This window comes from Schistocerca gregaria, chromosome 5 (assembly GCF_023897955.1).
Source record: "Schistocerca gregaria isolate iqSchGreg1 chromosome 5, iqSchGreg1.2, whole genome shotgun sequence".
In the NCBI taxonomy this organism is placed as follows: Eukaryota; Metazoa; Arthropoda; class Insecta; order Orthoptera; family Acrididae; genus Schistocerca; species Schistocerca gregaria.
Window position 1 is genome coordinate 573574302 of NC_064924.1, and position 144179 is coordinate 573718480.

Sequence of the window (144179 nt, forward strand, 5' to 3'; positions counted from 1 at the left end):
AACCAGGTTTTAAATTGTGAGACATTTACAGGGGCAGGTGTGGACTCTGACTACAATCTATTGGTTATGAACTGTAGATTAAAACTGAAGACTCTGCAAAAAGGTGGGAATTTAAAGAGATGGGACCTAGATAAACTGACTAAAGCAGAGTTTGTACAGAGTTTCAGGGAGAGCATAAGGGAACAATTGACAGGAATGGGGGAAAGAAATACAGTAGAAGAAGAATGGGTAGCTCTGAGGGATGATGTAGTGAAGGCATCAGAGGATCAAGTAGGTAAAAAGACGAGAGATAGTAGAAATCCTTGGACAACAGAAGAAATATTGAATTTAATTGATGAAAGGAGAAAATATAAAAACGCAGTAAATGAAGCAGGCAAAAGGGAATACAAACGTCTCAAAAATGAGATCGACAGGAAGTGCAAAATGGCTAAGCAGGGATGGCTAGAGGACAAATGTAAGGGTGTAGAGGCTTATCTCACTAGGCGTAAGATAGATACTGCCTACAGGAAAATTAAAGAGACCTTTGGAGAAAACAGAGCCACTTGTATGAATGTCAAGAACTCAGATGGAAACCCAGTTCTAAGCAAAGAAGGGAAAGCAGAAAGGTGGAAGGAGTATATAGAGGGTCTATACAAGGGCGATGTACTTGAGGACAATATTATGGAAATTGAAGAGAATGTAGATGAAGATGAAATGGGAGATACGATACTGCGTGAAGAGTTTGACAGAGCACTGAAAGACCTGAGACGAAACAAGGCCCCCGGAGTAGACAACATTTCATTGGAACTACTGACGCCCTTGGGAGAGCCAGTCCTGACAAAACTCTACCATCTGGTGAGCAAGATGTATGGGACAGGCGAAATACCCTCAGACTTCAAGAAGAATATAATATTTCCAATCCCAAAGAAAGCAGGTGTTGACAGATGTGAAAATTACCGAATTATCAGTTTAATAAGTCACTGCTGCAAAATACTAACGCGAATTCTTTACAGACAAATGGAAAAACTGGTAGAAGCCGACCTCGGGGAAGATCAGTTTGGATTCCGCAGAAATGTTGGAACACGTGAGGCAAAACTGACCCTACGACTTATCTTAGAAAATAGATTAAGGAAAGGCAAACCTACATTTCTAGCATTTGTAGACATAGAGAAAGTTTTTGACAATGTTGACTGGAATACTCTGTTTCTAGTTCTGAAGGTTGCAGGGGTAAAATACAGGAACAGAAACCAGATGGAAGTTATAAGAGTCGAGGGGCTTGAAAGGGAAGCAGCAGTAGGGAAGGGAGTGAGACAGGGTTGCAGCCTGTGCCCGATGTTATTCAATCTGTATATTGAACAAGCAGTAAAGGAAACAAAAGAAACATTCGGAGTAGGCATTAAAGTCCATGGAGAAGAAATAAAAACGTTGAGGTTGGCCAATGACATTGTAATTCTGTCAGAGACAGCAAAGGACTTGGAAGAGCAGTTGAACGGAATGGACAGTGTCTTGAAAGGAGGATATAAGGTGAACACCAACAAAAGCAAAACAAGGATAACGGAATGTAGTCGAATTAAGACGGGTATTGCTGAGGGAATTAGATTAGGAAATGAGATGCTTAATGTAGTAAAGGAGTTTTGCTATTTGTGAGCAAAATAACTGATGATGGTCGAAGAAGAGAGGATATAAAATGTAGACTGGCAATGGCAAGGAAAGCGTTTCTGAAGAAGAGAAGTTTGTTAACATCTGGTATAGATTTAAGTGTCAGGAAGTCGTTCCTGAAAGTATTTGTATGGAATGTGGCCATGTATGGAAGTGAAACATGGTCGATAAATAGTCTGGACAAGAAGAGAATAGAAGCTATCGAAATGTAGTGCTACAGAAGAATGCTGCAGATTAGATGGTTAGATCACATAACTAATGAGGAGGTATTGAATAGAATTGGGGAGAGGAGGAGTCTGTGGCACAACTTGACAAGAAGAAGGAACCGGTTGACAGGACATGTTCTGAGGCATCAAGGGATCACAAATTTAGCATTGGGGAGCAGCGAGGAGGGCAAAAATCGTAGAGGGAGACCAAGAGATGAATACACTAAGCAGATTCAGAAGGATGTAGGTTGCAGTAAGTACTGGGAGATGAAGAAGCTTGCACAGGATAGAGTAGAATGGAGAGCTGCATCAAACCAGTCTCAGGACTGAAGACAACAACAACAACAATACGTCAGTAAAGACTGCTGGAATTTTTCTCGAGGTAACGTCTATGTTATTTTTCTCAAGCCCAGCTGGTGCATATGGCAGCCTGCAGTGTGTGTCATTGTCTGTTACCTTTGTTGTCGCACGTCGTTACTGGGATTTGGAGATCTAACTGCTACAAATTTACCCTGCCGAGAGGGCCCTGCCCTGTTTGAATCGCGCCAGTTTTGATGTCATTCAGGTCTGTCGTTATGTTGGTAGTTTCCATAGTTTCTTTTTTGTCGGTCATGATGTGTAGAATTTCTCCAGGAATCGTAACTGCGCAGAGGACCATTGCGTCTGAAGTTATTCTGTCTCCCTTGATAACAATTATTTTGGTTCCCATATTGTCTGTTTCTATGGTTGTCTCTGTCACATTCTTTACTATGGAAATGCGATCTTTCTCTGTAATTATTTTTAGTCTGCCAACGGTTGTCACACAGATTGTGTCTGTTTTGGTCACGATTTGCGTTGTATGAATAGCCTTGTCGTGTCCAGTTATTATTTCTTTTGTCGCGGAATTGTGACAGATGTGACCTGTAATTGTTGTGTTCTTGTTTTCGTGGCCACCGATTGTCAGTGACAATTTCCAATTCTTGTAACAGTCCCTGAAAAACTTCAATATCGTCTTTGCAACGCCCTGCCAAAATAAAATGTCGTAAATGTTCAGGCTATTTGATTAAGCAAATGCGGGTATGTTCTAAGGATCTGTATGGGTTTGACTGGTACTGATTCTTGTACAACATGTCTCCAAAATATTTCACAAGACTGGAAAATTCAGATTGTTCGAAATGTTACATCATTATGATGCTATGTTTTACTCGGTCTAGTGTAGCTTGTGATTAATATGCTGAGAGGAAGGCATGATAAAATTCTCCTTCACTGTGACAATCGTCAATGACCGATCGCATTCTTACAGCTAGTTCATTCTCTAAGTAGCCATACATAAATTCTAATCTGTGCTCTAATGACCAGTTGGGAGGAAAACAATGAGAGGATTGATGAAGCCACGTTTGTGGATGAATGTCGTGGCCAGAGTTCTTAAATGTTTTGAATTTACGTGTAGTAATGAACAGCTTATAGTGAAACTCATCGTGTTTGCGAGTCGCATATCGGTCACTGTTATGTTGTGTCAGCGGTTCCATCTCAAAATTCGGTGCACCTTGACAATTTCTTTCATAATTTCTGAAATGCCCTGTGTTATTATTTTGTGGCTTTTCCGTATTTTTAAGTCCGTCTTCTCGTGTTGGAGCGCGAGTGTCCTCTGAAATATATAATTCTTGTATTACCTGTGTCAACTGATCTTGTACTTCCCGGATTTCTCTTTTGTACTGTTGTACAATAGTACTTTTGTACTATTGATATGATTTTGATTTTCATTAAATTTTTTAATTTGTTCATACTCTTCCTTGTCAGTGAAGGCTACAGGGCTTGTATCATTCAGATCATCCTCTACATTTGTAGATTAGTTAGTGAACTGATCCGAAAGTTCGGCTACTTTCTCCTATGGTGAACTGATTTCCTCAGTGTGTTTTTCTGAACCAAGTTTCAGAGTGTCCATTTGTGTTGAAAACGTATCTTCTGTGTCCTTTAAGTTTTTCTGAGTTTTTGCAAGTTGCGTAACCGAATCGGTAGGTGCAACTGAGTTAATTTTAGCTTGCACGGTATCGTAATTTTCATGAACAATAGTTTGCAGTTCCTTTATGGCTGCTTCGTGAATCTGTAATGCATTTTCATGACACAAAAAAATAGGTTGTACATGCTCACAAATTTGTGTTTTACGTCATTAAAGGCTTTTTGACATTTTGGTTTAAGTAACTCAGCAGTTAAACCTTCACGTGTTTGTTCAAGTGTGGTGTCTAACTTTTGAAGCTGTTTAACTTTTGAAGCTGTTGCTGCGTTTGTCTCTGGTGTTGTTCCATCGTGTCTAACTTTTGAAGTTTTTTATCCCATTTGTTGCATTAATTGTAATAAGAATGCACTGGTGTCTAAAACATGTTCCTCATTGCTATTCGGCAGTGCATTTGAACCGGCAATATTCGCATTTTGAAAAGCAGAAAATGTGTCTTGACTTATTTGAGAAAAAGCTGAGGACGCAAAACCTGAATCTACAGTATTTGCAAGTTGTGTCCTGTCATTTCGGAATCCTGAGGCGAGATGCTGCCGACCGATCGATCGATAATGCTTCCCTGTTCGCTAATTGTTTCACTGTCTACATCATTATTTGCAGCCCACTCCATTTCCCTATGCACGATTACCAAATTACTACTTTGAATGTCTGTTAATTCATTACACAGTGGTGCTGATAAGCTACGCTTGTCGTCACTATCATTTCTCAATTTACTTTGGAGCCTAGTGTTACGTTTTTCACACGTCATAATTATCACGTTTTTCACACGATAACAAGAAAAGCACAATTTGAAGAGCAAAAATATGAAAACACACTAACATAGCACTGAAAATAATATCTAGTTAATTGCAAGCACAGCTGCGAAATACTTGGTGCAAATCTACATGCATGCCATAACTGTTTTACTGTACAACAATGAAAAACTACAACTACAAAAGAGATTCTCTCTACAATTATGCACTAGCAATAAACAATAATTACACTAATTACATAAACTACAAGAATAGCGTCAGAAGATTCCATTGAGGTATCCTCGGCTAAGGGTCGACATATGAAACCTCCTCTTACAGAAATTTATTAATTACTGTGCTGAAAAACCCCTTACGTTATTTGATTTTCAAACAGCTGAGCTCAACTGAACGTACTCTGACATTTCTCTCTTTACTTATTCTTATCAACACTAAACTGACACACAACATTTTTTTTTCGCGCAACGCAATCTGACTTTCAATAATCCCTACAAAAGAATGGCCGTAACTGACAGTAACCTATACCTTTCACGAATCACTTACCTCACAAAAATCTTCGTTACTCGAACTACTACACTACAGTGAGCGCCAATACTGCCAGCTAAATAAAGGATTCTAACTACTGAAGGCACTAACAACTGATAAGCGTAGTTAGCAAATGAAAGATTTTGATAGAGAACAAACAATATATTTACGTTAGTAGCGTCCAAAAGTCCATGACATCCAGTCTTACAAATTTCGTTTTTCTGACGGACACACGTCGAGATCGTCCGCTCTCAAAACTCTGCCATCTCTCTTCCCACATCCACCACTGCTGGCGGCTCATCTACAACTGCGCAACGCTACGTGCTGTTCACATCCAATTGCCCAACACTACAATAGCAAATATTCCAACAATGCAAACCAGCGACAGACTGCACACAGCACAGTCAGTAATTTTCATACAGAGCGCTACGTGGTGTTACCAACATAAAAACCTAAACAGCCTTCTTAGAGATGTTACGGTTCATCAAGTCCCTCAAAAATATTCGATTTTTGTACTACTTGATTTGAAAAATTGACGGGCAGATTATACCAGCCAATAAAACACCAATAAAATGGAGGACCTTTTTGACACAAGTCAACATCTGCAAACACAAATTTTGAGGAGTCACATTTTTTGGAATATTTTGAACAGTGTATATTGCTAATGTCCAACAAAATTTTATTTCATATTTGAACCTCAGGTATATAACACAACTGTGGAAAAACATTTCTGTGAGCTTTCCAATGCAAGTAAAATGTATGTAAATATCATGATTTTTTTCCAAAACTAAGCCTCTACAGATTACGTACTTCATAGCTGTATACTATTAATTTATTTTAACCTACTGAACAAGTAATAATTTAATAAATTGGTTCATTAAGGTACTATTTATTATTTTCGTTGTCACGTTCATCGCAACCCTCTAGGGCCTTATCCTAGAGCTCTCGCGCTTGCTCTGATGATGTATCATAAAGTCTTTAGTTACTTTACACTGTCAGCTTTTCCGACACTCATGTGGTTCCTAGGCTTTACTATGGCTGCTTGATCTCTGTCCTTCAAACTATCTGTGTTAGTTCTCTTGACTTAAACAATGATCGTATCTTTCTTGAGGAATTTTGAATCGTAGCTTCATTTATTAAACTGTTAGCAATAATCTTGAAATTGTGTAAATGCCAGTCCTTGTCCAGAGCAATACATGTACCATTGTTGCTCAGAACATATGACAGTGTAATGGTAAGGCTGTTGTTTCAAGTTTTCTCAATTTCTTTTTCATTATGTCAAGTACTATACCAGAGGGCATTAACTGTGACCCCTGGTTGCTAAGTAGTGAACTACTTTGGCGAAAAATAAATGTTTGCTACAAGTAGCAGATGTCAACGTTTGGCAAGACTGGTTTTTTTCTGTGTCAAACTTTGAAAAATTTCTCAGTTTTGTGCGCAATATTAAACAGGAAATAGTAAGTTTTCATAAAATAGGTTTTTTGTAATCGATTCTTCTGATTTAAAAATACACGAATACATGTATAATTCATTTTTCTGTCCGTCCCCGGTAGCTGAATGGTCAGCGTGACAGACTGTTAAACTTAAGGGCCTGGGTTCGATTCCCGGCTGGATCCGAGATTTTCTCCGCACAAGGACTGGGTGTTGTGCTGTCATCACATCATCATTTCATCCCCATCGACCGCAAGTTGCAGAAGTGGCGTCGTCGAAAGACTTGCACCAGGCAGCGGTCTACCCGACGGGAGGCCCTCGTCAGACGCCATTATTATTATTACTCATTTTTCTAAATTTTGTGGTTGTTAAGTTTTATGATAACGGTCCTCAAGCTATTACTATACTTTACGATGACGACACCATAATAATGCACTGTCACAGACGGTCAGAATATTACGTTTGTGCACATAAGGCATAACAGAACACTTCGGGATGGCCGCGGTGGTCTAGCGGTTCTAGGCGCGCAGTCCGGAATCGCGCGACTGCTTCGGTCGCAGGTTAGAATCCTGCCTCGGGCATGGATGTGCGTGATGTCCTTAGGTTAGTTAGGTTTAAGTAGTTCTAAGTTCTAGGGGACTGATGACCACAGATGTTAAGTCCCATAGTGCTCAGAGCCATTTGAACCATTTTTAGAACACTTCGAGTGTAAACGCACTACAATGTAAACTGCAACATTCTTTGCATGTAGGCGCCATTATTAGCCTCACTGCAAACAGTAGCCTATGATAATTGATACGAAATATCGGATTGTCTAACGATTCTTTTATTCACTTGTTGAGGTAGTACAGTGTCCAACACATACCCAACAAAAAGTATATAAGTGCAGTATGAAGAAACACTGAATTGATGAGTCGTTTTGAAAGTAAAATCGTGTGGAAAACTGTCGGAGATGTGTAATTTTAAGATATAAGCGTATCAGTAACCTCCGTGTGAGGCTGTTTACGAAGGAAAGATGGAAATGTCTTAAAACCGAACGGCATCAAGAAAAAGAACTGAAGTGGGTCAGTGATTGGGTAAGGGCTATCAGTTGAGCGTTGACGCATGCAAATGGTAGCGTATTGCTCATAAACAGAGGAACGACCCACTGATGTTTTTGTAAACTACTGTCGATAAGTTTTTGGAAAGGTGACATCTTTAAAATACATAGGAATATACGTCTGGACTGAACTAAACTGGAACAACCAAAAAGAAGTATAACAGGAAAAATAGAAGCCAGACTGAAATTAATTTCCAAGTTAACAAGATAGGGCACCAATCGATAGCAATAGCTGGCGGAAGTGGTCGAGCGGTTCTAGGCGCTACAGTCTGGAACAGCGCGACCGCTATGGTCGCAGGTTCCAATCCTGCCTCGGGCATGGATGTGTGTGACGTCCTTAGGTTAGTTAGGATCGAGTAGTTCTAAGTTCTAGGGGACTGATGACCTCAGCAGTTAAGTCCCATAGTGCTCAGAGCCATTTGAACCATTTGATAGGGATAACAGAAGTAGTGTGAGGTGTGGATGTAGAGATGGATATACGGAAGCCGAAATATTCAACTGCACGGTGAACCTTTTGCAGCAATGTACAGTGAGTGACAGAATTCGTGAAATCTCTCACCTTTTCATTATACTGAGCTGTATAGCTATACTGTCTATTATGCAGCATAACATGCAAGGAGACGAAGCGCCTCCAACATTTAGACAGTGTCGGACACTATACCGCTGTTGATTAATTTATCTCTTACGTTTACCTGATGTGTTCAATAAACTTATCTCCTGACACATTACTCATCAGCTCTTGTTTAAGTAATAAGTTGGTAGACAGATAAATAGGCCAGAACCAAAAGGACAAATAGACATGGACATTAGACACCTCACTCTTTACATCACTATGGAATAAACTGAAAAATTTGTGCATCGGTAAGGAAAACAAATTTAGATGAAATGAGGTTGATGAAATAAAGCAAACATTTCGAGTTGAAACCTAAACAATATGTTCCTTAAGTATTCGAATCTCAAGTCGACCCCACACAGCTAACTCTGAGTCACGACAGTACTCAGTTTGGTAACAAGAAGTCACGGTGGGGCTGTACGCAAACTGACCCTATCATTATTGCAATTTCGGTGCAATGTAGAATGCAGTCTTACGTTGTAACACACTTATACCATTACTGGAAAACTGGCTTTGCCTTGGTACCACCGAAATATTTTGATAAAGATCACCAGTCTCACCTAGCCCCTCTAGGTGAGAATAGACAAGGCATCAGTTGTACTCGTATACCACCGTCATCTCTGTAGCAGTCGGATTACCTCGAGGTAAGTTCCAAATCTATGCTTCGGAACTATTTATAAGGTTTGAAATACTTATTAATTTTGCAAAAAATTCCATTGTTCTTCTTGATCAACAAAAAATACCGATATAATCGATGTCACATAATTATATGACGACAAAATGTACAAAAACGATCTAATTGCCTGCTGGCTTCAGTCTGGAGTTCTTCGGCCGACGTTTGTTTGTTGATTTTCCTAACGTTCCGCCAGCACGAGTGGCTGGCATTGTCAAAGCTTCACCCTCCGTTGCTGGTGGTGAAGTGGAATTGATCTCGTGACAGCAGGTTATGTACTTGGCGGGCCAGCGTCGAAGGGCGTTTATACGTGGTCATTTCCGGTGCGGTTCTCCTCTTGTTACCCACAACGGTCGATCGCTGCAGCACGGGAATCCAGGATCTGTCCACCTTCAGGCTTGCTTGTGTCTTGTTGAAACTATTCTACTGTTTCTGTGTTTCAATAGCTTCTCTGAACAAACGGGCGTGATGCCCCTCTCTGCAGGCAGAACTTCAGTGTCGGCCTCAGACAGCGCGTGCCCTGCCACGGCTGATTTCTTCGCGCACCTCAACCTGCAATGCCGCTTATGTTATGTGATTCTAATGTAGATCTATTGTCCAGTCATTCCAACATAAATTTTCTTAGATGTGCTTGGTATGCGTATATTCACGACCTTGCAAGAGGGTCCCATTTCTCCTTTGCCGATCTGAGACACTCTTTGATCTTCTTTTTCGGTTTATAAGTAGTCTTTATGCCGTGTCTGCGCACTATGCTACCGATTCTATCAATCACTCTGGGAATGTATGGCAAAATGGTCGAGTCCGATATTTCTGTTTCGTATACATCTCTTCGCACAGCGCTTGTAACACTTCTTATGTAACTCGTGAAGCACCCATTGCTTTCCATGTGTTGCATATCGCATTTGAGGTGCTCCGCTCACACATTCATCTTGCTAGCGTTAAGAGCGTATGAATCATGCCTCTTTTCTGGCTCGGCTGGTGGTTTGATAGTTCGTGCAGGTATCGGTCCGCGTGCGTTGGTTTTCGATACACGCTGTGTCCCAGGTTTTCACCATCCCTTGTGACTAGCACATTTAGAAACGGTAGCTGTTTGTCCTTTTCTACTTACATAGTAAATTTTATGTTGGGATGGAGGCTGTTCAAGTTTTTAGGAAGTCGGCGAGCTGTTCTTCACCATGGCTCCACACAACGAAGGTATCACCGACGTTTCTGTACCACAGTGCCTGTGCTTCGAAATGTTCCGTGAAGAAGTTGGCCACCACTGGACTAAGAGGATTACCCATCGTGACGCCTTCCAGCTGTTCGTAGATCCGACGCAGCGGATCATAAGAAACACAAATCGGTTAACCAAGGCGTCTTCTATCTCGGCGGACATACAGAGCAACTTGCACAACTCAGAAGCTCTTCCACTTCGGCTGAATAGGTTACTAAAGATTCATTAACAACGATTGTTAACGCTCCTGACGCACCGACGTATAAGCTGGCAAAACGCTTGGCCCCTCCGCTCTAGCTACACGTCAGGAAGACTGACACATACATACAGGACTCAGGACATTTCATTGAGAAGCTGAAGAAACTAAAACTTGGATCAAACGACATCCTGGTCAGATTTGATGTTGTTTCTTCGTTTGCTAGAGTACCACGCAGTGACTCTCTGGAGCACATCGCTTCCATTTTCCCGTGAGACATCACCAAGCTCTTTCGTGCATGTCTCACCACGACCTATTTCACGTGGAATGTCAACTTCTACGAACAGCTGGAAGGCGTCGTCATGGGTATTCCTATTAGTCCAGTGGAGGCCAGCTTCTTCATGGAACATTTCGAAACACAGGCACTGTACTGGGCACCTTGTAGATCCAAGGTGTGGTAGAGATATGTTCTTGATATCTTCGTTGTGTGGAACTATGGTCAGGAACAGCTCGGTGACTTCCTAAAAACTTGAAGAGCTTCCATGCTAACATAAAATTTACCACATATGCAGAAAAGGACAAACAGCTACACTTTCTAGATGTGCTGGTCACAAGGGATGGTGGAATTCTGTGACACAGCGTGTATCGAAAAGCAACACACGCGGGCCGGTACCTGAACAAACTGTCAAATCACTACTAGAGCCAGAAAAGAAGTATGGGCTCTGCCCCTGCTAGCTGAATGGTCAGCGCGACGGAATGTCATATCTACCGGCCAGGGTTCGATTCCCGCCTGGATCTAAAAATTTTCTCCGCTGAAGGACTCTGTGTTGTGTTGTCCTTATCATCATCATTTCATCCCCATCGACACGCAAGTCGCCGAAGTGGCGTCAACTCGAAAGACTTGCGCAAGGTGAACGGTTTACCCGACGGAGGCCCTAGCCACACGGCATTTCCATTCCCAGAGCGTCCATACGGACAGAATCGGCCGTATATTGCGGGGAGACACGGTGTAAACACTTTCGCTCTGTGAAGTCGATCACACAGTAAAATTCGCCGATACATAAGTCCCGTCTGAAGGGAAGAGCTGTCATATCTGCTTGTTTAGGGAAACTATAGCAAACCCCAAAAATAGGAATAGCTTCAACAAGAAAGACGAAATGCTCAAGGTGAACGGATCCTGGATTCCCGTGCTGCGCCGAACGACCGTTGCGTTTTGCAAGAGGAGAACCGCACCCGAAATGACGACGGAAAAGCCCTCGGGCGTTGGCGCGCTGGGTGCATATAATCTGCGGCACGAGCTCAGCTCCAGTCCACCACAAGCAATGGAGGGTGAAACTTTGACAATGCCAGCTACTCGTGCGGAAGAAACGTCACAAAAATCTACAAGAAGACGTTGACCGAAGAACTCGAGACAAAAAAAAAAAAAAAAACAAAAAACAGGCAATTTGTCAACAAGTGGCCTTTGCAGTAACGGCATTAGAATGGATTTAAAAACGGAAGGCGAAATTTGAATACCGATTCGCCTAGTATAGCGCCATGCGCACGAACTGAAGTAATAGCATTGAAAGTTTGATTCATATTGGGTGTTTACGCATAAGAGAAAATAGTTGTCGCTTTATTTTCACCCGTCTTTTACCAAGCGAAGTTTCGACTATGTCAGAGATCAATCTCTGGAGGTTCCCCTAGTAAGATATAGTTTCAGAAAAGTGGTGATACAACTCAGTGCCCACATTTGCACATCAGAAATATTTCTCTGCCAATCCTACAGATCCCAAAAGTATATCTTGTGAATATTATATACTATCCAAATTAATCATAACAGAACTGCCATAATGATATTTGGCTTGTTAAAATAAGATTAAACTCAACTGATTCTGTAGCAACTGACGCTTCACTTCCTGTGATTTGTGGATTTTTTTTTAATTCGTAATTGTTGACACTCTTCTTGAAACTACAACGCTGCTGAGTATTTCGATGAAATAGTAAGGTGCTAGTTGGTCGTTGCACCGTACTGGGACTAGGATGACAATAGTATAAGGCGTTTTGCAGCTTAATAGTGGAGATCAGAGAACGGCCATACATATTTGTCCTTCTGGTTTTGTCGTATTTATCTGAATATCAACCTATTACTTAAATGGGAGCTGATTACCATTTGTATCAGAGGAGGAGTTAATGTGGACAAGATCTATACAGAAGGCGGTCTTAATCTTTTCCAATAGTCTCGAAGATAAAATGAAATTATTACAGTTACATTATCCATTGATTCTGAGTCAGACACAAGTACTGCAGTATTTAATATCTGTTTTAGAACTACGCTTCGGCTATTCCCATCGAATACGATGGACTAGAGGTGTCAACTAGAGTGGAAAAATTGGGAAATAAACTACGTGGTAAATGAGCCAACCGTGAGGCACTGCAAAAAAAAGGCTGTCCCACATTACCTAGGTAAAGTGTTCACCTTACTTTGGTTCCCCTGTATCTAAAGTTGTTTGAAAATTTAAAGTTCATTCATCAGGCTCTTTTACTGACAAGGCATTACCACGAGCCGTATTGTAATCCTTACAAGCAGACGATACTTTCCGTCCCTCCCCTTTTTGTGGAGTAAATGACAGTTTTATTGAAGATTGACAAACGTGTGACATTACTGTTGGCACTTTTTTTCCTTTGTTTCATATTCTCAAGCGCTTCTCCTTTCACGTTATCGGAAGCTGGTATCAAACTTAACACTGCAATCAAATACTCGTTTAATTTTCTTCGCAGATGTTGAGTGCTATATTTAGGTCACTGCAAAAGATTTCCGTGCACTGTTCACTTATCTGATTTGAAACTGAATGTTATACGCAGTTCATGAAATTTCTTTGTGGATGTTCACATTTTGTAATCAGTGTTCTGTTATGTTATCATTTATGTTTTTACGTGTTAGTAGTAATCCCAATGAAAGTACTCATAAGAAAAAGTGTTTTAAGGAATGTAATATAAAAATGAATGTTACTTATTCACAATGTTAACAGCATCTGGTGATGCGGAAAAAGCTTCCACTGAATGAGTTTTCTTTAGTATGGAATTCATTTTAAGGCAGAGAAATGAAAATAACTATGACAGCTACTGAAGAGGAGAGACGCCCTAATAATTTCCCCTATTCTTTATTTATGGTATACCAGTTGGATTTGGAGCATCTGGATATTATTTGTAACTACGCTGTAGACACAAATCATTGTTAGAGGAATGTGAATAAAACTCGTTGGCCTATATTTTAGGTATTCCTGAAGGGGCTGGAACTTGGGAAAATCCACCCCTCTGTCCGAGACTGAAACCGGTAACTCGAGAGACGAGTCTGTTGACCTGATCGTTAGACCACCGCGACCCACTTTTGACGTATTAAAGTATAAATAAGAAACTTTTATAGGGCTTCAAGTTAACTATTATGTTCTTTTTCTCTTTCTACATCTACGTCATTTTTCATCCTTTCGTGACACAAAAAGGGGGGGGGGGGGGTAGGACGTCAAACGGGCCGACTTGGAGCAGGACAGTCACCGCAGGACATTTTAATTTCTAATGTATATACTTTTACAAATAAATTCATAAAACTTTGTCACCCTGACCAGGAAGGATTGAGGACTCACACTCATCGCAGTGGAAGTTCAAAAACGTAGTAAAATACCTTTTTTTTTACATGTGAAATTTCATCATTTTTTTCGCTTATTACTGACTGCATTTGTTGCTGTAGGTACTCTTTTCTTCCTGAGTAAGAGAGATACTTCGATGAATCTTTCATAGCGTACAAACAGTAGTTACAGGTGTATGAAACTCTAGAATTTTCCAAATCTATTAAAAACTGTGGAAAAATTGAGATAATTAACTATAAAACTTGAGTTTTTTCTAAATATGAAGTTTAAAATGTAACGGTTCATTCATTTTTTCATAAATTAAATGACTTCTATAGTTTCATACACCTGTAACTATGGTTTGTATGCTGTACAAAAGTCATCGAAGAATCTCTCTTACTCAGGAAGAAATGTGTACCTATAGCAAGAAATGCAGCCAGTAGTAAGTGAAAAAAAATTATGAAATTTCACATGTAAAAAAAAGTGTTTTGTTACGTTTTTGAGCTTCCACTGCTATGAGTATGAATCCTGAATCCTTCCTGGTCATGCTGTTAAAGTTTTATGAATTCATTTGTAAAAGTACACACAGTGGTAATTAAAATGTCCTATGGTGTCTCTCCTGCTCCAAGTCGATACGTTTGACGTCCTACCCCCTTAAGGAAACGATCGATATCTGGCATTTGTGTTGATGGCGAAAGAGTCATAGTTCAAAAAGCTAAGGCGTTGCAGTGTATACACACAGTCTCGTACTTGACAGTGAGGTACTCTCATGGCCAGCAAGATCTCAAGATCTGTCGCTGACAGGTCACGTGGGTGTCAGTGCCAGTAACAACAATCTGACGGACCAGTTGCAACAGGTGTAGGTCAGGTTACCTTAGGATAGTATACAAAGGCCTTAGGATACCCTTCCCAACCAAATTAGTGCTCGCAACCGGGTTGAAGGAGGTGCAACGTCACAATGATAAGTGGGTTCATACTGCCAAGTTCTTTGTAAATTTCACTTGATTTCGTAATCAATGAAATAACGTCATATAGTCTCTCAACCCGCAAACCCGCAAAGTTTCATTGTGCTCCTTCCCTCCTTTCCGGATGCTTTAGTTTTTTTTTTTATTTTTTTTTTTTTTTTGAGCTCCGTAGATTCAGGCACAGATCACTTCTTACTGACTATGAGCACGTCGAAAACAATGAAGCTTGAACACGGAGAAAATTTTACACGTAGGTCTCACCGTGAAAAACTATGAAGCCGCAATAGTGAGCATAATTACAAAAAGAGCTATGTTCGATTATTTTCATGTATGCCTAGTTTCAAAAGAGGACAGAAGAACAGGTAGAAACACACAGTAGCAGATGTTAGCTGCTCGAAAGTAATAAGTCACCATGCGGCAATTTTAGGTGGGACACGGCCATTCAGTCAGGAAGGATTTTCTGCCTCTGTGCACAACGGCTCTTTTCATCGCCCTGTGCACTAGTCATGTCTTAGGTGTTATCAGTTGATAAGGAAACAGCACTGCGATTAGGCTTTGTAATTTTTTATGTTTATGTGGTGTGCATACTGTAAGACCTTCGGTACACACACTATCAGATTATTTGACCTGTTGCTCTAACTAAGTAGACGAGTGTCAGCAATATGTCTCGTGGTCTCATTGTGGCGTGTTTATCTTCTGCCGTTAGGTCAGACGATAGAAATGGCACTTGCATGCTTAGAGTAGCAGATTGATAGTGACCAACTTTAAGCAGATCTTGATTAATTTTCACGCACATTTATTAAAATAATAAAAAGCATAGACATTACGTGACTTGATTCTGGATGCTGTTTACAACTGACAATCTGAAGTTCCTTTGGTCTTGGTACGTTAATCTTATTCTCACATATCTCTGATACTTGACAAAGTGTCTATACATTTATCTGCATGGCTATGTGCAGGAATATGGTAATCTTATTAGGTGCAGACTGAAACTTGACTACAGACTAATGCAGACTGGTAAAGACTGGTGAAGACAAATGCAGACTGACTATTCGGAGGTCTTTACACTCGTTATAATACCTCGCGTGTTCAGGTATCACTGCACGAGTGTGATCCACGAGGAGAAAATGTTCTACGTTATCAGCAATCTCATTGGCTACGTTACATATTAATACGCGGATCGGCGGAAGCAGAATTTGGTCCGTCTGTACGGCAGCGCCATCTCGTAGTGCGGAGAAGGACGAGCGCTCTCCTGCATTGTTGTACTTAGGGAGGCGTGCTCTAGTGGGAAAGTTGTGTACGCGCTGACAACACGGATCGATGTACACAACAGTTTACTAAACGTGAAGTTTCGAAATCAAATGTCAATTTTGAGGTAACGGGCGAGTTGTGGCGGCCAGAAAATATTATACGTTCGGAGTTGGCGTGGCCACGCGGGCTACTCGGCAAGCAGGAGTCCGTCAACGACGGCGTGCTGCCGTGCGATAGCCGGAGCAAGAGGGGTAGCCCCAGCGCGTGGTCCAGGCCAACTGTGTGGCTGGGAATTCCATGTTGACGCTGTGTCGTGGAAGGTGCTTTGTGTCGGTGAAGGATATTTGTATGCCAAGAGCGCCAAGGATGGCGGACTTTGTGAAACCATAATGGCAGACATTTCACAGTTCATGTAGAAACTAATAATAGCCAGAGGAATCATGGTACTTGAAAGAGAAGCATGTACAATACTAATATCTGCACAACGATTATGATTGTGTAATCAGATTTTCAATATCTTTATTACACTACTGGCCATTAAAATTGCTACACCTCTAAGATGACGTGCTACAGACGCGAAATTTAACCAACAGCAAGGATATGCTGTAATATGCAAATGATTAGCTGTTCAGAACATTCACACAAAGTTGGCGGCGGTAGCGACACCTACAATGTGCTGACATAAGGAAAGTTTCCAACCGATTTCTCATACACAAACAGCAGTTGACTGGCGTTGCTTGGTGAAACGTTGTTGTGATGCCTCGTGTAAGGAGGAGAAATGCGTACCATCACGTTTCCGGGTTTGATAAAGGTCGGATTGTAGCCTATCGCAAATTGCGGTTTATCGTATCGCGACATTGCTGCTCGCGTTGGTCGAGGTCCAATGACTGTTAGCACAATATGGAATCGGTGGGTTCAGGAAGGTAATACGGAACGCCGTGCTGGATCCCAATGGCATCGTATCACTATCAGTTGAGATGACAGGCATCTTATCCGCATGGCTGTAACAGATCGTGCAACCACGTCTCGATCCCTAGTCAACAGATGGGGACGTTTTCAAGACAACAACCATCTGCACGAACAGTTCGACGACGTGAGCAGCAGCATGGACCATCAACTCGGAGATCATTCCTGCGGTTACCCTTGACGCTACATCACAGACAGGAACGCTTGCGATGGTGTACTCAACGACGAACCTAGGTTCACGAATGGCAAAATGTCAATTTTTCGGATGAATCCAGTTTCTGTTTACAGCATCATGATGGGTGCATCCGTGTTTGGTGACATCGCAGTGAACACACATTAGAAGCGTGTATTCGTCATCGCCATACTGACGTATCACCTGGTGTGATGGTATGGGGTGCTACTGGTTACACATCTCGGTCACCTCTTGTGCGCATTGACTGCACTTTGAACAGTGAACGTTACGTTTAAGATGTGTTAGAACCCGTGGCTCTACCCTTCATCCGATCCCAGTGAAACCCTACATTTCAGCAGGACAATGCACGACTGCAAGTTGCAGGTCCCGTACGGTCCTTTCTGGATACAGAAAATGTTCGACTGCTGCCCTGGCCACCACATTCTCCAGATCTCTAACCAATTCAAAACATCTGGTCAATGATGCCCGAGTAACTGGCTCATCACAATACGCCAGTCACTACTCTTCATGAACTGTGGTATCGTGTTGAAGCTGCATGGTCAGCTGTACTTGTACACGCCATCCAAGCGTGAAAATGTAATCACATGTCAGTTCTAGTATAGTATATTTGTCCAATGAATACCCTTTTATCATGTGCATCTCTTCTTGGTTTAGCAATTTTAATGGCCAGTAGTGTAGTATAAAGTTACAGCCAGCAACAAATTTCCAAAATCTAAACGGTTGATCCGATTTTGTCAGACGATGTGTCTTTAGAAAGCTGTTAGTGTAAACCTAAATGAATTAAATTCATGTAACTTGAATAGTACATGAATTGTTGGAGGTCAAAGTCGCCAGTTACTATTGACAACATCAGGCCGTAAGTACTCCACAGTTACACAAAAAAGAGTTAGCAGCATGCTTATAAATATAGTTATTCCTCTATGTCTTTGTTTATATTCGATATATACTATTCATGAAGAAACTGGTTAAATATTTACTGTGTTTTAAAAGCACAGAGACACTAGGCTACTGGCCTACCTTTTGTTTCTATTCCTTTGATATATGTGTATTTCGTTTGTTTATGTATTTAGTAATACGAGTCAGAACGTGTTTGTGGTCCAGCCATAGGAATATTTATTTAATTTCAAGTTATTTAAATGTAAATCGAATATTTCGTATGCAGGGTGTTTGTTACAAAAAGGTATGGCCAAACTTTCAGGAAACATTCTTCACACACAAAGAAAGAAAATATGTTACGTTGACATGTGTCCGGAAATGCTTTCTTTCCATTTTAGAGTTCATTTTATTACTTCTCTTCAAAACAAAGTAATCATGGAATGGAAACACACAGAAACAGAACGTACCAGCGTGACTTAAAACACTTTGTTACAGGAAATGTTCAAAATGTCCTCCGCTGGTGAGGATACATGCATCCACCCTCCGTCGCACGGAATCCCTGATGCCTGATGCAGCCCTGGAGAATGGCGTATTGTATCACAGCCGTCCACCATACGAGCACGAAGAGTCTCTACATTTGGTACCGGGGTTGCTTAGACAAGAGCTTTCAAATGCCCCCATAAATGCAAGTCAAGAGGGTTGAGGGCAGGAGAGCGTGGGGGCCATGGAATTGGTCCGCCTCTACCAATCCATCGGTCACCGAATGTGTTGTTGAGAAGCGTACGAACACTTCGACTGAAATGTGCAGGAGCTCCATCGTGCATGAGCCACATGTTGTGTCGTACTTGTAAAGGCACATGTTATAGCAGCACAGGTAGAGTATCCCGTATGAAATCATGATAACGTGCTCCATTGAGCGTAGGTGGAAGAAACTAAAATGAGCTCTAACAAGGAAATTAAGCGTTTCCGGACACATGTCCACATAACATCTTTTCTTTATTTGTGTGTGAGGAATGTTTCCTGAAAGTTTGGCTGTACCTTTTTGTGACACCCTGTATAATATGTTTGAGAGTGTGCGTTGGCTTGAAGACATGGTGGGAGCGCTCTAGTCAACCACAGCGCTCGTGAATGGGGAGACTGGATGGAAGTGCTGGACAAGGGAGTGCTGGACGGGAAGCAGCGATGAGCATTCGCGGCAAAGACTTGGAGAGTGGAGCAGCTTGCTCGTGGTCACTTCCGTGGCTTCTGCTGTGAAGACGGTATACGTTTACAAGTGAATACCTCGCGAGCTATGTTGTTGTTCATAACTAATTACGTGAAGTAGGAATCTATTGTGTTCCTGTTATTCAACCTATATTTAATTTAATTTCTGGACCATCGACACCAATAAGTGTTTGCAGTAATGAAGGGCATTCTTAAAGGTACTTCTGCTATCTTACTCATCGTTGAAAGTCGTTAAAAATAGTACCTGTAAATTTTATTTAATTGCAATCTTCCGTTTATAAATTACTACGTTACATTCAAAATTCGCGAATGTGGAGTGATAGAAACCTTCTTCGACCATTCGATTCATGTGTATATTCATATTGTATAGTGTAGACTCTGAAGTACTTGGTTTGTAATGCGGCAACTACGTATCCCATTAACGACACAACGAAACCAGCCAAACCTTTTAATATTTCAACTCTGAGTCTGAGAGTACGTAGTTCAGGGCCACAACACCACATCATTTTATTTGAAAGCCCTCACATTCCAACAAAGCATTTCGATAGAAACTCTCAATAACTCTCGAAAAAATCGATTGTTATATCCTAAGGTAAGACCGATTTTTGGATATGAAGCACGGATCTACACTCCTGGAAATGGAAAAAAGAACACATTGACACCGGTGTGTCAGACCCACCATACTTGCTCCGGACACTGCGAGAGGGCTGTACAAGCAATGATCACACGCACGGCACAGCGGACACACCAGGAACCGCGGTGTTGGCCGTCGAATGGCGCTAGCTGCGCAGCATTTGTGCACCCCGCCGTCAGTGTCAGCCAGTTTGCCGTGGCATACGGAGCTCCATCGCAGTCTTTAACACTGGTAGCGTGCCGCGACAGCGTGGACGTGAACCGTATGTGCAGTTGACGGACTTTGAGCGAGGGCGTATAGTGGGCATGCTGGAGACCGGGTGGACGTACCGCCGAATTGCTCAACATGTGGGGCGTGAGGTCTCCACAGTACGTCGATGTTGTCGCCAGTGGTCGGCGGAAGGTGCACGTGCCCGTCGACCTGGGACCGAACCGCAGCGACGCACGGATGCACGCCAAGACCGTAGGATCCTACGCAGTGCCGTAGGGGACCACATCGCCACTTCCCAGAAAATTAGGGACACTGTTGCTCCTGGGGTATCGGCGAGGACCATTCGCAACCGTCTCCATGAAGCTGGGCTACGGTCCCGCACACCGTTAGGCCGTCTTCCGCTCACGCCCCAACATCGTGCAGCCCGCCTCCAGTGGTGTCGCGACAGGCGTGAATGGAGGGACGAATGGAGACGTGTCGTCTTCAGCGATGAGAGTCGCTTCTGTCTTGGTGCCAATGATGGTCGTATGCGTGTTTGGCGCCGTGCAGCTGAGCGCCACAATCCGGACTGCATACAATCGAGGCACAAAGGGCCAACACCCGGCATCATGGTGTGGGCAGCGATCTCCTACACTGGCCGTACACTTATGGTGATCGTCGAGGGGACACTGAATAGTGCACGGTACATCCAAACCGTCATCGAACCCATCGGTCTACCATTCCTAGACCGGCGAGGGAACTTGCTGTTCCAACAGGACAATGCACGTCCGCATGTATCCCGTGCCACCCAACGTGCTCTAGAAGGTGTAAGTCAACTACCCTGGCCAGCAAGATCTCCGGATCTGTCCCCCATTGAGCATGTTTGGGACTGGATGAATCGTCGTCTCACGCGGTCTGCACGTCCAGCACGAAGGCTGGTCCAACTGAGGCGCCAGGTGGAAATGGCATGGCAAGCCGTTCCACAGGACTACATCCAGCATCTCTACGATCGTCTCCATGGGAGAATAGCAGCCTGCATTGCTGCGAAAGGTGGATATACACTGTACTAGTGCCGACATTGTGCATGCTCTGTTGCCTGTGTCTATGTGCCTGTGGTTCTGTCAGTGTGGTCGTGTGATGTATCTGACCCCAGGAATGTGTCAATAAAGTTTCCCCTTCCTGGGACAATGAATTCACGGTGTTCTTATTTCAATTTCCAGGAGTGTAGTTGCCAATGAAACAAACACCTCACTACAGCTGGAGGAATTTCGTCATTTTTAACATATGTTACACTAATGGCTATCAAAATTGCTACACCACGAAGATGACGTGCTACAGAGGCGAAATTTAACCTACAGGAAGAAGATGCTATGATATGCAAATAATTAGCTTTTCAGAGCATTCATATAAGGTTGGCTCCGGTGGCGACACCTACAACGTACTGACATGAGGAAAGTTTCCAACCGATTTCTCATATACAAACAGCAGTTGACCGGCGTTGCCTGGTGTAACGTTGTTGAGATGCCTTGTGTAAGGAGGAGAAATGCGTACCATCACGTTTCCGACTTTAATAAAGGTCGGAGTGTAGCCTATCGCAATTGCGGCTTATCGTATCGCGACATTGCTGCTCGCGTTGGTCGAGATCCAATGACTGTTAGCAGAATATGGAATCGGTGGGTTCAGGAGGTTAATACGGAACGCCGTGCTGTATAGCAACGGCCTCGTATCACCAACAGTCGAGATGACAGGCATCTTACGCACATGGCTGTAACGGATCGTGCAGCCACGTCTAATTCCCAGAGTCAACAGATGGGGACGTTTGCAAGGCAACAACCATCTACACGAACAGTTCGACGATGTTTGCAGCAGCATGGACCATGAGCGCGGAGACCGTGGCTGCGGTTACCCTTGACGCTGCATCACAGACAAGAGCGTCTGAGATTGTGTACTCCACGACGAACTTGGGCGCACGAATGGCAAAACGTCATTTTTTTTGGATGAATCCAGGTTCTGTTTACAGCATCATGATGGGTGCATCCGTGTTTGGTGACATCGCGGTGAACGCACCTTGGAAGCATTTATTCGTCATTGCCATACTGGCGTATCACCCGGCGTTATGGTATGGTGTGACATTGGTTACTCGTCTCGGTCACCTCTTGCTCGCATAGATGACACTTTGAACAGTGGTCGTTTAATTTCAGTTGTATTACGACCCGTGGCTCTACCCTTCATTCGATCCTTACGAAACCCTATATTTCAGTAGGATAATGCACGACCGCATGTTGCAGATCCTGTACGGGCCTTTCTGGATACAGAAAATATTCGACTGCTGCCCTGGCCAGCACATTCTCCAGATCTCTCACCAATTGAAAACGTCTGGTCAGTGGCCGAGCAACTGGCTCGTCACAATACGCCAGTCACTACTCTGGATTAACTGTGGTATCGTGTTGAAGCTGCATTAGCAGCTGTACCTGTTCATGCCATCCAAGCTCTGTTTGACTCAATGCCCAGGCATATCAAGGCCATTATTACGGCCAGAAGTGTTGGTTCCGGGTACTGATTTCTCAGGATCTATGCACCAAAATTGTGGGAAATAGTAATCACATGTCCTTTCTAGTATAATATATTTGTCCAATGGATACCCGATTATCTGCATTTCTTCTTGTTGTATCAATTTTAATGGCCAGTACTGTATAGTAGCTGACGTCCCAAGTCGTCCGTTTCAATTATGGATATACGAAGATTTATTAAGAGGGATGGAGTATCTATGTTGACGATGGGGATGTGTCCTGGTTTCTCCTTCGCCGTCACTCTTCTAGCGACTTAAGACTTTCACGACTTTATCTGTCAGAGGCTCTCTTCTGCCGGCTCGACACATGTACACTTAAAGTTGGATGTACCTAGGCTCTCTTACAAAACTCTGCTTTGTCACTAGTATGACGTTATCCCTCGGCTTCCATGATATCGTTACGTTTCCCTTACAGACTTCTGCGCTCTATCGTTCCCATCGCTGTGATATCTTCCGTGTTTGCCGCAACTCGCACAGCTGGCAGTCTGCTAGCCACTGACACAGGCGGAACCCCTTCCTGAAGCTGCCAAGATAGAGCGAATTTTTAGTCTCCACTGGGGATACTATACCGGTGCACAACAGCTCTGTGGCAGAGTACTTGCTCGCCGCATGTGTGGCCCTGGTTCAGTTCCTTACCGTAGTAATTTTTCTGCAAAAGGAGCTTGTTCAACGGGCATTTACGCAAAGACTGGAATACATAAAATAAAAAGAAAATGTCTTTCTTCAATCGAAACAAACTTTATTCACAACCTTTATAGAAGATCGGTGATTAGGAATCCATATTTCCAATGAAAACTGAATTTTTGTGTGTAGTAAGTCATTAGACATATGAAGACGTCCACTTCTCATAGAAATGACGATTTAATATGTGTTAAGAGAAATGAACGAAAACAAGAAAAAAATGACCGAAAGGAGACTCGAAACAGCCGTTACTGGTTTTGCTGGATACTGATGTTATACCATCTTTATACATTTTGCGCTTCCCCAAAATGCTAGTAGAACATGCACCTTTGTTTAAAAATTTACATTAGTTGGGAACCGAACCAACATCGCTGACAGCGCAGACCAGCGCTCTGCCACAGAGCCGCACTGCTTGTCGAAATGTCGGCAGTACTTCATCGACATATACATCTACAGGATGTACAGGTAAGCGGCTGGCGGTGGGTCTTTCCAACCACCTTCACATTAATTCTCTATTAATCCACCCTCGAACAGCATGGGAGAAAAACACACCTATATCTTTCCGTGAGAGTTTTGATTTCTTTTGTTTTATTATGATGATAATTTTAATATACAAACTCTGAGTCTGATGGTACGTAGTTGAGGGCCACCACACCACATCATTTTATTTGAAAGCCCTCACAATCCAGCAAAGCATTTCGAAAGAAGCTCTCAAAAATTCTCGATAACATCGATTATTGTGTCCTAAGGTAAGACCGATTTTTGGATATGTAGGTGAGCGTCAACAAAATACGTTCATGTTCGGAAGAGAAAATTGTTGTTGTTGTTGTCGTTGTCTTCAGTCCTGAGACTGGTTTGATGCAGCTCTCCATGCTACTCTATCCTGTGCAAGCTTCTTCATCTCCCAGTACTTACTGCAACCTGCATCCTTCTGAATCTGCTTAGTGTATTCATCTCTTGGTCTCCCTCTACGATTTTTACACTCCTCGCTGCCCTCCAATGCTAAATTTGTGATCCCTTGATGCCTCAGAAAATGTCCTACCAACCGGTCCCTTCTTCTTGTCATGTTGTGCCTCAAACTCCTCTTCTCCCCAATTCTATTCAGTACCTCGTCATCAGTTATGTGATCTATCCATCTAATCTTCAGCATTCTTCTGTAGCACCACATTTCGAAAGCTTCTATTCTCTTCTTTACAAAACTATTCATCGTCCATGTTTCACTTCCATACATGGATACACTCCATACAAATACTTTCAGAAACGACTTCCTGATACAAATCTATACTCGATGTTAACAAATTTCTCTTCTTCAGAAACGATTTCCTTGCCATTGCCAGAGTACATTTTATATTCTCTCTACTTCGACCATCATCAGTTATTTTTCCCCCCAAATAGCAAAACTCCTTTACTACTTTAAGTGTCTCATTTCCTAATCTAATTCCCTCAGCATCACCCGACTTAATTCGACTACATTCCATTATCCTCGTTTTGCTTTTGTTGATGTTCATCTTATATCCTCCTTTCAAGACACTGTCCATTCCGTTCAACTGCTCTTCCAAGAAAATTGGTGACTGAAATTTCGTGAGAATATTCCGCCGCAACGAAAAGCCTTTGTTTTAATGATTTCCATTTCAAATTCTGTATCACGTCCTTGACTCCTTCTCCCCTATTTCTCTATGATAAAAAACGTGTCGCCTTTCTTTGAACTTCCTCGATGTACTCCAGTAACCCTATTTGGTAAGAATCCCCCCACCGCGCATCTGTACTCCAAAGGAGGACAGACAAGCATAACGCCTTTGGTTCGTCTTCTCCAAAACATTTTCTATGTGTTCCTTCCAAGTTAAGTTGTTCCTAGGTATTCAGTTCAATTTACGGCCTTTAGATTTGACTGATTTATCGTGTAACCGAAGCTTACCGGACTCCTTTTACCAATCATATGAATGACCTCAAACTTTTCATTATTTAGAATATACCCAGTTTTCGCACCATACAGATATATAAATGGTTTTGCAGTTGGTTTTGATCTTCTGATGATTTTACTAGACGAAAAATGATAGAATCATCGACAAACAACTTGATCGGATTGTCTCCTAAATCGTTTTTAAACATAAAGAACAGCAGAGGGCCTGGGGAACGTCAGAAATCATTTCTGTTTTACTCGATGACTTTAGGGTACTAAAGACACTTCGAGAACTTCGAAACGTCAAAGTTAATTTTCTCGTGAATTTTTGAGAGTTGAATCAATTGTTTCGTGGGATTGATACTTGAAGTACGAACTTCATGTTCCGTAAATATAAAAAAATTACAAAGGTCGGATTGCCGCATGGTCTCCTGTAAGAGTGTTGATGACTGTAATGGGTGTATGTGTAGTGGGGCGTCATGATTACGTTGTATGGTAATGGAAGAGGGGAGACGGTGATATACGGTGCCGACCCGCGGCCGGCTCCTTTCAATAGCACCAAAACGACCACATCTGACTGGTGGATCGCCGTCAATATTGTGACACTGAAATTAATGGTTCAAATGGTTCTGAGCACTATGGGATTTAACATCTATGGTCATCAGCCCCATAGAACTTAGAACTACTTAAACCTAACTAACCTAAGGACATCATACAACACCCAGTCATCACGAGGCAGAGACAATCCCTGACCCCCGGGGATCGAACCGGGGAACCCGGCGTGGTAAGCGAGAACGCTACCGCACGACCACGAGCTGAAGACACACTGAAATGACACTAATCGATTTATGGTATGACAAATGCGTAAATTTTGAACCGGATCGTGTATGTCAACTGTGTTGACAGTGCTTCATGGCACATTCTGTGGTTCATCGAACTGCGCGCTACGAGCGCATGAAAATTAACGTATTTGCGGCAGCGAAAGAAAGTAAATGCGAGAGTAAACTCTGTTTAAGAAATGCTACTCTTCGATGATATAGAATCATTTTGAAAGTGGATTAATAATACTTTCCATTATGACTTGAGACACTGCAGTAGAAAGAGGTGTTGCCGGCTGGGGTAGCCGAGCGGTTCTAGGTGCTGCAGTCTGGAACCGCGAGACCGCTACGCTCGCAGGTTCGAATCCTGCCTCGGGCATGGATATATGTGATGTCCTTAGGTTAGTTAGGTTTAAGTAGTTCTAAATCTAGGGGACTGATGACCTCAGAAGTTAAGTCCCATAGTGCTCAGAGCCATTTGAGCCATTTTGAGAAAGACGTGTTGTCGGTGCGTATCCAATTGTATTCTTGGACGCCAGCGACTAGGGTATCAGAGAATTAAGTCTGAGACGTAATATCTTGTAAACAGACATATAAAAGTGGTTGTTTTACTAAAGAGAACTACCGTATGTAAAAATATTTATTCAAAGGTGGGAAATTTCGTCATTTAAGAATTTTGAGAATTTGTGCTTCAAGTTTGCATATACAAACGCTTAGACAGTCGTCTCTGCGGCTTCATGAGTGTTAGTTCGAACCTGTACGCGGTCCGGTTCCGCTGCAGCAGGCAATCTTTGCATTGGAACTTTACTTATATTTTCTGTCCCCATAACCTGAGACGACTGCATTCAAACATCACACAAAGTGCTGAGAGTGTAGGTGGCCACGAGTATGTAACGTGATAAATAAACTTAAATATACTTTTGAGGCGAGCGGCGTGCAAGGACAGCGGAGCTGAGTGCTTCTCATGGCTACCATTTGGTTATTACGGCGATTGCACGAACGTACGTAGTTCGGGTAAACTTATTAAACACAGGCATAGCTGGCAAGTCGAGAAAGCTTAGATCCTTTTAAAGGTACTCGCAACTAAGGGGAAAAATTGCTTTGTGAAGCACATTAACATTTAACTTAACATTCAAGTAACATTCATTTGGAAACATTCATTCCAATTTTAACATTTTAAGTTTAATATTCATTGAAATAAACCCCAATTAAAATTTCTCTCTCTCCAGTTTTCTGTCGCTGTATAAAAACATGCCCTCTTTTCATGATATACTGCAGACAGACATGGACTTTAAATCAGGACTTAGACTAAAAATCTAGAGATCAAACACTTTACGTCAACAGCTCTCCGTTTCTAACCAGTCATACGCTGATAGGGAGTGAAGGACTCGAACAGGGTTCCTCTGAGTCTAGCGCAACCCTACAGGCGTGGAGCCGAAGTCCATCATGAGAGAAACAGGATTCCATCCAAGCTCGTTGTTTTAATAGTTAATTAGAAAGATGGTAAGTTGCGCTGTTTTTGTTTGGTAGTAAATGTAGGCAGCTGGAATTGTGTTTGTTTCCTCCCAAGAACCTGTAAGATAGACTTGTAGTATAAACAACAAACTATTTGTTCCAGCTTTTGAACGTTCGTTCTACAAAGAATGGATCATAACTTGATAAAAATGATTTTCCCTTTTCGCTGACACAAACCAACATTTTCCAATTCGGCCCTTTGTCGTCAACTGCAGATAAAATTTTGCTGCCGTCTTTCATCAGTAACTTATTTTCTTGAAAGGATATTCCTCCAGGATAAGTCGGATGTCGCACCTGTCGCATGTATTGTCTCCTAATGTGATGCAGTTACTTTTTCGCATTTCTATTAGACAGTAACGATGTTACTAAAACGTGGTCTAAATCGGAGGCCTAATTCTTCAAAGTGAATTGATGAAATTGTAATATCTGCTCCCTTTGCACGTTTCTTTGCATTTCATTCGCTGCTTCATTTGGAATACAAAAATAGTCGTCTTCGCCTACAGCTGTGTTTAGTAAATAGTCTTCCTCTGAATTTATTCTTTACAACGTTTACACAACACCGATAAGGTACATATTAATTGGTGATATAACCCACCAAATGCTATTGTCCGTTGCAAATCTACACTCATGCTCATTAATTAAGGATAATTGCAGAATGTGGTGCCACTCAATGTAGCACTACACAAAACTGGCGCTAATGGCATAGACACATAGGGAACACACACGACACAGATCTGTAACTCCACGGTACTGGTGATAAGTTGAGAATACCGTCCCGAAAAACATGTACTACAAAACGCCACTGTTTCCTGCGCATGTGCCCCGACATCAATATGGGATATGATCACCTTGCACACGTACGCACGCCTCACAACGGGTTGGCGTACTCTGGATCAGGTGCTAGAGCAGCTGCTGGGGTATAGACTCCCATCCTTGCACCAGTGCCTGTCGGAGCTCCTGAAGTGTCGTAGGGGTTTGAAGACGTCCAGCGATACGTCGACCGAGAGTATCCCAGGTGCTGGAGAACAGGCAGGCCACTCCATTCGCCTGATATCTTCTGTTTCCAGCTACTCCTCCGTGTTGGCAGCTTGGCTGGGACGTGCGCTATCATCCATAAGGAGAAATGTGGGATCCACTGCACCCCTGAAAAGGCGGACATACTGATGCAAAATGACGTCCCGATACACCTGACCTGTTACAGTTCCTGTGTCAAAGACATGCAGGGGTGTACGTGCACCAATCATAATCCCACTTCACACCATCAAACCGCGACCATCATCAAACCACGACCATCATACAGGTCCCTTTCAAGGACATTAAAAGGTTGGTATCTGGTTCCTGGTTCACGCCAGATGAAAACCCGGCGAGAATCACTGTTCAGACTATACTTGGACTCGTCCGTGAACAAAACCTGGGACCAATGTTCCAGTGACCATGTGCTGTGTTCTTGACATCAGGCTTTGCGGGCTCTCCGGTGACCAGGGGTCAGTGGAATGCACCTTGTAGGTCTCCAGGCGAATAAACCATGTCTGTTCAGTCGTCTGTAGATTGTATGTCTGGAGAAAACTGTTCCAGTGGCTGCGGTAAGGTCCTAAGCAAGGCTATCTGCAGTACTCCGTCGCCGTCTGAGGGCGCTGATGGTGAGATATCGGTCTTCTTGTGGTGTTGTACACTGTGGACGGCCCTTACTGTAGTGCCTGGACACGTTTCCTGTCTGCTGGGATCGTTGCCATAATGTTGAGATCACACTTTGTGGCACACGGAGGGCTCGTGCTACGACCAGCTGTATTTGACCAGCCCCCAGGCGCCCTAGTATTCTACCCCTCATAATGTCATCAATATGTGTTCTTTGAGCCATTTTCAACAAACAGTCACAATTAGCACGTCTGAAAACGTCTGCACCCATGCTCGCTGCACCGTACTCTGACATGCACCAACACACCTCTGTGTATGTGGACTGCAGCCAGCGCCACAACTGCAGGTGAAATGCAACACATGGTCATACGCCAAGGTGATTTAAAACCGCAAAACGCCCACTAGAGCATTGTTTCACTATGTATCAGCATCATCCTTAATTTTTGAGCATGAGCGTATAAAGGCTTCCCTCGGCAAATATCGGTGAACTCCATTTTCAGCATACTTGGAACTGGACACTACTTGCCAGTCAGGGATCAACTGCAGTACCGAATACTGAGTGAAATCTGCGCAATATAGCTGTCTGACAATGAAATGGTGTGCGGACAGTTTCCTTAGTGTGGGAAGTGTCTATTTCCCATATTAAGTTGCAAATAGTGACGAACAGATTGGTGAATACTACTTATGGAGAATTCTGTTCCGAGGTCCACAGTCTGAAGTGACTTGGTCTTTGCGAAAATGCCAATACATTCTGTCTCTGTACAGGTCTCACTCTGTACAAGTGTCACAAACTAAGCCAGGAGGACTGAATGTCTTCGAACGTGCAGCAGCTATTGGATGTCTCTGGAGTAACAAATCCATCAGCTACATTTCATCTCTTTAAAATTGTGAAAGGTATGTGCTAAGGTCTGATAAGGGTAGCTCCAGAAAATAGTCGTTAGTTGCCAATCGCAAGGTGGAACGATTATAATAATTTGAGTAGGAGGATATTTGATGGTTAAGAGAGCCGGGCGCATGCAGTAAAAAACCGAGGAGTCGCAGGTAGGTGCTTGGAGGAAGCAGACGTGTGGTGACAGCGTAAAGGTAGGTCGCTACCCTGACCAAACTTTAGCATGTAAATGAGAGAAAATACACTCCTGGAAATGGAAAAAAGAACACATTGACACCGGTGTGTCATACCCACCATACTTGCTCCGGACACTGCGAGAAGACTGTACAAGCAATGATCACACGCACGGCACAGCGGACACACCAGGAACCGCGGTGTTGGCCGTCGAATGGCGCTAGGTGCGCAGCATTTGTGCACCCCCGCCGTCAGTGTCAGCCAGTTTGCCGTGGCATACGGAGCTCCATCGCAGTCTTTAACACTGATAGCGTGCCGCGACAGCGTGCCGCGACAGCGTGGACGTGAACCGTATGTGCAGTTGGCGGACTTTGAGCGAGGGCGTATAGTGGGCATGCGGGAGGCCGGGTGGACGTACCACCGAATTGCTCAACACGTGGGGCGTGAGGTCTCCACAGTACATCGATGTTGTCGCCAGTGGTCGGCGGAAGGTGCACGTGCCCGTCGACCTGGGACCGGACCGCAGCGACGCACGGATGCACGCCAAGACCGTAGGATGCTACGCAGTGCCGTAGGGGACTGCACCGCCACTTCCCAGCAAATTAGGGACAATGTTGCTCCTGGGGTATCGGCGAGGACCATTCGCAACCGTCTCCATGAAGCTGGGCTACGGTCCCGCACACCGTTAGGCCGTCTTCTGCTCACCCCCCAACATCCTGCAGCCCGCCTCCAGTGGTGTCGTGACAGGCGTGAATGGAGGGATGAATGGAGACGTGTCGTCTTCAGCGATGAGAGTCGCTTCTGCCTTGGTGCCAATGATGTCAGGTTAGCAAAAGGTGTCTATACAAGATATTACATTACACAAAATATTACATGACAATTAATATTTTTAATTTTTAATGTTTTTGGTGGGGGATGGGGAAATTACCCACTTACTATAGCCAAAAATTCATCTAATGAGTGGAAGGAGTTGCCATTAAGAAATTCTTTTAATTTCCTTTTAAATGCTATATGGCTATTGTCAGACGTTTGATTATATTAGGTAAGTGACCAAAGACTTTTGTGGTAGCATAATTTACCCCCTTCTGAGCCAAAGTTAGATTTAACCTTGAGTAGTTAAGATCGTCCTTTCTCCTAGTGTTGTAGCCATTGAAACGTCCCCTTTGAACAATTAATGAATTACTGTGCTTAAACTGACACAATATTTTTAGCGCAACGCAATCTGACTTTCAAAAACCCACACAAAGGAATGGCCCTGACTAACATTAACATATACGTTTCACAAAACACTTAACTCACAAAAATCTTGGTTACTCGAACTATTGCAAAACAGCGAACGCCACTACTGCCAGCTAAATAAAAGATTCAAACTATGGAAGGCACTAACTACTGATAGGGATAGTTAGTAAATATCATAAATTAAGAGCTCCACACTATAATCATATGTTTTCAAGTTTGGGCGTGTCGTATTTGCGATGCTTTCTACAAAGGAATGTCAATAGCGAGGATAATGGCCTTTTTTCCCACATAATGGCTTTCTTTTGTCAAACGACTACCTCTCAACTGGGCACCCAAAACGCATTACTTCAAGGTCACGTACCTTTCTTACTGAAATATTTACGACAGCAGGTTCCGCTACAGTGGCAGTCTCATATAAAAAAATTCACAGACCAAGGATTTGCGTTACAAATCTGTAGAAGCAAAATCCTATAAATATAAGAGTGTTCAAAAAATTTTCGCCGGCATTGTGATACATCCACAGGCCTACACACATTTCATAACTCCTAAAGTACGATCCTCAGTTTCCAACATCCTTTTTCACAACCAGAGTCGCTAACCACTACTCGTTATTCCTTACCTTATTACACATACACATATTCGTCAACAATTCTTCAATATTTCATCATAATAAATACATAGCATAATAAAATTCCTCATATAGCATCAGCTTATTGATCATAAACATACCTCAGAGCAGCATAATACACATTGTCATTGTAATAATAACATCATAAAAACTCAGCCAAATCTCAAAAACGTCGTAGCTCTCTGCAATAATTTCAAAACCTGAAAATTTCTCCGCTCATTCAATAGTGTCATTTACCTCAAACATACTTTAAAAATCATGTTCCCATACCAAATACATCATTCAAAGCTCTCGTAGTATCACAATGGTTCTGAAAAAATATGAACAGTTCACAAAGCACAGACAAAATACAATTTCATAAGTGTGAAGTTATCCAACTGTATAATTACGTAAACATCTGTCACTGATGTAGTAAAATAAATGTTTGTCTCTCCCAGTTAAATGATCAGATAGCTGTGTAATCTATGTGTTAGAGAAATACGGAACCGATGTGTAAAGTTGTATAAGCAAATACCATATTAGCTAGGGCTCCTTGTGCTTGCCAAACACATAGTACACGATGTAGGCGTTTACCCCCTGAGAATTAGTGTAATTATACCCTCAGATGTTACAGATTACAGCATTGGAATGAAATGTATCAGGGAAAACCTTTGTATCATTGTAATTAAAAAATCTTTAAAAATAAATATTTTAAGTACAAAATTAATCACTCAATTACGTGTAATGTAGCGCTAAACTGTGCGTCTTGTTGTAAGATAATCGCTGTGGAAGTGACGTAGTTATCATCGTCCGAAACCTAAGTTCTGCAAAAGTCAATGTACTTACCTCATGATAAACAACAGTGAAATGCTTTGCGTATAGATATCTTAGTTATTACGCTTATTGCCGTGAGGAAGAAAGTACTGTGCTGTAACGTATTGTTGTGCTACAGAAAAGGCTGTCTCATTGTAGGTATACCACAAAAGTTACTACTAAAACATGTTTTACTTTCCAGAATAATTCAGAAAAACTGTGCAGATACAAAACAGAAACACCGCAAAAGCAACATTGTAAATTGTCACTCATTAGTAGCGTCGTGATAAAATCGTGTAGTTGTCACATAAACTAACCACTGTGTCATCTGGTATCTTACAGAAAGTACTTTAAATCCAGAATGTATCTTCAAGTAAACCAAAATGTTGCATTAAAATCTCATTAGCAGTACAAGTATATGTCCTAAGTATGTAAGCCTGATAGTCGTTACCTAATCGTGCAACTAACAAGCAAGAATGTACGAATACAACACTGTGTCGTCTGTTCACTATAACAATGCATTCGTAATTTCTGTTGAAAAATGTTCCCTAGGTTCTAGACTGGCTATTTAACTTCCAACATTGTTGCATGTTAACAGTTTCTAAGCCTGACAAAGCATACTAGAAATGTGAAGTGAAAATTTTATGGCAAAGAAAAAATTAGAAAGCAGATTATCTTTCAATAAACGGTTTTAAATGTCAAAATTTGGTGCAATCCTTTACTCTTCCTAGTACGCAGAGTTTCAACTTCAACGCAATTATCATGTGGTATACGTCGGTAGAGAATACTGGAATTTTTCTCAAGGTTAGCGTCCATGTTATTTTTCTCCGAGCCAGCCGGCGCACGTAGCTGCATGCGGTGTGAGCCATTGTCTGTCTCTTTGTTGGCGCGCGTCGTTATTCGGATTAGGAGACGTAACTTCTACAAATTCACCTTGCCGAGAAGTCCCTGCCCTGTTTGAAGCTCGCCAGTTATGATGCAATTCAGGTCTGTCGTTACGGTTATATCGTCTGTCATCATGTCGGTAGATTCCGTAGTTTCTTTCTTGTCGGTTAAGTGGTGGACAATTTCTCCCTGAATTATCACTGCACGGTGGACCGTTGCGTCTGAAGTTCTTCTGTCTTCCGTGATAATAATAGTTCTGGTTGCCATATTGTCTGTTTCTATGATTTTCTCTGTAACTATTACTCTGCCAGTGGTTGTCATATGGGTGGTGTCTGTTTTGGTCACGATTTGTGTTGTGAGAATAGCCTTGTCGTGTCCAGTTATTATTTCTTTCATCGCGGAATTGCGACGGATATGACCTGTAATTGTTGTGTTCCTGTTTTCGCGTTCCGCGATTGTCAGTGTCAATATTTAATTCTTGTAAGAGTCCCAGAAAAGCTTCAATGTCGTCTTTGCAACGTCCTGCCAAAATAGTATGTCGTAAATGTTCAGGCAATTTGATTAAGCAAATGTGGATGAGTTCTGAGGGGCTGTATGGGTTTGACAGGTACTAATTCTTGTGCAACATGTCTTCAAAATATTTCACAAGACTGGAGAATTCAGATTGTTCGAAATGTTTCATCATAATGATGCCATGTTTTACTCGGTCTTGTGTGGCTTGAGACCAATATGCTGAGAGGAAGGCATGGTGAAATTCTCCTTCACTGTGGCAATCGCGAATGACCGATCGCATTCTTACAGCTGGTTCATTCTCTAAGTAGCCACACATTAATTCTAATCTTTGTTCTAATGACCAGTTGGGAGGAAAACAGTGAGAGAATTGATGAAGCCACGCTTGTGGATGAATGTCGTTGCCAGAATTCTTAAATACTTTGAATTTACGTGTAGTAATGAACAGCTTATAGTCAAAATCATCATGTCGGCAAGTCGCATGTCGGTCATTGTTACATCGTTTCTTCGGTTCCATCTCAAAATTGGGTGTACCTTGCCACTTTATTTCATAATTTCCGAAGTGCCTTGTGTTATTATTTTGTGGCTGTTCCGTATTTCTATGTCCCTCTTTCCGTATTGGAGCGCGAGTGTCCTCTGAAATACGTGGCATTGCAGACTACGGGTTTTGTGTCATTCAGATTATCATCTACCTTCGTCGATAAATTATTTAGCTGATCCGAAAGTTCAACTATCTTCTCTGATAATGAACTAATTTCCTCCGTGTGTCTTTCTGAACCAATTTGCAGAGTATCTAGTTTGCAGTTCTTTTATGGCTGCTTCGCGATTCGGTAATGCATTTTCATGCCGCGAAAAAATAGATGGAAAAGGCTCACAAATTTGTGTTTTTACGTCATTACATACTTTTTGACATTTGGATTCAATGTTATGTAACTCAATGGTTAAATCTTAAGGTGTTTGAACAAGTGTGGTGTCTAACATTTGAAGCTTTTACTGTGTTTGTCTCTGATTTTGTTCCATTGTGTCTAACTGTTGCTGTGTTTGTCTCTGATTTTGTTCCACTGTGTCTAACTTTTGAAGCTTTTGCTGTGTTTGTCTCTGATTTTGTTCCATTGTGTCTAACTTTTGAAGCTTTTGCTGTGTTTGTCTCTGATTTTGTTCCATTGTGTCTAACGTTTGAAGCTTTTGCTGTTTTTGTCCCTGATTTTGTTCCATTGAGTCTAACTTTTGAAGCTTTTGCTGTGTTTGTCTCTGATTTTGTTCCATTTGTTGCATGAATTACAATAATAATGTATTAGTGTCTGGAATCTGTTTCTCTATGCTTTTTGGCAGTGCATTTTCACAGGGAACATTCACATTTTGACAAGCAGAAAATGTGTCTTGACTCATTTGAGAAAACGGTGAGAACCCAAAAGATGAGTCTACAGTATTTGCAACATTGTGTTCTGTCATTCCCGATTCCTGAAGCGAGCTGTTGCCGACGGATCGATCGATAATGCTTCCCTGTTCACTACCTGTTTCATTGTCTACACCATTATTGGCCGCCCGCTCCATTTCCCTATGCATAATGACCAAATCACTACTTCAAATGTCTGTTAATTCACTACACAGTGGTGCTGATAAGCTACACTCGTCGTCACTATTATTTCTGTTTACTTTGGAGCCTAGTGTTACATTTTTCACAAGCCATTATTGTCACAATATTTCACATGATAACACAGAAAAGCACAATTTGAAGAGCAAAAATAAGAGAATACATTAACATAGCACTGAAAATAATATCTTGTTAATTGCAAGCGCAGCTGCGAAATACTTGGTGCAAATTTACATGCGTGCCACACCTGTTTTACTGTACAACAATGAAAGACTGCAACTACAAAGGAGATTCTCTCTACAACTGTGCGCTAGCAATAAACAAAATCTACACTAATTACACAAACTACAAGAAAAAATCAGAAGATTCCAGTGAGGTATCCTGGCAGGATCGCCATATGAAACGTCCCCTTTGAACAATTAATGAATTACTGTGCTTAAACTGATGCACAATATTTTTAGTGCAATGCAATCTGACTTTCAAAAATTCCTACAAAAGAATGGCCCTGACTAACATTAACCTATACATTTCACAAATCACTTATCTCACAAAAATGTTGGTTACTTGAACTACTGCAATACAGCCAGCACCACTACTGCCAGCTAAATAAAAGATTCAAACTACGGAAGGCACTAACTACTGATAGGGATAGTTAGCAAATGAAAGATTTTAATAGAGAACAAACAATGTATTTACCTTAATATCATCAAAACTCATAATACACAGTATATAGCAGTTCATGACATCCAGTCTTACAAATTTCAAAACTTCGCCATTTCTCTCCCCACATCCACCACTGCTGGCAGCTCACCTCCAACTGCGCAGCGCTACGCACTGTTCATATCCATATGCCCAACACTACAATGGCAGACAACAATGCAAACTACCCACAGACTGTGCACAGCACAGCCAGTGATTTTTCATACGTGGCGTTACCAATAAGAAAACCTAAACAGCCTACTTACACCACGTACACTGCTATTACTTTTGAATTCGTTTGGATTGTTAATAAGAAATTTCATAAGTGAATATATATATATATTATGAAGCTACAGTGAAGATCTCCAGCTCTTTAAATAAGTGTCTGCAGGATGTTCTTGGATGAGCTCCAGCAATTATTCTAATTACACGCTTTTGTGCAATGAACACTCTTTTACTCAATGATGAGTTCCTCCAGAATATGATGGCATATGGAAGCAGAGAATGGAAATAGGTGTGGTAAGCTAATTTACTGAGATGTATATCGCCAAAATTTGCAATGACCCTAATAGCATAAGTAGTTGAACTCAAACGTTTTAGCAGATCTCCAGTGTGTTTTTTTCCAGTTCAACCCCTCATCAACGCATACACCTAGAAAATTTCAATATTGTACCTTAGCAACCGGTTTCTGATCGAAGTCTATGTTTATTAATGGTGTTTTGTCAAAGTTTAATGAGCGCCGATTTGCAGAGAACCACTTAAATGATTTTCTGAAAAACATCGTTGACAATTTCACCAGTTAATTCTTGTCTGTTGGGTGTGATAGCTATATGTGTATCATCGGCAAAAAGTACCAGCTTTGCATCTTCGTGAATATAGAATGGCAAGTTATTAATATATATTAAGAACAGCAGAGGACTCAAGACCAAACCTTGCATCACCCTATTCTTAATTGTTCCCCAGTTTGAGAAATCACCAGTTTTTTGCATATTATGTGAAATGCTTACTTCAACTTTCTGCACTCTTCCAGTTAGGTATGATTTAAACCATTTGAGCTCTGTCCCATTCATACCACAGTACTTGAGCTTATCTGTACGTATTCCATGATTTGCACAATAAAAAGCCTTTGAGAGATCACAAAAAATCCCAATGGGTGACTTCTGGTTACTCAGAGCATGTTTTTATTTATTTAAAGAAATTGCACTTTTTAGTGAGAAATACACGACCTTACGCAGTATTGAACCAGGTTTGTGACTGCAGCAGAACTGAATGTGTCGCTCTTAACAGAACAAAATAGAGAGACATATGAAGATAACTTTGGTGGTACTTCAAGGAAGTGCAATAGGACCGTTACGGTTTACAATGAGCGATAAATGAAGTTCTTGAAGACTGGTTGCAGATGATGTGCTCGTCTTTTAGAAGGTAGCAATGCCAGAAGAGAGTACCGATTTGCAGAACGACCTGCAGAGGACTGGTGAATGGTGCGGGGTCTCGCTGTTGATCCTGAACGTTAATAAATGTAACATATTGCTCTTACATAGGAAAAGAAATCATCTAATGTACGAGGTGCGACAATAAAATAATGAGATGATGTGAAAAAAAGTTGCTTACTGTTACAGTCGTTTTTAGTGTTGTCTCCTTCAAAGTAGGTCCCTTCTGATTGCACTCACTTTTTCCAGCGCTTCTGCCATTGATGGTAACATTTCTTCTTCTGTAATATCATCCAAGACCCACGTCACAGCTTTTTGGACATCTTTTATTGTTTGAAAATGGTGTCTCTTGACCGCCGTTTTGACTCTTGGAAATAGATAAAACCCGCATGGAGCGAAATCTGGTGAATAAGGTGGCTGTGGTAGTACTGAAATTTGTTTTGAGGTTAAAAATTGCTGTACTGGCAGAGCAGTATGGGATGACGCAATATCGTGAGGCAGAACCCAATTATCAGCAATGTTGGCACAGACACGAATAACTCTTTTATGAAGTATTTCTAAAATTTCTTTGTAGTAGTATTGGTTAACTGTTTGTCCAGGAGGCACCCACTCTTTATGAACAATTACCTTGGAATCAAAGAAGACACAAACATGCATGGTCGTTCACTGCAGTCTTCATCTTCAACATTCGTTCTGCATTCACTAAGCATTTTATGCCAACAAAAAACTTGAGCTCTTGGCATAACCTCTTCTCCTTTTGAAGCTTACCGTAAGTTGTCGTGGCGTTTTCACCCAATTTAACGCAAAAGGAAATGTCATACCGTTGCGAAATATTGTGCAGTTCTGTTTCTGTGATGAGAGACACAAACACGTGTTAACTTATTACAGCACAACTCAAGACTGAGCAGTTGCATCGACGTGCTGCTTGGACTAGAAGCACCTTATAGACCAAGGTCAAAGATATTGTGCCTACGCAAGCCTGCAGGGCTGCCACATGTTGCAAAGAAAATCAGTCTCATTGCTTTATTCTTGCACCTCGTACAACCATACTAATGATGACAAATTACTGGAAACAGTAACTATCGTAAAATATCTAGGAGTGGCTAACCCGAGTGGTCTTAAGTGGAAAGATTACTCAAAATAAACAGTAGGAAAAGCAGAAACCAGATTGAGATTCATAGGAAGAAATTTATGAAAATGTAATTCATCCACCAACCGATTCTTGAGTGCTGTTCATCAGTCTGCGATTCCTATTAGATAGCACCCATAGAGAGAGTCCAAGCTCCAGCGAAGAGTGGCGCTACGAACTCCAGTGGCAGGCTGTACAAGAGAGACTTCTGCATCACAGAGAAATTTCCCAATGAAATTTTGAGAGTGTACATTCTGGGAAGAGACCGAGAATGTATAACTTCCTACAACATATCTCTCGCCAAATGACCATATCGAGAAAATTCGAGAAATTAGAGCTAATACAGCACCTTACGGACAATCATTCCTCCCAAGCGCCATGGCTAGTTAAGAAGGGAAGGGGGAACGGTTAATGGTGCCAGAAATATCTTCTGTCACACACTGTCAGGTGGCTTGCGGAGTACTGATGTAATAGGGATATGGCTGCGAAGGAGGGGAAGGAATCCAGTGTGCACTCCGTGTGCCTGCTGGGAGGAGTCATTCCAGATGTGGATTGGGTGCTTCCACATGGCATGAAGAACACAGGGTGCAGACAAGTGCAGGTGGTGGCTCATGTCGGAACTAATGATGTGTGTCACTTTGGATTGGAAGAGATTCTCTCTGGTTTCAGGTGGCTAGCTGAAGAGGTACAGACTGCCAGTTTGCTTGCGAAATGAAGGCGGAGCTCGCTATCTGTAGCATCGTCGACAAAACCGACTGTGGTCCTTTGGTGCAGAGCCGAGTGGAGGGTGGCTCATACGTTTTTGCGACCGTTTACGCTGGAGGTTCCGCGACTTGCACCGTCTGCTGTTGGGTTTCTCGGTTCCGCTGGAGAGGTCGAGGGTCCACTACAAGAGTAGTGGGGGTTGTGTGGAAGGGACTGGGAGGTTTCTTAGGTTAGAGGGTCTCGGGAAGCTACAGAAAGGGAATCAGTCTAAAAGGGTACAGGACAAACATAGGAAAGTAGACCTAGATTCAATAGGTATTGTAGTTGTAAACTTCCGCAGCTGTGTTGCAAAAGAACGAGAGCTCCAAGCGCAAATAGAAAACACTGAAGCTCAAATCGTTATAGGTATGGAAAGCTGTGGCAACGGCCTTGCTGCAGTGGATACACCGGTTCCCGTCAGTTCACCGAAGTTAAGCGCTGTCGGGCATGGACGCCATTTGGATGGGTGACCATCGGGGCCGCCATGCGCTGTTGCCATTTTTCGTGATGCACTCCGCCTCGTGATACCAATTGAGGAGCTAGTCGAGCGAATAGTAGCGGCTCCGGTCAAAGAAAACCATAATAACAACTGGGAGAGCGGTGTGCTCACCACATGCCCCTTCTATTCTCATCCTCAACTGAGGATGACATGGCGGTCGGATGGTCCCGATGGGCCACTTATGGCCTGAAGACGAAGTGCCGCTTTATCGAAAGCTTGCTAAAACCGGAAATAAGATCAGCCAAATTTTTTTACAAAAGACGTAACTGTCGTCAGAAAGGGTGCGAGAGTTGCCCAGAAATCGCTTTTTTTCGACAATAACTCTTTCTTGAACAAAATGAGGATTAAACACATAAAAATAGTGTTTTATCTACACACCTTATTTTTCCACGTAATCTCCACATGTTTTGTGGCCTTCCTCCAGCGCCAAACAAGGGCTTGTTTGTCCTGTCAGTACCAGTGTTTGTCCTAGTGGTGGAGACAGTGCGTCACTGTGCAAATCACCTACTCAACATCCTGAAAATGTCTTTCACGAATAGAATATTTTAGTGGCCCAAATAAGTAGAAGTCTAAGGGGGCAAGGTCAGGGTTGTAGGGTGGATAGGGTAACACTGTCCAACCCTGTCTTGTGGTGTGTTCCGCAGGCCTCAGACTTCTGTGGGGCTGAGCGTTATCGTGTTGCAGCTTAACATCTCCTGAGTTGCTGTGGCGCCGAAGTCACTGCAAGCACGTCTTGAGTTTTGTTAATGTGTTGACTTATGCTTCTGAATTAATGGTTCCACCCCTTGGCATCACATCGATGAGAATCACACCTTCATAATCCCGGAACACGATGATGACCTTACTGGCGGTAGTAGTTGCTTTGAATCTTTTCTTCTGTGGGGGTGTGGGAATGGCGCCTCAATCGACTGTCGTTTTGTTTCGGGGTCAAAATGTTGAACACGGGTTTGATCACCTGTCGCAATCTGGGACAAGAAGACCTCCCTTTCAGCTTCAAAACGTTCCCACAAATCAAGACAAATGTTTTTTCTGTGCGATTTGCGATCCACCGTTAGACACCGTGGGATCCATCTTGCACACACTTTTGAATACTGAAGAGTGCGGATAATTGCATCCATAGTTCCTCTGCTGATTGTAGATGCAGCGCCGACTGCCGAGTCATAACGCTTCTTTACTCGCGGATGACAACATCATCTCGCTGCAACATGTCAGATGTGACAGCCGTGGATGGTCCCCCCCGACAGTTGCAAAACGTGGAGCTCCGCCGAACCGCCCTCTGATGACCTCATCCTCCATGCCCAGCGACTAACTGTCCTCCTGTCGACAGCGGATGCTCCATAGACTGTGCACAAGCGTTTGTGAATATTCCACACAGTTTCTTTCCAAGGAAGGCACTTTGCTTGTAATGCACAGTAGCTACATACGTCAATTTTGAAACTGTACTGCAGCTAATCTTTCTGTCGGAAGTAAGGGAAACTTGGCTCCCTCACTCGGGAGACTTGAAATAACACATAGGTAAGGTTTCGCATTCGTAGCCTTGTTTTCGGCTGAGAGAAAAAATGCGGTTCAGTACTTTCTTGGCAACCCTAGTAAATTAAATACAATTGATGGTGGAGTGTTTATTGCTTTCGGTAGTAGTTAACCTGTAGTGAAATCGTATTAGATAGATCCTGTCAGTTAGTATGGACAGGGTCTATACTTGACAACCGACGCCCCGTCGCAGATGATACAGTTGCACAACAGCTCAAAGAAAACTTGAGTCTCATTTCAAATAGGTACCCGCTCATGCAATAAAAGTTGGCGTTGACTTGAACCTATCCTCAATGTGTTGGCGAAAATACATGTTTATAGTCGGAGGCAGACACAAAATGTCGTCTGAAATTGTCCTAAATGCCTTCTCAGAAAGTAATTTTGAACAAATTAGTTCAGAAGCCCACTCGAAATGTAAATGATTGCGGAAACATACATCGCGTCTCAGCAACAAATACACTCCTGGAAATGGAAAACAGAACACATTAACACCGGTGTGTCAGACCCACCATACTTGCTCTGGTGATCGTCGAGGGGACACTGAATAGTGCATGGTACATCCAAACCTTCATCGAACCCATCGTTCTACCATTCCTAGACCGGCAAGGGAACTTGCTGTTCCAACAGGACAAAGCACGTCCGCATGTATCCCCTGCCACCCAACGTGCTCTAGAAGGTGTAAGTCAACTACCCTGGCCAGAAAGATCTCCGGATCTGTCCCCCATTGAGCATGTTTGGGACTGGATGAAGCGTCGTCTCACGCGGTCTGCACGTCCAGCACGAACACTGGCCCAACTGAGGCGCCAGGTGGAAATGGCATGGCAAGCCGTTCCACAGGACTACATCCAGCATCTCTACGATCGTCTCCATGGGAGAATAGCAGCCTGCATTGCTGCGAAAGGTGGATATACACTGTACTAGTGCCGACATTGTGGATGCCCTGTTGCCTGTGTCTATGTGCCTGTGGTTCTGTCAGTGTGATCATGTGATGTATCTGACCCCAGGAACGTGTCAATAAAGTTTCCCCTTGCTGGGACAATGAATTCACGGTGTTCTTATTTCAATTTCCAGGAGTGTAAGCCTGAGCAAATGTGGCACAACATGACGGATAAAGGGCTCAGTGACCACAAGGTTGATGTAGCGAGAGTGAATACCGGAACATCGAAACCCACCAAAAATAAACGCATAATACATGTGTTTAAAAAAGCAGATACAAATTCGCTTCAAGTCGTCATAAGAGACAGTCTCCATTCCTTCCACTCTGAACATGTAAGCATGGACCAGATGTGGTTTAAATTCAAAGAAATAGAATTGACGGATATTGCGATGTCGGCTCTGTATCAGATAGGATCACCGGGAAATCGAAAAAGTTCAAAGAAGGGCAGTTCGTCTTGTGCTACGTGACTGAGATGGCAGTTATTAAAACAAAGACGTTTTTCATTGCTGCAGAATCTTCTCATGAAGTTCCAATCACCAACTTCCTCCTCAAAGTGTGAAAATATTTTGTTGGCGCCCGTCTACATAGAGAGGAACGATCATAATAAAATAAGAGAAATCAGAGGTCGCACAGAAAGATTGAAGTGTTTCTTTTCCGCCCCCTGTTCAGGAGTGGAACGGTACAGTCAGGGTTAGTGGCTTTGCCGGATTCACCAGGAAAGTAGAGTTGTCATAAGGAAATGCTGAAAGCATTGGACAAAACTTCATTTTGATATAATGAATGATAGTCCTCTTTAAATGTAGACGAGTGCAAGAAAACGCCTCTAACAAAGAGAGAGAACTTCCTGGAACACCTGATATCGTTTAAATATTTACGGTAACTATAAGATGCGGTATAATATTAACAGTAATGTTTAAAGCCCTGTCATCGACCAACTGATTAGAGACGGAATATGACCTCGAATTGGATGGGCAAGAAAATCGGCCATGTCCTTTTCAGAGGGTTTCCACCACGGAATTTGCTTTAGACGATGTAGGAAAACGACGGAAGACCTAATTCCAAACGGCTAGAGGGATTTTTTAATTGTCGTCTTCCAGAACCCGACAGTTGTCTTACAACTGTGGGCTGAAAGAGTTGTGGTTAAGCTGTGAAGGCAATCGCATACATAGCTCTAATGCAATCGGTTGTAGATTATTGCTTCAGCTTCCGAGTCTATATGAAGTAGACATGACAGCAATTGCAATTGCTAAAATGGAAAAAGATCAGTGTAACTCGTAAGAAAGTGAAACTGAGGTACTTGTGGAAGTCAAACAGGAATTTTTGCAAGAAAGGCGACGATATTCTTGCGAAAGTTTGTTGGGCAAATTTCAAGGAAGAGTATACGATAATGCCGCTGTCACTATCATAACGAAAAGATAAGCGAAAAATCGTTTCCTCAGCGCATACACTAAAATATTTGTTTCGGTTATTCCTTAAAGCCCAACTTCTGTTAATCTTTTCGAAGAAATGACCATGCTCATTCAGTTTATCGATACGGTCGATAGGAATACAGCTTACGTTAAAACTGCAGGTAACAGGCTACACTGTAATAAGTAGATGAATATTGAAATGATCATCTATAAAAAAAACTGGTCTGTCAGGAAGGAAATGTGATACATTTCATGTGATAGTAAGACGATATTTGTTACCGTTTTTACCTCTCAGCGGAACTGTACTAGTATCCATAGCTAATGACACACATAATAACTACAGGATTAATGTCTTTGCTAAGTGAAAATCTATGCGGACGAAGATAGTAATGGGAGGGCAACAGAGGGAAAGTACAGCGCACTGCAAAATTATTTGTAGATTTGAGGGTCATCTAGCAATTAAGTTTTCCCATTTTATTTTCTTGAAGTAACGAAAGCTTAGTTACATGGAAAAACATCATTGCCGACAGAACCAGCAAAGTTTGAGCTTTCTTTCTATATAATTATCACCAGCATTGACGCAGTTCTCCAGTGCTTAATATCCAAAATTTCGGGTCCTGGGATGCACCTCTTCAGCCACACAACCAACTCCCCGCCGGCCTCCTCACAGTGATAAAAACCACAGGTCACGATTTTTTTTTAATCTGTGGTAAAACCTATTGTGGGAAATTTTTTTTTATAAAGTACTGTTGTGAAATTCAGTTTTTAAAACGTAGTTTTTTATAATCAAAACAATAAATTTACAACATTTAATAGAAACAACAGGTGCTGCCATCTATCCCCGAAGCAGTGTCACCTGGTTTCCTGGTTCTTCTCGATACATATCGCCACAATTCGGTAGTCTTTGTTGCTTGACGTATTTTCAACTTCTGTCAGCGGCAACGTTCAGTACCGATACGTACCCATCACAACTTCGGAACGAAGGTCAAACGCCCCCAATAGCTGAGCGGTCATCCTGACGGATTGCCGTCCTACGGCTCCGGGTTCGATTTCCAGCTGAGTCGGAGATTTTCTCCGCTACGGGACTGGGTACCTTGTTGTCTTCATCATCTTTTCATCCACAACCTGCTCCCAGGTCGCCCAATGTGGCGTCGAATGTAATAAGACCTGCACCAAGGCGGCCGGACCTGCCCCGCAAGGGGCCAATGACGCCAAACGCTCATTTCCGTTTCCAGTACCTCGCCTCAGCCCCTACCAATCGCGTCACGTTGTTTACCCATTGTCACGTTCACTGGTGCCATCGTAGCGGCAAATTATATTTACGACGCGATTTAATACACATGTTTTATTTCAAATCTGCTGTGCCGAATTGTTCCAGTGAGTTCAGAAAAAATTCCCAGGGAGACGCCGGTACGCCGTTTCGGCGCGTTCCGCTCGAAATTTAGCCGCGTAATTTTCATGTCGTGGGATCAACTTTTGTGTTCCAGTTTTGTAATTGTCTGCCACTTGGGAATTGAACCAGCCCGATACGCACTTACCGGTACTTGAACAGCAGCTATTTAGCGACAATTTCAAACAGAAAGGATCGGGATATGTAGGGAAAACTGTAGCTAAGACCCATAATCGTGCTCGTGTGTTCTGCACTAAGTCGTGATTGCTGAGGGACGGTCGTCCATAGTCATCCCTTCGTCACTTTGACGACCTCCGGAAAACTGTCTCAGTCAGTGTCACAAATATCTATCTACTTGTTCATGACCTTCAGCCCTTACGCCGGGCACAGCTAACGGTGAATTTCGATAGCCGCAAAGTTTTGTGGACCGAGGAACTTTATCACAGACCGAACACTGCAGTTGGTGGGAGAGAGAGTAAGAGCCGACATTTTTAGCAGTGTTGCTGCGCTACCGACAACACTCCATACTTGCCGTCCTATGATTGTTACGTCATGAGCGTGCACTGTATATCCGGTTAAATAAGTTAACCGAAAAGAATTATAAAAACAGAAATAAATGAAATAGGAGCTTTTATTTTCTGGATGGCCCTTATACAAACAGCTGTGGATTTTTTTACCGTTGCACCCTTCAAACTTGTATTGACGAGAAGAGTGATGCTTCATAGAAGTGACGGCCTTTTTGACAATGTTCAACGTCTCTTTATATATTGCCCCAAATTCTCCGCTACGATAGAGTGTATCAAAGCGCCAGCGTATCGTTGCTGCGGTCATCAGTCATGAAGGCGGTCTGGCGCATTTGGACATTCTTGCCGCTTTCCAGCCACCCTCTTCTTTGAGCACAGCTTACATTTCCTAAATTTGCGATGGTCGTTCTTATATCTTCGTCATGGGTTTCCAATTACACTTTTAAGCAACGATACATGTAATACACTCCTGGAAATTGAAATAAGAACACCGTGAATTCATTGTCCCAGGAACGGGAAACTTTATTGACACATTCCTGGGGTCAGATACATCACATGATCACACTGACAGAACCACAGGTACATAGACACAGGCAACAGAGCATGCACAATGTCGGCACTAGTACAGTGTATATCCACCTTTCGCAGCAATGCAGGCTGCTATTCTCCCATGGAGACGATCGTACAGATGCTGGATGTAGTCCTGTGGAACGGCTTGCCATGCCATTTCCACCTGGCGCCGCAGTTGGACCAGCGTTCGTGCTGGACGTGCAGACCGCGTGAGACGACGCTTCATCCAGTCCCAAACATGCTCAATGGGGGACAGATCCGGAGATCTTGCTGGCCAGGGTAGTTGACTTACACCTTCTAGAGCACGTTGGGTGGCACGGGATACATGCGGACGTGCTTTGTCCTGTTGGAACAGCAAGTTCCCTTGCCGGTCTAGGAATGGTAGAACGATGGGTTCGATGACGGTTTGGATGTACCGTGCACTATTCAGTGTCCCCTCGACGATCACCAGAGGTGTACGGCCAGTGTAGGAGATCGCTCCCCATACCATGATGCCGGGTGTTGGCCCTGTGTGCCTCGGTCGTATGCAGTCCTAATTGTCGCGCTCACCTGCACAGCGCCAAACACGCATACGACCATCATTGGCACCAAGGCAGAAGCGACTCTCATCGCTGAAGACGACACGTCTCCATTCGTCCCTCCATTCACGCCTGTCGCGACGCCACTGGAGGCGGGCTGCACGATGTTGGGGCGTGAGCGGAAGACGGCCTAACGGTGTGCGGGACCGTAGCCCAGCTTCATGGAGACGGTTGCGAATGGTCCTCGCCGATACCCCAGGAGCAACAGTGTCCCTAATTTGCTGGGAAGTGGCGGTGCGGTCCCCTACGGCACTGTGTAGGATCCTACGGTCTTGGCGTGCATCCGTGCGTCGCTGCGGTCCGGTCCCATGTCGACGGACACGTGCACCTTCCGCCGACCACTGGCGACAACATCTATGTACTGTGGAGACCTCACGCCTCACGTGTTGAGCAATTCGGCGGTACGTCCACCCGGCCTCCCGCATGCCCACTATACGCCCTCGCTCAAAGTCCGTCAACTGCACATACGGTTCACGTCCACGTTGTCGCGGCATGCTACCAGTGTTAAAGACTGCGATGGAGCTCCGTATGCCACGGCAAACTGGCTGACACTGACGGCGGCGGTGCACAAATGCTGCGCAGCTAGCGCCATTCGACGGCCAACACCGCGGTTCCTGGTGTGTCCGCTGTGCCGTGCGTGTGATCATTGCTTGTACAGCCCTCTCGCAGTCTCCGGAGCAAGTATGGTGGGTCTGACACACCGGTGTCAATGTGTTCTTTTTTTCATTTCCAGGAGTGTATTTACTTTTACTAGTAAGTTCCTTTCCCTTGGGCACCCTTGCTGTTATATCATTCTTGCAGTTTTCCTTTTTCCTTCCTTATCTGTTTTAAACTCATATAAGTCTTCAGGAGCTCCACTTGCGAGTTTAATATTTAGTCATCCAGGACCACATTATTGTTTGTGTGGGGGCTATAACCATCAGCTGACGCTCGCTCTTTTCCTCAGAGGACTCGATTAATTTCCTGATCGCTTTCGGCAACTACTGATGTGTCATCAGCGAACTGTATCATCCTGTTTTTTTTTCTTTCTTTATTTTTGGTAGCCGACAACCACTACACTGAGACAGTCAGATACTTTGCTCGTTGCCTCGTGAGTATACGAATTAATTCCAGCACTAGAATACGAGCGACCTTCCATCCCTCTGTCTCTTAAGGCTTCTTGTCTCACTCCGTTAGTGCCGACTATACAACCCTGGCACTCAAAAAGCGAATAGACTACCTTTTCCCTACAGATAACACGTCACTACCTAACAATATAACACATTTATTCCATTCTACGTCACGAAAAGTCTTCTCCAGAGCAGCGAACTCAGCGTACGTTTCTACTATTTTAAAAATAATCTCTCTACTATTAACCACAGTGTTCAATGTACTCCTCTAGTGCGTCAGATTCTCCTAAAACCAGTCCGGTCCTCTCCTAATCTGTTTTGAGCTTCACCTTCCGTTTTCCAGTGCAGTACTCTTCTGCCTATTTTTTACATGTGTTATTATTTGTAACATCACTGGCTTAAAGCTTTAGAGTAATATATAGTTGTCGAACCGGATAGAAAACCTTGTTCATGTGAGATATGTGTGTGACGTTGTACACGAGACCGCAAAAACATTTGGCCCTTAGAAATTCGTACAGCAATACGCCGAAGTACAGAAGTCAAAAGTATGTTTAAGAGTATTGATTCTTTCAGGACTGTTCTCGGTATTCTTATACGGTACTGCATAATATTTTATACTAAAGGCCACGCTACCAGTGTGATGGCCATTAATGGAAGCCACCATCTTAATGCCACTCTTGATTTTAAAACGGTAAGCAGATCATGGTGTCATATCAAACAGATATATTATCTTTCTCGTATAATTCTCTATTTGTTTGATATGTCTCATTAGTCCTTCTCCACTTTAAAAGTACGTGTTGTATCGAAGATGACTCCTTCCAAAGTTTGTATCACGGCCCCAGAGGTTTCTCCCTCTTCCATTGCATACCTCTTGAAACTAAATTTCTGTTTATCCACTTATTTTTATTTCAGAAGGGCCGTCTCTCACTCATTGACCACACTGTACAATGCACACCCACTAGACGAAAGAAAACAGAAATTTGGAAATGGTGTTAAAGTATAAGCAAAACTAAAAAAATTTAAACCGTGCCGTTGACTTTTTAGTTTTGTCAACGACAATCCTTTAGTGTTCACGTTAGGACCCCAGCCTACGTAATGTTAAGCCTCTACTGCTACTTTTTGCAAAATGCGGATATGTTGCGTAATTAGTTTATTAATTCGTTTTGATCATCTGTTGACTTCACTTGACTGTTGAAGATGTTACTCGTCTACGACGTACAAACAACGCCTTTGAAAGAGACAGCGCACGTTACGTTAGGCATCGTATATATCCGCGTTGCAACACACCGATCTGCAGTTGAGGAAAAAAGGCTGTGAACAATGAAGTACAAGAATTTTATCGAATTGGCCGCAAGTGACGAGCGTCATATTTTGCAAGAGATGTTGTTTCGTCTGCGTCGTATCACTAGTTCCCGGAGTTTCAAGAATTCGGCTGGTGTGGCAACAGAGTCTTAATCCGCCACAGATAAACATCTCCGTCCATAAAAGAAACGCGCGTGGCGTACGACTTACCCAGTGTCTTGGCCGCACCTGAGGACCGCTGGTGACGATGGCCGCCCTCGCTGTTGTCTCGCCAGTGATTTTCCTTGTTTTGTGCTTCCAAGTGCAACAAGTGCTATCAGGTTAGTTTTTCTTCATGAATTTCCTGCAAGGTGTGTTACAACAGAATACTTAACAACGTACGAGGGTTGGTCTTTTAATGACGGAAACTACACTACTGGGCATTAAAATTGCTGCACCAAGAAGAAATGCAGATGATAAACAGATATTCATTGGACAAATATATTATACTAAAACTGACATATGATTGCACTTTCACGCCAATTTGGATACATAGATCCTGAGAAATCAGTACCCAGAACAACCACCTCTGGCCGTAATAACGGCATTGATACGCCTGGGCATTGAGTCAAACAGAGCTTGGATGGCGTGTACAGGTACAGCTGCTCATGCAGCTTCAACACGATACCACAGTTCATCAAGAGTAGTGACTGGCGTATTGTGACGAGGCAGTTGCTCGGCCACCATTGACCAGACGTTTCCAATTGGTGAGAGATCTGGAGAATGTGCTGGCCAGGGCAGCTGTCAAACATTTTTTGTATCCAGAAAGGCCCGTACAGGACCTGCAACATGCGGTCGTGCATTATCCTGCTGAAATGTAGGGTTTCGCAGGGATCGAATGTAGGGTAGAGCCACGGGTCTGAACACATTTGAAATGTAACGTCCACTGTTCAAAGTGCCGACAACGCGAACAAGAGGTGACCGAGACGTGTAACCAATGGCACCCCATATCATCACGCAGGGTGATACGCCAGTAGGGCGATGACAAATACATGCTTCCAATGCGCGTTCACCGCAATGTCGCCAAAGACGGATGCGACCATCATGATGCTGTAAAAAGAACCTAGATCCATCCAAAAAAATAACGTTTTGCCATTCGTGCACCTAGGTTCGTCGTTGACTACACCATCGCAGGCGCTCCTGTCTGTGATGCAGCGTGAAGGGTAACCGCAGCCATTGTCTCCGAGCTGATAGTCCACGCTGCTGCAAACGTCGTCGAACTGTTCGTGCAGATGGTTGTTGTCTTGCAAACGTCTCCATCTGTTGACTCCGGGATCGAGACGTGGCTGCACGATCCGTTACAGCCATGCGGATAAGATGCCTGTCATCTCGACTGCTAGTGATACGGGGCCGTTGGGATCCAGCACGGCGTTCCGTATTACCCTCCTGAACCCACCGATTCCATATTCTGCTAACAGTCATTGGATCTCGACCAAAGCGAGCAGCAATGTCGCGATACGATAAACCGGAATCGCGATAGGCTACACTCCGACTTTTATCAAAGTCGGAAACGTGATGGTACGCATTTCTCCTCCTTACACGAGGCATCACAACAACGTCTCACCAGGAAACGCCGGTCAACTGCTGTTTGTGTATGAGAAATCGGTTGTAAACTTTCCTCATGTCAGCGCGTTGTAGGTGTCGCTACCGGCGCCAACCTTGTGTGAATGCTCTTAGAAGCTAATCATTTGCATATCACAACATCCTCTTCCTTTCGGTTAAATTTCGCGTCTGTAGCACGTCATCTTCGTGGTGTAGCAATTTCAATGGCAAGTAGTGTATTTATTTACAACTTACAAAAACCAGACACATTTTTCAGTTTTTTACTCTCCTTCAAAGTAGTGGACAGTATTGTTTGTGACCCATTGCCAGCGATGTCGAAGACGAAGGATACCCTTAGCATCGGCAGTTGTGTTGATAGTTCAAGTAGAGCGGTATATTGCCCGAGGAATTTCTGTAACAGTTCTGAAGCAAATGCCGCGAAGAGCTTCTTGCAATTTAAGAATCGAGTTGAAGTCATAAAGACTCAAGTCCAGGAGTGTGGTGGGTAGTACAACACTTCGCAGCGCCATCAATCGAATAAGTCAGTCACAACTTTAGCCAAAGCCACCCGAGAATCGTTCTGCAAGATGATGGGCGGGTTCTCGAGAAAGAGTCTCAGCTTGTATCTCTGAGCCGTTCATTTTTGGAACTCAGCCTGCGAGCAGCTTAGGGAAAGAAGCGGCGACGCTTTCTGCAGCGTCTACCCGCCATTTTGCAGAACAGTGCTCCGTAGGATATGGCGCAAATTGTGACTGGTTTGTTCGATCGATGGAGCTGAGAATGCCACGCATGTTCTCTGGAAAATTTGAAGCGTCGTCTCAATACCGGCATCTCACAAAAGTCTCCTCACGATCAAATTCATCTCCACAATTTAATTACGAACGTTATAAATTCCCTATCTCCCTGTGCGAAGCAGGAGGGCACGAGAACGTCGGGGATGAAATCTGTATCAATGGTATCGTGTTCTCTTCACCGTCGACAGCTAGGATTGGTCAAACCCCTATCGGTCATGGCAAAAGAGTATGTCAAGGAAGAGTCAAAATATACAGAGTCAAACTGATGTAGAAAAAACTGTATACTTCTAAAAATGAGACTTTTACTACTTCTCGACTAAATTCTCACGAGCATTAATATGCTTGTCCCGACGATAAACTAGCTTTTAATAGATAATTCAAAGTTTTTGTTTTGTTGTTTGAGCGACTTGCCTCGAAAAATTCTTGATCTTCTCGTTATTGCTGAACTTGTTTCTACGTAATGACCCGTTGAGTGGACCAAACAGATGTAAATCCGAGGGAACCAAATATGGCTCCTTCGGCCAGCTGCGCGATGTGAGGGCGAGTATTGTCGTGAGGCAATATCACACCTTTTCTTGGAGATCCGTCACGTTTTTCTCTCACTTTTGGCTTTGCTTTGTTCATTAGCATGTCAGAGTTGTAGGCACTGGTTAATTGTACGATGGTCTTCCAAATAATTACAAAGAACGGCACCATGGGCATCTCAAAAGACGATCGGTCAGCTGTTCTCAGTTCTTTAAGCTTAGTCATGAAAGTACAAAACTCTTCACAAACTGTTTCATTTTTACATCAGTTTGTATCTTTAATTATTGAATCTCCCTTGTGCATCTGAGGCATGTAGTCCTACGGTTTGAACAGGGGGGCGAGCCAGTCATGTTTTGTGCTGGTGTCGCAAACGAGGGTAATTTGAGGTCCGTAGAATATCGCAACAGGTTTCGTCAAACTGTCGCCCAGCCGTATATTTCGGCTATTCCTTAATTTTTCAAGGCGATAATGCACGGCAACACCACACTCACGCCACAAGCAACTTCCGCAACAGGCAAGAATCAACCTAATCGTGATGGACAGCATGCCAAGAAGGATCCAATCACACAGTAACGCGTTACATTGCTTCGGTGGAGCAATGCGATATTGAATGTTACCCAGCAGCAGATTTTGATCTCCCTGGTGTGACAAAATGTGAACTTTCGAACAGGTTGCCTTTATCGAAAAACATCTTTTTGAGTGGTCTGTTAGAGCGTTGAGAGAAAAGTAATAACTTCACTGCATGAGACCAATAGTAGTGCTAGAGATGAGAGCAGCAGTGAATCAGAGCTCTTGGACAAAATGTGCGCAAATAATTTCACCAAAGAAAATGAAGTTAATATTCTAGAAGTTGAAGTAGAAACAACTGTGGACATGACTAATTTAAAAGTAAATCCGTTTCGTATAGCCAAGCAACTTACGCATTTATACAGTAATGTCTTCTCGTTTAGATTTTGTATAAATTAGTTTCCGTTCAGATTATGCTGACGAAATAGCTGGACTTTTGAAAATCATGTACAACCTCTCGATTGACGACAGAGAGACTGGAAAGTTGCAAAGGTCACAGGAATATGCAAAAACGGGAAACATAAGCAATAGGGAAAATTATAGACCCACTCGTTAATACACTCCTGAAAATTTAAATAAGAACACCGTGAATTCATTGTCCCAGGAAGGGGAAACTTTATTGACACATTCCTGGGGTCAGATACATCACACGATCACACTGACGGAACCACAGGCACATAGACACAGGCAACAGAGCATGCACAATGACGGCACTAGTACAGTGTATATCCACCTTTCGCAGCAATGCAGGCTGCTATTCTCCCATGGAGACGATCGTACAGATGCTGGATGTAGTCCTGTGGAACGGCTTGCCATGGCATTTCCACCTGGCGCCTCAGTTGGACGAGCGTTCGTGCTGGACGTGCAGACCGCGTGAGACGACGCTTCATCCAGTCCCAATCATGCTCAATGGGGGACAGATCCGGAGATCTTGCTGGCCAGGTTAGTTGACTTACACCATCTAGAGCACGTTGGGTGGCAGGGGATACATGCGGACGTGCATTGTCCTGTTGGAACAGCAAGTTCCCTTGCCGGTCTAGGAATGGTAGAACGATGGGTTCGATGACGGTTTGGATGTACCGTGCACTATTCAGTGTCCCCTCGACGATCACCAGAGGTGTACGGCCAGTGTAGGAGATCGCTCCCCACACCATGATGCCGGGTGTTGGCCCTGTGTGCCTCGGTCGTATGCAGTCCTGATTGTGGCGCTCACCTGCACGGCGCCAAACACGCATACGACCATCATTGGCACCAAGGCAGAAGCGACTCTCATCGCTGAAGACGACACGTCTCCATTCGTCCCTCCATTCACGCCTGTCGCGACACCACTGGAGGGGGGCTGCACGATGTTGGGGCGTGAGCGGAAGACGGCCTAACGGTGTGCGGGACCGTAGCCCAGCTTCTTGGAGACGGTTGCGAATGGTCCTCGCCGATACCCCAGGAGCAACAGTGTCCCTAATTTGCTGGGAAGTGGCGGTGCGGTCCCCTACGGCACTGCGTAGGATCCTACGGTCTTGGCGTGCATCCGTGCGTCGCTGCGGTCCGGTCCCAGGTCGACGGGCACGTGCACCTTCCGCCGACCACTGGCGACAACATCGATGTACTGTGGAGACCTCACGCCCCACGTGTTGAGCAATTCGGCGGTACGTCCACCCAGCCTCCCGCATGCCCACTATACGCCCTCACTCAAAGTCCGTCAACTGCACATACAGTTCACGTCCACGCTGTCGCGGCATGCTACCAGTGTTAAAGACTGCGATGGAGCTCCGTATGCCACGGCAAACTGGCTGACACTGACGGCGGCGGTGCACAAATGCTGCGCAGCTAGCGCCATTCGACGGCCAACACCGCGGTTCCTGGTGTGTCCGCTGTGCCGTGCGTGTGATCATTGCTTGTACAGCCCTCTGGCAGTGTCCGGAGCAAGTATGGTGGGTCTGACACACCGGTGTCAATGTGTTCTTTTTTCCATTTCCAGGAGTGTATTTTTTTCCATCCTCTGCTCGAGAGTGTAACGGAAGATATACAGTTAGAAACTGATGTGTTGTACACTCTGCCAAAGAGTTAACTCCGATTTTGAGAATATCGTGTAGATGTTGAAATAAGGAGACATTTTGTCAACATCTAAGGGATATTTCGATGCAAAGTGGAAGATCGCAACCAGTACTCCCTGCTGATTCAATAAGCGCGTCTCGTTTGAGTAGTCTGGTGAAGCTCTGTGTTGATCCCAGTTGTCTGGCGTGACACTGAATCTTGTTTCGTAGTGTACCATTATTATTTGTGTTGCTTGTTGTTGTTGTTGTTGTTGTTGTTGGTGGTGGTGGTGGTGGTGTTGAGGACTGAAGAGGCCGAAGGCTAGTTTGATGCAGTTGGTCACTCTAGTTATTCCTGAGTAAATCTCTTCATCTCTGCATAATCACTCTATAATTTTTACCGCACACACATTCCTCCATTACCATATCGATCATTCCTTGATGCCTCAAGATAGTTTCTATCCTTTTGTTCCTTCTTTTAGTCAAGATGTTCCAGAATTTTCTTTTTTCGACATTTTGATGTAGAACCTCTTACCAGTTATCCGATCTATCCATCTAATCTTTCGTAGCAACAAATTTACAAAGCATCTATTATCATCTTCTCTTTACACATTGTCGCCCACCTTTCACTTCCATATGAGGCTACACTCTCGAAAAGTCTTCCCATAAATGAAATTTACATTCATTCGATGTAAATTCGCTGGCTGAAAATATCGTGGCAAAAGCTGAATTAAAGATAGGTATACTGCCTATTAGTGTATAAGAATTTGCGCTCGACCGCGACGCATCCCGCATGTGACTGTGACGAGTTCTCGCCTTAACCACTTCGGGTACCACTGCACGTTCCCCAGACCGACCCAAAATCCATATGTCGAACTGTCTACATCCCCTACATTCATCACCTAACGCTCGTACCTCTACCGTGCACCAGTGAGAAAGAGACTATGAAGACTCACGACCCACGATACAATCGTTTTGCGTCCACTTCTGCACATAATATTTGCTTGCATATCTGTACGAACAGACGTTACTGACGACTGACAGCCGCCCGAAACCAATTCGAAATACGTTCGCTGACTACGAATATGTCGTTGTTGTGGTCTTCAGTCCGACGACTTATTTGACGCGTCTCTCCATGCTAATCTATCCTGTGCAAACCTCTTCATCTGCACATCACTGCTGCAGCTTACAACTTTCCCACTCTCCATACTGTATTCATCTCTTGGTCTCCCTTGTCAATATTTACCCCACACACATTCCTTCAATACTAAATTGGTGATCCCTTGATCTCTCACATTGTGTCCTATCAACCGATCTTCCTTCTAGGTAGGCTCTACCACAGGTTTCTTTTCTGTCCAGTTCTATTCAGTACCTCCTCATAATTTACATGGTCTACCCACCTAATCTTCAGCATTCTTGTGTAGGACTCGAACCTCCAACGGGGAAAGGCGCGCGGACCGTGACAAGACGTCTCAGACTGCTGGGCTACCCCGCACTGTACCACATTTCAAAAGCTTCCATTCTCTTCTTGTCTTAATTATTTATCGTCCATGTTTCACTTGCGTATGTGACTATACGCCATACAAATACTTCCAGAAAAGGTATTCTAAAACTTAAATCTATATTCGCTATTAACAAATTTCTATTTCTCAGAAATGCTTTTCTTGCCATTGCATCTACGTTTAATATCATCTCTGCATCGGCGATGATCAATTATTTTGCTACCCCTATAACAAAACTCATCTAATATTTTAAGTTTATCGATTACTAGTCTAATTCCCTCAGCATGGCCTTGTTAAATTGGACTACGTTCAATTATCCTTGTTTTGCTTTTGTTGATGTTCGTCTTGTATCTTCGATTCAAGGCACTGTCCATTCCGTTCAAGTGTTCTTCCACGTTCTTAGCTGCCTCTGACAGAATTACGATGTCATCGGCAAACCTTATAGTTTTTAAATTTTTTGGATGTGAGGTCCGCCAGTTATGCAAAACACCGTTTTTCTCAGTACCCAAAAATGTTTCGGCACCACTGTGCCATTATCAGTGGGTTTTGTTTTTTTATTTATTCTGCAATGTAAACATTTTGTTAAATGATTATAAAATTATGTGCATTTTTACTCCAAACAACAGATCATTTCTTTTTGTAAATACCTTTACATTTGGTGTGCATGAACTTTCTGGATCACTTTTGTGTCTATTACTACAGGTAGCTTGTCATTGCAAACCAAAACGATGTTGAGTAGAAAGCTTTTTTTCTGGGAGTTAACATATCTTCTAGAATGTAATTTAGTTTTTCGCGATGTTTTCGCGCCTATTTTCGTATTTATTTACGTTTCCGTGTGGCAAGCGCTTCCATTCTCCACATCATGCTGAGATGTTGTGATGCACACGTAACTATAATAAGTATTTTCCACAAATAACGTAGTAAAATACTTTTTCACTACACCAGAACACAATGTGATTATGGTTTGTTATGTGTCTAAGCCCAGTCAGTGTTCATTTGTTCACCAGAGAGTTCAGCGCCAAATTTGAATATTTATTGCATTTTATCTTTGTGTGTGTGTTTTCTGTGTGCTTCCTTAACTGTGTGTATTGTCTTTTATATGGTATTCCTTTTGTGTGTAAATGGTACGTCTGGCGGACCTGACATCCAAAAATTTTTAACTGCAAACACGGCCAATGCAAGGAGCTGCATATCAAAAGATGGATACTTTTAGTGTTTATTCCTTCTCCCTGAACTTTCATTCCTAGTCCAAAATTATCTTTCGTTTCCTTTACTACTTGCTCGGTGTACAGTTTCAATAACATCGGGGATAGAGTATAATCCTGTCTCTCTCTCTCTCTCTCTCAGTTCTCAACGAGTACTTCCCTTTCATTTCCCTCGACTCTTGCAACTGACGCCTGGTTTGTGTAAAAGTTGTAAACAGCCTTTCGCTCCCTGTATTTTACCCCTGCTACCCCCCCCCCCCTCCCCCTCCACGTATTATTAAATGATGAATGCGTCCTCTTGGGTAAAATATTCCGAAGGTAAAATAGTCCCCCATTCGGATCTCCGGGCGGGGACTACTCAAGAGGATGTCATTATCAGGAGAATGAAAACTGGCGTTCTACGGATCGGAGCATGGAATGTCAGATCCCTTAATTGGGCAGGTAGGTTAGAAAATTTAAAAAGGGAAATGGATAGGTTAAAGCTAGATATAGTGGGAATTAGTGAAGTTCGGTTGCAGGAGGAACAAGACCTCTGGTCAGGTGACTACAGGGTTATAAACACAAAATCAAATAGGGGTAATGCAGGAGCAGGTTTAATAATGAATAGGAAAATAGGAATGCGGGTAAGCTACTAAAAACAGCATAGTGAAAGCATTATTGTGGCCAAGATAGATACGAAGCCCACACCGACTACAGTAGTACAAGTTTATATGCCAACTAGCTCTGCAGATGACGAAGGAATTGAAGAAATGTATGATGAAATAAAAGAAATTATTCAGATAGTGAAAGGTGACGAAAATTTAATAGTCATGGGCGACTGGAATTCGGTAGTAGGAAAAGGGAGAGAAGGAAACGTAGTAGGTGAATATGGACTGGGGCAAAGAAATGAAAGAGGATGTCGCCTGGTAGAATTTTGCACAGAGCACAACTTAATGATAGCTAACACTTGGTTCAAGAATCATAAAAGAAGGCTGTATACGTGGAAGAAGCCTGGAGATACTGACAGGTTTCAGACAGATTATATAATGGTACGACAGAGATTTAGGAACCAGGTTTTAAATTGTAAGACATTTCCATGGGCAGATGTGGACTCTGACCACAATCTATTGGTTATGACCTGTAGATTAAAACTGAAGAAACTGCAAAAAGGTGGGAATTTAAGGAGATGGGACCTGGATAAACTAAAAGAACCAGAGGTTGTACAGAGTTTCAAGGAGAGCATAAGGGAGCAATTGACAAGAATGGGGGAAAGAAATACAATAGAAGAAGAATGGGTACCTTTGAGGGATGAAGTAGTGAAGGCAGCAGAGGATCAAGTAGGTAAAAAGACTAGGGCTAGTAGAAATCCTTGGGCAACAGAAGAAATATTGAATTTAATTGATGAAAGGAGAAAATATAAAAATGCAGTAAATGAAGCAGGCAAAAAGGAATACAAACGTCTCAAAAATGAGATCGACAGGAACTGCAGAATGGCTAAGCAGGGATGGCTAGAGGACAAATGTAAGGATGTAGAGGCTTATCTCACTAGGGGTAAGATAGATACTGCCTACAGGAAAATTAAAGAGACCTTTGGAGAAAAGAGAACCACTTGTATGAATATTAAGAGCTCAGATGGAAACCCATTCTAAGCAAAGAAGGGAAAGCAGAAAGGTGGAAGGAGTATATAGAGGGTCTATACAAGGGCGATGTACTTGAGGACAATATTATGGAAATGGAAGAGGATGTAGATGAAGATGAAATGGGAGATTCGATACTGCGTGAAGAGTTTGACAGAGCACTGAAAGACCTGAATCGAAACAAGGCCCCCAGAGTAGACAACATTCCATTGGAGCTACTGACGGCCTCGGGAGAGCCAGTCCTGACAAAACTCTACCATCTGGTGAGCACGATGTATGAGACAGGCGAAATTCCCTCAGACTTCAAGGAGAATATAATAATTCCAATCCCAAAGAAAGCAGGTGTTGACAGATGTGAAAATTACCGAACTATCAGTTTAATAACTCACAGCTGCAAAATACTAACGCGAATTCTTTACAGACGAATGGAAAAACTAGTAGAAGCCGACCTCAGGGAAGATCAGTTTGGATTCCATAGAAATATTGGAACACGTGAGGCAATACTGACCCTACGACTTATCTCAGAAGCTAGATTAAGGAACCTACGTCTCTAGCATTTGTAGACTTACAGAAAGCTTTTGACAATGTTGACTGGAATACTCTCTTTCAAATTCTGAAGGTGACAGGGGTAAAATACAGGGAGCGAAAGGCTATTTACAATTTGTACAGAAACTAGGTGGCAGTTATAAGAGCCTAGGGACATGAAAGGGAAGCAATGGTTGGGAAGGGAGTGAGAAAGGGTTGTAGCCTATCCCCGATGTTATTCAGTCTGTATATTGAGCAAGCAGTGAAGGAAACAAAAGAAAAATACAGAGTAGGTATTAAAGTCCATGGAGAAGAAATAAAAACTATGAGGTTCGCCGATGACATCGTAATTCTGTCAGACACAGCACAAGACTTGGAAGAGCAGTTGAACGGAATGGATAGTGTCTTGAAAGGAGGGTATAAGATGAAAATCAACAAAAGCAAAACGAGGATAATGGAATGTAGTCGGATTAAGTCGGGTGATGCTGAAGGAAAGTAGTAAAGGAGTTTTGCTATTTGGGGAGCAAAATAAATGATGATGGTCGAAGTAGAGAGGATATAAAATGTAGACTAGCAATGGCAAGGAAAGCGTTTCTGAAGAAGAGAAATTTGTTAACATCGCGTATAGATTTAAGTGTCAGGAAGTCATTTCTGAAAGTATTTGTATGGAGTGTAGCCATGTATGGAAGTGAATCATGGACGATAAATAGTTTGGACAAGGAGAGAATAGAAGCTTTCGAAATGTGGTGCTACAGAAGAATGCTGAAGATTAGATGGGTAGATCACATAACTAATGAGGAAGTATTGAATCGGATTGGGGAGAAGAGAAGTTTGTGGCACAACTTGACCAGAAGAAGGGATCGGTTGGTAGGACATGTTCTGAGGCATCAAGGGATAACCAATTTCGTATTGGAGGGCAGTGTGGAGGGTAAAAATCGTAGAGGGAGACCAAGAGATGACTACATTAAGCAGATTCAGAAGGATGTAGGTTGCAGTAGGTACTGGGAGATGAAGAAGCTTGCACAGGATAGAGTAGCATGGAGAGCTGCATCATACCAGTCTCAGGACTGAAGACGACAACAACAACAACCCTCAGAATTTCGAAGAGAGTATTTCCATCATGCGATTATGTGAGACACAAGTCTTCATAGCCTCGTTCTTACTAATGTTGGAATAGAGAGTTAAGCTACCTTCATTGAGTGATGAATGTAGGAGCTCCTCATAGTCTGATGCTGAGTGGTGTGGGAACACAAGGTAAAGCTCCGAGCATCAAGTGATTAATGTTTGGGTCTGTCATATAGGGATGTAGACAGTGTGACACACGGAAGTTTGGGTCGGTCCGCGAGGTGCGCCCGGAGAGCTCAAGTGGTCCAGGTGACCGCTTACGATAAACGGGAAACCCGGGTTCGATTCCTGGTTCGGTATAAATTTTCATAAGTTACCAATAGGTGCTGTATGTGTACTTGACACAGCTGATGCCAAGATACATTACCGTCAGTGAATGAACTTCGTACTGCCGTCAATGACATTAGTGTCTGCTTATCCAGATATTCAAGTAAATTTATATTAGATGTTTATATTTCCATCTTTCACAGAACTGCTTTTCTTGCTGTCAACAGTCTGCGTCCTGTACCCTCTCTACTTCGGTCACCATCGGTTATTTTGCTGCCCGTCCAATAAAAATCATTTAAAAATTTTCGTGTTCTGTAAGATGTGTAACTCTATTTATTGTCAGTAGCCAACCATTACCCCACTTCAGTGATCCTAAGTGACACAGCGTCCAGTTTCTGATTCCGGCTTTCGGTGGCCTCCTGAAACACCCCTCCGCTCACCCTCCTTTCCTGTGCTTACTCTCATAACGGCCTGCGTTTTGTTTCAGTGGTGTGGTGTGATTCCATCTCGTACTGCCAAGACGGGTACTACTGCTGCAATGATGGTTACTGCTGCTACTCCCTCAGGTAAGTTACTCGTGTATTCCTCAGCCAGTTGCACAGCGCTGAAGGAAGGCAGGTTAGAGTCTATAGTATCTTCGGCGACGAGGTCGTTAGAGACGGATAAAACATTCGGATTTGGGAAGGACGGGGAAGGAAATAGGGCGTGCCCTTTTCAAAGCAGCTATTTCGTCATTTGTCTGAAGCGATTTAGGGACATCACGGAACACCTAAAAGTGTATGGCGGAATGACCCCAGAGAGCCACCTTGCTCTGTCTCAATGATGAGGTTCAAACAGAAATTTTGTAGTCATTTACTTCACCCGTGGTTCTTCTTCCCGGACACATTTCATTTCCTGGCGGTGCACATCATCAGACAGCGGAACAACTTTACCAGGCACTTCTCCTTGATGACTTAATTGCTACCGAAAACGGTAACCACACTCGTCTTCGAAATTCATATTAAATACGAGTATTTTAACAACGGTGCTCTACATTCTTCTTCGGAAGGAAGAAATAGATGAATTAATATCAACAATTTTTTGTACTTATGGTACGTGACGTTCACAACTTAAATATACCTCTCCGACAGCAGTTAGATGCAACTCTCAAAAATTATCGGGAATATCGACTTTCAAGTTTTCCAACCATGTTTATTACACTAAAATAAGGTTTTGACGAGCAATTTGGTTCGGTTCCAAGTGGGATCAAATTTTTAAACGAAAGTTCATGTTCTACGAGCATTTCCGTAAACCGTGGAACGCACAAAGTGCACGAGACTCGTAATCCCTAGACTGAGTTTCGTGTCAATCATTATTGTTGTCGTTCTTTTTGGTTCAGTTAGAATGCCTAGGTCATTTAAATTTAAAATTCATCTAATACATGTAAATTAGCACATCTAATTTCCAATTTTATGAAATTTGCGCTTATTCTTATTTCTAGTAATACACTGAACACAAAAATCCAATTTTAATTACAAAAAGTTCCTAATATACGATCACTTGTGAAAGACTGTTAAACAGTACTGTCTAATTAAAAAAATTACAAATAAAATTTTGTCTGTCTTTTTGTAATTTATATTTCACGTAAATCCTCATACAACCTGCATCTTGTTTAAAAATTTGCTTTCGTCAGTATTTGTTCCATGTGTCAGGCGAGCTCTGTGCTACATACTCACGTTCCTTCTAGAAAGACCACCACCTTAGTTTAGGATGGTCGAAAAATTTCAAAGTCGATTTGTCTCAAGTATTTTTGAGAGTTACATCCAACTGCTTGGGGAGATGTATACGTAAACTGCGAATTTCATATGCCACACATTTCAAAAAATTACAGAAATTTGACCACCGTGTGGTCCTGTTGTGAAATGAAAAAAAAAAAAACGAAAGCTTTAGTTCCTGACAATATTCCTCCGAAGATCTTAGCTCATACAGTTGCACAGATAGTGGAACATTTATCATCAGTTCACTAATAGGTGTAAGTTCATCTTCTGGAGATCTGAAAGATATCAAGATCAGTTATTGTTAGCAGACTATAGAGATGCATCACACCCCCAGACCCTTTCCGAATACTCTGGTTGAAGTCCAGGACAAGCTGTTCTGTGACAGTATTTAGTCACACATATTTTTGCCAGCTGCACTGCAGTCATTTATATTAAGGAAGGGGAAAACGTCCTTGAAGCAATTAACAGAGCTATATCTACGTTAGACGATGTCACAAGGAAATAAGCAGCTGCTATATTAGTGGACACCACAGATTCTGATAGGCTGCTACGGTCGCCTGATGCATTTAATACCCGGTGGACGAAGCCCATGTATATCATGCTATAGTTGTGGACATTATAGGCCCCTTTCGTAACTGCTGGTGCCTTGTTACATGGCCACCCGATTAAGAGATTCTGAAATCCCGAAATTGTTGTGGAATTTGAAATAATGCATTGTAAATCTGCACCTCTATCAACACAACTTTATTACTCTATTAGTTTTGAGTCACTAAAACATCATCACAGGAGGGCTATAACACAGTGTGGGATACATGGACAAATACAGAAACGTGTTCTGATAATTTGTAGCTGTAAGGTTACCTACAGAAATAGATATTATGGATTTATACATACCTATCAGTACAATGGCATCCCCCTATAAACTCACCTCTGTCATTGCTCACGCAACAATTGCTCATCATTACAGCACCTTATTTCAGAAGATCACGATCACGAACTTGAAATATGATATAATCGTCAGGCTACATCTTACACCGTGCCCAGTGCCAAAAGATAGTATAAATGTAACAAACAAGAACATACGATCACTAAGCATCAAATGGCGTTGTCAGGAACGACCATAGACCGTATACTCAAAGGAATTACAGCCCTTGGCTGAGAGCTGGCAGTCATTCAAATAAATGGGGAACATTGAAAATTTGTGCCAACCGGGATTCAGACCTGGGTCTCCTGCTTGATCTCTTCAGTGCAGATGCACACCAGGCGCCAACTCTTACGAAACTCGGTGAAATTCCACGAGTAATGACGGTTAATGGGCAACCGCAGAGACCAGAGTGACACCTCAGTTGCTTTGTTCAACGCTCTGACTAGAGTGAGAACAGGGGATGAGCGTTGAGCGGGCGAGTTCCGAGGGTGGGGGGAGCGATGAACGGCCACCAGTCACCTGCTGCGAGACAAATCGTCCGTTCTCTTGTGAGCAGGTTGTTCCAAGTAGTTCTTATGTTCTCCGCTAGGAGGATCTCTGTCCTGTTGCTCGCATCAACTGCCCAGAGGGCAGGACGTGCGACTGAAACGATCGCCAACAGAGTGCGATGCTAAGTTAAGCTGCGCCAGACACAGAGACGGCACAGCATATGTGAAACTCAAAATCCAATGGAGCACTGCACAATGCAGGCAGCCAAGGCAGAAGCTGGGCGGAGGTCGGCACTGGCTGTGTTGTGTGGCGTGCAGTGTGCTCTGACCGGCAGAGGCCCCGCTGATATGCTCCGTCTCTCTCCTCTCTCTCCCTCCCTCTCTCTCTCTCTCTCTCTGCTGTGGGAAACGTTTGGAGCTACCGTTCTTTTTTTCTGAATCACTGATTGTTCACTCCTTTGAAAGATTCAACTCTATGAATCAGTTTAGGAGCGGATCTCCCATGTCTAGTGCCTAGTGGGCAGGTTCGAATCCAGGCTGACACAAATATTCAACTTTCCCCACTGATTTTTATCATGCTCGCAGCTGAGGTCTGGAATTCATTTTCATATTAATTCATAATGGCTGCATATAGAGACCGTACATGACAACAATTACGGCGCACATATATCTTTACTAATCAGTATATACGCATGCAGTTAAGGAACACAGTTGCAGTACAGAGTGTCATTCATACACAAGATTTATTTCATTAATGTAGCTATTTGTCCTTCTAAAACGAAATAACAGAGCAACAAAAAATGTCCTACGTGCAGTCGTCTTAACCTAAAATAACTCGTTTTTAGGCTACAAATAGGCCACCAATACGTTTCAGATTGTAAACGGAAACCAATACTTAACAGAATGCAATATTTCAACTAGTCACTACCCCAGTTTATGATAGACATATTATTTGACTAGTTAGTCGCAAATCTTATATACACTCCTGGAAATTGAAATAAGAACACCGTGAATTCATTGTCCCAGGAAGGGGAAACTTTATTGACACATTCCTGGGGTCAGATACATCACATGATCACACTGACAGAACCACAGGCACATAGATACAGGCAACAGAGCATGCACAATGTCGGCACTAGTACAGTGTATATCCACCTTTCGCAGCAATGCAGGCTGCTATTCTCCCATGGAGACGATCGTAGAGATGCTGGATGTAGTCCTGTGGAACGGCTTGCCATGCCATTTCCACCTCGTGCCTCAGTTGGACCGGCGTTCGTGCTGGACGTGCAGACCGCGTGAGACGACGCTTCATCCAGTCCCAATCATGCTCAATGGGGGACAGATCCGGAGATCTTGCTGGCCAGGGTAGTTGACTTACACCTTCTAGAGCACGTTGGGTGGCACGGGATACATGCGGACGTGCATTGTCCTGTTGGAACAGCAAGTTCCCTTGCCGGTCTAGGAATGGTAGAACGATGGGTTCGATGACGGTTTGGATGTACCGTGCACTATTCAGTGTCCCCTCGACGATCACCAGAGGTGTACGGCCAGTGTAGGAGATCGCTCCCCACACCATGATGCCGGGTGTTGTCCCTGTGTGCCTCGGTCGTATGCAGTCCTGATTGTGGCGCTCACCTGCACGGCGCCAAAACGCATACGACCATCATTGGCTCCAAGGCAGAAGCGACTCTCATCGCTGAAGACGACACGTCTCCATTCGTCCCTCCATTCACGCCTGTCGCGACACCACTGGAGGGGGGCTGCACGATGTTGGGGCGTGAGCGGAAGACGGCCTAACGGTGTGCGGGACCGTAGCCCGGCTTCATGGAGACGGTTGTGAATGGTCCTCGCCGATACCCCAGGAGCAACAGTGTCCCTAATTTGCTGGGAAGTGGCGGTGCGGTCCCCTACGGCACTGCGTAGGATCCTACGGTCTTGGCGTGCATCTGTGCGTCGCTGTGGTCCCCGGTCCCAGGTCGACGGGCACGTGCACCTTCCGCCGACCACTGGCGACAACATCGATGTACTGTGGAGACCTCACGCCCCACGTGTTGAGCAATTCGGCGGTACGTCCACCCGGCCTCCCGCATGCCCACTATACACCCTCGCTCAAAGTCCGTCAACTGCACATACGGTTGACGTCCACGCTGTCGCGGCGTGCTACCAGTGTTAATGACTGCGATGGAGCTCCGTATGCCACGGCAAACTGGCTGACACTGACGGTGGCGGTGCACAAATGCTGCGCAGCTAGCGCCATTCGACGGCCAACACCGCGGTTCCTGTTGTGTCTGCTGTGTCGTGCGTGTGATCATTGCTTGTACAGCCCTCTGGCAGTGTCCGGAGCAAGTATGGTGGGTCTGACACACCGGTGTCAATGTGTTCTTTTTTCCATTTCCAGGAGTGTATGTGTACATCACTCTTTGTCAATACGGTCTATGTTATAAGACGAGGCTGACGATTATTTTTATGTACTTCAAGTTTGAGATTGTGATCTTCTGCCATAAGTCGCAGTAAATATTAGTAAATATTGCGTGAGCCAGATAAGTTCATAGTGAGGCGCCGTGGTAGCGATATGCATGTATAAAACACCAATGTACACCTTTGTAAGTAACCTTATGAGATAATCTTTTTATATGTTTCTTTCTGCATAAAACATAGCGTTTTTCGCGTTGCTATAGCCTATCAGTGATGATGGTTTTGTGAACCGAAATCGCCGGAAGAATAAAGTCGTGTTGGTGCAGTTGGTGATTTACAATGCATTATTTCAGGTATTTGACAGGTGTAGACAGTTGCTTCAAGAAAGTCCTAGTACACACAGCTAAAGGAAAGCAAACGCATTACCAAGGCCGTCCCACAAGATTCGTGAAAGTTCTAGCAATGGTTCCTCTGTGGTACACAGATAACAAAACTCGTAATAGCGACACATAAGACAAGTTTTACACTGCTGACAGGTAGAGTATCACTGAGAAAAAATTCTAACCTAAAATTAGGAGGAGCAACTATTTACTACGTACAGCTAAGTATCGAACCAGACAGCCGCGAGATGTGTCTGTACGTAGTCTGGGATATTGTCTTACTCCTAAGTGGTATGCTGCAACACTACAGTTGTGGACTGACTTCATGCTATGTCTTCAGTAGTGAAGTCCAATAAACCCACTAAGGTTTTACCATTGTGCTATTTGATTAGTGCACGGACTACAAACCTAAGCACGTCCACATTGATGGGTTGTACTGTTCACAATCATGAAAGTGGTCTCATGGCCCAAATTTTGCAGCAAAGAGATCAGTACAAGGACGGCAGCAGCAATAGCTCCACAGTTTCCAATTGGCAGCGGTTGAGGGCCGTTCTGAAGAAAGCTGGGATTTTGATTTAAACCACTCAACGCGGCTGGACGTCTGTGAGAACTTTATAAGCTTTCCAGTTGCGTACCAGGCGTTGGCGAGATATCTATTTAATCCACTCTTCTATTAGTCAATCTCTTCCTTTCCCTCTCTCTGTCCATCTCTGCCTTCCTCCCCCCCCCCCCTCTTTCCATCTCCACCTTCTCTCACTGCCCATTTCCTCTACCCACACTCTCCGTGTATGTCCTTCACCCCCTCCCTCAGTTCATATCGTCCTACCTCTCTTTTTGTCCATTTCCTCCTCCGTTCACCCTCTGTCAATCTGCTCCTCCCCCTCTGTCTATCTTTTCCTTTCCCCTCTGTCTGTCTCCTCCACCCCTTCATATCCTCCTCCCTTCAGCCTCTGTCAATCTGCTCCTCCCCCTCTGTCTATCTTTTCCATTCCCCTCTGTCCATCTCCTCCACCCCTTCGTATCCTCCTGCCCCTCACTTTTCCCATCTCCTCCTCCCTGTAAAATTATCCATCTCTTCCTCCCCTCTCCCTGTCCATGTCTTCCCCTCCCCTGTCTCTGCCAATTTTATCATCTTTCCTTTTCTCTCCATTTTCGCTTCCACTCTCTCTCTGAGAATCCTCTCTTCCCCTCTCCCTTCGCAGCTCTTCCTCTCTTTTGTTCTGTTTATCTCCTCCTCTTTCCTTTCTCTCTCCACCTTCTCCTCTTCTATATCTCTTTCCATTTCCCTTCCCTTCCCTCTGGCCATCTCCTCCTCCCCCATATCTGTGTCCAACTTCTTCTCTCCCCTCTCTTTTTTCGCATCTTCTTCCCCCCTTCATTCTCTATGGCATCACTCCCACCTCAACTAGTGGTTCTTATCCCACAGTATTTCTTTCAAGATTACATCTAATGTGCGAACCAAATTTGACTGAAATCGTTCCAAAGATTTAGGACAAGCTTTTTACCAGTGGCTTTGCGCTCATGCACACGTCACATATATTTCAAATGAATTTAACATATTTCAATAGCATTTTCAGATATATTTCAGTTTTATCTGTAGTGAATCTCGCCCTGCAGTTCCATTTCACGCATGTGAATGTTTATGACGTCGTATCTTTTCAATGACGTAACTTTGTAGGTAAATCCAACGGTACATGTGGCACCTGCATGTGAAAAGTATTGTGAATAGTGCAAGATAAAAAAAATTCAAACTTCATGCATGATGAGGCAGTTTCTCAAGTATTGCATTGTTTATGATGTCATACCTCCTGAGATACACTATGTGATATCTGGACACCCCAAAAACATACGTTTTTCATATTAGGTGCATTTTGCTGCCACCTACTGCCAGGTACTTCATATCAGCGACCTCAGTAATCATTAGACATCGTTAGAGAGCAGAATGGCGCGCTCTGCGGAACTCACGGACTTCGAACATGGTCAGCTGATTGGGTGTCACCTGTGTCATACGTCTGTACGCGAGATTTACATACTCCTAAACATCTTTAGGTCCACTGTTTCCGATGTGATAGTGAAGTGGAAACGTGAAGGGACACGTACAGCACAAAACCGTACAGGCCGACCTCGTCTGATGACTGACAAAGACTGCCGACAGTTGAAGAGGGTCGTAATGTGTAATAGGCAGACATCTATCCAGACCATCACGCAGGAATTCCAAACTGCATCAGGATCTACTGCAAGTACTATGACAGTCAGGGGGGAGCGAAGAAAAGTTGGATTTCATGGTCGAGTTGCTGCTCATAAGCCACACATCACTCTGGTAAATGGCAAATGACGCCTAGTTTGGTGTAAGGAGCGCAAACATCGGACGATTGAACAGTGGCAAAACGTTGCACGGAATGACGAGTCACGGTACACAATGTGGCGATCCGATGCTAGGGCGTGGGTATGGTGAATGCCCGGTGAACGTCGTCTGCCAGCGTGTGTAGTGCCAACAGTAAAATTCGGAGGCGGTGGTGTTACGGTGTGGTCTCTTTTTTCATGTGAGGGGGCCTGCAACCCTTGCTGTTTTGCGTGACACAATCACTGCACAGGCCAACATTGATGTTTTAAGCTGCTTCTTTTTTCCACCTGCTGAAGAGCAATACGGGGGTGGCGATTGCGTCTTTCGACACGATCGAGCACCTTTTCATAATGCACGGCCTGTGGCGGAGTGGTAACACGACAATAACATCACCGTAATGGACTGACCTGTACAGAATCCTGACCTGAATCCTACAGAACACCTTTGGGATGTTTTGGAACGCCCACTTTTTGCCAGACCTCATTGTCCGACATCGATACCTCTCCTTAGTACAACACTCCGTGAAGAACGGGCTGCCATTCGCCAAGAAACCTTCCAGCACCTGATCGAACGTGTGCCTGCGAGTGTGAAAACTGTCATCAAGGCTAATTCCAGTGTTACCGATGGAGGGCGCCACGAACTTCTAACTCATTTTCAGCCAGGAGTCCAGATTCTTTTGATCACACAGTGTATGTCTCCTAAAATGATATATTTTTCTGCGTACATACAGCGGAATATGTGGATAGTAGTAAGGAAGTAACACAGTAAAACGGGATGCATGATGCGGCAGTTTTCATTCCATCTTAAAGTTTATTACATCGTATCTGCTGAAATATGTGCCGTACAATGATATAATTTTGCTGGTGCATTCAATGGTGAATACTGTGTGCAAAATGTGTCGCGAATACAGTTAGTAGTAAAGAAATAATAAATTAAAACGTCATGCTTTATGGGGCAGTTTTACTGCACAAAAATCGAAAATATAATAAGCAAGATATTTCTTTCCTTTCATCATTTTGTAAGGGTTGTGAGCTAGAGACAATTTCATAAAGGTTTAAAATTATGTGTGAAGTTTGTTGCAAGTCACTAAACGTTCTTATTCACAAAAATGGCTGAATAAAGTGAGGATATTCATGTGTGGTGCGCAACACACCTTTATTACCCTCACCCCTTTAATAGGTAAGTTGTTTTTACCCCCAAAACTGTTCTTTCCATATAGTAGGTAATCTGTGCACCAAGTTTGGTTGAAATCGGCACAGTGGTTTAGGAGGTGATGTGGAGCATACATACGCATATAGAAACATACATACACAAGTATGTCCATTTTTATAACGTGCATGGATCTCGGCTTGAAACAATGGTTCAATGGGTTCAAATGGCTCTGAGCACTATGGGACTTAACTTCTGAGGTCATCAGAACTTAGAACTAGATAAACCTAACTAACCTAAGGACATCACACACATCCATGCCCGAGGCAGGATTCGAATCTGCGACCGTAGCGGTCGCGCGGTTCCACACTGTAGCGCCTAGAACCACTCGGCTTGAAACAATGCTTTCGTGCTAAATAGAGGGATAATTTAACGTATCCAGTGACAACCAATAACATAGAGTGTCACCATTGCATGTGGCAGTTGGGGGTGGGGGGGGGGGGGGGGTGGGGGGGTACTTAGAATCCTCGTACAGCCATCAAGATTGAGAACTGCCGTGGTTTCCAAAATTGGCAAACGGCGAGGCGGCTCCTTCCCGGATCTGAGCGGTTTTGCCTCTGACATTGTGCAACTGCGGTTGGACGTACCTTTATGAAATTGACTAAATGTATCACTAGTATTACCCGTTGGTTTTATGTAGTCATTTAGTGCATTTTAATTTTCAGTGCTGGAGCCATCGCTGGCATAGTGATTGCAATCCTAGTGATAATAGGTCTCGCCATCGGCATCAGGATCTGGAAGCACAAGAAGTCTAAAGGTAGGTCAACTCTGTAAGCTGAGCTTTCTTATAATATAGTTCCCAGTACATCAGAGCTGCATACTGTCATTATAAATTTACGTATCTCTAGAGTCTCAGCCAAGCACTCCGTTAATAATTTCTACTCCACAACGTAACAGTTTGAAAGAGGCCTAAGTGCGAAAGCAATAAAACTGAAGATGGCTATCGAGGATCTCGATATACGAACTGTGTGCGCAATCAAAGAGGGCGCAGGGTACACCGTTAAAGCTCAAACCGTCCAGAAACCAAGCGGTGTTAGCTCGTGACTCTAGATTCATTCGCTCGCAATATTGGGAATCCATACCAATTTTAACCCTAAATGGGACAGATACCAACTTCTCTCCCTCAGTAAAGAGTCGAGTAGTAATAACAGTCGAAAATCTAAATTACACTGAGCACGTAGCTGCAGTGAGCAAGAAGGCATCAGTGTCTCACCATATCCTAAAAAAATATACACTGAAATAGCAAAGAAACTCCTATAGTCTTGCGTATTCCAATACAGAGATACGTAAACAGGCAGAATACGGCGCTGTGGTCGGCAACGAATATATAAGGGAGTAAGTGTCTGGCGCAGTTGTTAGATCGATTACTGCTACTACAACGACAGGATACCAAGTTTTAATTGAGTTTGAACGTGGTGTTATGGTTGGCGCACGAGTGATGAGAAATAGCATCTACGAAGTAGCGTTAAAGTGGGGATTTTCCCGTACGATCATTTCCCGAGGCTACCGTGAATATTAGGAATCCGATAAAACCTCAAATCTCCGACCACGCTGCAGCAGGAAAAAGATTCTTCAAGATCGGAACCAACGACGGCTGAAGAGAATCGTTCAACGTGACAGAAGAGCAACCCTTCCAGAAATTGCTGCAGATTTCAATGCTGCGCCGTCAACAAGTATCAGCGTGCGAGCCATTCAACGAAACATTATCGATATGGGATTTCTGAATCGAACGCCCACTCACGTACCCTTGATGACTGCCTCGCCTGGACCAGTCAAAAGTGACATTGGACTGTTGATGACTGGAAACGTGTTGTCTGGTGGGACGAGTCTCGTTTCTAATTGTATCAAACGGTTGGATGTGTACGAGTCTGGACACAACCTCATGAAACCATGGACCCTGCATGTGAGCAGTGTCTGTTCAAGCTGGTAGAGGCTCTGTAATAGGGTGGGGCGTGTGCAGATGGAGTGATATGGGACCCCTGAAACGTCTAGATACGACTCTGACAGGTGACACGTACGTAAGCATCCTGTATGGTCATCTGCATCCGTTCATGCCCATTGTGCATTCCGAAGGAGTTGGGCAATTCCAGGAACACTCTTCTGAGTTTAAACACTTCCGCTGGCCACCAAACTTCCCACACATGAACATTATTGAGAATATCTGAGATGTCTTGCAACGTGCTGTTCAGAAGAGATCTCCATCCCCTCGTACTCTTACAGATTTACCGACAGCGCTGCAGGATCGCGCCCTCAGTTCGCTCCAGCACTCCATCAGACATCAGTCGTGTCCATGCCACGTCGTGTTGCGGCACTTCTGCGTGCTCGCTGGGGTCCTACACGATATTACCCGGGTGTACCAGTTTCTTTGGCTCTTCTGTGTAGGAAGCTTTACCCTTTCGACCTGAAAAAGCAACTTGTACAAGCACTTATACTTCCAGTTATTGATTATTGAATTTCTCCGTACGAAGAACAATGGCTGTTGCGAAGGAAGGCCGTGCGCTGCTGGTAAAATTGTTTCATCAGAACAGCACCAATAAAGGCGCTGCAATGCGGGAATACCGCCGACAGAAACTGCTGCCAAGAGGTCGCATGTCAATAACACGGTTCAGGAATACGATCAAGAAATTTGAAGGAACAGTTGTATGTTGTGCAACAGGAGAGGGAGGAGGCCCATTATCATGGCAGTTGTTGATTAAGTTGCTGTAACTACAGCAGACCGTGCTGCACACGTTTTACACTGGTGTTCAGACTCAGAATGTGCACCAAATGAAGCCCCAAGATAGACTACGAAGCCGTGACTATGCTCTTTGTTTTTTCCCACTCATGGAAATGTGTGACATGCGACTTGAGATATTCTTTGGACGGACGAGGCACGGTTCACTCTGCACGGTGTCGCGGGTGCGAATGACTGTCGCATGTGGGGTTCTACTTCGCCTCATGTCCTCAGGAAACATCCACTGCGCTCGGCTTAATTGACTGCACACAAACACCTTCATCCTCGGTCTGTTTTTCTTCGAGAAGATGTCACCTCGCTACTCTGTTGGGTGTACAGTGACACCTGCAGGTTGCAAAGAATTCCTTTTGCAACACGTGATTCCAGCTTTGCAAGAACACATGCGTCGGCACCACTATTGTCATGCAAGGTGGGGCGACAGCACCTGTTATTTGCCAGGTGTAACACTTGCTTCGAAGAAACTTCGGTAAACCCCCCCCCCCCCCCCCCGCCCCCGCATCATCTCTAGGCAATTTCAAGATGTGTGGCATTCCAGATCCTTCGACTCAAATCCATGTGACTTATGGTTGTGGAGATATCTGAATGATCTCGTCTATCAACGATGTATCCGGACTCTTCCTGATCTGAAGGATAGCATACGACGACATGTCGCTCTGATTACACTGGGTATCCTGCGAGCAACAGTCCATCATGTCGAATTATGGATGCAGCATGTTGCTGAGTTGGCAGACTGTATTGAACACATGTTGTAACTCGTAATCTTATCCCGATAAACGTGCCATAACGACCGTTATCTTGTGTTTGATCGTGACTCCTCCTTTTCCTCTATCCACACAACGTTCTGACTGCTTGCAGCGCCATACTTTCACCTGGTGGTAGAAAGTGGAACTATTATTTTCTTCCGCATACGCCGTGAGCACACCGATTAATGAACATAACTACGATGTTTCAGAATCCTACGATGCATATAGGCCGCACTGGAGCACTCTGAAGGCCGTAATTAATTTACCTAGTACAATGTTGCTAAAAATGGGAGCAACAGGCACAAAAAGCTTTGTATCAGGTATGACAAAGCATATGGAACCTGAGTGTAGACTTTGACGCCGGTGTAGTACCTGTTACATAGGTTCTGTTGTATTGTGCTGTCAGTTAGTTCGCTTATTATTGCGAAGTGAATAATGAAGCAATTTCAGGTCTCTATTGGAAATTACCTACAATTTAGAGAAGCCATTTATGACATATGTAAGCATATGTGACATAATTACATGTCCCAATTCAACTGTCATTCAGATACGCGGTACAAAGACGACAGTAAAGATCTTTTAAAAATAGTTTAGTTTCTTGACAAATACACAATTTAACCCTTTTGTCTTTACCCCTCATAAAATTAAATTTTCCCTGTGAGCGAATAATTACCGAAATTTTCCTGGCAGATTAAAACTGTGTGCCGGACCGAGACTCGAACTTAGGACCTTTGGCTTTAACAGGCAAGCGCTCTACCATCTGAGCTACCCAAGCACGACTCACACCTCATCCCCATGAGGAGTCGTGCTTGGGTAGCTCAGATGGTAGAGCACTTGCCCGCGGAAGGCAAAGGTCCTGAGTTCGAGTCTCGGTCCGGCACACAGTTTTAATCTGCCAGGAAAGTTTCATATAGCCCACACTCCGCTGCAGAGTGAAAATCTCATTCTCAATTACCGAAATATTTGGTGACACTGTTCTTGAATATAAGGATCACCAGCAAGAGCCTGTTGCTGGGACACTAACTGATAACGTTATAGATCACGGTGTCGTTACAGCGGCTAAGCCATGCTTCACGGCCACACGACAAGTAAACTTTTCGCTAGCCTGGCAGCAGCGGCTTGCGGCAAAGGCGGTGTCATGCGGGGAGCGAACTCCTACCCCTTGGGTCCGGCTGTCGGCGTGCAGCGACAGCTGAGGACGGTGGCGAAAAGGGTCCAGTTCCACCCTCGGATCCATCGGTGCTAGATGGAGGATTGCATGGCAAACGGTCCCGTTGAACTACCCTGACTGACTTAAAAAACTATCTGCTTTTACTACGACTACTTTTATGTAATCGCCCCACTTTAGGTTACTCGATATGGCTGCTCCAGTTATTACTCTTTCCGATGATTTGTCACCTTTTTGTGTACAGTTCGTTACAGTTATTTACGTTTGAGGGCAGCCGCCAGTCCTTAAACAATCATCAGTCACCTGCACGTCTCCCATCATTTGACTACAGTTTCCTCACGCTCCAGCTTTTTATCCAAACTGTAACAACGTCATCTGCACACAAGATATATTTGGTCCAGATTGTCCCACTCCTCTATGTCGATTTAGCGTTAGTCCCTCAGAGTGTCTGGTGGGTCACGACGTCCATTAACAGCGCTTTTGAATCTATCCCAGGCATGTTCGATAGGGTTCATTTCTGGAGCGATGTCGTTATTCTGAAGGAAATCGCTCGTAAGATGTGCACGATGGGGGCGCCAATTGTCGTCCATGAAGACGAATGCCTCGCCAATATGCTGCCGATATGGTTGCACTGTCAGTCGGAGGATGGCATTCACGTATCATAGAGCCGTTACGGAGCCTTCCATGACCACCAGTGGCTTACATCGGCCCCACATAATGCCACCCCAAAACAGCGGGGAACCTCCACATTGCTGCACTCGCTGGACAGTGTGTCTAAGGCGTTCAGCCTGACCGGGTTGCCGCCAAACACGTCTCCGACGGTTGTCTGGTTGAAGGCATATGCGACATCCATCGGTGAAGAGAACGTGATGCCGATCTTGAGCAGTCCATTCAACATGTTGTTGGACCCATATGTACTGATTAAATTAGAAAAAGATAATGGTCTGAACTGGAAAGTCAGACGTAGAAAAAGTTTGAAGTCCTACATACGTCTGATTTCCGTAGTTGGGCGTGCAGCATATCTGGCTTCTATATGAAGGACGCGAGTTCGATTCCCGATGCTCTCAGTGTCGTAATGCCAGTCGTGGAGCTACTTGAGTGAGAAATAGCGGCTCCAAAGTCAAGAAAGGCGACAACGTCTGAGAAAACGATGGGCTGGCTGCACGCACCTCCGTAGCGCATCCAATGACGCCATCGGAAGAGGATGACATGGCGGTCAGTCTGTCCCGCCTGGACATTAGGGCAAGGACGCAAAGCTTCGCATGTCTGCCACGGCTGATTACATAAGACGCGAATTTTATGAGGTCTTCACTGGGTATAGCGTGACTATTACACAGAGGTGACAAGTTATGGAAAAGCGATATGCATAACCACAGATGGCGGTAGTACCTCGTTCACAAGGTGAAAAAGGGCCATGCATTGGCGCAGCTGTCATCCCTACTCAGGTGGTTCATGTGAAAACGTTTAAGACGTTATTATGTCAGCGCGATGGGAATTAATAGACTCTGAACGCGGAATGGTAGTTGGAGCTCGACGCATGGGAAATTCCATTACGGAAATCGTTAGGAAATTCAGTATTCCGACATCCACAGTGTCAAGACTGTGCTGATAACACCAGATTTCAGGCATTACCTCTCACCAAGGACAACGCAATGGCCCACAGCCTTCGCTTAACGACCGACAGCAGTGGCACGGTCGGATAGTTGTCAGTGCTAACACACAAGCAACATTGCTTGAAATAACCGCTGAAATTAATGTAGGATGTACGACGAACGTATCAATTGTGACACTGCGGCGAAATTTGAAGTTTATGGACTATGGCAGCAGACGAATGTTGCGAGTGCCTTTCCTGACAGTACGACATCGCCCGCAGCGCCTCTTCTGGGATCGTGACCATATCGTCTGGGACCTAGACGATTGGAAAACCGTCGCCTGAAGACGCATAATTCGTTAGAAAAAACTGTTTCACGGGGAAATGCTTGTAATGAGTTAGACATTAACAATGTGCTGTCTGACAATCTTGGTCTTTCATCGAGTCGTAGATCTGAGTAGCAACGTATTTCTACTAGATAGATATATAAACACTATCCCACTAAGTTCATATTATTTACATGCAAATAAATGATCTTAAACACCGGACCATTCGAGTCTATGTTGAAGGACGTGTACTTCATTCACCATTCAGTGCTCGCATTTCATATATCTAATCCCAGCATTGTGGCATTCGGTAAAATAATAATTCAGGAAATATTAATAATTTCTGTGGGTTGCCTGATTCATTTGACGATTTTTACAGCTTGTCTCACACTGATCTGTGAGAGGAGCTTGGCGCCAGGAATTTTCTTTATTCATGGGATTTATGGGTGAGGGCAGCAGTCTTCCTAGCAGCCATGATGCCTTCCGTTTCCCATCCTTTTTCCGATCGCCATGGTAGCACGTGGTGTCGCTTGAACGTTCAGTAGTGGCCAAAGTTTCTCCTGTTCTCAGTTCACCAACCTGCCTTACCAACCTTGCAACCGCTATTTCTGCTCGATTTTAACGTCGCGATGTCGCCTCCCTGAGAGATTCCGACCCTCTGATTGGCCAGTTCAGGTGCGCTCCCGTTTTTCGCAGGTAGGCGCCAACCGCCCTCCGCGGGTGGATAGCGCACAAAGGGGCAGTAAGGCAGTCCTAGTGTGACCGTGCCAGGGACTGAGTGTGCTGCGTCCAGGAGATGAAGTTCCGGTAAGCATGAGGGCCGACGTGCTCTGTGGATTCGCGCCCTGCGGGCCAGAGGGAACCTAATAGGTCATTGTGAATAGTTTCGCGTCTTTGGGGTTTTATTCCTTTAGTACGGGAGGCTACCTAGCGATTCACGCACAGTAGCATCTTTAGTAGTCTTTGGCTGATTCGTGGTGGTGGTCGTTGCATGCCTGCAACCCCTTCCTTTAGTAAATTGGACCCCATTTGATAACACGGCGATCGTTACTAAAATTCCTTTTCTCCTGCTATCGTGGCTTGTTATGAACGTACGCTGGGGCCGGCTGCTGAACTCAAATCTATCTTCCCCCGCCCCCATTTGGTTATATTATTGTTCAATTTTCAACTGTTTAATAAATGAGTCCCTTAATCTTACATTCACCCTTTCATTACGTGAAATCACCTCTAGTGTCACAGAATAATGCAGAACTATAACGGTTGCTAGAAGGTCGTGCAGGTCTCGCGCCATTAACGATAGGATAAAGATTCCATATCGCGCGCCTGGCACGACCTTTGCACGCATGGCACCGATAACAGTAGTAATCATGTTCAACTATTCCCCATTGATAAACTGGGAAGTGTTCACGGCTCAGTGTGAACACTAAATCCACTTGATGTGGTGGAAGTAATGGCCTCTCTTCTACCTTGCTGGTTTAGACAAAATATCAAAAATCACAGCCCTTACAGCAAGGAATAGTAACCTTAAAATAACGAGCCACCGCTTTTAATGTGGCAACGACATCCCTCCTCAGCTTTGGGCTGTAAATTCATTGACATACTCTCGTCTTGTGTTACGGACGTTGTACTGCACAACAGTCAGTGCCGTTTGGTCTATTAATGTGCAAAACTTGTCTAATTTCAGTTCGGTGTGCTGAGCTTGTTTGAGTTTGAAAAGCGACAAACGATCTCCTTGCAGCCTCTGACGGTGTCTCCTAGCATTGTGTGATGAAAGCCAGAATTAATTATTACATGCTTCGTGCAGCTGCCTGTCTCAGTGGAGGTGTGTGGTGTCGTGTTCCAGCCGCGGTTCGTGTGGTGGTTGTGCCAGGGAACTCGGTGGGAGCCACCGCGCCGCCCACGTGAGGCGACGTCGGACGGCGCGTGGAGAGGAGTGGGCGACGCGTCTCACTGCTCCGTCGCGGGCAGCTGCCGCCTTCCTGGTGCTCTAATTCGCATATCTCATCGATATAATCTGCAATACACGACTCTTAGACTAACTATTTATTTATATATTAAGTTCTTCACAGTAGTGTCTTTCTCCATTTTTACGTGTATTTCCACGTTGTTTAAAGGATTTTTAATAAATGAATTTAATATAAACCTTGAGAACTATGTATATTATTTTCCTCTACTTGAGACGAAAGGCAGTTATTTATAGGGAATCAGTAACTTTACTCCTATCTTTAAACCCTCTCATCGGTTTACCTTCTTTCAAACTACTCTAATTTTGAAACTTCCTGGCAGATTAAAACTATGTGCCGGACCGAGACTCGAACTCGGGACCTGTGTCTTTTGCGGTCAAGTGCTCAACCAGGCCAAGGTTCCGAGTTCGAGTCTCGGTCCGGCACACAGTTTAATCAGCCAGGAAGTTTCATATTAGCCAACACTCCGCTGCAGAGTGAAAATCTCAGTCTCGAAACTTCCCCCAGGCTGTGGCTAAGCCATGTATCCGCAGTATCCTTTCTTTCGGGAGTGCCAGTTCTGCAAGGTTAGCAGGAGAGCTTCTGTAAAGTTTGGAATGTAGGAGACGAGGTACTGGCAGAAGTAAGGCTGTGAGGATGGGGCGTGAGTAGTGTTTGGGTAGCTCAGTTGGTGGAGCACTTGCCCGTGAAAGGTAAAGGTCCCGAGTTCGAGTCTCGGTCCGGCACACAGTTTTAATCTGCCAGGAAGTTTCATATCAGCGCACATTCCGCTGCAGAGTGAAAATCTCATTCTACTCTAATTGTCATTACGTTAAATCGGTATTGACAGTTTACTGACTGTCCAAATGCTATAATAAACATTGGTTATCACCTTTTTTCAAAGGCACCGAATTTCTAATGTCCCTTAAGATCTTCAGCAATGACAACAGCTTAAAAATAACTGAAAGCTTGAGAGGCACCCACATGCCTTGCTCATACTGTGGCATCAAGAAGTCAGCCCTGCAAGATGAGTGGTCCGCCAAGCGAGTGGACTCATTTTTATTTGTCGAGTAACATGAACTCTAGTACTCACAATTAAGTTACAAGTTATTCTCCTGTTTGAATATTAGGCAACGGAAACGGAAACGCACATCTGACTATTAGTAATTTACACAATTCTGACTGTTCATTACGCACTGGCAATACCACTTTTTCTTTCTTATTTAACGGCTTTGATCAACACGTGGCCATCGCACTGAATATGAATGGCCCACAAATTATAAATCCTGGGTATCATGACAATATACTGTTCGAAGGAAAAGGCTACCAATCTTTTTCTTTTCAATATCTTATTTACTCCGATAAATTCTATAACCTAAACACACAAATTCTATAACCTACAACAATAACACATGAGAAATTCCGCCCACTGAGCATGGCTTCTGGATAGGATGGTGGATCTTTTGCTATATCTCACACTTCGACTCTCACACCCACCATCACGAAAATTTCCTCCAGACCGAGTGGTACAAAAAAGAACATGCATAACCCACTGCCTCTGAAACTATCTTGTTACTCTCCCATGCCAACTGCACATACTTAAATTTCATGAAATACATCACACTGGCAACATACAATACAAAGAACAGTCACAACGTTATAATCACATCACTTTCAGCTTTCCCACTTCAATTAATATTTATCCCAGTTTCACACGACACTGACCCATTCTGTAACTTTTCTTTCCAACTATGAACTCTGGAGGATATGTGCACGTCTTCCTGTGCAATGCAAGCCAAGTGGCGTTGCTGGATAGACGGCTGACTCACCTTGCTTCTCGCTCAGAGTATTATAGTTTTAATCAGGCGTCACAAGGAAATATAACACGCGAAGTAATATTAAGAACATATTGATCACACACGCGAGCCCTCAACTGATACCATGGGCGAGTACTTCTCTTTATCCTTTGTCTCATACACAGATTGAGACTCACACAGTACTCACCACGTGGAAGTACTCGTCTCTAATTTCAAGTCCTGCACACGCCATTTCTTAAATATTTCCAACTTATAGTACACACGCTAGTAATTCAGCTTAACTTAAGCACTCGGAAGTATTTCAACTTATTGCTACACGTGGTTTCATTGTGACCGTTAGTCACTTCCGAAGGTTACTACGATCCCCTTAACATTACCTGTCTGACATTTAATTCTCCCCACAAAAGTTCCTGAAATAGAGAAATTATTATTCCAAACTACTCTTAAGTATTTCACATGCATACCATGTCTCCACTCTTTTGTCTTTACGGAGCACACCTAGGACAGGTCTTAACAACACTAGACCCAGCGGCAGAGTGCCGAAAACATGGCCATTCTTCAGATCAGCTGGCACCTCCGTCGAGGTGGGGGCGCACCATGTTACCGTATTGGTCAGCCACATTTCAGGCGCTCAAAGCTCAGGTAAATTTCATCTCTTTGGTTCCACCAAAGGTGACCAAAGGACCGTTTCAAAGATGATGATATATTGCACATTCACTATCTGTGGTTAGCAGACGACCATACATTCACTCATTTCGCAGATCTCACCAAATTGGATGTAGGGATTTATTTTGTGGGAGTGCACATGTGATCAATTAAATAAATAAATTGTCATTCTTTCCTACACTGGTATCCGGTTTCGGTGTATTAAGTGAAATTGAGTTACTATTACAAAAAGTATGTTGCTCTGACAAGAATAACGAAGAATGTTGTACCTATTTTCAATGTCGGGCGGTACTGTACCCTTTCAAGCTACATGTTACTTGAAACTAATTGTTTCACATGTACTTGATATTTATTTAGCTCTTAATTTAATAATATAATTCCCTGTGTCTCAAATTGCCGTCTTGTCTCACAGTGTTTTCAAATAAACCAATAAACCAGTCTAGGTAAATGATATACAGGTAAATGGAATTAAGCATTTACTCGCTAATTACTTCAACAGATTTTTCCAATTTTTGTTTCGAAAGCTGAAAAAAAAACAGTATTTGACCTATCAAAATGCTTTCATCGGTGAGAACGCTTGTTAAAATATTGAATAATTCGACAGTATTTTTTCATGAAACTACTCATTTAATCCGTCCGAAAGAACGGATACCATCTTCATATGTATATAGTTACGGCTCACCAGCCATTTGACCATCCTCGTCTGTTCGTGTGCACAAACAGCGCCCGAACTCTTACGGGAATCAGCAGAAACACCACGAGTAATGAGTGTGATGGGCGGGGGCACTATGGATACAGTGTGGGACACTAAGTTGCGAATGTGCTTCTCACGGGAGGCGTGCCAGAGGTAAGTCCCTGCAGTCGCACCATCTTCTGTGTCCTCGGTGGCTCTGATGGATGCCGGCAGGATAGGTCAGCGTGTTCGGTCAGGGAGCTGGTTAGCCTCTGTAATAAAAAAAAAATTAGTGAAAGGATCAACAACGATCTTCAACGGATGTCATGAGACGTCCACAACGACCAAACACAACGGTTAAAAAAAAAAGAAACGGATAGAGCGTCTGCCATGTAAGGAGAAGATCCTGGGTTCGAGTCCTAGTCGGGGCGCACATTTTCGACTGTCCCTGTTCAATTATATCAACGCCTGTAGGCAGGTAAGGGAACTCATTTCATTGTAATTTTATTCAAACGAGCAGCATGGTCACCGATGGTATCTGCTTTTTCGGAAATGTCCGAAAGAGCAGTTACCCCCTTCAGATATATCTGTAGTTAACATGATATTAATATGGTAGACATGCATTACAAGTTTGGTAAACTAGTGATCGGTAAAGTAAGGACGACACGCTGTAGGCTGAAATACAGTCTTCGAGATTGTAAGGAAACAACAAACTGTAGACAGTAAAACGAAGTGTTAGAATAAAAAAATCCTATCTCATGATCGTATAGCAGTATTGAAACATGTTTGGGAAGCAAAACGTGTCACTGTATGTACGGTATTAGTGGTCAATGACGCAGTTCCGATTCAGGAACACATTATATTCAAGCCACCACGAAAGAGATTCTCGTAGAAGACGGTATGATTACAGACACTACAGCTCTCGCAGAATGGCGGACAACAGTTGGGTTGTTGGTAACAGTGTCTCGTGTCTTTAGAAAACCACTGTTGTAATCTGGCAAAAATGTAGAAACTGTTACTACAGTGTGCGTCTACCTTCACTACTTCTTGAGAAAAAGCCCAACTTCAGAACCAAATGGTAGCCCCAAGGAACATCTGATAGTGGCACAAGCGATGGAAATGTCGTTCATGGAGAATGGGGATCCATAATCTAGAGTGATATCTGTATGGAGATTCCGTAATACAGACCACGGATGCCAGCCCTTGAAGCAAAACCAGAGTGGGGTGAATTTATGAGGTACGTCACATCGAGAACTTGTGTCTCTGAACTATGAACACTCATACCTACATAATCCATGAATTTCTGCGAATCACTGAGTCTGGGAGTAACAGGCTATTACGAAAGGATCACTAAATTTGGCTATTTGGTTTTCATGTCGCACACGTCAGGTGAATTGCGCTAATCTGCAATGAAAGACGTAATTTTGTCAATCGACTACTCCACGTCCTATCCAGCAAGCAGCAGGATCCGGTGATAGTTGCACAGCTGGCGACAAGAGGCAACATATAATCGTTTCTCGCCGACTGGCGACGCATACGGCTGACAGCAACGTAGTATGATGCGGCGGTGTCGCCTGTGGCGTGTTGCCACGGGTCGCCCTGGACGAATTCCTCCTTGTAGCATGCGTTGTGGGCACATGCCACACGTTGCCCAACTGTCGCTTCGGTGGAACTAGCGTTAACAAAGATTACTTTAAAAAAAACTGTTGACATGTTGTTGCCCATGACCGCTGGAAATAGCACGTGGTGAGGCGTGAAAAATGTTTAGAAGACATTTCGGCCGTTGCTTTTCCGCTATCGGCCACTGCTTTTGACACATCTCTGTACAGTATAAAAGTCATGGCATCATACCTAAATCATGTGGGTGAAGTCCTGTCAGTGCTGCCACTCTTTTTGTGCAATGTGCTTCACCTCAAATTTTGCTCAGGTTCAAAGACTTCGAAATTGTAACCAAGATTCATGACGCGTGAATCCCTGCCTATTGTCAACTGCTTGTGAACTGTTCTTTTTTAGTCTGTGGTCTTTGTTTACGTTATGTTCTACACCACTGTTCATTAATATTGCTACACCACGAAGATGACGTGATGCAGACGCGAAATTTAACCGACAACAAGAAGATGCTGTGATATGCAAATGATCAGCTTTTCAGAGCATTCACACAAGGTTGGCGCCGGTGGCGGCAACTACAACGTGCTGAAATGAGGAAAGTTTCCACCCGATTTCTCATACACAAACAGCAGTTGACCGGCGTTGCCTGGTGAGACGTTGTTGTGATGCCTCGTGTAAGGAGGAGAAATGCGTACCATCACGTTTCCTACTTTGATAAAGGTCGGATTGTAGCCTATCGCGATTGCGGTTTATCGTATCGCGACATTCCTGCTCGCGTTGGTCCAGATCCAATGACTTAGCACAATATGGAATCGGTGGGTTCGGGAGGGTAATACGAAACGCCGTGCTGGAGCCCAACGGCCACGTAACACTAGCAGTCGAGATTTTATCCGCATGGCTGTAACAGATCGTGCAGCCACGTCTCGATCCCGGAGTTAACAGATGGGGACGTTTGCAAGACAACAAACATCTGCACGTACAGTTCGACGAAGTTTGCAGCAGTATGGACTGTCAACTCGGAGACCATGGCTGCGGTTACCCTTGACGCTGCATCACAGAGAGCAGCGCCTGCAATGGTGTACTCAACGACGAACCTGGGTGCACGAATGGCAAAACGTCATTTTTTCGGATGAATCCAGGTTCTGTTTACAGCATCATGATGGTCGCATCCGTGTTTGGGTACATCGCGGTGAACGCACATTGGAAGCGTGTATTTGTCATCGCCATACTGGCGTATCACCCGGCGTGTTGGTATGGGGTGCCATTGGTGAGACGTGTCGGCCACCTCTTGTTCGCATTGACGGCGCTTTGAACAGTGGACCTTACATTTCAGATGTCTTACGACCCGTGGTTCTACTCCTTATTCGATCCATGCCAAACCCTACGTTTCAGTAGGATAATGCACGACCGCATGTTGCAGGTCCTGTACGGACCTTTCTGGATACAAAAAAATGTTTGACAGCTGCCCTGGCCACCACATTCTCCAGATCTCTCACCAATTGGAAACGTCTGGTCAATGGTGGCCGAGCAACTGCCTCGTCACAATACGCCAGTCACTACACTTGATGAACTGTGGTATCGTGTTGAAGCTGCATGAGCAGCTGTACCTGTGCACGGCATCCAAGATGTGTTTGACTCAATGCCCAGGCATATCAAGGCCGTTATTACGGCCTGAGGTGGTTGTTCTGGGTGCTGATTTCTAAAGATCCATGCACCCAAATTGCCTGAAAATGTACTCACATGTCAGTTGTAGTATAATATATTTGTCCAATGAATACCCGTTTATCATCTGCTTTTCTTCTTGGTGTAGCAATTTTAATGGCCTGTAGTGTACTTACCATAGCTGCAGGGCCGTTCCGAGACTGTTTTTCCGCACAAACCGCATATCATTTGGTCCGCCCCCCCCCCCCCCCTATTTTTCTGCACAAGTAACATACAATATGGCACCACTCCCCTTCTTCTCTCCCGCTCCCATACATTTGTTGCCGTTCCTTGGAATCTTAGTAAGACTTTTTAAAACTAAATCTAAGTCTTGTGATTGTGGGGAAAAAATTGTTTTCGCTACTTATTATGATAAGCCCTGTGTACAAATCTCCCCGTCTCGGGCCCCAGGCGACCGTTTGGACCTTAAACCAGCGTTGCATAGCTGTGGTCGCAGATATAGGGCATTTATGAAATTCGAGGTTCTGTCGTTTGTCCATTTCTCTGTTATTGTAAACAACAATTAAATTGAGTGCCAACACGTATGAGCACCAACAATTGAACTAAAGCGAAATAATGTTTTTTTGCTTCTCAGATCACGTGACAATGTATCGCTGCCCTAAGGGCACGGCAAAGAGGACACACGGGTTTGCGTGAGAGGAGACAATTGTAAACACACAGAGAAGTATGATCCCGCCGGAATACGAGTAAACATTCCACATTTCAGGCAGGCGGGCCACACAGTCAACATGTGGCCATGCCTCGGAAACTACTTGCAACAGCCTGATCCGTTATCAGTCTGCCAGGTCATTGTAACACAGTCAGAACTCCGTATAACGATTACCAACACAACGATAAACCCGGGTACAGCGACAATTTTATATCGACACGCCTGATTTCCTGTATGTACTATCTTAATTACTCCTCATTACAACTATGAAGTAAATTTAGCAACAGCCTCTTATAATGAAGGAAATATTTCGAGGAATTTACTATTCCTAGTTCTAAGAAGCTTGCTTTAGAGGGGATATTCTATATTTATCTATAAGACTTTCTGCGCTTTATTTCCAGAAGCTTCGCTACATACTACAGTACTGTATTTACTCTAGCGGTAAAGAAAATGGCGTACAGTCGCGAGCGAGCTGTGCTGAGCGCAAACGCCAAAGAGCTCCTTTGAACGAGTGTTTAGTGTGCCCATTGTCGAGCTTCAACAGCAGACGGAAGTGTTGTGTTGGGCTTGAAGCACAGTGTTACCACAGTCTAACATAACAGTCGCGATACTACGCCTCTATTTTGTTGCTACAGCGCCAGCAGCGCCCCAAGCGGCCGGTAGGTTGAACTGTGAGTTCGGCCTGATCGTGAAAGCGAAAAGTGATTGTTTATTTTGATTTTTACAACGGTTTTTACCATCGTGAGCGTTTGTAGAGCAATAAAATGCAGCAACAACAGGAAGAAGACACCACAGCTGTCTTTTTTTGGGTTTCCTAAGGATCCTGGAAGGTATATACCATCATGTTACTAAACAGTATCGTCAGGATTCACTTGCGTACTATATGTGTATAAATAATGAATGTTTCGTTTTAGGAGCAGAAAATGGCTAGTTAATAGCAGACGAGAATACCTTATGAAGAAAGACCCAGTTTAGCTGTATAATAATATTAGCTTTTGTTCGCTACACTTCGAACAAAACCGGTTCATGAACGCAGACAATAACAAACTCGTTTGGAATGCAGTACCCACACTGTCTGACATTCCAAATAAACCCCCTCAGTTGACGATGAAGAAGAAACTGCTACAAAGATTCGACAGTCAATCTAAAGCTGTAAAACAGTCTTATGACACAGAAGCAACCAGTTCGCTCTCCATGTATCAGTGCGAGATTTGTGTGAATCATCAACACAGACCTGCTTTGACGGTGAAGTGGTTAAATTAAGTGCAGCTGTTCGTGTCTTACAAAAGCGTGTGAAGAGTCAGAATGTGTAGAAGAGAAACTATTACGGGACAAGGAAAGTGCCTACAGACAGATTGTTTGAAAATTATTTAAATATTTGGTTTTTCGTGAAATGGAATGTAATTAGCTCATTATAGTGTTTTCAGTATATGTCTCCCACTATTTGGCAGTTGCTTGTCCCACTTAGAATAATATAAAGCTGAAGGCCATACGTGTGGCAACAGGCGACAATGACAAACACAGTAAGCCTACAGAACGATAAACGAGCTGTCGATCGCTTTTGCATGTAGAGGTACGTGTCTGTGCTTGTTACATGTGAATCTGTGTGTTTATACTCTTTTGATATGAACGTGGTAAGCTGCAGTTCTGTCCAATATCACAAGTGTTTCTTCACGAATGTGTTGTAGCTTGCCACTCTATTCATGGTTTTTGTCCATACTTGCGCATATTTTAGAATCATTTTTAGAAACGTATATGCCTTCTGATACTACACGAACTCTTGGAGGCAAGAAAATAACTCGAATAAATCGGAAATTACGTAGGAAATGGATGCAAACAGACATTATGCTTACGACACGTCTGCCGTTCACCTTATCCGCCGCTTGGAGCGCTAGTGTCGCTCCATCTGTCAAACGGCAACAACTTCCACAGCAGTGAGTGTCGCGACTGTTTATGTTAGACTGTGATGTTACGTGCAGTTTAATGCTGTCTGCGAGTGATTGCCATTTCTAATTATTATATCTGGCGCAGTCTCTGACTTACGTTTTCTCATTTGTTTTTACGCTGTTCTATTGTTTAATATTCTAGTAAAGGAGTTGTAAGAGTTACAACGTGTTTTTTATGTTGCAATTAAATAAATACAACTAGTCTCTTAACAGACTCATATGCAGCTTAGCGCCGTGATTTTTGCAATCTGTGAATGTTTTTAGTTGATATAAACGCTTTATACTTCACTAACATTTGGACAATGGCTGGAACTCAGAAACAAGGTTGGAGACAAAAATGAAGGTTTTCAAAGACATTGATCACGGAATGAAACAAGTGGATGTGGAGAGAAAGTAATGACTTGCACAATCAACGTTAGCTGCTTTCCTTAAAAAACGAAAAGACGTTGAAGAAAGTTTTGTAGGTGGTAAATTTAACCCCTTTAAGAAAAAGAATGAAGAGAGCTGTTGCTGGCGATGTGAACAGAGCTACACTGCGGTGGTTTAATGAAATTCGTGCGCAGAACGTACCAATTAATGGTTCGTTGATATGTCGAAAAACTTTATATTTCGCTAAGTTTCTTGACCATTCTATTTTAAGGCAAAGTGGCGGATGGTTGCAAAGATTTAAGGACAGGCATGGGTTCATTTTTAAGTGGTTTCAGGAGAAGAAAAATCAGCAGAATTTTGGAGGAAAAACACCATGTGTAAACTGTTAGAATAAATGTAGCCCTGAAAACTTGTACAACACAGATGAGATGAATTGTTTTATCAACTGATACCAGAGAAGACGATGACTCTTAGAGGAGAAAAGTGTGAAGGAGGGAAGCAGTGTAAAGTACGCCTAACCGTTCTGCTCTGCAGCAACGCGTCAGGGACACATAAATTGACATCACTGGTGACGAACAGCAAACCCACGGTGCTTCAAAAGTGTGAGAAGCTTACCAGGTAAGAGGGTACATACATTTTGTCTTACCTTCTTTCAATTTATAAGTTAATTCAGTACAGTATAGCCTCAGCTGTTATGTTTTGCTACAGTCGTATTGTAAATGTGATTTCTTTTATGGGAGTCAATTACAGGGTAAATTGAAAAGCATGACTGAAGTCTACTCTTTTTAGTTAGTGGCTCCTTTTGCTTGCTAAAGAGATGTCAATGAAGAATAAGAAAATTGCATTGCTGATGGATAATTATAGTGTGCATAACAACAGGCCAGCGTTGAAGAAAGTTGAACTATGCTAGTTCTCCCCGAACTGTACTTTGATTCTTCAGCAGCTAGATATGGGACAATTAAGAACTTTAAGACAAAATACCTTTCACATTTAGTTCAATACGTGATCGCAGACATTGAAAGAAAGGTGGGCAATCCCTGCAGTTTCAATATGAAGCTTTTGACTGGAACAGCGTACATCCGAATGTGATTGTGAACTGCTAAAAAGATATAAGAATTTCCGAAAGTGAAGATGTTGGTGAGAATATTGTGGGGGATGAAATGACGCAGGATGATATTCAAAGTGATCTGGAGATTTATTCCGCAGTTACTGTTAAAAACATCAATGCTTCAGTCGTTGAATACTTGTCAGTGGATGATGAGGCGTTGGTGTTTGAGACATATACCGACGAATCTGTCATCGAGAAGTTAAAGGGTAATTCGCCTGCTTCAGATTCTGAAGATGACAGTGATGTGATAAGTGCGAATCCCCCTCCTCTGATGGAGCTAATAGGTCAGTTGGAAACCATTCAGCAAGTAGCATAATCAATCCACAGTGTTTCAGGGCAGCAGCTTATTACGTCAGGAGAGATAAAGACAATATTCAGGAGAGAATCTTTAATAAAAAAGAAAATAGTGAATTTTTCCGTACACAAAAGTAAGATTTTCTATAGGTACAGTATTAATAAATGAAGTGAACAAAATGTGTTTCATTATTCGTAATTTAATGTTATTTTTCATCAGAAAAGTACTACAGTAATGTACTTCTCAGCCATGGAAAAACATGGCTCCTTGCTCTGAGTCACAATAATAAAACCTCATTATAACTATAACCCTGGTACAACCACTTAATTTTCATGGTCCCTTGAAATTCGTTATATCAAGGTTTGACTGTGTCACCATACATTGCAGCAATGTTGACATCAACAACATTTCAGCCTCAAATGGCCATAATATATGGCGTGCATTAACACACCTTAAAAGGTGGTTACACTGAGGCACAGCGCCAGAGATTGTGCCAAAGATTATTATTCCGCCGCCTCCACTGGGCGCAGTAGTAGTTCAGAGGATGTCGAGAGCAGTCGTTGTTCTGTTGGGCGAGAGAGTAGACGATCTGAGTGTTGACTGATATGTTGTACCGATCAGTTGGTGTAATGTATTGATGGAAGAAGATGCAATTGTCAGAATATATTTGAAAAAGGAGGTGGGCTTTTGATTTATAATGCTGGTGTAATGGAATATTTTCGACAATATATATAGAGGTAAAAAGGTATTACAGTTTTCTTTAATAACAATCCCTCTTGCTCACAGGTTCAGTCAACAAAGCATCTGGCTCGTGTTCATTTATTAGACTTGTAATTCTGGTTTCTATGTGCAGTTATAGTATTTCTGGTTTTTCAATTAGTTCATTGTAAATGGTGTTAAAATATTTTGTCCTATTGAGAAAGAACCGAGCTAGATACATGTATATTCAGTCACACTATCAGCATGAGACTTCATAATCAGTCACACAGCTAATAAAATTATTGCATTTATTCATTAATGTTAGTCATTTCTTTTTAATTAAGCCCCCATGCACGTGGCGACCCTGCCAGGATCGTCACGTGGAATTCTTTTGATAGAAAAAATAGTAGACAGTGGTATTGTTGTAGTAATTTGTAGTTTAGTAATTGAAGTCTATAGTGCATGTGTAGATTTTGTAAATGAACATTTGTAGTTGTCTTATCATTCTTCTAATGGAATTTTTGCAGAATTTAATTTTTGATGTATCATATACAGGTTTTTACAATTTTGTGCAATTGTGAAGTTTTTAATTGTTCGTTAATCGTGTTTGTCGGGAAGCATTTCGTGTGAAAGGTATTGTTGGTGATAAAGTGTTATATTGTGTGTAATTTTCGTACAGTGACGAGTTTTGTATGTTTTGTAATTATTACATGATCGATGAAGAAGGCAAGAATGATGGATAGTCAGAATAACGAAATGGTTAACATGGCGAACTCGCCAACACAGAAGAACAGTATGGTGAATAATGGAGTAGAAAACATTTTAATAAACCGGGAAAATAGTCCGGAACCAGTTCAGATTTTTAAACAATCGGAAAATTTTCTAAATACGAGATTAACGGTAGAAGATTCTGGAATAGTGTCGAACACAGATAGCTTTATGGCTATGACAAAGGAAGTTAGTTTTACAGGAAACGTTAGAGGTGAAAAGAATTTCGAACCAGTTAATACAGAGCAAAGTTGATGAGTGCAATATTAAATTTGGGATCTAAAATAGGGACAATTAAAACTGATATGGGAACAATGGAAACACAGTCAGGATCTGAATTTAAAACAGAGATGGGAACAATGGTAATACGGTTATACTCATGAATAGGGACAAGTTTTGAAGACATGAAAGATGAATTAAAGAAAGAAATTAGAGAAGACGTACAACCGAGTTTGAATGCTCACAATAATAGATTAACTTCAATAGAAAATGGACAAAAGGAGCAGGATACAGAACAGGAAGAAAGAGATGGTGTTATAGTAGAAAAATTTTCAGAGTTAAATTTACAACATGCACGTAATAAGGAAGAAATATTTAAAAGAATTGAGGAATTCGTACAAAATGACAGAATAAATAACCTAACACAACAGAATGAACAGTTAACTAGTAAATGCGTTAATACCGAAACCCAAGTCACGACACTTATGGAAGATGTAAATAAACTGAAAGAACAAATAGGTGACTTAACGGAAAATATTGAGGAGATTTCAGATAAATTGACAAGTCTTAGTTTAAATGGGGGCAGAGATTCAGATGATACAGCTCCACTGCCATTTGCAGAAACAGAAGAGTACCAGAATATAAATAAACATGTTGAAAATGAGGGAAAATGTAATGAACGCGTTAAAAGTGAATTTGAGGCCTTACAGAAGCCAGTTTTATCGAAGTGAAAGCGAAATAGTAGGAAAAGACAGTAGAAGAAATTTAGGATCACCGATAGCGAGGGGTTTTGAAGTAAATAATTTATTTCATTTACGAGAAGCAACAAGAGAGCGACAGGCGAGCGAACTTGACAATAATCGACATTCGGACTGGGACAGACGCGGTAGGTCTTTGTCGCCACGAGGCGAAAACTATGACTATAAACACTTTTAACTGTTCGGAAATTTAAGATCTTTCGCAATTCTAATAAAGACATACATCCATGTTCATGGTTAGATCAATTTATGTACGTACCTCCGCCAAATTGGTCACTAAGTCACAAACTGGAATTTATGAGTGGATATTTAGAAAACGAACTGGCGACGCGCATGCGCGCACTTATTAGACATTTTAATAATTTAAATAATTTTTATCATCCATTTCTATCGGCATATTGGTCGGAAAACACGCAAAACAGAGTCAAACATAATCTTATTATGCAGCGTATTTTTATACAGTCTGAGTTCCGCACGCCGGCAGAATACTTTGAAGACACGATTCGAAAGAGACAATTCCTTTCCAACCCTTATGTTGTTGTTGTGGTCTTCAGTCCTGAAACTGGTTTGATGCAGCTCTACATGCTACTCTATCTTGTGCAAGCTTCTTCATCTCCCAGTACGTACTGCAACCTACATCCTTCAGAATCTGTTTAGTGTAGTCATCTCTTGGTCTCCCTCTACGATTTTTACCCTCCAGGCTGCCCTCTAATACTAAATTGGTGATCCCTTGATGCCTCAGAACATGTCCTACCAACCGATCCCTTCTTCTGGTCAAGTTGTGCCACAAACTTCTCTCCAATCCTATTCTATACTTCCTCATTAGTTATGTGATCTACCCATCTAATCTTCAGCGTTCTTCTGTAGCACCACATTTTGAAAGCTTCTATTCTCTTCTTGTCCAAACTAGTTATCGTCCATGTTTCCCTTCCATACATTATAGCCCGACTGAATTAATTCATATTTGTTTAACTAAGCTGCCACAATCGATAAGACACATTGCTTTAGCCAGAAGAAGTAACGATGACGTTGAAACTTATTAGACTTTGCTACAAGAACTTGAGTATGACGACGATGGAACTTCTTGTAAATTTTTTAGTAACGGTAATCACAATAGATTTTCAGAGAAAAGGGATAATGATCGGAACGAACTTTTTAACGGAAGTTTTGGAAATGACAGACGAAACAGACAGGACAATACATACCAGCCTTACGACAATAACAGACGTTCTAACAGAAATTACACAGACAATTATAATAACAGAAATTCTTATCGGAATGATCAATCATACAGAAACAGTAATCGGTATCATCAAGACAGAAATTATTCATACAATAACAGAAATTCTTACTACAGAAATAACCAGGCTATTAGATCTAACAATAATGTCAGAAGTGACAGTCAAAATTACACAAGAAGTAGTCATGCAGATAGTCATGAAAATAAAATTTTTAATAACAGACACAACCAAGAATTTACATCTAACACTCACGACGGACCTAATTGGCATCCTCCACGTGACAAAAATTCGGAGAAACAAGTGCAAATCGTAGAAATTGATCCACTTAGTGACACGAATAATCAAATACTTGACGCAAACAGTCGACAATGACTTGTAGCTTTGGCTTCTGGCAGCAATACAGACGGTTCAGAAAGTAATGACACTACGACTTTACACTACGTATTCTAACAACCCTACCACAACAAAGGTCAAAATTTAATGACTGTGGTGTTGCTCACGAAGCTAAATACTGCATTTTCGGGCAACAACAGCCATATTATGTGGCATGTGTCTTTAGAGCACAGTTAATAGTCATTTCATGTAATAATCAAAAAACGAGGCACTCATCTTTTTGTGTTTCCCACGCCGGTCGCATTGTAAAATCATGACTCAATCGTTGAAAATCTAGGTGGTTATGATTCCAAGCTCGGATGCAAAGAGGCCTAGGTTTTATAGTTCTTTATTCAAAAGTTTTGTAGATGCACTTCACAAACCATTCTTGAAGATTACACTTTTGCTGGACAATGGTGATGTAAAAAAGTAATCAGCAGTCCGACATTAAGTTACACTTCCTTTTAATTGCTTTTATTGCAATATCACATAAACACAAAACATCACTTCACATTACAAAACACACTTGAAAACATCTTCCTCATAGTCACTGTTAAAGTTCACATTTTATAAGCAGACTACAATAGGCGTCTTTCCAACATGACGTCCAAGACTTGACTTTCTCAAGGTCCGACTCTCTAACAACTCAACAGCAATTAACTAATAATTGCTTACGCACCCAAAAATCAGAGTTACAACTACGTCAAAGATCATAGTGACAAAAGACAGAATACACATAAGAATAATATCATTGCAATGTAAACATATCGATGTACCAAAAGTGAAATCAAATCTGAATGTTGTCTCAGAAATATGTTAAGTAGTTAACAGAAATACAGTAGAATATTACTGGTATTGAGAGGTTCAGGTGAGGTACCATAATGGTTACATAATTCAAGTACCAGTACAATAACCCCCCCCCCCCCCACACACACACACAATTCCATGCACAAGTTGCATGGGATTAGGTGTCCCAAACAGCAAGATAACAAGGTAGTAAGTTACAGTAATCATTATATAGAATAGTAGTATCTTTGATACAGAACATAGAGATTTTTGATCCTCATGGTATAATATTAAAGAAATGAAATGTAATAGATTAAAAATTGGATTAGCCCTATTTTTTCAAACTTGCAAAAATTACTAAATTTTACAATAGGCCTCCCTTCACTCTCTTTACAACAGTACATATAAATATCAAAATGTGATCTGTTAATCTGTGACAATTGTATGCAAAGAAAAACTCATAAAATTTTTGAATCTTAGTTACAAGTATGTACATAAGTACAGAATAGGTCACTTGGCAATAAAATAAGAAAAGTATTAAAAATTTTTTCAAACAAGAGTCCAATTGTTATTTTCAGTCCATTATTTATATATAAGTCACTGTCCATTTCACCACTGTAGTTCCTGTTCTCCTAGTTAAGTTTTTCCTCTAATAACAGGTCTATAGGTATTCCCTTTAAATAGTTCCTTTTAGCTGGAGGGTTCTTTATCTGAAATTATTACATAGGCTTTATTCTTCAGTTCAGTAAAAGTTCCTACACAAATATTCCGTGTTATATTGTGTAACCAAGAATGATCAAACACTATTAGAATGACATGAAAGAAACAATATGAAAGATTATAATCGTCTAAAAATTATTCATATTCAATAAAATTCTATGTATTACAACACACATTAAATTTCTCATTTTTTAACATTACTTTTAAAAAATCTGTTTGTGACATGTCATTAGCAAGCTTCTTATCATCCATAGGCCTTCAACATTCTGATGTGAAAGTAATTGGAGTTTTTACTCCACTATAATATGGTATGATAGTGTATAAATAAATTTGGAAATTAATTTCAAAGTTATTCAACCAGATACAGTTTACTACAATAACATGGAAATTTGTGACAAACAAAAGTATTACCAGACAGCATTTAAGAAAACAATTGCTTGTTGATCTGTATTGAAGAGTATGAGGACATGTTACAATTATAGACATTGCAACAAGGTAGGAGCGATACCTCAAAATATGTCGATTATTATTATTTCGTTTGGCATCAAGGATACATTACTTGAATTGAACAGCAATGATGTTACTGGTAACACAATATGCATATACTACAAATAAAATAGATTACATTCATTTATGGCAATAGAAGTCTTAGATTAGATCGATAAATCAATAATATACATATGGATAAAAACACTAGGATGAGTTACATGTAAAACAGAAAATGTGCTTCTTATAAACAGTAATATTGACAAACAGAGCTTCGAGTTGTAATAAAAGCTATAGGTTAATATCTAAAGTATCCAACCAGGAGATTGCTTCCTCAGAGACCTCATGTATGCTGGTCAGAGTTCCAGCATATTTCTGTGACTATGTGGTGTATTGTTTGTCATTGGTGTCCGCAGTCACACTTGGCACTTTCAGCGATTACCCACTTATGCATCAAGTCCTGGCATCTTTCGTGCTTGGTGCGTATGCAATTTAGGGTGGTCCACAAACTCATAGGTAGGTGGAATCCAGGAGGGACTCGTGTAGGATCATCAATGAGACCTGCAGAATCGGGATTGGCTGCGAACCATTCTTCCCGCCATGCTGTTTCTTGTTGGAATCCTTCAGAAGTAAGCCTTTTTCCAAGTCGCCAGGAGGGTTTCCTGGACTAAAGACGTTGCCTTTGAGTGGCATCACAGACCTGGTGTAACGGTAGCTCGGGATTCTTGGGGCATTTCTCCCATTCCCTTTTCAACGCTGCTTGACGTCTTAACTTCGGTGGTGCAATGTTAGACCGAACAGGTAGCCATTCTGTGGGTGTTGATTTTATTGTTCCGGATACACTTCTCATAGCTACTTTCAGCTGCGTGTCTACCATGGCTGCATGAGCGCTGTTCAGCCATACCGGGCCGCAGTATTCCCCAACAGAGTATACAAGTGAGAGGGCAGTTGTTTTAAGTACTGATGCCTTAGCTCCGCAGCTTGTTCCGGAGAGTTTGTGTAATATATTGTTTCTGGTTCTCATTTTTAAAGCTGTTTCAGTTAGGTGTTTTCTATATGTTAGCGAACGAACCAAGGTCATGCAGAGATATTTTGGGAATGGGTTATATAACAGCAACTGATTTCTAAAGGAAATTTGCGGTTTATAGCGAGCATGACTATTACTCAGATGGAAGGTGGAGAATTTAGTTTTATTTCTGTTTACTTTGAGTCGCCATCCATTAAAAAATTCATCTAGAATTCGCAGATCCTGAGTGAGAGTCATTCCTGAAGTTGTAAAATCGTTAGCCTGCGTCACCAAGGCTAAGTCATCAGCATAGATAAATGTTGTTGCTTTCGTTTCTGGCAAGTCAGCGACATATAAATTAAAAAGTAGGGGGGCCAATACAGATCCTTGTGGTAGTCCATCATTTAAATTGTATACCTTGCTTACTTGACCTTTTAGGTGAACTTGGAATTTCCTATTGGACAGCATGTTATTGAGTAGTTGTGCAATTCTTTTAAATGGAATTATTCTTAAGAACTTAAGAACCATGCCTTTCCGCCACACTGTAGCATATACTGATGTTAGGTCAATAAACACGGCCATTGTTTTCTTCAGGTCTTCGAACCCCTTCTCTATGTATGTTGCCAACGGTAGCACTTGATCACTACAACTGCGGTCTCGTCTGAAGCCAGCCTGTTCTACAGGAATGTGTTTCAGGATAGTTGGTGCAATTCTATTATAGAGTACTCTCTCCAGAAACTGATGAGCCTCTCACAGAAGTAGCTGTAGACAGGGCTCAACAAGCTTTCAGCAGCAAATTGAATAAGAAGGTAGGGAAGTCTTCAAAGAGAAAGAAAGTCTTGTTGCTAGGTAGTTCGCATGCTAGGGGTGTGAGCCAACTTCTGCAGGATGAATTAGGGTCAGAATATCAGGTCACAAGTTTTTTCAATCCTAGTGCTTGACTGGGGCAGGTTACAGAGGATTTAGGTTCACTATGTAGAGGCTTTACTAAGGAAGATACCGTGGTTATTGTCGGTGGGCCGGGCAACAGTATTGATAGAGATCCTGTGTACAGCATAGAGTGTGACCTGGCAAATATTTCATCAGCATCGAGTCATACCAGTGTTGGGTTTGTGTTGGTTCTGGAGCGCCACGACCAGCCTCATTTGAGCTCTTCTGTCAGGATAGTTAATCTGGAGTTGGAACAGCTACGTGGATCTGGTTCAGGGTCACATATTGGTGTGGTTCTTGTTGATTCACTCAGTAGGTGGGACTATACTAGTCATGGCCTACACCTCAACAAGACGGGGAAGGGTAAACTGTCTGGGCTGATAGCAGGAAATTTAAAGGGAGGAGGAACTACATCTCATGATGGAAACTCTTTTTTAGTGTAAGTTCAGTGTCCAGTGGGAAACTCAGCCAGGCAAGTACTAAAGATGTTAAAAAGTTCAAGATACTCACAAAAGTAAAGTGAAAAATAATGTTAATATACTTCATCAAAATATTGGGGGATTGGAGAATAAAATTGATGAGCTGCTTTGTTTAGAAGATATAGAAACTGAGAATGTAATAGATGTACTATGCCTGTCTGAGCATCACATTGTCACCGATGCAAAAGGTTAGCATCAATGGGTACAAATTAGCTGCACATGTAAATAGAGATAATATGATGAGAGGAGGAGTTGCTATATATGTCAGAAGCTTCCACAGTGTAAAAAATTTAGAAACTAAAAAATTTTGTGTAGAGCAACATATGGAAGCATGTGCCACTGAACTAAAACTAAGTGATGGCACTTTCATAATTGTAACAGTATATAGGTCCCCTCAGGGAATTTTCAGCTATTTCTAGAAAACTTGGATGCTTTGTTGTGCTATATGTCAGACAGGGGGGAAGCAAATTATCATTTGTGGGGATTTCAATGTTGATTCCCTGAAAGGGTGTAATAGGAAGAATGACCTTGTAGTATTACACAGTTGCTTATCCTGTTGAGAATGGTCTTTCAGATAATGGTGCACAGTTAGTTACAGTACATGACATAGCTCCATGCAGTATATCAAATCAGAATTTCAATGCAGTGCATTCTATTAACAATATAAATATTGCAAACTTTAGGGAAAGCATAAAGCAGCTAGACTGTGACGAAGTGTATAAGGAACCTGATGCAAACTTGAAATACAACTTATTTCACTATACATTTTTAAGGGTATTTGAAAACTGTTTTCCCAAGAAAATAGTTAAACATAATTCCAAGAAAACATATAGAATATCTTGCAACCATAAAAGAGAACTGTATCTAACAGCAAGAGGGAGTGATGACCCCAGAATTGTTCAATATTATAAAAACTATTGTGCGGTACTGAGAAAGTTATTAAAAAGTCCTGAAGCATGTGTATCATGTCTGAGATCAGTAACTCTGATAATAAAATTAAAGCAATTTGGAATATTATTGAAAGGGAAACAGGGTAACCAAGAAGACAGGAAGACTTTAGTGCCATAAAACTGAACGACAAGTGTACTAACAAACAATCAGAAATTGAAAATATTTTCAATAATCATTTTTTATATGTTGTGGAGAAAATAGGATCTAGATCTTCACTAGAGAAGGCAAGGCATCTAATAGAAGAGGCTATACCTGTGCATTTTGAAACAACTGTATTTCCACCAACCACTCCCTCTGAAATCAGTAAAATAATAAACTCACTGAAAAGTAAAATCTCTTACTGCATTGATGGCATTTCCAGCGAGATGCTTAAAGCTTATTCCCCACAGATAAGTAGGATTCTTAGCCACGTATGTAATAGCTCTTTGGAGCAGGGTGTTTTCCCCGATGGCCTGAAATATGCCATTGTAAAACCATTGCATAAAAAGGGGGATACGATGGATGTCAACGACTATCGCCCAATCTCTCATCTGACAGCTCTATCAAAAATTTTTGAGAAAGTAATGTGTTCAAGAGTAGCCTCCCATATTTGTAAAAAATAAAGTACTAACAAAATGTCAGTTTGCTTTTCAGAAAAGCTTTTCAACAGAAAATTCTATATATGCTTTCACTGATCAAATATGAAATGCTCTGAATAACCGGACATCACCCATTGGTATTTTTTGTGATCTCTCAAAGGCCTTTGATTGTGTAAATCATGGAATTCTTTTAGATAAGCTAAATAATTATGGTTTGCGGGGGGGCTGTGCACAAATGGTTTAATTCATACTTGACTGGAAGAATGCAGAAAGTTGAAATAAGTGATTCATGTAATGTTAAAACGGCAGCTGATTCCTCAAACTGGGGGGCTATCAAGTACGGGGTCCCACAGGGTTCGGTCTTAGGTCCTTTACTGTTCTTGATACACATTAATGACTTACCATTCCACATTGATGAAGATGCAAAGTTAGTTCTTTTTGCTGATGATACAAATATAGTAATAACATCCAAAAACCAAGAACTAAGTGATGTAATTGTAAATGATGTTTTTCACAAAATTATTAAGTGGTTCTCAGCAAATGGACTCTCTTTAAATTTTGATAAAACACAGTATATACAGTTCCGTACAGTAAATGGCACAAATCCAGTAATAAATATGGACTTTGAACAGAAGTCTGTAGCTAAGGTAGAATTTTCAAAATTTTTAGGTGTGGCCATTGATGAGAGGTTAAACTGGAAGCAACACATTGACGGTCTGCTGAAACGTCTGAGTTCAGGTATGTATGCTATTAGGGTTATAGCAAATTTTGGTGGCCAGTAAATTAGTTTACTATTCCTACTTTCATTCACTGCTTTCATATGGCATCATATTCTGGGGTAATTCATTGTTGATTAGAAAAGTATTCATTGCTCAAAAACGTCTAATCAGAATAATTACTGGGGCCCACCCACGGTCATCCTGCAGAAGTCTATTTAAGGATCTAGGGATCCTCACAGTAACCTCACAGTATATATATTCACTTATGAAATTTGTTGTTAATAATCCTACCGAGTTCAAAATTAATAGCAGTGTGTGCATAGCTATAACACCAGGAGAAAGGATTATCTTCACTATGCAGGGTTAAATCTGACTTTGGCACAGAAAGGGGTAAATTATTCTGCCACAAAAGTCTTTGGTCACCTACCAAACAGCATCAAAAGCCTGACAGATATTCAACCAAAATTTAAAAATAAATTAAAAGAATTTCTAGATGACAACTCCTTCTACTCACTGGCTGAATTTTTAGATATAAATTAAGGGAGGAGAAGGAAAAAAAACTAGCTTAAACATTAGTGTCATGCAATATCTTGTAGAGACATCTTTTACTAACCTGACACGTTCCACATCATTACGAAGTCTTGTATTCATGATCTATGGAACAAGTATTAATGTAATATAATCTAATCCAGCAGTTTATAGAAGACACTGAGAAGTGCAATGGGTCTATAGTCTCCAGGATTGTTACCAGATTTTGATGGGTTCAGGATGGCAATTATTTTAGTTTTCTTAAAAAGGTTTGGCACTCTTCCTGTTGCGAGAATTTCATTAAACAGTGCAGTTAGCGACTGCACTGCACCTTGGCCAGCATGTTTAAGGAACTCCGGGTATATACCATCACAACCAGCCGCTTTACCAGATTTCAGAGTATCTAGGGCTGGAACAACTTTGGCTGCAGAGATTTTCTGTGCTTGAGACTTTTTAGACTATAGCTCATGTTTTATTTCTCTGGCTTTCTGTTTGTTTTGTTGCTTGGTGTTCTTGTTATATTAACAATCCTGGCTGCTATTTTGTTAGCATTTATTTTGTCTGATAAGATATTAACTTTTGTGGCACTGCCAATCTTTCTTAATAAAATCCAAGCTTTCTTACTCGAGTGTTGGAAAGACATGTTTTCAGTTAGTTCCATCCATTTCTTTTGCCTACCAGAATCTAGGGCCGAAATCAATTCATCTGCTACCTTGGTGTCTCGAGTCGTTTTAAATTCGTCATACAATTCTTGACATCTAGGGCTCCATCCAGGAATGTAGTTCACTCTGTAGCCTCTTGGAATATGTTTTCTGGAAATGGAATGAATTAGTCCAACAAAGCGGTTGTAGTGCCTAACTTTAGGTGGAATAAACTGAATAACATGATCAATCTCTTCAGAGAATTTTTCCCATTTGGCTTTTGGGAAGTTCCATCGTGGCTTTGGTATAGACTTCACAACTGGGATTTTGAGTCCAATTTTCACCAGTACAGGTCGGTATTGGCTTCTAGGGAAATCACTGAGCACCTTCCTGCTGCTCTGCAAGGGTAATCCTTTGTTGTTAGTGGTAACGAAACAGAGATCGGTAGTGTAGTCCTGAGCCCATCTAGCTGGAGCGGAATGTCCCTTTGTCCTTCCCGTCAAATAGTAAGAAAAGGCGTTCCATTTCAGCCCATTCTGATACTTTCTCACCATCTTCATTCGTGGTTCTATAGCCCCATTGTATGTTATGGCTGTTGAAGTCTCCAATTACTACTCCTGGATGTGGAATATTTTGAGCAGCTTCATTTACCCATGGTTGTGCTGGGGGCTTATAGATGTTCATAATCTCTGTGTTGGCGACTTTCAGCCTGATGGTATGGATGTTATTTTCCGTTTTTGTAAGGACGTCTGTTACCTGTTCAACATCATTCTTGATATATGTTGCAGATCCGTAACTTGCATGGTATGTCGCAGCAGCTAACGTGTAGCCAAGGAGCTTACACCTGGAATGAAGTTTGTTTTCGTCTGAGCAGTGGGTTTCCTGTAGTAGAACAACGTCCACCTTGTTTTCAATCAATATTTGAGTGAGATGCTCACTTTTTGCTCTGCTTGTTCCCTCTATGTTTAGCTGTAAGAGCCGGAGGGTATTCCCTAAGTCCTTGGTCTGGTAGTTCTTCGAAGAACTGTTTTGCTTCATTGCTATGTATCCTCTAACAACTGGGATATCCTAAGGTAATTTGCAACCACCAGAGGTCCAGCAGCCTATATCTGTAGACTATTTAGCCGTAACTTCGTTACGTTGCCCGGGGTACACCACTTGGAGGTTAGTCTACTTTGTCGATGTAAAAGAAAGATAGAAATAGGTACTACTGGAGAGTTCAGCCTAGCTCCCTCTCAGAAGAAAAATAGAATAGAATCAGTGACAGGCAGTAGGATAAGAAATAAAAGGGGAGGGGCCAAAAAATATAAATGAGAGCAGAATATCAACAGCCGCCCACCAATATAAAATACAACACAGACATGGCAGAATGGACGACCGTGATAATCCCCCTACAGTAGCTTAAGAAACCCATCACTGATATATATTGTCTATCCCAATATTCACCCCTCCCCCCCAATACATAACCAATCTAACTGTAGCATAAAAACCTACAATATGACATGTACAAAGGAAGAAAAGTGCTCAGGGCTACACTGACTCTTACAAAAACAGAAGAAATATTATCAAAGTGACAAAAGTAGAGGTTGGATTTTACAACAAGCATCATCTTAATTTCATCAACACAATATTCAAAATATCAAAAGGTGTTACATTAATCCTATACATGTTATATAGAAAGACAAAATTAAGAAAAATGACAATGGTTAGTATCTGTGTGTTGCCTCCATAGTCAGACAGAATGGTTCACCAATAATACACAAAAGAATGATTTAATTCCACAGTGTGGAAAGTCCTCCATTTCATAAATCCCAAGTGTCAAGTGGGAAAACAAGCAGGCATAGCCTGTTCATAATATTTCAATTTCAGTCTTTTCCAACATATAGGCTCAGAAAATATAATAACAGCAACAAAATGTTTTCAGCATAAATGACATCAGCACATGAAGAAAATAGAAGTAAGCACAAAATATGAATGTTAAAATGTTCACCAAAATGTCTAATAACTAACATGAGTAAACTACAACTACAATAACACATGTCCTACAACAGAAAGAAAAAAAATGCAGAAGCAACCATCAAAATATTTTCTTACATCTAGCCATATATTCAATGAATAGCATGTATATTACATGTCATCAAAATAGAAATTACATTAAGTAAGCTTTAGTACCATATACAGTTTACACATAGGAAACAAACTTCATACACAATATTAAATGTGAAAAATGATCCTTGTATCCCATGTTATTGAGATTCGCAAGTTTTATTCTAGGTATCAAACTTATAAGGTTTCAATTCAGTTACATTCCTCAAACAAAATAATTTCCTTGACTTTGGATAGATCAATCTGTAAGCATTTGGGTGAGGATTTTCTTTCACCTCAAATGGTCCTATATAAATGTAAAAAAAATTCTTTGATTCTGAAGTCATAAGTTTAGATTTTTCTTTCATTTTAACCAAAACCAAATCATCAATATTAAAGTGTGAAAACCTGCCTTTTGTATTGTGTCTTTTCTTTCTGTAATCTGCTTGTTTTTTCATGCTGTCTTTTACAATTTATTCTCTCTCCTGAGGTGACAAAATTTGACAAACTGGGAAGTCTATGTGTTCAGTAATAAAGCTAGTGGGTCTTTTGTTAAACATAATTTCGAATGGTGAAAAGCCAGTGGATGTATGTTGCAAACTGATCATTATGTCTTCGAAATCATTTACATATTCAATCCAATTTACATAGTTCTTACAAAAATATATTTACACAACCTCTTTATCTGTCTCATATACCTCTCTGCCAGATTACTGGACGGGTGATAAACTGAAATCAAAATATGTTTTATGTTTGCATTTTCAACAAAATCTTTCCAAGCTTCTGATGTAAATTGTGAGCCATTGTCTGACAAGATTGCTTGTGGAGTACCTATCTTATTGAAATAATCACTGGATACAATTTGACGAATTTTGAGAATATGTCAACAATCACAAAGATAAAATTGTAACCTCCTTTTGACTTGGGGAGGGGTCCGTAAATGGGCAAGCTGTCAGCCCTAAATTTTTGCTGGGCAAAATATTTTGCATCATCCCTCTGCATAATTGATTACTCACCTTTACTCTTTGGCATCAGTCACAGGCTGCTAATTTTTTCTTGACTCTTCTGGCAATATTATAAAAGTAGACATTTTCCTGAATCTTTTGTATGCATTTGACAGAACCACAATGTACAAAGCTATCATGTATATACTTAACAAATGTGTCTATGTGCTGCTCAGGCCAACATAATTTCCAGTCATCCAAATCAGGTCTTAATCTTCTGAACAGAATCCCTTTGTGTACCTTATAATAATCATCTATCTTTTACTTAACTCCCAAATACACTCCTGGAAATGGAAAAAAGAACACATTGACACCGGTGTGTCAGACCCACCATACTTGATCCGGACACTGAGAGAGGGCTGTACAAGCAATGATCACACGCATGGCACAGCGGACACACCAGGAACCGCTGTGTTGGCCGTCGAATGGCGCTAGCTGCGCAGCATTTGTGCACCGCCGCCGTCAGTGTCAGCCAGTTTGCCGTGGCATACGGAGCTCCATCGCAGTCTTTTAACACTGGTAGCATGCCGCGACAGCGTGGACGCGAACCGTATGTGCAGTTGACGGACTTTGAGCGAGGGCGTATAGTGGGCATGCGGGAGTCCGGGAGGACGTACCGCCGAATTGCGCAACACGTGGGGCGTGAGGTCTCCACAGTACATCGATGTTGTCGTCAGTGGTCGAAGGAAAGTGCACGTGCCCGTCGACCTAGGACCGGACTGAAGCGATGCACAGATGCACGCCAAGACCGTAGGATCCTACACAGTGCCGTAGGGGACCGCACCGCCACTTCCCAGCAAATTAGGGACACTGTTGCTCCTGGGGTATCGGCAAGGACCATTCGCAACCGTCTCCATGAAGCTGGGCTACAGCCCCGCACACCGTTAGGCCGTCTTCCGCTCACGCCCCAACATCGTGCAGCCCGCCTCGAGTGGTGTCGCGACAGGCGTGAATGGAGGGACGAATGGAGACGTGTCGTCTTCAATGATGAGAGTCGCTTCTGCCTTGGTGCCAATGATGGTCGTATGCGTGTTTGGCGCCGTGCAGGTGAGCGCCACAATCAGGACTGCATACGACCGAGGCACACAGGGCCAACACCCGGCATCATGGTGTGGGGAGCGCTCTCCTACACTGGTCGTACACATCTGGTGATCGTCGAGGGGACACTGAATAGTGCACGGTACATCCAAACCGTCATCGAACCCATCGTTCTACCATTCCTAGACCGGCAAGGGAACTTGCTGTTCCAACAGGACAATGCACGTCCGCATATATCCCGTGCCACCCAACGTGCTCTAGAAGGTGTAAGTCAACTACCCTGGCCAGCAAGATATCCGGATCTGTCCCCCATTGAGCATGTTTGGGACTGGATGAATCGTCGTCTCACGCGGTCTGCACGTCCAGCACGAACGCTGGTCCAACTGAGGCGCCAGGTGGAAATGGCATGGCAAGCCGTTCCACAGGACTACATCCAGCATCTCTACGATCGTCTCCATGGGAGAATAGCAGCCTGCATTGCTGCAAAAGGTGGATGTACACTGTACTAGTGCCGACATTGTGCATGCTCTGTTGCCTGTGTCTATGTGCTTGTGGTTCTGTCAGTGTGATCATGTGATGTATCTGACCCCAGGAATGTGTCAATAAAGTTTCCCCTTCCTGGGACAATGAATTCACGGTGTTCTTGTTTCAATTTCCAGGAGTGTAACTTTTTACCAATTTACAATTTTCATCATGATTTTGGTGTCTCCTAACGTCATTACAAATTTTTAAAATTTCTCCTTCCTCTTTTAGCCCCTTCAAATATATAATTCTGAAAATTTGGTCGTCAATGCCTGTTTCATTATCAAAATTTTACCCAATAGGTGACCTAGAAAGTGCACCAGCAATAACATTTTCCTTCCCCTTTATATATTTAATTTCATAATCGTATTGTTGTAAGAATAATGCTCATCTGGTGATTCTACTATGATAAAGCAATGTAAGAAACTTAGTGTTTTGTGGTCAGAGTAAACAATTACTTTGTGTCCAAGAAGATAATTTTTAAATTTGTTGAAAGCCCAATGTATAGCCAAAAGTTCTTTTTCAGTCACAGTGTAAGTCTTTTCATACTTTTGTAAGACTCTTCTAGCAAATGCAATGGGATGATGTTCAATATGATTTCTTATTGCGTTTTCCTGAAATAAGTGTCCTCCTAATCCTGTATCACTGCTGTCAGTCATCAAACAGAAGGGCAAGGACATGTCGGGCCTATACAGAATTCTGCTCTGTGAAAGTTGTTTCTTTATCTCATCATATGCTTTTTGACAATTAGATGACCAATCCCAGACAGTATTTTTCTTTAATAGATCACATAAACAAGAAGCGTTCATAGCTTGAGTAATGACATACTTTCTGCAAAATCCAGCAAGACCAAAAAAGGATTTTAATTGTTTTTCATTTTTAGGAACAGGAAAATTCTCTATAGCTTCAATTTTTTCTCTGTCAGGTTCAATTCCCTTTTCCGAAGTAATGGGTCCCAAAAATTCCAATTCACTTACTCCAAACTTACATTTTTCTAACTTTAAGGTCATACCCCCTTCCCTTAATTTTGTACACACCTGTGTTAGCAATTCAAAATGTTCTTCCCCTGTTTTTCCAGAAATCAAAATATCATCTACATATACAGTAAGTTTAGACAGTAGTTCATCCCCCAAAACGGGATCTAATGCTCTAATAAACTCAGCAACAGAAACAGTTAGTCCAAATGGTACAACACAATAATGATAACTTTTTCCCCCATAAAAAAATGCAGTGAATTTCCTGAATTTGTTTCAAAAGAAATTTGGTGAAAGCCTGAAGTTAAGACTAAGCTGCTCATTAATTTCACACATTCAGATTTATGTAACAGTTCATCTATGTTTTCTGCGCATTGATAATTTATGACTCTTCCAGGTTTTTCATTGAAAACATATTGAAACTCCCACAGTAATTTTCCAACTGTCTCTTTTGATCACTGTCCAAATTAATTGCTTCCTCTACTTTGCTTTTAACTAGGTATTCATAATTTTGACCAGAAAAATTTAGCTCAGGCTTGTTATCATAACAGTACAAATTCTCCTTATAGTCTATGATTTTCCTGACACGATTGCAACCTTATCCACAGTGTATAATAAACAGTTGTGTACACACAATAATATTCCTTTTGCGTTCACACACAATTAACTTCATCTCACTCCAGCTAAATGCAGCACTTACCTTTAAGACCCAGACCATGCCAAACAATATGTTCTCTTCTAAACTTGGAATAACAAGACAACCCTCCTCAAAACTTACATCTTCTATTTCAAATGATAAAAATACTTGACACTTGATGACTTTACTGTGTTTGCCTGTAGCTCCTCTTATCTTTACTCCCATCACAGGGGCCTCAACAAAACCAACACCATCTTTAATTTTATTTCTGAATTTTTCTGAAATGGCTGAAATAGGACTTCCTGTATCAATGAGACATTTACCCTCTCATTTGTTTACTTTAGCTTAAATGTATGGACACCCAAATTCAAATTCTTCTACTTTATCTTTTAATGGTTCATGTAACAGGTCATTTTCAATTTCTCTAAAATTACCCTCATTGTTTTCCTGATCAGTTTTTAACAGCTTCACACACACACTGACACTTTCATTATCATCATCTATGGATACAACAGGTTGAGCATACATCAGATATGCAGTACATTTTACACTTTGCCGCCAGTGAGGATATAACCTTCTACAAATTTTAGCTAAATAGTTCCACAACTCTTCGCTATCTGTTTTGTAATTGCAACTGTTCCATAATATTTTTGAAAATTTTTGACCTTTTCCTTTGGAACTTGTATGTGGATTTAAATACTTCATACTATTAGCTAGCACAAAGTTACTGTCCTCTGCTACATTAAATTTGTTACACTGACTTAACTTTACCTGTTCTGCAGATGCATGAGTGTCCTCCTTCCCATTACTAACCACACTTACCTCATCACTAACCACACTTACCTCGTCATAATACTCACAACATTATCACATAGCTTCACTACTTCACTTGAAATAATCTTGACAAATACTTGATACTCACCCACTGCATTAATCTCACCATTACTTACCTCTGTACAACTCTCAACAACATCATTAGCTTCCATATTTTCATCAAAATCAAAACTTTCCTCAACGTGCATACTAACCACAGTCACATTAAGTTCCATCTCTCTCTTTTCACATAACGTTTCATTTTAATTAAATAACTTATTCAAATCAGAGCTGTAATGTTTGTTAGATACTTCAGAATTACACAGATTTTCAGTCTCTACCCAATTACGAAATTGTGGCACAATTTGCAATATCCCCCATCTGGCTTGTTCTCAGAAGTAGTTACCTTATTGCTTTCTACATGATTATTTTCTCTTATTGTATCCCAAAATTTCTGATCAAAACTTAAAGTATTAATATGGTGTTGTACATGAATGTCTGTTATTTGTGGAGTGTATTTGTTTTGTCTGCCAGTGGTTTTATTATAATAATAAGTTACATTTCTCCTTCTTCCTCTATCTGTAAATTGCCAGTTGTTATTGTAAGTCCTATTGTGATTACATTTTCTCGCCCCAAAACTGCAGACCCTCATTGAGACGGTCCACAGTTTTCTTGCCTGTTTTCTCTGTTTGATCTCCAATTTTGTCCCCCCCTGTTTCTGTCATCCCGTCTGTTTCTATTTCCAATATCTCTATCCCTGTGTCTGTCATTACCATTATGATCCCTATTGTTTCCCCTGTGTTGTTCATATCTATTGTCTCTGTATTCTCTCCTCTCTCCATACCTGTTTGAATACCCCCCTACCCCCCGTTGGTGTCCACCATTTTGCATATTCCCTCTCTCTAATGCCCTGTCCAATTTATCCACATATTTAAAAAATTATTCCACAGAATCATCAGGCCCATGAACTATATCCCACTGCAATTTTTCAGGTAGCCTTTTTTCAAAGCATCTATTTGTGTCATTACATCAAAAGGTTTATCTAAATGTATCATTTTTTTCAATTGATCTTTACAAAATGCTTTCATGTTGCCCACTCTCCCTCTGAAAAGAGGTCCATTTAAAAATTCAAATTTAATCCTTCCCTGTTCAGATTTGGACCAAAATTTGTTTAAGAAGCTTTTCTCAAAGGTTTCCAACTGATCGAAATTTTGGTTAGCCCAGGATAGGGTCTCCCCTTCAAGAAATTTTATTAAAGATTTACTATTTGAATTATCAGCCATTCCTGGCACAAAATTGCCCTTGCAGTGGTGCAAAAAATCAACTGGGTGCAAATTATAACAAGGAAAACGTTTCACTAACTGGTTCTACCATGCTGGTCTATGACTGTAAAAATTCTTGTTAACAACATATTCTTCAACTTGATTTATTTTAGTTTTTAATGTGTCTAATTTATTAGTAAGATTTGATTCCAAACTGTCAACCCTTTTCTCAACAGTACTGACTGCATTAACACTGTTTAGTTTCAAGTCATTAAATATTTCATCTAGTGATTCATTTTCATTTTGAAGTTCCTGAATTTCCCTGACTCTGTTACTATTTTCAGCAATGAATTCATTTTCAAAAACAATTACCTTTTTCTCCACATTGTCTACCCTCGAGTCTACCACCTTTAAGTTACCTTCTAGTGTGTTTTTGACCACAGTTAACTCAGTTTTTATTGCATTTAATTGTTTATTCAAATTCTCCACTAACCTTTCGTCAATTTCAGCCCTCATTTCAGATATTATATTATTTATGTTTTCATTCTGGTTACTCATAAGCTGCATAATTAATTCAAATTCATAAATTTTTGGATCCCCCTACTATTTCTTCCCCTTCATTAATTTTATGCATTATTAGCTGTTAACAGAAAACGAACCACTAGAAATGACAATACCAAATTACAAGATTTGTTAGAATTTTTACTTAACTTATAGCTTAAGTCTTCTCAGTCAGAATCCAGTTGTACTGTTTATTTTAAATCCTTTGTCGTCCCATTCTTTATTGCATCCATTTTTGTCCTGTGGTTGTCTCCTTTTGATTGTCAGGTTTTTGTCGATGTTTTTCATAACAGATTCACTGTGTACTTTTCCTGAAACACATCTACAGTTAATTTTTGAATTTTTGGTGCTGCCTATCCGGGCTAGATAACCCACGTTCTAACAACTCTACCACAAAAAAGTCAAAATTTAATGATAGTGGTGTTGTTCAAGCAGTTAAATACTCCATTTTCGGGCAACAACAGTCATATTATGTGTCAGGTGTCATTAGAGCAGAGTTAATAGTCATTTCATGTAATAATGAAAAAACTACACACTCATCTTTTTGTGTTTCCCACGCTGGTCTCATCGTAAAATCATAACTCAATCGTTGAAAATCTAGGTGGTTATGATTCCAAGCTGGGATGCAAAGAGGCCTAGGTTTTATCGTGCTATATTCAAAAGTTTTGTAGATGCGCTTCACAAACCATTCTTGAAGATTACACTTTTGCTGGACAATGGTGATGTAAAAAAATTAATCAGCACTCCAAAATTAAGTTACACTTCCATTTAATTACTTTTATTGCAATATCACGTAAACACAAAACATCACTTCACAATACAAAACATACTTGAAAACATCTTCCTCACAGTCACTGTTAAAGTTCACATTATAAAAGCGGACTACAGTAGGCGTCTTTCCAACATGACGTCCAAGACTTGACTTTCTCAAGGTCCGACTCTCTGACAACTCAACAACAAGTAACTAATAATCGCTTACGCGCCCAAAAATCGGGAGAGCTTCGTTTCACCCGAACGAACTAAGGAAGTGACGTCGAGATGACGTAGCCCAGCGTTCGCAAAGTATATCGATAAATCGATCGGCGACTACAAATCGAGCTGACGTAGTGGCGGGAGAAAATCGAGCTGACGTGAATGTGGTGGGAGAGTCGTGTGTTAACTGGCTCAGTGCCGTAGAGTTCTGCTGCTGTGTATGTCGCAAACTCCTATTTCGGGCACTTCTTCGAGTATGTCTACTGACCGTGTTGAAGACCAGGAAGTAGATGTGTTCGAGAGGTTAATGCGTTCATCGCTGAAAGATGTATGTATTGACAGAGAAGGTGACATTCATGGATTTTGCGAGACAGAAGAGGGTGTTGTCCATCTTCTGAGCAACCTGCGCGTCCATGGCTACGCATACTCAGTTAGAAGAAGTGCGTATTATCGGCAGCCCCCTTCAGGTGCTGCTAAACTTAAGTGAAAGTGTTCCTAATTCGTTTCTGTGTTCAGATGTAACATAATTACATAATTGTTACATAGATGTATTCCATTTATATCCTTTGGCTGCATTAAAAATAAGTGTAATTAGTTACTTGTAGTAAATAACGTCGTTCGTAAATCAGATTTGTACATTTCTCGAGTTAAACATGTCTTGCATATTTTCATTCTGTGAACACATTACACTTTTCATTCTCGCACTACGTACTGTTCAATCGAGTAAATCAATCGTAGTAGGATGAGGAAGACAGCAAGCCATGTAGCACACATGAAACAATCGCCAAATAACATTAATGGCTGTGTGGCTAAAATATAAATTTGCTTATGGGAATGGATAACTAAGAATGAAATTTTAAAAAGGACAACTATTGTCAAAGTTTATAGAATGTAGCCTACAAATAGAATTTGTTACTGTAGTGTGAAGGAAACAATTAGTTTTCTCCATATACATCAGAAATGAGAAATGTGGGAAAAAAACCACGCACACATTAATAGAATGCCATGAACAAAAGACATGTGTGAAGAAGAAATGAAAGAAATTGATTTTGGAAACATTTAATACATTGAAGGATTAAAATGTAACTGAAGTGTAGATACTGATACTATTTTTTTAAATTGAGTATTTGTAGCAGCTTCAACGCACGAAATGCCAATCCTCCTGCCTTTACTCTGGCAAAATTTTTTACAGTGTATCCTAAACCTCACTGACCACAGGATTTGATCATTTGGGTCATTGTTCCTGTACAGTTAAAACAGCTTAATTTACAAAACTATCTACCCATTAGTGAGTGAAAAATACTGCAACTAAATACTGACATCACTTCCATGCTGTTTGCTTCAGTGGTCAAAGACAACTACTTATATCCAGTAGTGAACTATATCCATTTGTGTATGAATAAACTGATCTTGAGTGCACTAGTTCATGACAAGGTAATTTGTTTTTGCACTAAATTCTGTTGGTTTCTCATGACGCTATCATACATATTTTACATAGGCCTGCTACATAAGTTTCCATGTACATCAGAGGCCTACCCCATATATGTGCAGTGACATGATTGTAGATTTAATTAAAATTCTGTTTTTACCAGATGAGGCAGGCTTCTTCTACAGCCACACAATAGGCAACATACCAATACAGTTTTTTTGCCCTGTTTTCTGTGTTGAAACCTTAGTAAAAAGAGAATGTACTCTTGGCCCATTATATCACAAAAAGGAGACCCCTGTTGCAGATCATCTGGTAAGTAAAATAAAGATCTAAGTAGCAATTAAATAAATTTTCAATCAAAAAGGAATAGTTACAGGGACTTATAAAATTTTGTTTACTTTATACATAAAGGTGGACCATGTTAACCCAAAGAAGAAGAGAAAAGTTCTCATGGACACACAAAAGAAAGGCTGTCCAGCAACATTGGATGTTAACTGTGTCAGGGCATTCCCCGATTATGCAATAAACTCGGCAACAGACAGTTAAAAAAAAAAGAGTGAGTATGCAACTCAGTAATGTGTGTAGATATATTAGCGTGATTAGAACATTAGCCTGATAAGTTACATGTATGTCATTTGGCTAGCTCTTGTATATAAATATTTGTATTGTATTAAAGGTTACTGAGAAACTGAAATGAGACTTGGAGTCGACACAGGTACCAAAAAGTTATCTGCGATATTATGTGGCTGCCTCCCAAGTAACCCGCCATAATCATGGCACTGAAGGTGTGAAAACGATTGGACGCATACACCCTTTGCTTTCAAAAGAGATCAGGGATGTAGTTACAAAGGGGACGAATTCAGTTCGGATAAATAAGTTAGAACTGGAAAGATTTGTGGAAAAAAGTTTCACTGGAGAAAACAGACCAGATCGGATGAACATAATGTTTTACCCAACAGATAGTACAATTTATAGCCATATGTATTGGGCTCTGTTTGATTTGAAGAAAACTGTTGTTGACCAAGATGCATTAAGGAATCAAATTAATGGGTGGGAAAAGGAATCGAAGGCTGAGAGATTTTTTTTCAGACCGTTTACAGATGACAATGGAAAAGTGTAGCCAATGTTTTTTTGTTACCAGCACAAGTGGCAAAGGGAACTCTTGAAAAAGTATGGCAGGGTATGTTTGCTTGATGCAACATACAAGACAACGAAGTATGGCATTCCATTATTTTTCTTGGTAGTGAAAGCTAATGTATGCTATTTAGTAGTTGGGATATTCTTCATTCAAGTAGAAAACACTGCATCAATTAAAGAGGCTCTAGAAATTTTCAAGGCATAGAACCAAGATTGGAATCCAGTTTCGTGGGTTACAGATTTCTCTGAGCCTGAGACACGGGCAATTGAAGGAACATTTCCAATGTCAAGGGTTTATCTTTGTTTATTTCATCGAAAGCAATCCTGGCAACGGTGGCTTAGCAAAAAGAACAATTCTGACATACTGGGTGATAGCGAGCAAATTCTGAAGCTGTGGGAAGAAGTTGCTGAGTCACCATCTGAAGAAAAATTCTTAACTGCAAAAATAAACCTTCAATCTCATGAATTGTTAACTAGAAATTCTGGTGCACTTGATTATTTTAATAAGCAATGGCTTTCAGTGTCTGAAAGGTGGGTGAAGGCCTATGAGGACAAGCAGAATTTCTTCCCCAATATAACTACTACTAATGGTGTTGAATCACTAAATAAAATATTGTCTGAAGAATTCAGCTGTGAAATCTTACAGCAGAGCGATTCCTCACTTCTTGCATGTGAATCACGTAATGAAAAGATATTCTTCAGTGCAAGCTGAACTTACCGAAAGCTCAGTGAAATAAATGGGTGAGGGATTATTTTGTGTAGAATGTGCTCAGGCCAAGGATTGTTACTATGTGGTGAATTCTGCAAAGCCTATTTGCACATGTGAAGACTTCCAAAGGTGGAAATATCCATGCAAACATTTCTAGGCAATTTTCATTTATTACCCTGGTTGGGACTTTCATAAGTTGAATGACAGTTACAAGAACAGCTCTTTAATTCGTCTCTATGGGACCTTTGGGTTTGGCTCAAGCAGCAGTTGGTCTGAATCTGCCAGCCCTGTATTACAAAGTTCAGAGGATACCAGCAGTGAGGAGGCAGGGACAATCCCAGAAGCTCAACTTCATCAGAGGAGCAAGATGCACGGGAATTAGCAAGGCAGGTCATAAACCTGACCTACAACTGTAAAATCAATGAAGCAATTGCTAGAATGCTGAAGAGGCCTCGAGAATGTGTGGACGATTTAACATTGTCAAACCCACAAGCTGGTGGTCTTCCATTATCAGGATCATAAAAGCGGTGTGTGTGTGTGTGTGTGTGTGTGTGTGTGTGTGTGTGTGTGTGTGTCTGTGTGTGTTTGCTTTGATAATGTTTTGTGAGGGAAATTCAGCTTCTTGGTGTACCACATACCGCCCAAGACTCGCAATCACACTATGAAAATGGATGGAAGGTGTAAGATACATGCTTTGCTTGAACAGCTGCAATCTGAAGTATCCTACCTCTCTGCTGAAGCAAATTTAGCTCCAAGAATATGTAAATCAAAATAAACTTATTGTGCATAGATTTTCTGAACTAATGTACTACAACCATAATCATTGAAAGAACTACTTACTTGCAATGATGCCCATACCAATCACCCTGGACTAAAAGCAGACTTGTGCAGAAAAATAGGGTGGGGGGGGGGGACCAAATGATATGCGGTTTGTGCGGAAAAACAGTCTCGGAACGGCCCTGCAGCTGTGGTAAGTACACTACAGGCCATTAAAATTGCTACACCAAGAAGAAAAGCACAAGATAAACGGGTATTCATTGGACAAATATATTATACTACAACTGACATGTGAGTACATTTTCAGGCAATTTGGGTGCATGGATCTTTAGAAATCAGCACCCAGAACAACCACCTCTGGCCGTAATAACGGCCTTGATATGCCTGGGCATTGAGTCAAACACATCTTGGATGCCGTGTACAGGTACAGCTGCTCATGCAGCTTCAACACGATACCACAGTTCATCAAGTATAGTGACTGGCGTATTGTGACGAGCCACTTAATCGGCCACCATTGACCAGACGTTTTCAATTGGTGAGAGATCTGGAGAATGTGCTGGCCAAGGCAGCAGTCGAAAATTTGTTTGTATCCAGAAAGGTCCGTACAGGACCTGCAACATGCGGTCGTGCATTATCCTACTGAAATGTAGGGTTTAGCATGGATCGAATAAAGAGTAGAACCACGGGTCGTAAGACATCTGAAATGTAAGGTCCACTGTTCAAAGTGCCGTCAATGCGAACAAGAGGTGGCCGAGACGTCTCACCAATGGCACCCCATACCATCACGCCGGGTGATACGCCAGTATGGCGATGACAAATACACGCTTCCAATGTGCGTTCACCGCGATGTACCCAAACACGGATGCGACCATCATGATGCTGTAAACAGAACCTGGATTCATCCGAAAAAATGACGTTTTGCCATTCGTGCACCCAGGTTCGTCGTTGAGTACACCATTGCAGGCGCTGCTCTCTGTGATGCAGCGTCAAGGGTAACCGCAGCCATGGTCTCCGAGTTGACAGTCCATACTGCTGCAAACGTCGTCGAACTGTACGTGCAGATGTTTGTTGTCTTGCAAACGTCCCCATCTGTTAACTCCGGGATCGAGACGTGGCTGCACGATCTGTTACAGCCATGCGGATAAAATCTCGACTGCTAGTGTTACGTGGCCGTTGGGCTCCAGCACGGCGTTTCGTATTACCCTCCCGAACCCACCGATTCCATATTGTGCTAAGTCATTGGATCTGGACCAACGCGAGCAGGAATGTCGCGATACGATAAACCGCAATCGCGATAGGCTACAATCCGACCTTTATCAAAGTAGGAATCGTGATGGTACGCATTTCTCCTCCTTACACGAGGCATCACAACAACGTCTCACCAGGCAACGCCGGTCAACTGCTGTTTGCGTATGAGAAATCGGGTGGAAACTTTCCTCATTTCATCACGTTGTAGTTGCCGCCACCGGCGCCAACCTTGTGTGAATGCTCTGAAAAGCTGATCATTTGCATATCACAGCATCTTCTTGTTGTCGGTTAAATTTCGCGTCTGCATCACGTCATCTTCGTGGTGTAGCAATTTTAATGGACAGTGGTGTACAACATAACGTAAACAAAGACCACAGACTAAAAAAGAACAGTTCACAAGCAGTTGACAATAGGCAGGGATTCACGCGTCATGAATCTTGGTTACAATTTCGAAGTCTTTGAACCTGAGCAAAATTTGAGGTGAAGCACGTTGCACAAAAAGAGTGGCAGCACTGACAGGACTTCATCCACATGATTTAGGTATGATGCCATGACTTTTATACTGTACAGAGATGTGTCAAAAGCAGTGGCCGATAGCGGAAAAGCAACGGCCGAAATGTCTTCTAAACATTTTTCACGCCTCACCACGTGCTATTTCCAGCGGTCATGGGCAACAATATGTCAACAGTTTTTTTAAAAGTAATCTTTGTTAACGCTAGTTCCACCGAAGCGACAGTTGGGCAACGTGTGGCATGTGCCCACAACGCATGCTACAAGGAGGAATTCGTCCAGGGCGACCCGTGGCAACACGCCACAGGCGACACCGCCGCATCCTACTATGTTGTTGTCAGCCGTATGCGTCGCCTGTCGGCGAGAAACGATTATATGTTGCCTCTTGTCGCCAGCTCTGCAACTATCAGCGGATCCTGCTGCTTCCTGGATGGGACGTGGAGTAGTCGATTGACAAAAGTACGTCTTTCATTGCAGATTAGCGCAATTCACCTGACGTGTGCGACATGAAAACCAAATAGCCAAATTTAGTGATCCTTTTGTAATAGCCTGTTACTCTCAGTCTCAGTGATTCGCAGAAATTCATGGATTATTTAGGTATGAGTGTGCATAGTTCACTTTGGTTTCCATTTCTTTGCATTATAAGAAATCGTATTCCCTGTTGCGGTGCACACGTTAACACTGAACTTGCCAAGACACAAGTTCTCGATGTGAGGTACCTCATAAATTCACCCCACTCTGGTTTTGCTTCAAGGGCTGGCATCCGTGCTCTGTATTACGATATCTCCATACAGATATCACTCTAGATTATGGATCCCCATTCTCCATGAACGACATTTCCATCGCTTGTGCCACTATCAAATGTTCCTTGGGGCTACCATGTGGTTCTGAAGTTGGGCTTTTTCTCAAGAAGTCGTGAAGGTAGACGCACACTGTAGTAACAGTTTCTACATTTTTGCCAGATTACAACAGTGATTTTCTAAAGACACGAGACACTGTTACCAACAACCCAACTGTTGTCCGCCATTCTGCGAGAGCTGTAGTGTCTGTAATCATACCGTCTTCTACGAGAATCTCTTTCGTGGTGGCTTGAATATAATGTGTTCCTGAAGCGGAACTGCGTCATTGACCACTAATACCGTACATACAGTGACACGTTTTGCTTCCCAAACATGTTTCAATACTGCTATACGATCATAAGATAGGATTTTTTTATTCTAACACTTCGTTTTACTGTCTACAGTTTGTTGTTTCCTTACAATCTCGAAGACTGTATTTCAGCCTACAGCGTGTCCTCCTTACTTTACCGATCACTAGTTTACCAAAACTGTAATGCATGTCTACCATATTAATATCATGTTAACTACAGATATATATGAAGGGGGTAACTGCTCTTTCGGACATTTCCGAAAAAGCAGATACCATCGGTGACCATGCAGCTCGTTTGAATGAAATTACAATGAAATGAATTCCCTTACCTGCCTACAGGCGTTGATATAATTGAACAGGGACAGTCGAAAATGTGTGCCCCGGCTAGGACTCGAACCCAGGATCTTCTCCTTACATGGCAGACGCTCTATCCGTTTCTTTTTTTTTAACCGTTGTGTTTGGTCGTTGTGGACGTCTCATGACATCCGTTGAAGATCGTTGTTGATCCTTTCACAAAGTTTTTTTTATTACAGAGGCTAACCAGCTCCCTGACCGAACACGCTGACCTATCCTGCCGGCATCCATCAGAGCCACCGAGGACACAGAAGATAGTGCGACTGCAGGGACTTACCTCTGGCACGCCTCCCGTGAGAAGCACATTCGCAACTTAGTGTCCCACACTATATCCATGGTGCCCCCGCCCATCATACTCATTACTCGCGGTTTTTCTGCTGATTCCCGTAAGAGTTCGGGCGCTGTTTGTGCACACGAACAGACGAGGATGGTCAAATGGCTGGTGAGCCGTAACTATATACATATGAAGATGGTATCCGTTCTTTCGGACGGATTAAATGAGTAGTTTCATGAAAAAATACTGTCGAATTATTCAATATTTTAACAAGCGTTCTCACCGATGAAAGCATTTTGATAGGTCAAATACTGTTCTTTTTCAGCTTCTGAAACAAAAATTGGAAAAATCTGTTGAAGTAATTAGCGAGTAAATGCTTAATTCCATTTACCTGTATATCATTTACCTAGACTGGTTTATTGGTTTATTTCAAAACACTGTGAGACAAGACGGCAATTTGAGACACAGGGAATTATATTATTAAATTAAGAGCTAAATAAATATCAAGTACATGTGAAACAATTAGTTTCAAGTAACATGTAGCTTGAAAGGGTACAGTACCGCCCGACATTGAAAATAGGTACAACATTCTTCGTTATTCTTGTCAGAACAACATACTTTTTGTAATAGTAACTCAATTTCACTTAATACACCGAAACCGGATACCAGTGTAGGAAAGAATGACAATTTATTTATTTAATTGATCACATGTGCACTCCCACAAAATAAATCCCTACATCCAATTTGGTGAGATCTGCGAAATGAGTGAATGTATGGTCGTCTGCTAACCACAGATAGTGAATGTGCAATATATCATCATCTTTGAAACGGTCCTTTGGTCACCTTTGGTGGAACCAAAGAGATGAAATTTACCTGAGCTTTGAGCGCCTGAAATGTGGCTGACCAATACGGTAACATGGTGCGCCCCCACCTCGACGGAGGTGCCAGCTGATCTGAAGAATGGCCATGTTTTCGGCACTCTGCCGCTGGGTCTAGTGTTGTTAAGACCTGTCCTAGGTGTGCTCCGTAAAGACAAAAGAGTGGAGACATGGTATGCATGTGAAATACTTAAGAGTAGTTTGGAATAATAATTTCTCTATTTCAGGAACTTTTGTGGGGAGAATTAAATGTCAGACAGGTAATGTTAAGGGGATCGTAGTAACCTTCGGAAGTGACTAACGGTCACAATGAAACCACGTGTAGCAATAAGTTGAAATACTTCCGAGTGCTTAAGTTAAGCTGAATTACTAGCGTGTGTACTATAAGTTGGAAATATTTAAGAAATGGCGTGTGCAGGACTTGAAATTAGAGACGAGTACTTCCACGTGGTGAGTACTGTGTGAGTCTCAATCTGTGTATGAGACAAAGGATAAAGAGAAGTACTCGCCCATGGTATCAGTTGAGGACTCGCGTGTGTGATCAATATGTTCTTAATATTACTTTGCGTGTTATATTTCCTTGTGGCGCCTGATTAAAACTATAATACTCTGAGCGAGAAGCAAGGTGAGTCAGCCGTCTATCCAGCAACGCCACTTGGCTTCCATTGCACAGGAAGACGTGCACATATCCTCCAGAGTTCATAGTGGGAAAGAAAAGTTACAGAATGGGTCAGTGTCGTGTGAAACTGGGATAAATATTAATTGAAGTGGGAAAGCTGAAAGTGATGTGATTATAACGTTGTGACTGTTCTTTGTATTGTATGTTGCCAGTGTGATGTATTTCATGAAATTTAAGTATGTGCAGTTGGCATGGGAGAGTAACAAGATAGTTTCAGAGGCAGTGGGTTATGCATGTTCTTTTTTGTACCACTCGGTCTGGAGGAAATTTTCGTGATGGTGGGTGTGAGAGTCGAAGTGTGAGATATAGCAAAAGATCCACCATCCTATCCAGAAGCCATGCTCATTGGGCGGAATTTCTCATGTGTTATTGTTGTAGGTTATAGAATTTGTGTGTTTAGGTTATAGAATTTATCGGAGTAAATAAGATATTGAAAAGAAAAAGATTGGTAGCCTTTTCCTTCGAACAGTATATTGTCATGATACCCAGGATTTATAATTTGTGCGCCATTCATATTCAGTGCGATGGCCACGTGTTGATCAAAGCCGTTAAATAAGAAAGAAAAAGTGGTATTGCCAGTGCGTAATGAACAGTCAGAATTGTGTAAATTACTAATAGTCAGATGTGCGTTTCCGTTTCCGTTGCCTAATATTCAAACAGGAGAATAACTTGTAACTTAATTGTGAGTACTAGAGTTCATGTTACTCGACAAATAAAAATGAGTCCACTCGCTTGGCGGACCACTCATCTTGCAGGGCTGACTTCTTGATGCCACAGTATGAGCAAGGCATGTGGGTGCCTCTCAAGCTTTCAGTTATATTTAAGCTGTTGTCATTGCTGAAGATCTTAAGGGACATTAGAAATTCGGTGCCTTTGAAAAAAGGTGATAACCAATGTTTATTATAGCCTTTGGACAGTCAGTAAACTGTCAATACCGATTTAATGTAATGACAATTAGAGTAGAATGAGATTTTCACTCTGCAGCGGAGTGTGCGCTGATATGAAACTTCCTGGCAGATTAAAACTGTGTGCCGGACCGAGACTCGAACTCGGGACCTTTACCTTTCACGGGCAAGTGCTCCACCAACTGAGCTACCCAAACACTACTCACGCCCCATCCTCACAGCCTTACTTCTGCCAGTACCTCGTCTCCTACCTTCCAAACTTTACAGAAGCTCTCCTGCTATCCTTGCAGAACTGGCACTCCCGAAAGAAAGGATACTGCGGATACATGGCTTAGCCACAGCCTGGGGGAAGTTTCGAGACTGAGATTTTCACTCTGCAGCGGAGTGTGGGCTGATATGAAACTTTCTGGCTGATTAAACTGTGTGCCGGACCGAGACTCGAACTCGTGACCTTGGCCTGGTTGAACACTTGCCCGCAAAAGACAGAGGTCCCGAGTTCGAGTCTCGGTCCGGCACATAGTTTTAATCTGCCAGAAAGTTTCAAAATTAGAGTAGTTTGAAAGAAGGTAAACCGATGAGAGGGTTTAAAGAGAGGAGTAAAGTTACTGATTCCCTATAAATAACTGCCTTTCGTCTCAAGTAGAGGAAAATAATATCCATAGTTCTCAAGGTTTATATTAAATTCATTTATTAAAAATCCTTTTAACAACGTGGAAATACACGTAAAAATGGAGAAAGACACTACTATGAAGAACTTAATATATAAATAAATAGTTAGTCTAAGAGTCGTGTATTGCAGATTATATCGATGAGATATGCGAATGAGAGCACCAGGAAGGCGGCAGCTGCCCGCGACGGAGCAGTGAGACGCGTCGCCCACTCCTCTCCACGCGCCGTCCGACGTCGCCTCACGTGGGCGGCGCGGTGGCTCCCACCGAGTTCCCTGGCACAACCACCACACGAACCGCGGCTGGAACACGACACCACACACCTCCACTGAGACAGGCAGCTGCACGAAGCATGTAATAATTAATTCTGGCTTTCATCACACAATGCTAGGAGACACCGTCAGAGGCTGCAAGGAGATCGTTTGTCGCTTTTCAAACTCAAACAAGCTCAGCACACCGAACTGAAATTAGACAAGTTTTGCACATTAATAGACCAAACGGCACTGACTGTTGTGCAGTACAACGTCCGTAACACACGCCGAGAGTATGTCAATGAATTTACAGCCCGAAGCTGAGGAGGGATGTCGTTGCCACATTAAAAGCGGTGGCTCGTTATTTTAAGGTTACTATTCCTTGCTGTAAGGGCTGTGATTTTTGATATTTTGTCTAAACCAGCAAGGTAGAAGAGAGGCCATTACTTCCACCACGTCAAGTGGATTTAGTGTTCACACTGAGCCGTGAACACTTCCCAGTTTATCAATGGGGAATAGTTGAACATGATTACTACTGTTATCGGTGCCATGCGTGCAATGGTCGTGCCAGGCGCGCGATATGGAATCTTTATCCTATCGTTAATGGCGCGAGACCTGCACGACCTTCTAGCAACCGTTATAGTTCTGCATTATTCTGTGACACTAGAGGTGATTTCACGTAATGAAAGGGTGAATGTAAGATTAAGGGACTCATTTATTAAACAGTTGAAAATTGAACAATAATATAACCAAATGGGGGCGGGGGAAGAAAGATTTGAGTTCAGCAGCCGGCCCCAGCGTACGTTCATAACAAGCCACGATAGCAGGAGAAAAGGAATCTTAATAACGATCGCCATATTATCAAATGGGGTCCAATTTACTAAAGGAAGGGGTTGCAGGCATGCAACGACCACCACCACGAATCAGCCAAAGACTACTAAAGATGCTACTGTGCGTGAATCGCTAGGTAGCCTCCCGTACTAAAGGAATAAAACCCCAAAGACGCGAAACTATTCACAATGACCTATTAGGTTCCCTCTGGCCCGCAGGGCGCGAATCCATAGAGCACGTCGTCCCTCATGCTTACCGGAACTTCATCTCCTGGACGCAGCACACTCAGTCCCTGGCACGGTCACACTAGGACTGCCTTACTGCCCCTTTGTGCGCTATCCACCCGCGGAGGGCGGTTGGCGCCTACCTGCGAAAAACGGGAGCGCACCTGAAGTGGCCAATCAGAGGGTCGGAATCTCTCAGGGAGGCGACATCGCGACGTTAAAATCGAGAAGAAATAGCGGTTGCAAGGTTGGTAAGGCAGGTTGGGGAACTGAGAACAGGAGAAACTTTGGCCACTACTGAACGTTCAAACGACACCACGTGCTACCATGGCGATCGGAAAAAGGATGGGAAACGGAAGGCATCATGGCTGCTAGGAAGACTGCTGCCCTCGCCCATAAATCCCATGAATAAAGAAAATTCCTGGCGCCAAGCTCCTCTCACAGATCAGTGTGAGACAAACTGTAAAAATCGCCAAATGAATCAGGCAACCCACATAAATTATTAATATTGCCTGAATTATTATTTTACCGAATTCCACAATGCTGGGATTAGATATATGAAATGCGAACACTGAATGGTGAATGAAGTACACGTCCTTCAAGATAGACTCGAATGGTCTGGTGTTTAAGATCATTTATTTGCATGTAAATAATATGAACTTAGTGGGATAGTGTTTATATATCTAGTAGAAATACGTTGCTACTCAGATCTACGACTCGATGAAAGACCTGGTGGTCTGTAAAAACATCCTAATACAATGGTCAATTCTTGTCTGTTTGACAGCTTTATCCAGGCTATTTCACATTCCGACCCAGTATCGATCTCAACTGCGTTTAAAGAGCTTTTAACTGCAATGAACACACCACCACACATTGCATCAGTCCTATCCTTCCTAAAAATTGTCCAATCCGAGTTCAAAATTTCACTGCTATTTATGTCTGGTTGCAACCAGCTTTTGGTACCTTAATCAATATTAGCATCGCTACTGTTTATTTCGGGGCTCTTGCTACAGACACTTCGACAATTTACTAACATGAGATTTAGCTTATTGTCACGTAGAAGAAGATGTAATTAGATGAATGACGAACACTAACTTCAGTTAACGAAGGTTTAGTCAGCACTTTCCCATACAAGAGTACGGAGCGAACTGCCTCCGACCGGAATACATACAGTACATATACAGCTACAGAACATACCAGTACATTGATTCTTGACATTTGTGGATACTTCTAGAATGTACTCGAACCGAATATAGAAATTAAAATTGTACAGTCCAGGTGAGTTTTGAACTCACGACCCTCCATGCAACATTTTGGTATTATACCCAGTACACCATAGTTCTACTCAACTTCTTTTACAACAATATTTATCTCCTTTGGAATGACCTAATTAGGCGAACTAACAATTTTTACAGTTTGCACACCCACATCAGTGTCATGAACTGGTAATATTCGAAAAAACCTAATCTGATTCAGCACACGCTAAACTGTCTTCATCGGTTACACCAGAACTGCAAGTTTTCTTCATACTTTTGTCAACAGAGGGTGCCCACTTGAAGATTGTGTAGTGGTACAGTCTGCTGGTGAGATTTGTACACCAGTGATGGAAATGGTGCTTCCTGAGGCGACATTGGCTAGTTCCCTCTTTAGTATCTGCATTCTCTCCGTCATGTCAGCTCTTTTACTAGCTAGGTGCTCTGTGAAGCTGTCACTTACCTTTCCTTTCAAGTGATGGAGTAACCTAGTTAGTACCTCCTATCTGCATTTTGGATTAATTCCATATTTTCTAAATCTGCGTGTAGATTTTGATTATTATTCTCGTCAGCTTTCTCTACGAGTTTCTTTAACAAAACTGGGAACTCCTGTTTAGGTAATGTTGCACAGCATATATCAACAGAAGACTCTTTCCACCAGTCAAGATTGCTTTCCAGTGTCTCTTCAGGGGTCGGAAGAATGGCACATCCAGTGGCTGCGACAATTGTGTAGCATTTGGTGACATAGCTATGAAGCCGATATTATCTTCCTGTCACTGTGTAAGTAGGATGTTTAGGTTTTTTTATTGGTAACGCCGCCGCCACGTAGCGCTCTGTATGAAAATCACTGGCTGTGCCGTGTGCAGTCTGTGGCTGGTTTGCATTGTTGTCTGCCATTGTAGTGTTGCGCAGCGGCAGCTGGATATGAACAGCGCGTAGCATTGCACAGTTGGAGGTGAGCCACCAGCAGTGGTGGATGTGGTGAGAGAGATGGCGGAGTTTTGAAATTTGTAAGACTGGATGCCATGAACTGCTATATATATTTTGACTATTAAGGTAAATACATTATTTGTTCTGTATTAAAATCTTTCATTTGTTAACTATGCCTATCAGTAGTTAGTGCCTTCAGCAGTTTGAATCTTTTATTTAGCTGGCACTAGTGGTGCTCGCTGTAGTGCAGTAGCTTGAGTAAAGAAGATTTTTGTGAGGTAAGTGATTTGTGAAACGTATAGGTTAATGTTAGTCAGGGCCATACTTTTGTAGGGATAATTGAAAGTCAGATTGCGTTGCACTAAAAATAATATGTGTCAGTTTAAGCACAGTCGTGTATAATTTTTCTAAGGGGACGTTTCATGTGGCGACCCTGCCAGGATACGAACCTGGAATAGTGGTTAGTTTATGTGATAGCTACACGATTTTATCACTACACTACTAATGACTGACACAATTTATATTATTGCTTTTGCGCTGTATCAGTTTTGTATCTGCACAGTTTTTCTGAATTATTCTGGAAAGTAAAACATGTTTTAGTAGTAACTTTTGTGGTATAGCAACAATGAGACAGCCTTTTCCGTAGCACAACAATATGTTACAGCACAGTACTTTCTTCATCACGGCAATAAGCGTAATAACTAAGATACCTATACGCAAAGCATTTCACTTTTGTTTACCATGAGGTAAGCACATTGACTTCTGCAGAACTGAGCTTTTGGAGGACACTTCCACAGAGATTATCTTACAACAAGACGCACGGTTTAACGCTTCAGTACACATATTTGAGTGATTAATTTTGTACTTAAAACATTTAGTTTTAAAGATATTTGAAGTACAATGATACAAAGGTTTTCCGTGACACATTTCATTCCATTGCTGTAATCTGTAACACCTGAGGGTATAATTACATTATCCTCAGGGGGATACACACTTACTTTGTGTACCATGTGTATGGCAAGCACAAGGAGCTCTAGCTAATATGGTATTTGCTTATACAACTTTACACATTGGTACCATATTTCTTTAACACATAAATTACACAGCTATCTGTTCATTTAACTGGGAGAGACAAACATTTATTTTACTACATCAGTAGCAGATGTTTACATAATTACACAGTTGGATAACTTCACACTTACGAAATTGTATTTTGCCTGTACTTTCTGAACTGTTCATATTTTTTGGAACCATTGTGATACTATGACAGCTTTGAATGATATATTTGGTATTCGATCATGATTTTTAAAGTACATTTGAGGCAGATGACACTTTTGACATGAGCAGATAATTTTTATTTAGGTTTTGAAATTACTGCAGAAAGCTATGACGTTTTTGAGATTTGACTGAGGTGTTATGGTGTTATTATTACGACGACGATGTGAATTATGCTGCTGAGGTATGTTTAAGATGATGCTACATGAGGAATCTGATTATGCTATGTATTTATTATGATGAAATATTGAATACGTGTTGATGAATATGCATATGTGTAATAAAGCAAGGAATAATGAGTAGTGGTTAGGGACTCTGGTTTGTGAAAAAGGTTGTTGGAAACCAAAAATCGTACTTTATGAGTTATGAAATGTATGTAAATGTGTGAATGTATTAGAATGCCGATGAAAATTTTTTTTGGACACTGTTATATCAATAGGATTTTGTTTCTACAGATTTGTAACGCTAATTCTTGACCTGGGAAATTTTTTACATGAGACTGTCACTGTAGCGGAAACTGGTGTCGTAAATATTTCGATAAGAAAGGTAAGTGACCGTGACGTAATGTGTTGTGAGTGACCAGGTGTGCCAGCCGCCTTGAGAAAAGTCATTAGTGTGTGCCTTTCAGAGGCACAGGTGGAGAAAAAAGGAGGCCATAAACCTTGCTATTGATATTCCTTTGTAGAAAGCATCGCAAATACGACACGCCCAAACTTGAAAACATATGATTACACTGTGAAGCTCTTAATTTATGATATTTACTGAAATGAAATGATGAGAAACATTTTATATCAATTGTCTTTCTAGATGAGAGACTGCTCATTTTGTTTAATATCCAGTTTCTAGCTGCACTGCAGCATTGGTTAAAACAAAATTTAATAGATGTACTAATATCACTATTTTCTGTCTACAGAATCATTTTATGATTTACTTTCTTGGAAAAGAGAGCACAAATAGACATTTCCCTTCACAGGAATTACAAAAATAATTTTTGTACGATTGGGTAACTTATCTGCTAACGTATGTTCTCGTGATGCATCACTCTAGTGTTAAGATGTGACATAGGTATCAAACATTTTTACTGTAATATTTTTTCTGCTTCAGCTTTGTCATGTTTAGATATAAGTTATTACATTTATTGCTGTTTGCTTTGCTTACTTCCACTTTTTTGTCCTTGCTGTTTGTGTTAATTTGTTTTGTGCTGCTGCATTGCGTCATCCGTTAGTTTAGCATCTGAGCTCAGTAGATTTAAGTTAGCTTAAGAGGGGGTAGACTATATAAGAGAATGAGTTGCGATGAATTGGAAGGAATGCATTGAGATGCTATAAGAAAATGGTTTGGCCAAAAAAGTATTTTGAAAGAGGATAGAAACAAAAAAAAGTAGGGTTTAGGGACAACAGGTTTAGGTAGGATTTTCTTGGAAATAAATGATGAGGTAAGATGATGGAAAATAAATAATGAGGTAAGAAATATGTGAACATATAACTACAAAAAGCATGCTTGGATAGGATTTTTTTGGTGGAAACAAATTTTGAAATAAGACGAAAGATCTATGGAATGACGTTTTGGGTTGGACTGCAGTACCAAATGTTACACTGAAAACAAACCCTGTCCTTTCCTTCTGTTATCCCAGTATGTGTTTGTGTACCCTTGTGTATTTATCTTCTACTGGTCTTTATATGTTTATCTGATAAGACTTATGTTGCAGAATTTTTCTAATACTCAGCTACATGAACTATGGTGAGGAATACTGTTATCCTCAAATATAATTTGCATTAATAATATGGTATTTACTTCGTAACATGTTTACACATTATTTATTCTGTTTTGTTCTAATGCTAATGTGTGAAGTTGATGTTTCAAAAGTTATTCTCATCTTTTATGTATGTACTTATAATTTTTATAACACTGATGTGTATGTTTATTTCTATTCTTTTGTAAAGCCTGTTTTACTACAAATGTTATCTGTATTATTATGTTTTTAATGATGTATTTTGTACCTTTGTTATTGTATTCTTATGTTATAAAATTGTAATTGACACCAGTTCATCAAATTAAGTAACTTGTGAGTCACATTTCACTGCACAAGTTTCTGTTAGCCATAGTATAGGGACAATATGTGAGAAGCGGGGCTGATAGTGTTTGCATGTGTGTTAATAATTCAGCAAGGGACTGGATAACAGCACTGCTGGTTCTAAGGACAATTCCAAAAACTTTGTGAGTGCACAAGTGGTGGTTTAGGAACTTGCTATATTCTCCACAAGACTCTTCGATGGTGATTGTCCACCTGCACAGTCGCAACAGTTGGCTGCTCTACAAGAACTACAGTGGTTCTACACCTTTGATGACTCACCAATACCTTTATTTCTACAAGGACTGCAGTGGGTCTGCATCTCTGGTGACCCATGAACACCGTAATCTCTACCAGGACTACAGTGGGTCTGCTCTGTGATGACCTACCTACCAGTAGTCTTCAACTTCGACTGACTCTGCTGTGGGTTTGCTCTGTTGTGGCCCATTACCTGCCAGCGTTTCAAGAGTCAGCACTGTCTTTCCATTGGAAGGACAACACTACTTCTTCAAGACTGCATGGAAATCCACTACTTCCGTGTGCATTTTCTTTTACTGCTCAGACATTGAGCAAAAACACTGCTATTTTACTGTGATGAACGATCAGGACTGTCTTTATGGACTGTGAGAAAATTTTAGCTTTTGACCAACATTGTATCAATAAGTGTGTGCATTTCATTTCTTTGTTTTTGTAATTATAATTATGATTTTTTTAAAATCTGTATTGGCCACAGCCCAAAACAATTTGTAAAATTTTTTGTGGGGAGAATGGGGGCTATGTAAGTAGGCTGTTTAGGTTTTCTTATTGGTAACGCCGCCGCCACGTAGCGCTCTGTATGAAAATCACTGGCTGTGCCGTGTGCAGTCTGTGGCTGGTTTGCATTGTTGTCTGCCATCGTAGTGTTGGGCAGCGGCAGCTGGATGTGAACAGCGCGTAGCGTTGCACAGTTGGAGGTGAGCCGCCAGCAGTGGTGGACGTGGGGAGAGAGATGGCGGAGTTTTGAAATTTGTAATACTGGATGTCATGAACTACTATATATATTTTGACTATTAAGGTAAATACATTGTTTGTTCTGTATTAAAATATTTCATTTGCTAACTATGCCTACAGTCGTTAGTGCCTTCAGTAGTTTGAATCTTTTATTTAGCTGGCAGTAGTGGCGCTCGCTGTATTGCAGTAGTTTGAGTAACGAAGATTTTTGTGAGGTAAGTGATTTGTGAAACGTATAGGCTAATGTTAGTCAGGGCCATTCTTTTGTAGGGATAATTGAAAGTCAGATTGCGTTGCGCTAAAAATAATATGTGTCAGTTTAAGCACAGTCGTGTATAATTTTTCTAAGGGGACGTTTGAACTGTCGAATAACTTCAGTGTTCAGGTAGGACCTTTAGATTATTGCCAATAATACCTTGTCCCTTCTTGTCTTCTCAGGAAAGGAAGAAACAGATTCATAAAAATCTCCAATTATGCTGTCGCCAAACCATCCTGATGAAGTACAATTATACCTGTTAACCAAAGGACCATCTTCAGTCCACGAACTGTACAAATGTTAGATTTATAGTTAATGCAAACAGGAGTAAGCTCACCTTTAGCATTCCCAAAGACCTGATGGAAGTACAGGTCTTGGTGGCATTCCTTACTATCTTCGTATGTTTTGTGCTACTCTTTTTAACGATTTTAATGGATGCAGGGCCATCCACAAGATTACTCATGTCGGATTTCCAGATACTGGAACTTGGAACGCCGTCAAGTTCAGTATAGAGACGACCAAAATATTTCTTAGCTACACAGTAGATGAATTTGGAGGTTTCTGGCTCACTGGCTCACTTTCTGTCTGAGCTTGTCAGAAATTGATCCAGTTATCCAGAACTCGCCAAATTCATCTAACATAAACCAATTAGTTCAGGTCTAATTCAAACCATTTTAACTTAAAAGAATATATATTTTACAAAGTTGCAAGTAAGAATAATAAATTTTAATGTTTTTTTTATAAAAAGTGCACGTAAAACATTACTGGTGCACGTGAGAAGATAAATAAATGAATTATGGTGAATATAACAAATCTATTCAAAAATGGTTTAAATGGCTCTAATCACTATGGGACTTAACATCTATGGTCATCAGTCCCCTAGAAGTTAGAACTACTTAAACCTAACTAACCTAAGGACAACACACAACACCCAGCCATCACGAGGCAGAGAAAATCCCTGACCTCGCCGGGAATCGAAGCCTGGAACCCAGGCGCGGGAAGCGAGAACGCTACCGCACGTCCACGAGATGCGGGCAACAAATCTATTCTTTACTAGAAATTTTCCTAATTCTTTCTTCATGAGTAGCCATAAGATTTTTATGAGCAGTTGTTTCTAAATGTCTTCTGCAATAAGTTTTATTTACAGTTTTACCACATTCACAAGTAACTCTAATTTTCTGATTTCTCGATACACATTGTTTACATATATAACCATATCCACCAGTTTGACATTTATCTCTCTAAAATTCTTCAATTACTTTTAATCACACGTTCACTGCACTACCTTAACTGCGGCTTGGTGTTGTTTCTTAATCCCCTTTCTTCAAAAAATTGAACATCCCAAATGGTAATTTTATTAGAATATCTATGAGGTAATTTTTTTTTAAATCGTTATTAACCCCTATACAAGCCTTTTCTCTATACTTAGTATTTACATATTCACATCCAGTAAGAATATATAAAACTTTTACCTGTAACTGCCTCAGATTTTTGATCTCTTTTGGGGAACTACATTGTTGAACTTCTTGATTAGAGTTTCCATTTCTACAGAAAAAATTTTATTAAAATTTTTTTATGATTTGTAATGTCCATATGGTAGTGTATCTATTTTATTTCTCAAAACATATTTTGTATTATCATGGGGGATCCATTTTTTCTTCTTTACTTCAACTGTGTAAATTTCATATCTTTCACTTTGACTCACATTAATTCTTCTATAATGTTCTCTGTTGTTAAACGAACAATCCTTCTAATTTTCTAAGCTTGTTCTATTTTTAACAAAGCATTTCTTATGGGTAAAACAGAATGTCAGTCGTGTTTGTTGCAGGGCTATAATGTGAGTTTTTTTTAAGAGACATCGTATTCTGAAAAGCTCCCATACAGACTCTTGTACATACCTGCGGCAGCACACAGTAATGAAAAACACAAGTCCATACACTAATTGTATGGATTCTGACCAGTAACGAGGCAACTGACCATCGCAGTTTGTGCTCAAAATGACCACCGGGAGCGATAACAAATCCTTCCAGTCTGGTATGGAACGACTCCTGCATAGTTCTAGCATTTAAGCGGATACTTCCGAGCAGACGTCAGTAATGCGTCCTTGCATATCGTCAGGTGCAGTTGGCATGTCCCCAACTTCCCTACAGAAAAAGGTCGACACGAGTCAAATTCGGGGGAATAAGCCGGCCAAGATACAGGTCCTCTGCATCCAGTCCAATAATTTGAATAAAACTCTTGAAGAGATGCTGTAGTACTTCGTAAACCATGAGCTGGACAGCCATCATGCTGGGACCACTGGTTTCTCCTAGTCTGCAGAGAGACGCCTTCTAGCATCTGTGGAAGATGGTTTGTTAAGAGGCTGCGATACTTGCGCACGTTCACTGTTCCGTCCATGAGACACGGGTTTATGAGCTGATGGCTCACTATCCCACACCACACGTTTACACACCATGGACGCTGACGTTCCGCTTGACAAAGCCAACGAGGACTGTCAGCAGACCAACAGTGCATGTTTCGGCGGTTTACCTGGCCATAAGTTGTAAATATGACTTCATCACTAATCAAGGTAAGTGATACATCTGGAGTATCCCTTCATAATGCCTGTGCACAGGAGTGGACACGATTCTAATAATCGTTTCTGTGCCTCTCTTGAAGGTGAGAGGTGTAATAGGAATGGAACCTATGCCGATGGAGTATGCGTAGAACTCTTGCCTGACTAAAGCCACTTCCTTGTGCGATTACGCGAGAGCTAACCAGTGGATCAACTGCAACAGCAGCAGGAACATTAATTTTCCCCTGTTCTGTCGTCACTTCCTTCCTTCTTTTACGTTGCCTATTTCTTACACGACCACTTTCACATGACTGATTGAAGAGGTTCATAAATAATTGCCGAGATGGTTGATATCTATTGGGATATCTTGCCGCATACAACGCACTAGAACGAACTGCATTCTTCCTACTCTCTCCACAGACTATGAGCAGGCTTTTCCTGCACTGGTAAATCGCATCGTCCACTCACAACCTATTGCTTGGACTGTCACACTTTAAATGAGTAGCAAGTCCCAAACCCACTGTAAGCAAATATAATGAGATCGTACCCACCAACCACGCAGGTTGAATGGCACAGACAAGTGTCGATGTTGAAACTTGTCAAAATACGATATCTCGTAGACAGCTAGCACTAGAATCTTGCAACAAACACCACTGACGTTCTAATTTACCCTACTTTCACTCCTATAATGTCAATAGGCATTGTTCCATTAAAAAAAGTGTGCGTCTGCACAAAAAAATGCAACTTCTAATCATTATTACACTATGTGTACCAGTCCCCGACTACCAAACCATTCTGTGACAATGCACACCAATGGAACTTTCCATCTCCGCGATATTTCTCGTGTAAGTTTTATGTGAGTCACCCTGTTTACACAGACTAAGTATTAACAAAACCGACAAACTTCTAGGAACGATTCCTGAGTGGAAATCGAAGAAAAAAGGTACCGTGAAAATGTGTCCGGAAATGCGCGGTGAGCCTGCAACGACAACAAATCGTCCCAGAACACAGTACAGAATTGCGTCGCATCCACGTCAGAACACATGTTCAAAGTGGCCTTTATGTGATACAGTGAGCGCGTTCACACTTCGCATCATGGATTGCAGCACTCTTTCGGACGTTCCGGCCTCTCACCGAATAGCGTCACAGCCCTTGTGAACACGCTGTTGAAGGGCCTGCACACCATAACTGGTTCCGCGCACACAACGCTTTCCAGATGCTCCTAAAGGCAAAAAACCAGGAGGTTTAATTTCGGTGATTACGAGGGTCGCCCGGAAAGTAACACATGGATTTTTTTTTCCTTCAGCCGAAAACAGTGCTACGAATGCGGAACGTTATGTATGTACACTACTGACCATTAAAATTGCTACACCAAGAAGAAATGTAGATGATAATCAGGTATTCATTCGACAAATATATTATACTAGAACTAACATGTAATTACGTTTTCACGCAGTTTGAGTGCTTAGATCTTGAGAAATCAGTACCCAGAACAACCACCTCTGGTCGTAATAACAGCCTTGATACGCCTGGGCATTGAGTCAAACAGAGCTTGGATGACGTGTAAAGGTACAGCTGCAAATGCAGGTTCAACACGATACCACAGTTCATCAAGAGTAGTGACTGGCGTATTGTGGCGAGCCAGTTGCTCGGCCACCATTGACCAGACGTTTTCAATTGGTAAGAGATCTGGAGAATGTGCCGGCCAGGGCAGCAATCGAACATTTTCTGTATCAAGAAACATGTGGTCGTGCATTATCTTGCTGAAATGTAGGGTTTCCCAGGGATCGAATGAAGGGTAGAGCCACGGATCGTAACGCATTTGAAATGTAGCGTCCACTGTAGAAAGTGCCGTCAATACGAACAAGAGGTGACCAAGTCTTGTAACCAATGACACCCCATACCATCACGCCATGTGATATGTCAGTATAACGATGCCGAATACGCGCTTCCAATGTGCGTTCACCGCGATGTCGCCAAACACGGATGCTACTATCATGATGCTGTAAACAGAACCAGGATTCATCAGAAAAATGACGTTTTGCCTTTCGCGCACCCAGGTTCGTCGTTGAGTACACCATCGCAGGCGCTCCTGTCTGTGATGCAGCGTCAAGGGTAACCGCAGCCATGGTGTCCGAGCTGATAGTCCATGCTGCTGCAAAAGAGTCGTCAACTGTTCGTGCAGATGGTTGTTGTCTTGCAAACGTCGCCATCTGTTGACTCAGGGATCGAGACGTGGCTGCACCATCCGTTACACTCATGTGGATAAGATGCCTGTCATATCGACTGCTAGCGATACGAGGCCATTGGGATCCAACACGACGTTCCGTATTACCCTCCTGAACTTACGAATTCCATATTCTGCTAACAGTCATTGGATGTCGACAAACGCGAGCAGCAATGTCGCGATACGATAAACTGCAATCGCGATAAGCTACAATCTGACCTTTACACAAATCCTAAACGTGATGGTACACATTTATTCTCCTTACACGAGGCAACACAACAACGTTTCGCCTGGCAACGCCGGTAAACTGCTGTTTGTGTATGAGAAATCGTTAGGAAACTTCCCTCATATCAGCACGTTGTAGGTGTCGCCACCGGTGCCAACGTTGTGTGAATGCTCTGAAAAGCTAATCATAACTAATCATTTGCATATCACACAATCTTCTTCTTGTCGGTTAAATTTCAAGTCTGTAGTACGTCATCTTCGTGGTGTAGCAATTTTAATGGCCAGTAGCGTATTATTTGAAATCTCCTGAGTGAGCGCACTATGTTTCAGTCACTTCAAGTAGATTTCTTTACCTGCAGGACGGTTTCAAAATGGCATCTGTAGGTGATGTACTTTACAGACAACATTCGGCGGAGCTCCACAATTTGCAGCGGTCGGGGAGAACATCCACGGCTGTCACACCTGACCGCGCTGACCTTGCCCCCTCAGAATTCCACTTGTTTGGGCCATTAAAGGATGTCATCCGTTTAAGACATTTTGAGGACGATGCGGAGGTGATTCACACAATGAATTGGTAACAACGGGGATAACACGCCCTAGTTTCGCGCTGGAGGGAGGCCATAGAACGGGATGGAGATTACGTGGAAAAGTAGGGTGTGTAGATAAAACACTATTCTTTCGTGTGTGTGATTCTCTTTATGGTCAATAAAGAATTGTTGAAGAAGAAAATGAAGTGCATTACGTTCTTGACAACCCTCTTAGCAGGCCATGCTACATGCCCCTGTGTCGTATCTAATGTCCGGGGGAAATGCTGTTGAAGTGTCGTCGAATAGTAACACGAAAGTAGGGTGGTGCTCCATCATTCGGGAACCACATAACCAATCGTACTGGCAAAGGCACATTCTCAAGCAGCCCAGGCAAAGTATTCCGCAGGAAGTCCAGATACGTTCCTCCTTCTAGGTGTCGTGGAATAATAACCGGCACAAGTACGTTGTCGCCAAGAATCCCTGCCCACATGTTGGTGCTGAACCGATGCTGCTGAGTTGGCTCAGCATTCCCAGAAGATTGTCTGTAACCCACAGATGAGGACTGTGTAGACTGATGATGCCAGTTATGGTAAAGGCGGCTTAGTCGGTAAAGAGGACCAATAAGAGAAATCCCATAGTCATGTCGGTCTGGTGCAAAAATCACAACAAAATCCTTCCCGTAGAGGGATAGCTTCTGCTGATAATTCTTGCATTCTTTCTAAATGATAGGGATAATAGCGGTTATTATGCAGGATTCACATAATTGTACTTTGGCTTACACCTTGTTGGCTGGCCACTTGCCTGGAACTTGTACTAGGGTTCCTCTCAGTACCCTGCAGGAGCCGGCCCTCCAAATCAGGTGTACGCACAGTCTGCCGCCTCCCTGCACGTTCTTCTGTCTGAAAGGACCCATGATCACAAATGGTTCAAATGGCTCTGAGCACTATGGGACTTAACTTCTGAGGTCATCAGTCCCCTAGAACTTAGAACTACTTAAACCTAACTAACCTAAGGACATCACATACATCCATGCCAGAGGCAGGATTCGAACCTGCGACCGTAGTGGTCGCTCGGCTCCAGACTGTAGTGCCTAGAACCGCACGGCCACTCAGGTCGGCCATTTTTGATAGGGACCGCCTCAAATATCTCATGAAATAAGCATCAAACGAAGAAACTACAAAGAACGAAACTCGTCTACCTTGAAGGGGGAAACCAGGTGGAGCAATGTTGGCCTGCTAGATGGCGTGCCATAGGTGAAACGGATATCAACTGTTTTTTTTAAAGTAGGATCCCCCATATTTATTACATATTCGTGTAGTACGTAAAGAAATATGAATGTTTTAGTTGGACCACTTTTTTCGCTTTGTGACAGATGGCGCTGTAATAGTCACAAACGTATAAGTACGTTACGTTAGATTCCGGCAGGGCGGACGGTATTTGCTTCGTGATACATTACCCGCGTTAAAATAGACCGATTACCAATTGCGGAAAAAGTCGATATCGTGTTGATGCATGGCTATTGCAATCAAAATGCCCAACGGGCGTTTGCTATGTATGCTGCTCGGTATCCTGGACGACATCATCCAAGTGTCCGGACCGTTCGCCGGATAGTTACGTTATTTAAGGAAACAGGAAGTGTTCAGCCACATGTGAAACGTCAACCTCGACCTGCAGAAAATGACGATGCCCAAGTAGGTGTTTTAGGTGCTGCCGCGGCTAATCCGCACATCAGTAGTGGACAAATTGCACGAGAATCGGGAATCTCAAAAACGTCGGTGTTGAGAATGCTATATCAACATCGATTGCACCCGTACCATATTTCTGTGCACCAGCAATTGCATGGCGACGACTTTGAACGTCGTGTACAGTTCTGCCACTGGGCACAAGAGAAATTACGGGACGATGACAGATTTTTTGCACGCGTTCTACACTCCTGGAAATTGAAATAAGAACACCGTGAATTCATTGTCCCAGGAAGGGGAAACTTTATTGACACATTCCTGGGGTCAGATACATCACATGATCACACTGACAGAACCACAGGCACATAGACACAGGCAACAGAGCATGCACAATGTCGGCACTAGTACAGTGTACATCCACCTTTTGCAGCAATGCAGGCTGCTATTCTCCCATGGAGACGATCGTAGAGATGCTGGATGTAGTCCTGTGGAACGGCTTGCCATGCCATTTCCACCTGGCGCCTCAGTTGGACCAGCGTTCGTGCTGGACGTGCAGACCGCGTGAGACGACGCTTCATCCAGTCCCAAACATGCTCAATGGGGGACAGATACGGAGATCTTGCTGGCCAGGGTAGATGACTTACACCTTCTAGAGCACGTTGGGTGGCACGGGATACATGCGGACGTGCATTGTCCTGTTGGAACAGCAAGTTCCCTTGCCGGTCTAGAAATGGTAGAACAATGGGTTCGATGACGGTTTGGATGTACCGTGCACTATTCAGTTTCCCTCGACGATCACCAGAGGTGTACGGCCAGTGTAGGAGATCGCTCCCCACACCATGATGCCGGGTGTTGGCCCTGTGTGCCTCGGTCGTATGCAGTCCTGATTGTGGCGCTCACCTGTACGGCGCCAAACACGCATACGACCATCATTGGCACCAAGGCAGAAGCGACTCTCATCGCTGAAGACGACACGTCTCCATTCGTCCCTCCATTCACGCCTGTCGCGACACCACTGGAGGCGGGCTGCACAATGTTGGGGCGTGAGCGGAAGACGGCCTAACGGTGTGCGGGACCGTAGCCCAGCTTCATGGAGACGGTTGCGAATGGTCCTCGCCGATACCCCAGGAGCAACAGTGTCCCTAATTTGCTGGGAAGTGGCGGTGCGGTCCCCTACGGCACTGCGTAGGATCCTACGGTCTTGGGGTGCATCCGTGCGTCGCTGCGGTCCGGTCCCAGGTCGACGGGCACGTGCACCTTCCGCCGACCACTGGCGACAACATCAATGTACTGTGGAGACCTCACGCCCCACGTGTTGAGCAATTCGGCGGTACGTCCACCCGGACTCCCGCATGCCCACTATACGCCCTCGCTCAAAGTCCGTCAACTGCTCATACGGTTCACGTCCACGCTGTCGCGGCACGCTACCAGTGTTAAAGACTGCGTTGGAGCTCCGTATGCCACGGCAAACTGGCTGACACTGACGGCGGCGGTGCACAAATGCTGCGCAGCTAGCGCCATTCCACGGCCAACACCGCGGTTCCTGGTGTGTCCGCTGTGCCTTGCGTGTGATCATTGCTTGTACAGCGCTCTCGCAGTGTCCGGAGCAAGTATGGTGGGTCTGACACACCGGTGTCAATGTGTTCTTTTTTCCATTTCCAGGAGTGTATTTAGCGACGAAGCGCCATTCACCAAAAGCGGTAACGCAAACCTGTATAATATGCACTATTGGGCAACGGAAAGTCCATGATGGCTGTGACAAATGGAACGTCAGCGACTTTGTCGGGTTAATGTATGGTGTGGCATTATGGGAGGGAGGATAATTGGCCCCCATTTTATCGATGGCAATCTAAATGATGCAGTGTATGCTGATTTCCTACTTCATGTTCTACCGATGTTACTACAAGATGTTTCATTGCGTGACAGAATGGCGATGTACTTCCAACATGTCGGATGTCCGGCACATAGCTCGCGTGTAGTTGAAGCGGTGTTGAATAGCATGGATTGGTCGTCGAAGCACTATAACATGGCCCGCACCTTCTCCGGATCTGACGTCACCGGATTTCTTTTTGTGAGGAGAGTTGAAGGATATTTGTCATCGTGATCCACCGACAACGCCTGACAACATGCGTGAGCGCTTTGTCAGTGCATGTGCGAACATTACAGAAAGTGAACTACTCGCTGTTGAGAGGAATGTCGTTATATGTACTGCCAAATGCTTTTGTTTGACGGACATCATTTTGAGAATTCATTGCATTAATGTGGTATTTACAGGTAATAACGCTGTAACAGCATGCGTTCTCAGAAATGATACGTTCACAGAGGTACATGTATCACAGTGGAACAACCGAAATAAAATGTTCAAACGTACCTACGTTCTTTATTTTAATTTTAAAAAAACCTACCTGTTTCCAACGTTCATATTTCTTTACGTACTACACGAATATATAATAAAAAATGGGGGTTCCTATTTTAAAAAACGCAGTTGATATACGTTTGACCTGTGGCAGCACCATCTAGCTTGCCAACCATAGAGCCATCTAGTTTCCCCCGCTCAAGCCAGACAAGTTTCGTTCACTGTAGTTTTTTTCGATTATTCGTGAGATATTTGGCCAATTGGTGTTGACTCAACGGCAACGTTAAACTGAACATAGAGTTTTCGAGATTGGCCTGTGATAAATCGAAACATGACACTTGATGAGATGAATCACGTTTCTTCTTACACCAGGTCGTTTCCTGATGCGCCGTTATCGAAGAGAACGCCAGTTCGAAACCTGCAAAGTGCAACTGCCACAGCACAGTGAGGGTGGTTATTAGATTGTGCGGGAAATTCTCCTGGGCTTCTTCCATGGGACCTGTGGGTACCATCACTGTTGAGGATTGCCTGAATATTATTATTAGGTTGGTCCATAAGTTCGTGGGGTTTTCCCGTAAGTTTAATGACAACAACAGATAAACATGACAGAGACTGTAGTCATACACTACTAGCCATTAAAATTGCTACACCAACAAGAAATGCAGATGATAAACGGGTATTCATTGGACAAAGGTATTATACTAGAACTGACATGTGATTACATTTTCTCGCAACTTGGGTGCACAGATCCTGAGAAATCAGTACCCAGAACAACCACCTCTGGCCGTAATAACGGCCTTGATACGCCTAGGCATTGAGTCAAACAGAGCTTGGATGGCGTGTACAGGTACAGCTGCCCATGCCGCTTCAACCCAATACCACAGTTCATCAAGAGTAGTGACTGGCGTATTGTGACGAGCCAGTTGCTCCGCCACCACTTACCAGACGTTTTCAGTTGCTGAGAGATCTGGAGAATGTGCTGGCCGGGGCAGCAGTCGAACATTTTCTGTATCCAGAAAGGCCCATACAGGACCTGCAACATGCTGTCGTGCATTATCCTGCTGAAATGTAGGGTTTCGCAGGGATCGAATGAAGGGTAGAGCCACGGATCGTAACACATCTGAAATGTATCGTCCAGTGTTCAAAGTGCCGTCAATGCGAACAAGAGGTGACCGAGACGTGTAACCAATGACACTCCATACCATCACGCTGAGTGATACGCCAGTATAGCGATGACGAATAAACGCTTCCAATGTGCGTTCAGCGCGATGTCGCAAAAAACGGATTCGACATCATGATGCTGTAAACATAACCTGGATTCATCCGAAATAATGACGTTTTGCCGTTCGTGCACCCAGGTTCGTCGTTGAGTACACCATCGCAGGCGCTCCAGTTTGTGATGTAGCGTCAATGGTAACCGTATGCATGGTCTCCGAGCTGATAGTCCATGCTGCTGCAAACGTCGTCGAACTGTTCGTGCAGATGGTTGTAGTCTTGCAAACGTCCCCATCTGTTAGGGATTGAGACGTGGCTGTACGATCCGTTACAGCCATGCGGATAAGATGCCTGTCATCTCGACTGCTAGTGATACGAGACCGTTGGGATGCAGCACGGCGTTCCGTATTACCCTCCTCAACCCACTGATTCTGTATTCTGCTAACAGTTATTGGATCTCGACCAACGCGACCAGCAATGTCGCGATACGATAAACCGCAATCGCGATAGGCTACAATCCGACCTTTATCGAAGTCAGAAACGTGATGGTAGGCATTTCTCCTCCTTACACGAGGCATCACAACAACGTTTCACCAGACAACGCCGGTCAAATTCAGTTTCTGTCCGAGAAATCGGTTGAAAACTTTCCACATGTCAGCACGTCGTACGTGTCGCCACCGGCACCAACCTTGTGTGAATACTCTGAAAAGCTAATCATTGGCATATCACAGCATCTTCGTCCTGTCGGTTAAATTTCGAATCTGTTGTACGTCATCTTCGTGGTGTAGCAATTTTAATGACCAGTAGTGTAATATACTATACATCACTATTTACGACCGTGTGTCACCACTGGGGTAACGCTTTGATACCGTGACTGTAGAAAGCACCTGGGTTTGAGGCGAAGGTCCCGTCAAGCCGTGTTCGGAACGTATTTTGATCCAAAAAGTAAGTTCTTTGAACGTTTCAGTACAGAGCGGTAAAGGTGAAAACATTAGGGCGGAAGATCTGATGAATGAGGTATGGGCGGAATGACTTCTCAGTTCAAATTCTGTGCAGTGGGTTTTCTCACTCCATCAGAATGCGAGCGGGCATTCACAGTACACCAAACCGTCACTATTGCACCAGATGCCTAAAGTTATCTTTCTCGGAAGCGCGCAGGTTTTTATACGGGAGGTTTGCTCCTTTGTTTGGGCTTAACCATTCCTTTCTTCTCCTTATGGTAGCATGAAGACCCATTTCTAGTCGCCAGTGACGACACAACATAGGTGTGGTGGATGTTGTTCACGAGCCAAATGATGACGAGCAAGCAGAGACGCATCTGTGCTATCCCGTGGACTTTGGTGATTTTGTCTTAGAGCATGCGGTACCCAAGCACCCGATTTTTGAACGTTCCCCATTGCACACAAACGTTGCACTACGCTGGAATGATCACAGTTCATTACCTTTGCTAGTTCTCGAGTACACTGACGTGGATCATTGTGGAATAATGCGTTTAAACGATCTTTATGAAACTACGTAGGGTCTAAGTACGGGAAAGCCATCCCCTGTTTCACCTATCTGTTGAACTCAGGCAGGGGAATATGTGGAAATGTCTCGATATCTCCACATGGGAGTCCATCTTCTAGCGTTCACAGCTCCACTCACAATCTCCAAATGACAAAATGACAGTATGTCAACTCAAACAGCAACAGTAAACTGCAAATAAAAAATGACAGTCGATGAATGAACCTTTAGTAACCGAAATACCAACACGAAGAACAAAATCCCTAAGGATTTGTGCACCAACGTAAAAATATTATGTTAACAGAATCTTACGTCTGTTCTTGGCAGAATAACAGCCACTGTTTTGATTATAATGTTAATGTTAAAATGCAGTACTCCCACACTCATATACATTACATTTACTGTAGGTTCCCTCAAACGCCTCCATTTTCCTGCATTTATTTATTTCTGTTTATGTTATTGAGATTGCTTCAGTTTCTTATGAATTCTATAGTTACATTGATAATTTTCTCTTCTTTTAATTCGTTTGTGTATGTTTCATACCTCCTGATGTAGCCTTGTCTAGTACTAATTTTATTTTATTTCATTAGTTTTGTTTATTAATAGAAACTGTTATGTAGGCATGCTATTCCGTACTTTGAGTTAAAGGTTTTCCTGTCTGCTCCATTGTTGTTTCTGTACTGTTCAATTTTTAGACTGTCAAAGATGTTACTGTATGTTTATACTTCAGTCTAGACGTGTTACTTCTCTTCCAATGTTGTTTGCAAACATTGTAACTACTTTGGTGATAATACTCTGAAGATGGCCTTGTA

At 42.4% G+C, this 144179-nt stretch overlaps 1 protein-coding gene across 1 annotated transcript; it reads left to right on the plus strand.

Moving 5' to 3' along the window:
* The first annotated feature begins 50132 nt into the window (after window positions 1-50132).
* LOC126273081 (uncharacterized) lies at window positions 50133-79850 on the plus strand. The gene is made up of 4 exons (XM_049976494.1): window positions 50133-50238; window positions 62143-62221; window positions 71839-71930; window positions 79579-79850. The coding sequence occupies exons 1-4, from the start codon at window positions 50166-50168 to the stop codon at window positions 79638-79640; spliced, it is 306 nt and encodes a 101-aa protein (XP_049832451.1). The 5' UTR covers window positions 50133-50165; the 3' UTR covers window positions 79641-79850.
* The last annotated feature ends 64329 nt before the right edge of the window (window positions 79851-144179 follow it).

Coding starts and splice junctions, on each gene's coding strand:
- LOC126273081 (XM_049976494.1), top strand. CDS start 50,166: ATGGCCGCCCTCGCTGTTGTCTCGCCAGTGATTTTCCTTGTTTTGTGC. Junction 62,222..71,838: donor TACTGCTGCTACTCCCTCAG/GTAAGTTACTCG, acceptor TTTAATTTTCAG/TGCTGGAGCCATCGCTGGCA. Junction 71,931..79,578: donor GAAGCACAAGAAGTCTAAAG/GTAGGTCAACTC, acceptor GTCGTGTTCCAG/CCGCGGTTCGTGTGGTGGTT.